Below are 112,257 nucleotides of genomic sequence, written 5' to 3' on the forward strand. Positions count from 1 at the left end.
ATTTGAATCAGTGGTGTAAATATTTCGAATCTTGTCCGACCGTACACGTTGGCGTTTTCCTCTACTTCTTCCTCCTCTTCCTGTTCCTCTACCTCTTCGTCCTCTTCCTGTTCCTCCACTTGTTCTCCTTACACCAGACGATCCCTCAACTTCTTGTGGGGGTTTTGGAGTACAAGGGGTCTTCTGCGAAGCATCACTTGCATCCTCAGGCGCAGTATGGTAATCTTTCCCCGCATTTGAGTCGTCCTCATTAGCCACACCCTACAAACCACCGTAACAATAAAGCGTATAACATATCAATCGTATACCTAGCATATACCTAAACACTACTGTATACACATCCATATCATATGAACAACTTTAATGTCTGACCTGTGCATCCTGCGCATCTGTCTGCGCTTCATGTTTCTTATATGCGTAGCTCAATGGGTGAGGAGTCTGAGGTTTGTAGACTACTAAGGGGCCTGACACCAAATTTGTTCTACCACCATCCACCTGAATAAGTCATAAAAAACATAGCACATTACACCCACGTTATGAAACTTAATAAAGTCAGCTGCTGACTAAACAATTAGCTCACCTCGTTGAGGCCAGAAGGTGGAATTTCATCCGGAATGACGAAGTAAGGAGGTGGACGAGTTGTTCCTGAATTGGCTTGTCCCGGTTCAGGGGTCATCGTCGGAGCTTCTGGAGTCTTCAAGTACGCATGGTCCCTGGGAGAATAATGGTCCCCGCCGTAGTAAGTAGAGGTCCCTTCTTCATCATCTCTTTCTTTCTGGTGTACACCATCTTCGGGGTGTACACCATCATTATGGCGTACGCTAGACTGTGCCCCTCCATCTTCGGCTTCGTCTTCATCTTCATCCGCTTTTTCACCATCTTTTTTTGTATTCTGTCCTTCGTCATCCTGTTCCCCATCTTCTTTTGACTGGTGTACATCGTCATCTTCTTCGTTCTCTTGGTATACGCCCAATCTCTTGTCCAACTCGGTCTTAATCTCACGAAGGAGCAAAGTATTCTGAAGTACTATCCATCTTTTAAGATCTTTAATCTGTCCACTTTCAGGTGTTTCATCTTCCGATAGATTAGAAGAGTTCTTGCCCCTGCCTCTCTTCCTCTGCATCTTACGTTTTTCAGTTTGATGAGTTTTCTGTTTCTTTTTCGGTCGGGTGGATGGTTTAGGTTCCTGTTCATTGGTAACTTCGTCCTCTGCATCACTAATATCCACGATAGCTGCCGGTGCCACTGCAAAATCCGAAGGTGTGAATTTGTACCCCTTGGCCATGAGTTCCTGCATGAATGCAACTTCGGCATCCTCTACCTCATCTCCCCAACGCAATTCATTCTGTTGGTCATTCTCACCATCATCCACTACCATCTGTTTCACAGACAACTAAGACAAAAAAATACAATTGCAAAATTACCAACCAAAATGAGAGAGCACTTATCTTTTAAGAGAAGTACTCCAAAATAAGACTACAAATAGTACTAAATATAATACTACAAATAATTTACCAGATGGTCGGATTCCACGGCATGTATGTCCCCAAGATGCAACAGTGTGATAACGTTTTGACAGCCTCCGGGATCTTCAAGGAATGTCTTCAAGTTATCAGGTTGAGGAATTTTGGAAACCAGCATTGGTATAGATTGGAGGGCCATGAGTTGTAGTGATAGAGGGAATCCATAGCATGCACTGGTTTTCTGTTTAAGTTGACGGCGCAATCGTGTTACAGGATTCTCCCTTTTCTCGGCATCCGTGATTGCCTTGGGAGCTTGAAAACGAGATACTGTTTTGTTAAAGGATACCCTCCCCCATGGATACAGCATGAAACCTATCCAAGTCACTCAACATCTCAACGTATTTCTCGGTGAGGGCCAGATTTTTGCTATTGCAAAACAAAACACCATCGACAAGAACGATTAGGGCCAATGGGAGCCGTTTCCATCGGGGTAGATCTGGGTCCTTTAGCATTTCAAGCACATCATACACGTTCATAGCCTTCGCTCTTCCGAACAGGTCTTTCCAGATTCCTGTTTTTCCGACTTCTTCTTCTTCTTCTGTGCTATCAGGTTCGGGATTGCAATTCAATCCAGTGATTTCCTTGAACTCCCGTATCGAATATCTCAGAGGCTATCCACCAAAGAGGAACCAAATCTCGTGTTTCTTCGTGGTCACAAGTTGTCGTGATAGAAGGGCATGGACAAGTTTGGCGCTGTTGCAACATCTTGCAACAGGTAGATAGAAAAACTTCCCAAACTGGGAATGAAGTAGCTTCTCAAGATCTTCAGTACCCTTTAACGCCTCGACAAGGAGGCCAATTACATTGGCCTTTGAATATATGTTCAACTGAGCACCAATGGGGTAGCAACCATCGCCGAGGACTCTTTTTGGTAGTTTTTCCGAAAGGTTATTTGAAGTTTCTCCATCTTCCATGCCTGTATTTGAAGGTTCTCCGTCTTCCATTCCTCTATTTTAACGAAAACAACAATTCTGAAATGCACGAGAAGATATAGTATTCTGGATAAACAGTGAAATGCAAACCCAGGGGAAATGTTTGAGGGTAAGGAGTTCGAAGGAGTTCGAAAGAGAGAACATATATCTGGGAAAACTACCCTATTCGTATGCTCTCCTATAAAGACTTCTGTAAATGTTTCTAGATGATATAAGAGTAATCCAACCGTTTGAAATCAATATGTAGACATAAGTACTACAGTTCATAACCGCTAATACATAAATGAAGCCAATCAGCGCCCCGTTTCAATCTTAATTTTAATTACAAACCGTCAGTACAGTTCAGACAATGTCGAAGTTCATAAATGTAACTTACTTTTAGAATTCTGAGCAGGTCATTCTAGAAGAAGATGAGCGAATTGTACTTTGGCTCTACACCGCCGGCGTGGATTCAGACGACTCGAGTGAATGGGATGTTCAACCCGGTCACTCTGTCGCGGTGGCACGGGCGGCATGGGCGAGTGGTCCGTCGGAGCTGTCTTCGAGTTACTCCGGAGCACTCGCCTCGACACCGGAGGCACGGTGTTGTTGCGCCTTAACAATTTTTTTTTACTTTCCGCGCCATTACAACGGTAAATCGGATGGCTAATCGGAGATGGGTTGCCGGAGATGCTAGATAGACGACGTCCAGATGTGGATCCTAAATTAAATTTTTATTTCAAATGTTGGGGTGTCGACAAATTATACATTTGGTTTTACTTCGGTTTATGATATTGGACTTCGGTTGATAATTTTGTGTAATCGGTTTACGAAATCGGATTTAATTAGAAATTTTTAGTTATTTTACTTTGATAATGGCAATTCCGAAAATAAAATTTGCCTAAGGGCCCTTGTGGGAAGACAAACAGTAAAAACAACCATTTCTTTCTATAGTTTTCAAAACATCCTATTCCTCAAATTTAAAACTTAAAAACATCCCATTCAGCAATTTTCTCATTTATATAATCAAAAGGGTTTTAGTGGTTTTTACTTTTTAGGGTTCTTTCTTGTTCTTGTTCGACGCCGTTTTAAGATTATGCAAGTCGTTTGTAAATATGTTCGGCTTTCGAATAAAACTTTTTTACTTTTTTACCAATTACCCAATTATTTTTTTTCTTTTTTCCTTTTACCAAATACCAATGCTTTTAAACCTAAACCGATAACAAATCGGAACACTTTCTTAACTCCCTGGTTATCAGTTTGATCCATGTCGATGAGGACTAACCATAGATTAATATTTCATTCTATAAATTAATATTTATTATAATTCCTCTGTGTGGAACTATATTTGCTTATAGATCATTTGAAGACTATGTTTTATTTCATAAAAAGTATTATTTTATATTTTTGGTATAATTTTTTTTAATAAAAATTCAGTTTAGATCTTATTATTTGAGTCGATTAATTAGAGAAAGAAGATTATTTAGTGTATTATAAAAGATAAAGTATAATGTTTAAGAAATTCAAGTGTAGGAGTTACATTTGCAAAAAACATGGTGAAAAAATCTCTCTCTCTTGACGATGGCGAAGATTTTCGGTTCCTAAATGAGGACAGATCGGAGATAGTATCGGAGATAGTATCTATTATCGGTTTTTTGGACATTTTGCGGGTGATACTGACAGATGGAGACTCTAAAGGGAATGAATCAGATTTGGTTTGGGTTCTCGGTTTGATTCAAAGGGAGGATCTTCGGGAAGTAATGGAAAGAGCTAGGATTATCGGATCTTTTACTCTGCCAATCTGATTTACTTAAGATATGGAGGAACCGAGGAAGTCATTTTATGGTAGATTCTTTCTCTACACGATGCTCGTGTGGATCCGATGAGTTTTGATGGACCCCAACAAGAGCAGGGGAAAATTGGGATATCAAATTACGGGGAGTGTATATTGTTTTGCAATTGGAACTAGATGCTTTCCAGGGCTTGATTCACATGAGACTTTTACAGATAATTCATCTGATACTGTGAGGCAAAAATCTCCTTTGGGGAAGGAAAGTGCAATCTCTAAATTAACGAGGATTGATACAAAGGAAAGATCTGGGATTATACTATACAAAATTGAAGTCAGATCAAGTGCAGGACAAATCACAAGAGAGGATTCGTGATCTTCTCTGTAGGAAGGAAAGTCAGGGCAAATAATCTATATAAAGGAGCGAAGAAACACAATTTTTACTCATTAAACACTCACACATCGATCTCTCTTCATCCAATTTCTTGTTATCCTTCGATTCTCCTTTTTTTCACGGTGCGGGTGCTCTCAAACGATCTGTGCAAATGTCTTAGGGTTCTCTAATCGGTCAGAATGGTGCGGAGAAGAAGGTCCCAATTTCCTTGAAACAGATGAAGATCACGGTTCCAAAATTTGACAACTCAAGCCTCATTGAAGGGTATTCACTCACCTTGATTGGGAGGTGTATGAATCCTCAGCTTCAAGATATGAAGGCCTTGCTATACATGCTCCCTCGAATTTGGAAGGTAGAGAACAGAGTTGTAGGTGCGGATTTGGGGATGGGAAAGTTCCAGTTCGATTTTGACAAAGAGGAAGATGTCCAAGAAGTGATGAAAATGGAACATTTCCATTTTGGTTACTGGATGTTATCTCTTCTATGGTGGACTCCAGTTGTCGATCAAAACTATCCCTCGATAATCAAATTATGGGTTTGCATCATTGGAATTCCTCTCCATTTCTGGGCAAATGTTACTTTTCGAAATATCGGGAAGGCTCTTGAAAAGGTGAAAGAGGTGAACTTAGATGGAGTCAAAGTCCAAGTGGTCATTGATGACTTGAAACCTCTCTGTTTTGAAACAAAGCTGGAGTTTGACGGTGGAGAACAAACTACGGTATATTTATGGTATGAGCGGTTATTTGGATTTTGTTGGAGCTGCCAGAGCCTCTGTCACGATCAACAGATATGTCCTACTTGGGTGAACAGTGATGACAGGAAAATCAGTGATGACCATAACGATGAGCAAAAAAATGGACAGGTGCCAGCTTCGTGTAGAACAGCAACCAAATACGGTGCTTCTGGAAGCATCGATTCGGTGAAAAATGGTGTGCCCAAGGATCACGGTGGACAATACAAAGGAAAGGGTAAATCACATATTGAGGAGGATGGAAAGCATTACAAAGGAAGAGTGGAAAGGAGGCATGGTGAGGGCTCGACGAGAATCACTAAGCCACCTGGCTACATTCCTCCAAGGGAATTCCACAAGGGGCCATCAGGATCAACAAGTTTGGCCATAGATTCACAAGGAAATGAGACTCTGAATGTAAAATTGCCCAATGAAATCTCTGCAGAGTACCAGAAAGAAGAACAAGAAATGGTGAAGGAAGCAAATTAAGGTGAAAATACGGTCTCTTTGGTGCCACCTCGTGAAAATACGGTCTCTTTGGTGCCACTTCGTGAAAATACGGTAAGAAAGAGTTTGGAGTTTGGGGATGAAGACCTTCTTGGGTTTGATTCTCGGGTGACAGAGTTAAATGAATCGGGGGATGTGCGGGTAGGAGAGGAGACTGATAAACCGGTTTTAGAGATAGAGGATGCTGCTAAAGAAGGAAAAAAACGAGACACAGGATGCCATTCAAGAGTTTTTGCAACAGGTGAATTCTGGTGTTGAAACAGGTGACCTTCAACAAGATTTGGACGAGGGTTTTGGCAACCTGGATCAGGAAGAGGGAGTGTTCATTGGAAACACAGATGTGGTTATACAGATGTTAGAAAACTAGGTTAAGTGAAAGAGGACTCAGCACGGGTTGAGGAGAATGATGATTTTGGAGAAGCTTCTAAACCGGGTGCAAAAAAAAATCGAAAATAAACCCACACTATCTGGGTGGTGGATCAAAGAAGAGAATGGTACAAGCGTTGATTTTCCCTCGCAAGAGACAGGTGGCAAACGTCACAAGCCGTAATAGAGATAGATTACCTCAAGGTGTTCCAAAGGGTCCATCAAACCCGAAAGTGGAACGGAAACTGGGATCAAACTTTAGTTAATAAGAATTTTTAGCTGGAATTTTCGATGTCTTGGGAATCTGTGGACAATAAGTTATCTCCGGGAGGTTTGGAAGAAGTATAGCCAGAATTTTTGTTTCTTTCCGAAACTAAACATGAATTTTCTTTTTTACAAAAATGTCAATTTTATTTTGGTTATAATAAGCGGTGTAAGTCGTGGACTTGTTTTATGAGGATTCTTTTAATGTCAATATCCTTTTTCTAATAATATAATAATTACTATTGAATCAATTGTTAAAAAAAAAAGTTTTTTTTTATCTTTTATTTATGGTGATCCAGTTGCAAAATTGAAAGATCAGATCTGCGAACGTTTAATTCGAATAAGCCTAAATCGGCATGAGCCATGATTTCTAATTGGCGACCTTAATGAAATATTAGGTAATCACGAAAAACAAGGTGGAATATTACGACATACATAAACCTTTATTTCATTCAAACAGATGATACAAGGAGAAACAGAAAAAATGTACGATGTAGGCTTGATCGGGCTTTAGCCAACGAGAATTGGCATGATATCTTCCCAGAGTCTTTCGTGGAATATTTGGCGATTATTGGATCGAATCATAGACTGATCATCGCAACAATAGAAGATAAAATACCTCGGAAAAGAAAATAATTTAAATTTGATAAAAGATGGATTGGTCAAGATGGTTTAATGGATTCGATCTCAAAGGGTTGGGAAACAAATTCGGGGAGGAACATGGGTGTCATGGGTATCATGGGTGTCAATTTAGGAACAGGTGAAACAAGTGGCGACACAATACTTTGAAGAAATATTTTCATCATCCTCACCTACAGAATTTACGGAGATTTTTTTGGGAAATCCCCCTCCCCCCCCCTTAATTACAGACCAAAATAATGAAATACTTACGACAGTGGCTACTGAAGAAGAATTCAGAGCTGCACTCTTTATGATGAGCCCGGAAAAGACTCTGGGACCAAACGGGATGACAGCATTGTTCTTTCAAAGATCTTGGCCGATTATTAAAACGGATGTTGTGAATATGGTCAACGGGTTTTTGGAAACGGGGGCATTTGATCAGCGTCTAAATATGACAAATATTTGTCTAATACCGAAGAGAGAAAGACCTACAAGGATGACAGAACTACAACCGATCAGCCTCTGTAATCTAGGATACAAAATCATATATAAAATGTCATGTAACGGTTGAAATGATTATTAAATATCATCTCGGAAACAAAGTCTACATTCGTATCAGGACGACTGGTCTCTGATAATATACTAATAGCACTAGAAATGTTTCATGGATTACGAACCAATAATTCATGTAAAAGAATATTTATGGCCATAAAGACGGATATGAGTAAGGCATATGATAGAGTATAATGGAATTTTGCTGAACATCTACTAAGACAATTTGGGTTTGCGGAAAAATAAATCACATGGATGATGTGGTGTATTACATAAGTTAAATATAAAGTTCAAGATAAAACCGAAAAGAGGGCTGTGGCAAGGAGACCTTTTATCGTCATATTTGTTTATACTATGTACGAAGGTCTTAATAGAAAATATTAAAAAATCAGAAAGGAACAATTTTACTAATGGGTCTGAGGATTGCCCGCGTAAGTCTCCCGGTTACCCTATTATTTTCTGATGACAGCATATTCTTCTGCAAAGCTAATAAGGACAAGTGTGAGATGATTCTTAAAATACTCAGTGAGTATGAAAGGATATCCTGACCAAAAATTAACTATGATAAATCATTGGTACAATTTGGTCATAAGGTTCCTGATACGATCCAAAACGAGCTTAAACAAATCTTTAGAAATATCAAATATTGGCGGAATGGGGTACAATCTAGGACTACCAGAGAGTCTTGGTGGGGCAAAAAGCAAAATTTTTAATTATGTAGTAGAAAGATAATAAGATAAGATAAACGGGTAGACCTCAAGATTCCAATCAAAAGGAGGCAAAGAGGTTTTAATTAAATCGGTGGCTTCGACAATGCATACTTTTGTTATGTCCTGTGTTTTCCTTCCCAAAACAGTAGCCATGAAATTGACTAGTACAGTTTCACGCTATTAGTGGTCTTCAAACGGGAATTACAAGGGTATGCACTAGCTGGCATGACAAAAACTGTGTAGAGGCAAACAAGAAGGAGGCATGGGTTTTCGAAATTTGGATGCCGTCAATACAACATTATTAGCAAAACAGTTGTAGCGATTAATTAAAAAAACCACAATTGATGTTTGCAAAAGTTTTTAAAGTTTGGTACTTCCGAAACTCGGATCCCCTGGATCCTATAAGATCGTACTCTCCGTCATACGGATGACGTAATATTACCTCAGCAAGATATCTGGTTATTAAAGGGTTAGTTAAAAGAGTGGGTTCTGGCACTTCCATCTCTGTATGGAATGACCCCTGGATACATTTTTCTAGCCCAAGATCTGCTATATGTAAAAGTTATAATTACTACCCGAATTTAAAGGTGAATCAATTGATTGATCCAATGAAAAAGACGTGGAATCTGGATTTAATTAACGCAATTATAGTACCAGCGGATGTGGAAATAATTTGAAGTATGCCCATAAGTGGTATGTATAAACTCGACTCTCTCGGGTGGCATTATACAAAGTCCGGAAGATACACAGTGAAATATGGTTATCACGTGGAGATACAGGAATCACGAAGAAACCAATAGATGTTTTATGGACCAAACATAAATAAGCTACAGGCACAGGCATGGCATCTGAAATGCTCGTCGAAACTAAAGCATTTCATTTGGCAAGCTATCACTAGCAGTTTGCCAATGGCTAAAAACTTAAGTAACCACAGAATTTAATGTGATATCCAATGTTTTTTGTGTGGTACAGAGGAAGAATCAATTAATCATGCACTCTTTGAATGTCCACCAGCTTTACAAGTATGAGCTCTATCTCAAATACTCACTCCTGCAGGAATTTTTCCAATTGTATCGGTCTTTACAAATTTTGACCATCTCTTTTGGAAACTTCCAAAAAGAAAATCAAAACTCACAATTTCCATGGATTGTTTGGTATATTTAGAAAGCAAGAAATAAAAAATTATATTCAAATATAGACCAAAACCCCCAAATCACTTTAACAATTACAAAACAGAAACAGTAGTATGGGAAGAGGCACAACAGAGTAAGCCGGAAACCAATATGCAATTTATAAACAACCCATCTATCACCTCCCCATATATGGAATGGTGGTATTATATAGATGGAACTTTGAAAGAAAGGGACAAGACGTCATGTCTTGGGTGGTATTATTTCAAGGATGGCATAGAAGAAAAAATATTAGGAGCAAGGGACGTGCGCCGGAGTTTAACTCTACTCCATGCAGAACTAGAACCTCTCATCTGGGCCATGCTTTGTATGATTGCAAACCAGAAGACGGAGGTAGCTTTCACAACAAACTGTTCTGAATTGGTGAAGATGGTGTCGACACCTGAAGAATGGCCAGCTTTTGATCTACATTTGGAGGAGTTTGTGAAGAGTAAGAAGGCTTTTACTTTTTTTTTTAATGCCGCACATTCTACGCGCAAAGAATTTGAAAGCGGACAACTTAGCACAAAGTGCACGGATCTATCCTCAATATGTTATGTATGTAAACTCGATACCACTGGTTTAGATTACTAAATCGTTCTAGGTATCTAGGCTATTGCTAAAAAACAAAAATCTTTAAAAAACAATCTTTATAATGAAAACTCGTAAAATGACATTATTTGTAAAATATATGGAGTATTTTTAAGATAATATACCAATAATTTATTTTGAACAAGACAGTCTAATAAAAAATTAGACAACTTAAATTTAGCAAAATTAATCATGCTTTAATCAAGAGAGATTCATAGTTTATATAATGACAAATAAAACAAAAAAATTAGATAATTTTACACAACATATACTTAGACATTTTTCTTGGCTCTGATACCATTTAACTTTGTAAATCCCTGGTTATATAAACTTATATGAAAACTTAGATATAAGTTTTATACTTTGTAAAAGAAAGATTTAAAGCTTGAATCAAAAGATAAGAAGTATGATCAAAACTTACTTTATTAAACTTGATTTGAATACAATAAGTAAAATACAAAGATTGAAATGCAAAGATGAAAACTTTAGAGAGTATAGAAGTCTGCATGGAATTTATAAGTGATGTCTCACCAAAAATTCACTATCCCCTCCTCTTAAAGCTTTTTTTTTCTTAGATATACAAAGAAGTTGATAAAACTATCGTAAAGTGAAGGGTGATGTGTCTTGATATTGTGTTTGAGGGTGCTGAGTAATGTTGCTATTTTTTTTCTTGAGGCTTCAGGCTTATCTCTTCTACGAATGAATATGTTGTCACTTGAAGATGTTGTCTCATTTCTTGATTATTAATGTTGTCTTTTTTCTTGGTCTTGATTAATAATCTTGTTTTCTTCTTCTTTTGTATGATTCTTTTGCCAACTTGATTGGTGATTTTATTTTTTCTCCTTTGAATATTTCTGCAGACTTTTGAAACTTGTTTCTTTTGATTTTTCTTTATTTTTGGATTTCTTTTGTACATTTTTTATTTTTACATTTTACATTTTACATTGTACAATAGATATTTACATACTAAATGAGTCTTGGGATAGTGGACCACTGTATAGGTCTTTGTTTTGTGAAGTGTCTTGTGTAATATCTTCTTCGACGTCGGAGAAAGAGATTTTCATAGCGATGGCTTCCAATATTTTTTTGATTTTTTCTTTTTCTTTGCTTTTCTTGGATCTTGAGGACGAAGTTGCTGACTCTGTTGACCTGTTTGGTTTTTTAAGGGTGGAGTTGATGGATTTTGTTTAAATAGGTGGTAGTGTGATGTGTACTGTCATGTCGAGGGTTGTCAAGTTTTACCCTAAATGAAATTAATAGCCGCAAGTGCACAGCTAATCGATTGTAGTACTTAGGGATCGAATCCACAGGGAAGGAGGATCTTTTCCTGCAAAAGCCTTTGAAAGAAATATAAAATAAGGAAGTCTAGAACCAAACGGTTTTGTGGGGGTTTTGGTAGTGTGTTTAAAATGTAAAAACAAAATCTTAAAAGAAAATACGGGAATTAAATGGCCTAATAACTAAACTTAACGAAAATGAATAAAAACGAGAAAAACGGATATTCTAATTGCTTAAATGAAAATCTACTAAAAACGAATGAGAATATTGAACTAAAGCTTGAAATAAAAACGGTGTGAATCTATAGGAAAGAAGGCGTTGGGCTTCAGGAAAGTTTTCTTAGGGGTACGAACGATTCAAAACATTGCTAGAGAGTAAAATTGATAAGATCTTAGCTTAAACTTTTCGAACTGGAGTCACGGACGTATGAATACGCCACTGTCGTGATCATAGACAACTATCTCTCTAAACCCTGACCAGTAGGTTTCCACTCTGGCCCTAGAAAAGAAGAGATGCATTATGTTTAAGACTCGTCAGCATTCACAAATCGCCCATAGGTAGGTTTCCACTCCTATGTTTGTTTTGCTCTCCCAAACTAGATCTGACACCGGATGAACACTTTCGTGTCACCAAGCATCTGGATCAGATTGTAGTTCATGACACTACTCTCATGCAGTAAAAACGAATTCAGAAGAAAAAGTTCTAAGATTCGGCTCAATAAAGTTCTAAGAAGGCCTCATCGAACATATAAATCCCCATCGAAAATCCCTTAATCCCAACAATAAAACTACTCAGACATGATGAACGAAATCAAAAACATAGTATTAATAAGTAAAATAGAAACCGAAATTGAAAAAGAGAGAACAAGGGTTCAAGAGACAAATCTCTCTCTCCCTAAAAGCTAAAGCAAAAACAATAAGAAAAATATGAGGTAATGATTCGGTTCTTCCTTTTAGGGTTCCTAAAACATGTATTTATAGTGCTCAAGACATCTCTGGACGTCACTTAGAGTTTCTCCAAATGAGGGAATCATTGTGGGCTTCAGAAATGGGCCTTCGGGCTCGGAGTTGGCTGGCCGCGGTCGGGATGGCTATGACCACGGGGAATGGATGGCTGGCCGCGGTCGCGGTGCTTCTGACCGCGGGAAATTGCTTGTTGGCCGCGGGTGGAAACGCTTGCCGGCTGGTTTACGAGACATCTTGCTCTTCGCGTATCTTTTGATTGAACCGTTGGATTTCCAAGCTGTAAAGTGTGCTGGAAAGCTGATACTTCCATCTTTAAGATCTCCAAATTTGAGCTGGATCAGACGGTGAGAAGGCCTTCAATCAGGGGTGAACTTCTGACGGTTTGACTCTGAGCTGAAATTTGGTTTTCTATCCATTTTGTTAAGCTTTTCCCTAAGTTACCTGAAAAGAGTCTTGGAACTACAAATACTAGAAAAATGTAATAAAAGTACTTGAAAGAAATTAAAAACATAGAACAAGTATTTCAAAATGATCCATAAAAGTGGTCTAAATACGGTGTTATCAACTCCCCCAGACTTAAACCTTTGTTTGTCCTCAAACAAAGCAAAAACCTAAACTGGTTAAGTGAAAACAAAAATAGGGAATGCACAAATCTCATATACATGAACTCCTAAACTAGGACCAAAGATAGTGCATCAATCCACAACTTAGTCTAGAAAATTCTCACCAATGCACAAGAGATACTAGTCCACTTTTTCCGTCATGCAAAACTTAAACAATCTAAATCTTGATTCCAGTCAACTAGCTTTCTACATTCATTAAGTTCAATAGTGAATTCTCATTAAAGACATCATCCAGGGTGGACAGCGTTTGGCATTAAAGGGTTGTTTAAGTGGTGGAGTTAAAGTGTTTCGGGTTACCTGAAGATCTGGAGGATGCAAGATAATATGCAAAACCGCAAGAGAGATAAGGACATGTTGATGACCGCAATTTTCAGTCACTTCTTTTTGCCAAATGTTGTTGCATAATCCTTCCTCCTTTGTTGTAAACAGCTATTCCCCCAGACTTAGATTCTTTCCGGGAATCAGAAAATGATCTCCAAAACTCCATAAAATTTGAACTCCAGTTGCCTTGGGACTTAGAATTCGACCTCTCTAGACTCTCTAAGGCTTTTATTTCATTTCTTTTCTTATTTTCGGATTTTTTTTTTTTTAGTAAAGGAAATGCCTTTTAAAGAGAGAGAGACTAGAGGACGAGATTGTACCAAAATTTGAGATTTTTCTAAGGCAAACTGAGCTTCCTCTTGTGTTGAATCCTTCCGGGAACTTTTCCGGCAAATCGCAGGTCTATGTCCTTAGTGACTGAAAACTGCGTCGTTCCTCTTTCTCTCCAACGTTTTTGCACTTATCTGCATATAAGACAATAGAAAACAAGAGTGCATGTGGTTTGAAAGAGGATTGGTTAAGGTGGGGAACTAGCTAAAGATGAACTAGCCATCCAGGATCAACTGAGAGTGGTAAAAGGATAAAGGAGTCCTGAATGTATGATTCGTTTCCCTGGTCTAAAGCTTCAATGAGAAAATTAAGTCCAGATTAAGTCCAAATAAAACAGAGCTAGTGTATCCCTTCATCTAAATCGAAATCATTCAAATTCCTCTGGGGTACTTCGTTTCAAATGTGCTTAGCTACCGCCTAGTCTAGTCCTAAATCATGAATGAGCATGTCACTAGGAATAGTCTAAAGCACACAGTCAACTATCATTGATTCATGTTCACCATTCCCTTTAAAACGTATTTTGTTTTGAAAACCGATTTTGAAAAATTTTAAGGAAAATGAAAAAAGTGTAGATAATGCAAGACTCATGAAAGAAAAATGGTTATAAAGGGATGAAATCCTCCTCCAGACTTAAATCACACTGTCCTCAGTGTGAAACAAGTCGAGATTGGATGAGAAGAATGCATAGATAATCGAATTGGTAAGGACAAAGAGAACTTACCTGGATCCGGGATGCTGGTGGAGGTGAACCGGATTCATTCGAAGAGGTTTGGGAAGGTGATTAGGTGGTGGTGAAGGTGGTGGAGGGTGATTAATGAGGTGGAGTGGTGATTGGTGAGGTGAAATGAGGTGAAGTGGGTGGTTTGGGGTCGGGTTTGATCTCAACGACCATTTGCCGCGGTCAAGGGTCACGCGACCGCGGCGAACAAGTGCTTGGCCGCGGTCAGGATTACGCGACCGCGGTCGATGGTATGTTTCCCGCGGTCAGAACGTCTGCGACCGCGGGGGCTTATATCACGGCCTCTTTCTGCTTCTCCTTGGTTCTTGCTGGGCCGAGCAGTCAGGGACTATCCTTCTTTTTGGTTTTTTCGAATTATTTGATTTTTTTGGCTTTTTTGTTTTATAAGAAACACCTGAAACTAAGAAAAATAAAAAGATCAATAAAAAAAGAAAGAAAAGTCCTGAAGAAAACAATACCTAAATGGGTTGCCTCCCATTAAGCGCTTTTGTTTTAAGTCGTTTAGCTCAACTTTTGGTGTTAGACGTGGCTTAGTCCAATGAAGAAGACCTTGTCCTGAGACAAGTTTTGTTCGACATCTCCTTGTCTTTCCTTTGTATATCCCTTATAACGCCATTCCCAATTGGAAATTTTGTCTTTAGGTTCGAGATGGTAGCCTCCTCCAGGATAAAAATCCGTCTTGGAACTTCTTTGAGGTATGAGTCTTCAACACCACTTGTGATAGGAGAACGTCTTAGATGCTTGTATGATGAGGTGAATAAGGTCTCTCTTACTGCATGACATTGAACCATGTTGCAAGATACAAGGACAGATGATTCTTTATGGTCTGAAGTGGTGGAGATGGTTAAGCATCCAAGGTGAGGACAGTTTGCTTGGAGAGGTGTCGCCATGGCTTGAACTGTTGGAGAATTGGTAAAAAGAGCACTGGCCGCTGGTGGAAGTGTCGCGACCGCGGTGAAAGGTGGTTTGGCCGCTGGTAGCGCACACGCGACCGCGGGGAAAGGTGGTTTGGCCGCTGGTAGCGCACACGCGACTGCGGTGCCGAATGTCCTAGGAAAGATGTTCAGATCCTCTTGCTTCTTGTCTCCAATTCTTTTTCTTTGTGGAGAGTCTTCGGAAAAGAGTCTTGAGAGCCATTTAAACTCCACTCTTGCTTCAATTAAGTCTGCATCACCTCTTATATGAGCATTGATTAAAGGTGTGCATAGGAAAATACCTTTGTTTGTCAAACTTGTAAATCCAGCATTTTCTTTGGGTGCTCTTCTTTCTAGATCGTATCCAACATCCTTTGTAGTTCCTCCAGGGTCAAATATTGGATCATCTACGCCCCCTATTGTCAGACAATGAGAGTTCCTTGTAGGAATCGCCAGATGTAAGGTTTTCTTGTTGATATTTGTGAAACTCATACATCGATTCAGGTAGCTGATGTTTCAACAGATGCCAGGAACAAAGTACCGGATATCAAGGGTTTTGTTCCATCCTTTCTCACCTCCAAATCATGGAAATCAGTAGAAACAAGACAAACTTCCCCTTGAAAAGGCAATTCGGGTCTGAAACCAAGTGGAGCTGCACCAGAAAGATCTCCATAGTGAATATAAATCTTAGAAGGATGAAAAATCGAAATACCTGTATTCTCTGCAATGGTCTTTGGTATGAGATTCACATCAGGTCCAGATTCACAAAGAGAATCACGAAATTCCATTCCCTTGATCGAGAATGGGGCATCAAACTTCTCGGAATCCTTCATCTTAGAAAGCGCCTCCAATGGTGGTTTTGATGTCACCATTAGTGTCTCATCTTCCACGTGGTCTGTCTTACAGTCTAGGTGGTGAGGAGCTGAAGGAGAAAAAGATTTTGGTTCATCAAGAGGAAGTGACTTATGATCATGTATGTCATCTCCAAAACACTTGAACAAATCGGTAGAGACGAGATCGTCACTATGGATGGAAAGAGGTTCTCCTTTTTCTTGATGGCTGGCTTCAATGACGTGATGATCCAAAGGAATTTCATTTGATGGCCTCTTTCTAACAAACTTGATGGAGGATTCTCCATCTACTTCACAAGATACCCAATACCCATCATCCATAGATTCATTGAGCTCCTGAAGCATATCATCAATCTCGGTTTGGGAGACATACGACATATCTTCATCAAAGAGAGGATCATGGATATCTCCGTGGGCATTGTAAGTTGTCAAGGTCTCCCAGCAGAATCCTTTTTCCTCTAAACCTTCGCGAATTGATTTGTAGTGGCTGCGAAGTCCTCTTTTGTGGTGGTTCGGAATTGAATTCTGATCCATTGAGGAAAATCACGAATGTATTGTGCTTCTCGGCGTTGAGTGGCTCGAGGAGTGTTGTAAAAACCTCCCTCATAGTAGTAATTTCGTTTCATAGGATCCATATCTTCTGAAATGGAAACAAAATAACCGAAAATGGAAATATGCAGAAAAGGGGGTTCTAGAGTCGATTTAACAACTTTTCTCGGGGTTTTGCGGAAAAGGAAACGCGTGCCTTCCCCGGCAACGGCGCCAAAAACTTGATGTTGGGTTGTGTTGAAGGGGGTTGCCAAGTTTTACCCGAAATGAAATGAATAGCCACAAGTGCACAGCTGATCGATTGTAGTACTTAGGGATCGAATCCATAGGGAAGGAGGATCTTTTCCTGCAAAAGCCTTTGAAAGAAATATAAAGTAAGGAATTCTATAACCAAACGATTTTGTGGGGGTTTTGGTAGTGTGTTTAAAATGTAAAAACGAAATCTTAAAAGAAAATACGGGAATTAAATGGCCTAATAACTAAACTTAAAGAAAATGAATAAAAACGAGAAAAACAGATATTCTAATTGCTTAAATGAAAATCTACTAAAAACGAATGAGAATATTGAACTAAAGCTTGAAATAAAAACGGTGTGAATCTATAGGAAAGAAGGCGTTGGGCTTCAGGGAAGTTTTCTCAGGGGTACGAACGATTCAAAACATTGCTAAAGAGTAAAATTGATAAGATCTTAGCTTAAACTTTTCGAACTGGAGTCACGGACGTATGAATACACCACTGTCGTGATCATAGACAACTATCTCTCTCAACCCTGACCAGTAGGTTTCCACTCTGGCCTTGGAAAAGAAGAGATGCATTATGTTTAAGACTCGTCAGCATTCACAAATCGCCCATAGGTAGGTTTCCACTCCTATGTTTGTTTTGCTCTCCCAAACTAGATCTGACACCGGATGAACACTTTTGTGTCACCAAGCATCTGGATCAGATTGTAGTTCATGACGCTACTCTCATGCAGTAAAAACTAATTCAGAAGAAAAAGTTCTAAGATTCGGCTCAAAAGCTCATGGAATCCTCATCGAAAATATAGATCCCCATCGAAAATCCCTTAATCCCAACAATAAAACTACTCAGACATGATGAACGAAATCAAAAACATAGTATTAATAAGTAGAATAGAAACCGAAATTGAAAAAAAAAAGAACAAGGGTTCAAGAGACAAATCTCTCTCTCCCTAAAAGCTAAAGCAAAAACCATAAGAAAAATATGAGGTAATGAATCGTTTCTCCCTTTTAGGGTTCCTAAAACATGTATTTATAGTGCTCAAGACATCTCTGGACGTCACTTAGAGTTTCTCCAAATGAGGGAATCATTGTGGGCTTCAGAAATGGGCCTTCGGGCTCGGAGTTGGCTGGCCGTGGTCGGGATGGCTGTGACCGCGGGGAATGGATGGCTGGCCGCGGTCGCGGTGCTTCTGACCGCGGGAAATTGCTTGTTGGCTGCGGGTGGAAACGCTTGCCGGTTGGTTTACGGGACATCTTGCTCTTCGCGTATCTTTTGATTGAACCGTTGGATTGCCAAGCTATAAAGTGTGCTGGAAAGCTGATACTTCCATCTTTAAGATCTCCAAATTTGAGCTGGATCAGACAGTGAGAAGGCCTTCAATCAGGGGTGAACTTGTGACGGTTTGACTCTGAGCTGAAATCTGGTTTTCAATCCATTTTGTTAAGCTTTTCCCTAAGTTACCTAAAAAGAGTTTTGGAACTACAAATACTAGAAAAATGTAATAAAAGTACTTGAAAGCAATTAAAAACATAGAACAAGTATTTCAAAATGATCCATAAAAGTGGTAAAAATACGGTGTTATCATAGTGCTTGGGATATTGTTGCAACGTATTGCTTAATTGACTATGGATTTGTATCCATTTTTCTGGTATCACTGTTACGTATAACCCGATTCTCTCAGGTGGTATTATACAAAGTCCGAAAGATACACAATGAAAATATGGTTATCACGTGGAGAACCAGGAATACGAAGAAACAAATAAATGTTTTATGGACCAGACATAAATAAACTACAGGCACAAGCATGGCATCTGAAATGCTCGCTGAAACTAAAGCATTTCATTTGGCAAGCTATTATTAGCTGTTTGCCAATGGCTAAAAACTTAAGTAACCGCAGAATTCGATGTGATACACAATGTTTTTGGTATGATGCAGAGGAAAAATTAATTAATCATGCACTCTCTGAATGCCCACTAGCGTTACAAGTATTGGCTTTATCTCAGATATACATTCCTGCAGGAATTTTTACTATGGCATCGGTTTTTATAAATTTTGACCATTTTTTTAGAGGCTTCCAAAAGAGAATCAAAACTCATAATTTCTATGGACTGTGTAGTACATCTAGAAAGTAAGGAATGAAAGGTTATATTTAAATATAGATCAAAACCCCCAAATCACTTTAAGGATTGCAGAAACAGAAGCAGTACTCTGGAAATAGGCACAATAAAATGAGCTGGAAACCAATATGCAATTTGTAAATAACCCATCTATCACCTCCTCATATATGGGATGGTGGTGCTATATAGATGAGTCTTGGAAAGAAAATAACAAGACGTCGGGTCTTGGGTGGTATTATTTCAATGATTGCATAGAAGAAAATATATTAGGAGCAAGCAATGTGCCACAGAGTTTAACTCCACTCCATACAGAAGTAGAAGCTCTCATCTGGGGTATTTTTTAAAAAAGTTGTAAAATGACATTATTCGTAAAACATATGGAGTATTTTAAGATAATATACCCTTAATTTCTTATGAACAAGACAGTCTAATAAAAAAATTAGACAACTTAAATTTAGCAAAATTAATCATGTTTAAATAAAGAGAGATTCATAGTTTTTTTTAGTGACAAATAAAATAGAAATGGTTCAAACCTTTTGGAAATCTATTGCTTAGTCTAGAGTAAATTTCTCGTTTGGTCTTTAAAATTATAAACTTCTCGTTTGGTCTTTAATTAGATTATAAACTACTGTAGGTCGATATTTATTGGTATATCGTTGATTATGTGTCGCTATTATTGGTATATCATTGATAGTTTATCATTCTTATTATTGGTATATCTTTTCGTTGGTATGGGTAGTTGATGAATGGTGACAATCAGTCATTGTGATTGGTTTAGGATCGACTTGGTATAATGATATCAGGAATTTTTCAATCCTTGATCAATTCCTCAACTACTCATGTCATTGTAGCACTTGAGGTATCAATCCAAATGGAGAGATTATAGACACTAGAACTATGAGGAGCTATCTTAATTCAAGTCTAACAAGCAAATGAGTTGGTAACAAGGTGATCTAAAACATAAAACAAACAAAAACAAACAGTAATTTAAGAACAAGCAACAAGACAACAAATCAAGACTCAAAATCAAAATAAAGAGAAAGCTAAACCTCTAGATGTGATCATTGATTAGGGTGCTTTAGAGATTCATTCATGATGCTAAGAACAATAATGCATGCAAGTTACTCTTTAGTCTAGACTTCAAAAGCAGATTAATTCACTCTCATGACAATAATCTCTTTGTAAATCACTTAATCAAGATTAATTCACCTTAAGCAAGATCAGGCAATCAACAAGCATAAAGTATCAAGTCTAATAATGACCAAACGGTTTCTATTTCAAAGAGACCGAATCTTACACAGAAAGCAGCAACAAGCAATCACATGATCTCAAAACCAATTAACTTAGAACTCAAATCTAGACTAATCCTCTCATGAAGGCATTAATCTCTACACTAATCCACTTTCAAACCAAATCATCATTTGTGAAATATGAATCAGTGAGCATTAAGAAACAGTTCTAATATGTCATTCATGCATTTAACAAATCATTCCCATGATGAAAAAGGCATAAACCCTTAGCTTAGCTCATTCAGACATTTCATCAAACACCTTGTGGGTGGAGAAATGACTAAGGTCTAGATCAGAGTGATGTGCAAAAATCTAGCATTAAGAGCAGCTAACTAAGGAAAGGAGATGAGAATCTAGAACCTAAACATCATAAACCGATCATCTAAGCACCCTAATCAATGATCACATCTAGAGGTTTAGCTTTTATCCTTTGCTTAATCACCATCATCTTGTTTAGCTTGCTTTGTTTACTTCCTTATCATTGCTTGTTTGTTTCTTGTTTATATTTTCACTTGTTACTTGTTACCAAAAACCTGTCTTTGATTAACTTGACTTAAGAACTTATCTTATAAACTAGTGCCTAACTACCACACATATGGATTGACACCCCTTATACTACTTTGACAAGGGGATTGATAACCCTTCTAAGAGCCTAAAAACTCTTACTTATCAATTGGCGCCGTTGCCAATTGGAGAGTTCATTCTAGCATTAGAACTTTGGATCTTCTTGAGATCAAGTCATTGTTTTCTTTTGTTTTACTAAGCTTTTATTTTCACCATGTTAATGTATATAACTAAGAGCATGCATCTCTTTGAGATGATGAATTTTCTCTTTTTCATTGTTACTAACTTGTCTTCCTTGATTCTCTTGAGCTTTGAAAGGTACCAAATTCACAAGAAGAGAAATGGAAAGACACGTTCTATTGAGCTGTTGGAGATGGACGTCCACAAGAGCATTATTCCAGTCCCAAAACCTCAACAACAGCCACGACTTCAAGCACTGCCTCCAGCACTGACCCAAGCTCCAAAGAAAACGCCAACAGTTGGAAGCTGTGACACTCCTTGTTGTCATGGAAAGAGGTATGGAATCCATCATCCTCCAATTGAAGCTGCGGCCTATGAGATCAAAGCAAGCTTGGTTAGGTTGATTCAAGAAACTAAGTTCTTGGGGTCTGGCATGGAGAATCCATATGATCATTTGGACTGCTTTGAGAGGTTGTGTGATACATTTAGGACTAGAGGAGTGCCCCACGACAGTATCAAGCTGATCTTGTTCCCATTTTCACTTGTAGAAAAGGCAAGCAAATGGGAGAGAACATTACCATCCCACTTGGTAAATTCTTGGGATGATTGCAAATTGATCTTTCTCCAAAGGTTTTATCCCATACAAAAGACTATCCAAGCTAGGAAAGACATCTTGGGCTTCAAACAAAGAATCCATGAGACCTTTGATGAAGCATGGGAGAGACTTAAAGGCTACACTAGAGATTGTCCCCATCATGGGTTCCAACAAGAAGCTATCCTTAGTATCTTCTATTGGGGAGTTGAAAGAGAGCATAAATGGACATTGGATACAGCTAGCAATGGGCGTTTTGCAACTCTTACCATAGAACAAGGAGAGCTACTTGTTGAGAATTTGGCCAAGAGCAATGAAAGATACAAAGAGCTTGATACTGAAGATTTTCAAGATGGTAAAACTGAGGTGGAGCTTCGTTTTCAGCAAGAGTCTGTTCCACAAGGGCAAGCTGCTTCAAAGACTCAAGAAATGGAGCTGAACAGCATGTTCCAACAACTTCTGAAGGGACAAGATGAGCTCACAACAAGAGTAAAGCGTTCATACAATGATCTCCACAACAAAATAGAGAGTTTAACCTCTCAAGTGAATCACATGGAGAACATAGATCATGAAGCTGCTATAAAGGAGATAGAACGTCTACTCTATAGTCCTCAAGAAGACATTGCTCTTAGAGGTCTTTCTTCACAAGACAAAGAGGACATTGAGCAACTCAGTGGAGAGGTGACCCTTGGAACTGAAGTTTTAGCTATAAAAGACGTCCATGGAGCTTCTAGAGACAAAGTTCAGATTGCTGCTGAAGAAAAGGCCGAACAACAGCTTCAGAAAGAAGAAAAAGCTATTGAACCGCCAGCTTATGTGTCTGTAAGTCTCTGTGATGAGTTTCAAAACTTTGAGATGACGTATGTGGGGACTTGTGGAATGAAAGAGAAGGATCAGCCTTTTGCTGCTTGTGAGAAAAAGAAAGAACACCAAAGAGAGCTTGATCTTGAGTTCATTGATGGTGAAAAGTTCTTTAGTGATGATGAGGATTGCTTGGAATCTCCACCTCCTACACCAGGTGAGAAAGAGATCAGCAACAATAAAGGCAATGGTTCAGAGTACAAAGACAAGAGCCCAAAACGCATTAAACCATTCACTCTTGGGTCTTCTTCTCAAGTCTTAACTCTCACTCCATGGAAGTTTGATGGTGGAGCTGTGGAATACAGAGTTAAAGGAAATGGAAGATCAAGACCATTTGCCAAAGTCAGAGCTATCCTCACACAAGAACTCATAGACAAGGGATCTGGTGGTGTCCAAGAGCTGATGAACAAGGACCTCATACTTGAATTCATGGACATGACAAGGAGCATCAAAGCTCCTCCTCTCCCTCATTAAGAAAGGTTTTACAAAGTCAAACTTAGTGACTTTAAACAAAGTGCTCTTGGGAGACACCCCAAGCTTATCCTTGTATATAGTGTTTTTAATCTTTTCTTTAGTATTTTCAGAACGTTTTGATGGGTTTGCTAAGTGATCTCAGGTTCTAGAAAGCGTTCTTGCTCAATGGTTTGAAGGAAAAAGTGCAGAGAGGAGCTTAAAGGTGGCGGCCTTATGATTCAAAGGAGCAGTGAACCTGAGACCTCGGCCAAGCACCTCGAGATGATCATTACCGAAGTCTCATGTTTGATCTTCACGGAACAAAGTGCTGTGAGAACCCTTGGAGAGCCAAAGCCGAGGTGTTCTTGAGCTAATACCGAGGTGCCCTTCCCACTTACACAGAAACTTGTCCACCTCGGTATAGAAGCCTCGGCATGGCTAGGCAGAGGGGTCCCTGAACGAGCATGAACAAAAAAGGGACGCTTGAGAGACTTGAGTCCAAGCAGAGGGTTCAAAGCACCAGCATCCTCCTCCATGTCCAATGCCTCCATTCCATCATGAACAAATCTGGTAACTCTCCCTCATTGTACATATGCATCTAGTTCTTAATTTTTCATTTTGCATTTTTCTTGCTTTTGCCTTTCACTTCTCTCTTATACTTTTATAACACAGAGGACTGTGTTATTTAAGTGTGGGGGAGGAGTTTAGTGTTTACTAATCATGTTTTCTTTGATCTTATTTTCCTCCTTCACGATTCTGTTGATCACTCTGCGTTCTAAACCCTTAGCCTTCAAATCCTTCTTGGCGCCATGTGTCCTATGGTTCCTTCTTGTTCTTTCCTCCTTAGCCATTATCTTTTCTGGTGCCATGGTTTACTTCTAATTTCTTTTCTGATTTCATTTCTGAGTCCTTCTGATTTTATTTTTGCCTTTCTTTCTGATTCCATTTCTAATTTCCTTCTTGCTTCATTTCTGAATCCTTGTCATTTTCTTTTAAACCTTTATCTTTCTGGCGCCATAGTTCCTTGTGGTTCCATTCCTAATCTCCTCCTGGATTTTTATTCCTGCTTTTCCTTTCTGATTCCATTTCTGTTTTTTTTCTTCTAGATCCATTTCATTTCCTGTTTCCATTTCCTAAGTTCATTTCTGATTTCATTTCCCTTATGCGACCAAGCTCCTCTAGTCTCTTGTGCTTTTGTTTCTCTTGGTCTTTATCATTCGAATTTCCTTTCAGGAACTTATCCCTTTATCTTCTTCTGGTGTGTTGAGTCTAGATCTGGTGGGACAGGTCTGTCTTCATGTGCATCTAGGCAGATCCATATATATATATATATATATATGTATATATATATGTATATATGTATATATATATATATATATAACTAATAAGAATCTAGGATCTCATTATAGGAAGAACCAGCATTATTGATTGATAACCCTGTTGATTGGTTAGTGATTGGTAGAAGTCCTAAAGGTCATAGTCTGTTTCTGGTAGTGATGTGCCAAATGCAGGCTTGTTTGCTGGGTTATGTGCCGTCGTCTGTGTGACCGTGGCAATAATCCATTCATCTGGTGGAGTGATGACCCACGGGGCTGTCCATGTGGCATGCCGGATTGGACTGTCTGTGTGACAGGGTCTCTGTCTGTATGACAAGGTGAGATGTCGACCTGTGTCCGAGTGACAAGGGGGTTTGGCCTATTGAGAGGAGGGACGTAGACATCACATATTTGTTAGTTGCTTGTGCACTTGTAGAGTGCTTGTTTGGTTTCATTAGATCTATTCTTAATATGTTGGTGGAAATAAATAAATAAGGCGGGAGCCTGGTTTGGTTCTCACTGAGTAATTCTCCCAAATTACTCACCCCTCTCTCTATCTAGTTTTAGTTTTTGCAGGTTAGATGGATCAGCCTAAGTCTATGTTGTTGATTGTTACCTGGGCGTTTCGCTCCTGGCGGACCTGAGCCTCACCAAGGGACTATGGTCATAGCGACTATGGTCCTAACATGCCCGATTCTCCGGTTTCCTATGAAACCTGGGATAGGGATGTTACAATTTGGTATCAGAGCCCAACGAGATCTCCTAGCTCTGTCCTAGGAGGCCGCGCCCGTGTTTTACAAAAAATATTTTTGTGAAAACATTTTTATTAAAAAATTTTAAAATGTTTTCAAACCTAGAACAACCAACAACTTAGACGCTGATCTAATAGATGTTCTTTCTGTATCTATTTCCTTTCCTCTTCTTTTCCTTTCTTTTATTTTCTCAAGCTTAAAGAGCTATTCGGTATGGGTTGAGCCAGACCAGGAGGGTCTATTCAGCTTCATCTTGTCAGATTGCATCATAAAAGAAAATTATTTCAAAGCTCTGTTTTAGATTTAACAAAAAAAAAATTCCAAAGGAGTAGAATTCTATTTTTATTTGTTTAGATTATTAATTGCTTTAGGTTTTCTTGGAATTAGTTAGATTATAGGCTGGTGTTCTTTTCATTTTCCCTTTTCAAAAAGAAAATGTTTTACTCTTTCTTGTCTCATTAATAAAATGGTTTTTGGCTTTTCATCAAAATGTTTTTATTGCATCATACCTTAAACTCTCCCTCCTTCACGATTCTGTGATCACTCTGCGTTCTAAACCCTTAGCCTTCAAATCCTTCTTGGCGCCATGTGTCCTATGGTTCCTTCTTGTTCTTTCCTCCTTAGCCATTATCTTTTCTGGTGCCATGGTTTACTTCTAATTTCTTTTCTGATTTCATTTCTGAGTCCTTCTGATTTTATTTTTGCCTTTCTTTCTGATTCCATTTCTAATTTCCTTCTTGCTTCATTTCTGAATCCTCCTTGTCATTTTCTTTTAAACCTTTATCTTTCTGGCGCCGTAGTTCCTTGTGGTTCCATTCCTAATCTCCTCCTGAATTTTTATTCCTGCTTTTCCTTTCTGATTCCATTTCTGTTTTTTTCTTCTAGATCCATTTCATTTCCTGCTTCCATTTCCTAAGTTCATTTCTGATTTCATTTCCCTTATGCGACCAAGCTCCTCTAGTCTCTTGTGCTTTTGTTTCTGTTGGTCTTTATCATTCGAATTTCCTTTCAGGAACTTCTCTCTTAGGATTCGGGGACGAATCCTGTGTAAGGGGGGATGATTGTAACATCCCGACCTTCAGTTAACCAAAGATCGGATGTTACCAGTTACTAATTCCGGTTTAATTAGATTAAACCATTCCTTTTAATTATTCTTTTGATAAACCTTTTTTATAATCTTTTTTTAAAAGTCCATTAAACCCAACCCATCTAATTAACCTAAGTATAAATAGCCTTCTTATTTCTTAAAACCCTAATTAATCATTCTAATCCTAAGAGACTCAAACCTAGCCACCTTTTCTCTCCTTCTCCTTCTCTCAGCCACACCATCCTTTCTTTCTCTCTCTCACCGTGGCTCTCTCCTCTCTCTCTCTCTCTTGGCTGCCTCTCTCTAGTTCTTCTTTCTCTCTCATCATCCTCTTCTTCCCTAGCCGCCTCCTTCCATGACGTTTTCCCAACGAACCGTGTGGATCTACGAGACGAGCTACCTATCAATCTGTAGCCCCGAGTGTCAGCTTTCCAAAAAGACCGAGGGCATCCAGATCGAAGATCTGTGCCACGAAATATCGCCATTTTGGTGTGAGATGTCCAGATCTGCAATTCTATCTAAGGTGAGGATTAGATCTAAGTCTTTCTTCTTATCCCTTTATCTTCTTCTGGTGTGTTGAGTCTAGATCTGGTGGGACAGGTCTGTCTTCATGTGCATCTAGGCAGATCCATATATATATATATATATATATAACTAATAAGATCTAGGATCTCATTATAGGAAGAACCAGCATGATTGATTGATAACCCTGTTGATTGGTTAGTGATTGGTACAAGTCCTAAAGGTCATAGTCTGTTTCAGGTAGTGATGTGCCAAATGCAGGCTTGTTTGCTGGGTTATGTGCCGTCTGTGTGACCGTGGCAATAATCCATTCATCTGGTGGAGTGATGACCCACGGGGCTGTCCATGTGGCATGCCGGATTGGACTGTCTGTGTGACAGGGTCTCTGTCTGTGTGATAGGGTGTCTGTCTGTGTGACAGAGTGAGATGTCGACCTGTGTCCGAGTGACAAGGTGGTTTGGCCTATTGAGAGGCGGGATGGAGACATCACATGTTTGTTAGTTGCTTGTGCACTTGTAGAGTGCTTGTTTGGTTTCATTAGATCTATTCTTAATATGTTGGTGGAAATAAATGAATAAGGCGGGAGCCTGGTTTGGTTCTCACTGAGTAATTTGGGAATTACTCACCCCTCTCTCTATCTAGTTTTTGCAGGTTAGATGGATCAGTCTAGGTCTATGTTGTTGATTGTTACCTGGGCGTTTTTGTTCCTGGCGGACCTGAGGCTCACCAAGGGACTATGGTCATAGCGACTATGGTTCTAACATATGCCCGATTCTCCGGTTTCCTATGAAACCTGGGATAGGGATGTTACAATTTGGTATCAGAGCCCAGGGAGATCTTCTAGCTCTGTCCTAGGAGGTCGCACCCGTGTTTTACAAAAAATATTTTTGTGAAAACATTTTTATTAAAAAGTTTTAAAATGTTTTCAAACCTAGAACAACCAACAACTTAGACGCTGATCTAATAGATGTTCTTTCTGTATATATTTCCTTTCCTCTTCTTTTCCTTTCTTTTATTTTCTCAAGCTTAAAGAGCTATTCGGTATGGGTTGAGCCAGACCAGGAGGATCTATTCAGCTTCATCTTGTTAGATTGCATCATAAAAGAAAATTGTTTCAAAACTCTGTTTGAGATTTAAAAAAAAAAGATTTCAAAGGAGTAGAACTCTATTTTTATTTGTTTAGATTATTGATTGCTTTTAGGTTTTCTAGGAATTAGTTAGATTATAGGCTGGTGTTCTTTTCATTTTTCCTTTTCAAAAAGAAAATGTTTTACTCTTTCTTGTCACATTAATAAAATGGTTTTTGGCTTTTCATCAAAATGTTTTAATTGCATCATACCTTAAACTCTCTCTCCTTCACGATTCTGTTGATCACTCTGCGTTCTAAACCCTTAGCCTTCAAATCCTTCTTGGCGCCATGTGTCCTATGGTTCCTTCTTGTTCTTTCCTCCTTAGTCGTTATCTTTTCTGGTGCCATGGTTCACTTCTAATTTCTTTTCTGATTTTATTTCTGAGTCCTTCTGGATTTATTTTTGCCTTTCTTACTGATTCCATTTCTAATTTCCTTCTTGCTTCATTTCTGAATCCTCCTTGTCATTTTCCTCTAAACCTTTATCTTTCTGGTGCCGTAGTTCCTTGTGGTTCCATTCCTAATCTCCTCCTGAATTTTTATTCCTGCTTTTCCTTTTTGATTCCATTTCTGTTTTTTCCTTCTAGATCCATTTCATTTCCTGCTTCCATTTCCTAAGTTCATTTCTGATTTCCTTTCCCTTCTGCGACCAAGCTCCTCTAGTCTCTTGTGCTTTTGTTTCTCTTGGTCTTTAGCCTTCGAATTTCCTTTCAGGAACTTCTCTCTTAGGATTCGGGGACGAATCCTGTGTAAGGGGGGATGATTGTAACATCCCGACTTTCGGTTAACCAAAGATCGGATGTTACCAGTTCCTAATTCCGGTTTAATTAGATTAAACCATTCTTTTTAATTATTCTTTTGATAAACCTTTTTCCTAATCTCTTCTTAAAAGTCCATTAAGCCCAGCCCATCTAATTAATCTAAGTATAAATAGCCTTTTTATTTCTTAAAACCCTAATTAATCATTCTAATCCTAAGAGACTCAAACCTAGCCACCTTTTCTCTCATTCTCCTTCTCTCAGCCACGCCATCCTCTCTTTCTTTCTCTCACCGTGGCTCTCTTCCTCTCTCTCTCTCTCTTGGCTGCCTCTCTCTTGTTCTTCTTTCTCTCTCATCATCCTCTTCTTCCCTGGCCGCCTCCTTCCATGACGTTTTCCCAGCGAACCGTGTGGATATACGAAACGAGGTACCTATCAATCTGTAGCCCCGAGTGTCAGCTTTCCAAGAAGACCGAGTTCATCCAGATCGAAGATCTGTGCCATGAGATATCGCTATTTTAGTGTGAGATGTCTAGATCTGCAATTCTAGCTAAGGTGAAGATTAGATCTAGGTCTTTCTTCTTATCCCTTTATCTTCTTCTGGTGTGTTGAGTCTAGATCTAGTGGGACAAGTCTGTCTTCATGTGCATCTAGGCAGATCCCTGTATATATATATATAACTAATAAGATCTAGGATCTCATTAGAGGAAGAACCAACATGATTGATTGATAACCCTGTTGATTGGTTAGTGATTGGTAGAAGTCCTAAAGGTCATAGTCTATTTCTGGTAGTGATGTGCCGAATGCAGGCTTGTTTGGTGGATTATGTGCCGTCTGTGTGACCGTGGCGATAATCCATTCATCCGGTAGAGTGATGACCCATGGGGCTGTCCATGTGGCATGCTAGATTGGACTGACTGTGTGACAGGGTCTCTGTCTGTGTGACAGGGTGTGTGTCTGTGTGACAAGGTGAGATGTCGACCTGTGTCAGAGTGACATGGTGGTTTGGCCTATTGAGAGGCGGGACGGAGACATCACGTGTTTGTTAGTTGCTTGTGCACTTGTAGAGTGCTTGTTTGGTTTCATTCGATCTATTCCTAATATGTTGGTGGAAATAAATGAATAAGGCGGGAGCCTGGTTTGGTTCTCTCTGAGTAATTCTCCCAAATTACTCACCCCTCTCTCTATCTATTTTTTGCAGGTCAGATGGATCATCCTAAGTCTATGTTGTTGATTGTTACCTGGGCGTTTTCGTTCCTGGCGGACCTGAGGCTCACCAAGGGACTATGGTCATAGCGACTATGGTCCTAACATGCCCGATTCTCCAGTTTCCTATGAAGCCTAGGATAGGGATGTTACAATAAGAAAACATAATAAACAAGAAAGTGCGCAAAATAAAAATAACAAAAATTTTTTTTGACGTGGTTCAGTTTTTTAAATTCTTTGGAATCAAGCTCCGAACAAATTCATGATACAAAGAATGCAATTACAATTGCAAACGGTATCAAGTAGACTTACTTTAACCTACCGCTCTTTTCTACATAACAGACAAATGATATGAAGCACTATCATTTTGATCATCACACTCAATACTATGACCATTCCTCCTTCTGTTTTACTTCGGCACATTTTTTTCCATGCTAGCCAATGCATACCTAGTTGGTGACCAGCAAAGCTCCACCAATACCGTGCTGCTGCCCTAGTTAATTTTGCAGTAGTAGATTTAGCTAACCGAAAACATGACATGACAAAGGTAGGTATTGCTGATGCTACTGATTTTATCAACGTTTCGTTGCCCCTTTTTGATAATAATCGCGAAGTCCAACTGTTAATTCCATCTTACTGTCTATCTGCTACAAAGTTAAAGATCTTCCATTTAGCGCCACCTATGCTTTCTGGGATGCCAAGGTAAGAACCCGTTCCCCCCTCCCTCGTAATTCCTAAAATTTGTTTCACTTCATTTTGTTTTGGCTCAGGCACTGCGTGACCAAATTGAACCAAGGACTTATCAAAATTGATTTGTTAGCCCAAGACGCCCTCATTCTGTCTTAATATGCTCATAATTTTCTGACATTCCTCCTTGTTTACCTTACAACTTTTGTAGACTGTCGTCCGCAAAGAGTAAGTGTAAAACTGGTGGACTTGCTCTTGCAATTTTAAGATCCAGTAGTAGTTTTTCCTTCTCTACATTCTTTATATTTGCTACCAATACTTCCGTACATAATATGAACAAGTATGGTGATAGCGGATCTCCTTGACGAAATCCTATTCCCGATATTATTTGTCCCCTCGGCTGCCCATTTAATAGAACTCTATATTGTACTGAGGTAATACATCGCATCATCCATATAATCTATTTCTCTGTAAAACTAAAGCCTCTTAAAAGGTTTTCAGTAAAGGACCATTCCACTCTGTCATACGCTTTGCTCATGTCTGTCTTAATTGCCATGTATTTGTCATTGCACGATTTATTGGTCTGTAATCTGTGAAACATCTCCTGAGCTATCAGGATGTAATCTGAAATTAATCATTCAGCCACGAATGCAGATTGTGTTTCCGAAATAAGGTCAGGTAACAATCGCTTCAATCTTTGACATAACACCTTGGATATGATCTTATGATGTTGCATAAACTAATAAATCGTAATTCTGTCATTCTCGTGGGTCGTTCCGTTTTTGGTATTAAACATATATTTGTCATGTTCAGCCTTTCATCAAAAACCCCCGTTCCAAGAAAATTGTTGACTAAAGTCACGATGTCTGTTTTAATGACTGACCAAAAGCGTTGGTAAAAGAGTGTTGTCATTCCATTTGGTCTCGGAGCTTTCTCCGGGTTCATCATAAATATTGCATAACGAACTTCCTCTCATAAGCCATTGCCGTCAGCATTGTGTTGTCATTATCTGTGATTAATGGTTTTATCTCTCCTAAACTTCCTCAAATTCTGTTGGGGAAGTGGTGGCGAATAAATTATCGAAATACTTAACCGCCACCTGCTCTATATCCTTCTCTGAAGTGACCCATGCACCTTCCGCATTATGTATACCAATGATCTGATTTCTTGCTCGTCGTTGTTTTACTTTTGCGTGAAAAACTTTTGTATTTTTATTCCCCAATATAGCTCACTGGGTCCTACTTTTTTATTGCCAGAATAGCTCAAAGTATTTTTATCCCCCAATGTAGCCTATTGGGTCATACTTTTTTGTTGCCAGAATAGCTCCTCATCTCTATATGCTTCCTTTAACTTTTTAGATACTTCAATTAATTCCTGTTTCGTTCGTGAATCATCATTATGGATATCCTCTAATGCCCGCTTGAGATCCTCAAACTTTTCCCTCACATATGGTTGAAGATTGTCTCCACCTAGATATTTCTCGTCGACAGTTCCAGATTTTGTCCACATTTGAACTTTCCTCTCCTCTAGGATGTAAAACCCAACTTTTAGAAATAGTATCCATCAATCCGTCTTACCCTAACCATCGCTTGTCGAATCTGAATTGTGTTCTCTTACAATGAATTTTTTCTGCAATTGTTGCTACAATTGGCCGATGGTCCGAATCATCACTAAATATTCTACAACGGATTGCGTGAATAAATCATGGCAATCCTCATTTGCTAAATCCCTGTCAAGTCTACATCTAGCCATTTTTGAGTTCTGATAACACCGGATTTTGACCATTTTTATGGATCACTTTAATGTCTTTTACAGGTGTTTTTACTCCATTTTCAAAGGTTTTCAAAGAATTTCTATGTTTTCGGATTTTAAAAGACTTTTCAGGTAATTTGGGATAAAAAAGGCACAAATTAGAACAAAAAGACTCTTTTGGATAAATGCAGACCCTCAGAACTCTCATGGAGAGACGAAGACCTTCTCACTGTCTGATCATTCTCAAAATTGGACAACTTATAGAAGAATCAACCAGCTTTCAAATGCACTTAGTTTGGAGACATTCCAACGGTTGGATCTCAAGATATTCCATTAGCCCCGGAGCCACTCAAAGACGACCAGCAAGTCACGCGACCGCAGCCACCAGCCCATTCCCCGCGGTCACAAGCTTCCCGACCGCGGCCAACCACCTGTTTCCCGCGGTCACGTTACTCCCGACCGCGGCCGGCCAACTCTGAATAAAAGCCCATATTTCTGAAGCCCAAAGTCATTTCTCAGCCTCAATTCCAGAACCCTAGAGACCATGGAGTATTGAAGACTATAAATACTTGTCATTTATGTCGTTTTTAGACACCATCTTTATACTTTTACAGAAACCCTTTTCCTTTAGCAGTTTTATGCGATTTTCATAGAAGATTGTTCAAGTCTGAGTTCTTCAATAGAGAAGCTTTCTTTCATCTCTTTTCTTTACTGTTTTTGATTACTTTTATTAAAACCAATGATGATGTCGACCTCAGCTATGTCTGAGTAGATCCCGAGTTGGGCTTAGGGTTCCCGAAAGGGGCTGTCATAATCGATTAAGACATCTAGGTTTATAAATCTGAGATTTTAACTTTGTTCTCTATTTATTCTCATTCTTATTGCATGTACGCTTGATTGATCACCTAGTATCTGATCTAGATAGTTAGTGTTCCGAAAGTTTTCATTAAGTATCAGACCTAGAATGAAACAGGCAATTTTTCCATAGGAGTGGAAACCTACCTGCGGCGAGATCGTGAGTATTGACGAGTCTTGTGCAGCTCTTGCGTTCTCTCCCTTCCAGGGCCAGAGTGGAAACCTACTGGTCAGGGTTGCGAGAAACAGTTGGTTATGATCACGACAGTGACGTAGTCATACCGCCGTACTCTAGCTCTAGAACCCTATATTTCGATATCCGTCAATCCCAATCTATCATCCCTAGTGTTAAAACCGATTATGATCCCTGTAGAGTTCCCAAAAGCTCAGCGTTGTTAGCCATAGTTTACAAACCAATCCATTTTTACTTGCTTATTTAGATCTGCATTTCAATTGCTTTAGTTCGATATTTTGCTTGCTTTATTTGCTTTCCATTTGATTTTTCTACTTGCTTTCTAGGATAGATTTATTTGCTTTCTTTTGTTTTAGTTTAATCCGTGACAAACAACCAACCTCTAAAACCAATCTTCTAGTTAGAAATCGTAGAAGAATACCAGGTACACAAATCTCTGTGGATTCGATCCTTAAATACTACAACTGATTAGCTGTGCACTTGCGGCTTTCATTTATTTTTGTTAAGGGTAAAACTTGTTCCCTCACGCAGTTGACACACATCAAGTTTTTGGCGTCGTTGCCGGGGATTTGTTTCGCTGCCTTTTGTTATTTTTCTTGTTCTAATTTCTGTTCTAGACACCTAATCTCTAGTTATTTCTTAAAGTTTTGCTGAATTATCTTTCCCTCTTTTTGTTTTTCTCTGAATTGCATGAATACCAGGCGCAGACCTGTAGAAAACATTTTAATTCTAGACGAAATAGACAGACACGAAAGAGAACTTTGAAGACTTAGACGAACGCAAGGGATGGCCAACGACGACCAACCTGGAGATCCTATTAACCGAGCTTTAAATATGGACCAAGATGGGTCCGAACATGGAGAAAATGAAGAGAACGATCACAGAGGAGGTGATCATGCTCGACAAGATGGAGAAGAGGATGAGGTTCCTCCAAGAAACCATCAAAACAGCGAGAGAGGAGAACATGAAGACCTTGATGCACCCATCAATGCAGCCGATGGTGACCACCAGGGGATGCAGCCGAATGGACGCGTTAACCGCCCTGTGCAGCCAGCAAATCAACACCGTAGACAAGCCAGAAACCATCGTATAGCTGATTTCGATGCACCTACTCAAACTTTTCAGAACCGATCTGCAATTCAAGTTCCATTTCCGAACCGGAATGAGTTTGAAGTCAAACCTCAAATCATCTCATTGGTAAAACAAAACCAATTTCATATATGGAGTTCCTTCTGAACATCCAATGGACCATATCGAGCTTTTTGAAGAAATCTGCAGCATGATGAGAACAAACCAAGTTCCAGCAGACTACTTAAAGTGTAAGTTGTTCCCTTTTTCATTAGCAGACAAAGCTCACTGTTGGTTGAAATCTTTGCCTGCAGGATTGATTACAAATTGGGAAGAATGTAAAATTGCTTTCCTGAACCACTTCTATACTAAATCAAGGTCGAACTTGTTGAGAACAAAGATCTCAAGCTTTCAGCGAGGACCGACTGAACCTTTCTATGAAGCCTGGGAACGTTTTAAGGAGTATGAACGTGATTGCCCACACCATGGATTTCCCGGATCAAGCCTGCTGAGCATATTTTACCGAGGTTTGCAACCAAAATACAAACTTTCGCTTGATACAGCTAGCAATGGAGATTTTGGACAAAAGACGATAGCACAAGGAAGAGCCCTCATCGATAATTTGGCTCAAGCAAATAGCAATGATTGCTTTGAATACGATCGCTCGACGAAGCAGACTGGAGCAGACAATAAGGAGATAACCGAGTTGAAGAACATGATGAACCAGCTTTTGAAGAGCAACAATCTCCCAATCCATGTTTGTGAGACCAACAATGGCGCAGAAGATGAAGGACCTAGTGATATCGATCACATTAATCCAGCATTTCAAGAAGAAGAGGTGAACTATGTAGGAGCACAAGCACCATATCCAAATTGCTTCAACAATGGCTTCAACAACAACTTCCGAAATGCAAATTAGATTGGGAATGCAAATTACAACAATCTCTCTTACCGCAATCCAAATGTGGAGAATCCTCAAGATCAGTACTACCCACCACAATAAAAATCCTTCCAAAACAAGTTCCAAGGTGGAAACTTCGGAGGGACATGAGCCTATCAACCGCGACAGCCATTTAACTATCAAGGTACGGGTTTTAACAATCAATTTGTACAACAGCAAGGAGTTACAACAAACCAGCTAGTTTCACAAATCGGAAGACTTGAGCAGTCCATCCAACATCTTGTTATGACAAACGAGAAAGCATCTAAAGACATGAACGTGAAGGTTGACTGCATGTACAATGATCTGAATGGGAAGTTTGAAGCTTTATCTTCGCACGTCAAAAAGCTAGACGTACAAGTAGCCCAAACAGCCGACTATATGAAGAGACAAAGTGGAGCTCTTCCCGGAAGAGTTGAGGATAACCCCAAGAGATTTTGCAATTTCATAACCACGCTGCCCGAAGAAGAAGCCAGAACCGATGGAAAGGATGAAAAAACCCCAATCTTTGTACCACTTTACAAGGATGTCGATACCAAGCAGCCACCATTCAAAGTACCTCAACGTTCACCGTTTCAAAGGCTTACAAAAGCCGACGATCCGAGACGTTTTGTTTTCCAATGTTTCATTTCAAGAATCAGGTTCACAGACTGTCTATGCGATTCCGGAGCCAATGTCAACATCATGTCAAAATCATTTGCCAAAAAATTGGGCATTAAAACCTTAAAGACATCGACGGTCAAGGTTATCTTTGGAGATTCATCTCAAAAAGATACTGAAGGAGCGATCATGATCTACAAGTTTTAGTAGGGGACAAGATTGTTCCAGCAGATTTTCAAGTCCTGGAAATGGATAAAGACAAGGAGAGACCACTCATTTTCGGGAGACCATTCCTGGCCACTGTAGGAGCAGTAATCAATCACGCAAATCGGCATGCTGTCTTCCTCAATGTAGATCGCAGAAGGTTTTATCCGACTATCCTAGATGATTTTCCAAGCAAAAGAAACCGGCCAAAAGAGAAAGAAAAGGAGAAGCCGAAAGCTTTTGCAAAGATCAAGATCATCATTCCACCAGATGCGACAGAGACTAGTGAGGACCAAATTCAGGAGCTGATCGAAAACACAAAAAGCGTTTTAAACAATGTTAAAGTCCGAAAGAAAATTAAAGGAAAGAAGACGGCTCCTCAAGGAGAAGAAGTAAAACCTCCAGCGACCAGAAGTGATAGAGGCACATCAAGTGGAGTGACATTCAAATCAGCCTAATTCTTCATGCCTACGTCGAGCTAAACGACTTAAAACAAAAGCGCTTAGTGGGAGGCAACCAATTTAGGTACTCTTTCTATTAGTTTTCTTTTTCTTTTTTCTATTTATGTTTTCTTTTTCTTTTAAGTTTCAGGTATTTTTATAAAACAAAAACACAAAAAAATCAGAAAATTAGAAAAACCGAGAAAAATGAGAGGTTTTTAGCTGCTCGGCCCGGCAGAAAAACTGAAAGTTGGACAAAGGCTACAGGAAAAAGGGCCGCGGTCGCGACCAACCGACCCGCAGCCAAAGCATCATCGACCGCGGCACCGTGAATGTGACCACTGCCGAGCCTATAACCACCGCGGTCGCGCGTCTCCTGACAGCGGCCGTTGGTCGTTGAGACGGGAACTTGGACTTCTGCCGTTTTTCAAAGTTCTCGGTGTTTCCCGGTGTTACCTGGTGTTTCCCGGTGTTTCCCGGTGTTACCTGGTGTTTCCTGGTGTTTTCCGGTGTTACTTGGTGATTCCCGGTGATTCCAGGTGATTCCCGGTAATTTCCCGGTTATTCCCGGAGCATTCCCGATAAATCTTGTTAAGATTTTCTGTAAGTTTTAAACCCCCGTTGCGTACAAGACAAGAAAGGTAAGTTTCCGTAAACTTTTGATTTCCGGGAAATTTCCCGTTTTTGCTACAAAAACGCTTTTTAAAGAAAGGAAATGCACTTTTTGGATAAAAAATCATTTTTCTCTTTTCTTCCAAAAGACTTGGAGATTTAGGAGATAGAACATCTTTTTCAATTCTTAAGCTTTTTAAGAGATTTTTGGCCCAAACCTCACTCTTTTTCAAAGCCGATTTCAAATCTGTCATCAAATCTCTCTTTTCAGCAAGGTATGAAGCTCAAACTCGCCATTTTTAATTGATTTTGGAATTTAGGGTTTTCTTAAAAAGCCCAAATCTTGGTTTATTAATGGTAGAAATAGCTTAAGAACATTAGATTATCCTTCTACGTTATCTGAAAATCGATTTTAACACCTAGCTTAAGAGGAATTGAGATTTTTGAAATTTGGATTCTACATGCTTAAAAAAATCGAATTTGAAACAGCAAAATTGATGAATTTGATTAAGTCTTGTGTGATTAGTGATTAGTATTAGGTAACCTATAGATTTGACATGGAAATTGCTCATTAAAACCGATTTTTAGAAGATTTCTATATTGAGAACATCAAAAATCCGAATCTGGTCATGAACTACTCGATTTCTTCGATTCAATGTCAATTATGCTTGCTTGTGGTTTTAACTAATCTCTTGATACTAGGATTAGTATAACTGATCGTTAATGTGTTAAAATCAGCATCCATATTCACTATTTTTCCAAGAATCATCTCGTCTTGTAGGAAAATGGAACAAAGCAGATCCCGAAGAAGCCGTCGCACTGGTGACAGCTCTGAAGACATTCCCGATGATGTTACTCTTGGAGAGTACATGCTGAACCAAGCCAGACTGAGAAGAAGAAATTACGTAATGAGGTTACTCCAGCACTCAAGAGAAACACGAGCAACTCCCGAGCCACCACAGATCTGATACATTGGGAAAGAGATCAACCCGAGAGTAGACTATGCAAGACGTTTCAAGAAGCTGAACCTCAAACCAACGCCTTGCATTGATTATCATACACTTGAGATGCTTGGAATTAGAGAAAACGTAATCTGGTACATCGATGCACTTAAGCTGACACCCTACATGGAGCTGAACCTTCCGACTTATCCCGAGCTAGTCTGCGAGTTCTTAGCAACTGTCACACTCCACCACACGAAGAGGAGGGACCCGAGAGCATCTGACGGCATCTTGTCATTCTCTATCCGCAGACAGACTTACTCGCTCACCATTTCTGCACTTTGTGAAGCTTTTAAGCTTCCATACACTGATGGCATTCACCTTGAAGAAGAACCCGATTTTGACCTATGGAGAGAGATGGGTCATGGCGTCTATGATAGCGGGAGACCCAAATCAGCCCTTTTTACTCATCCTGCAGTGAGAGTTGTGCACAAACTCTTAGCACACACGATTTTTTCTAGAGCCAACATGGGATGTGTTTTGAAGACCGAGCTCATTACACTTCAGATGCCATTTATGGACGACCCACGACTTGCCTGCTTTGCCTGGATCATAGCATAGAACATGGTGAAGGTGAAGCATGATTTACATGGTTGCGAGGACGCTACTCCAGCTTACGGGAGCGCTATTACAGTGATACTACAGGCTGTAGGATTCGACTTCTCATCTGATGATCCACTTCCCGACGTCTGGTTACTTTATCTCTCTCGGGATCACACTATCTCTCGTGCCGCTTTCGATCCAGACAGGTTTGGTTACAAATATTGCACTGGCACCGAGGAGCACTGAGTCTGTTTACCTTCAGCATCAGTCCCAAGATTGTGTAATGGAGGACGTCTGCGATGGACTCCAGAACCCGATGAGTTTCTGCCATCTGTGCCTCGTCTACCATTCACCATCGGCCAATACATAGTGGCCAAGGCAAAGCGCGATGCAGCTGCGGCCCGTGCTCACTTTCAGCCATCTGTTTCGACAGGGCCACACTTCATCATCAACATCATCACACACACATTCTGACCTGGAGCGCAGATTTGAGAGACAAGGACGACGCTTTGAGCGCGTTGTCACTTTCCTACAGGAGCAACACCAGTTCGAAGCAGACACATCGGAGGATGAGTGATTGATCAGCACTTCACTTTCGTTTGACAGCCATCACGGTTCTATCATCATTTTCTTTTATTTTATCTTATTTTATTTTCCCTTTTATTCACCATCTTTTCACCAATTTTTTCACACTGGGGACAGTGTGATTTAAGTCAGGGGGAGGATGTCTATCCGTACTAATCATTTTCTTGCTTTTGCTTTCAAAATTTCAAGTACCTTTTAAATTTTAATATGTAACCTATTCGACCTTAAATATTTTTCAGGAATGTTTGACACAAAACTATGATGATTTAGACCTGAACGCTTCTACACTATGCATGATAGCTCATTTGTGGTTAGCACTAGACTAGGTGGTAGCTAGAGTACTTGCACTACGAATTCCTACCAGAAGACTTCTATTCATGGAGATTCTTTCTGACAGGATATACTAGCTCATTTTATTTGACCTTAATATTGATATCTAATTTTCTCATCATTGATTTTAGGCAGACATCGAGATATACATCTAGGACGTCTTTTACCCTCATTTTTACCACTCTTTGTCATCCTAGATGACCAGTTCATCTTTATCTGGTACCATACCGCAAACCTAAAACCCTTTTTTTCAATCCTCATGCATTCTCTCTTTAGTTAATATCAGCAGATATGTGCAAAAACGTCAGAGAGAAGAGGAGCGACGCAGTTTTCAGTCACTCACAAAGAAGACTGAATGGAGTTGGGAAGGAAGAGTATCAGAAAACCTTATTAAGCTTTACAAGACTGATTTTAATTGGTAATTTTGTGCTCTCTATGACTCTATATCTAAAGGTGTTTCCTTTCTTTATAAAAAAAATGAATGAAAAGAGAGAGGGAAACAAAAAGCCTAATGAGTCTTAGATTGTCGAAATTTTTGGAGCAAGAAGCAACCACTATTCGTTTAAAGAGCTATGGTTTTGAAAGAATTTCAAAAATCTAAGTCTAGGGGAGTTAGGATAGAACTTGAGGAAGAAGACCAGGAATCTATGGCAAGAAGAAAGTGACTGAAAACTGTAGATACCAACAGCTTCACTCTCTCTTGCGGTTTTGCATAATATCTTGCATCCTCCAGATCTTCAGGTAACCCGCAAACACTTTAAGCCTTACCCCTAGAATAACCCTTTTTACACCTATCCTAGATTGTCTTGCTTATATTTTCTTTGATGAGAACCACCAAGATTTTTAATGAATGTTAAGAGCTAGTTGACTGGAAGTTAGATCTTAGTGAAATAGATTTCCGTATGACAGATTAACGGACTAGTTATGCTCGTATTGCTAGTGAGAATGTTCTAGGTTATTCCCGATTGATGCATAATGATTGATATTGGTCTAGAAGTTTGGTCTCTGAGATTTTGTTTAGTTCCTGCGTTTTCAAACATCTCACCGAAATTTGGCCCTTGTTTTGTTTGTGGACAAACAAAAGATTAAGTCTAGGGGAGTTGATAACACCGGATTTTGACCATTTTTATGGATCACTTTAATGTCTTTTACAGGTGTTTTTACTCAATTTTCAAAGGTTTTCAAAGGATTTCTATGTTTTCGGATTTTAAAAGACTTTTCAGGTAATTTGGGATAAAGAGGCACAAATTAGAACAAAAAGACTCTTTTCGATAAATGCAGACCGTCAGAACTCTCATGGAGAGACGAAGACCTTCTCACCGTCTGATCACCTTCAAAATTGGACAACTTATAGAAGAATCAACCAGCTTTCAAATTCACTTGTTTTGGAGACATTCCAAAGGTTGGATCTCAAGATATTCTATTAGCCCCGGAGCCACTCAAAGACGGCCAGCAAATCACGCGACCGCGGCCACCAGCCCATTCCCCGCGGTCACAAGCTTTCCGACTGTGGCCAACCACCTATTTCCCGCGGTCACGTTACTCCCGACCTCTGTCGGCCAACTCCGAATTAAAGCCCATATTTCTGAAGCCCAAAGTTATTTCTCAGCCTCAATTCCGGAACCCTAGAAACCATGGAGTATTGAAGACTATAAATACTTGTCATTTAGGTCTTTTTTAGACACCACCTTCATACTTTTACAGAAACCCTTTTCCTTTAGCCGTTTTATGCGATTTTCATAGAAGATTGTTCAAGTCTGAGTTCTTCAATAGAGAAGCTTTCTTTCATCTCTTTTTTTTACTGTTTTTGATTACTTTTATTAAAACCAATGATGATGTCGACCTCAGCTATGTCTGAGTAGATCCTGAGTTGGGCTTAGGGTTCCCGAAAGGGGCTCTCATAATCGATTAAGACATCTAGGTTTATAGATCTGGGATTTTGACTTTGTTCTCTGTTTATTCTCGTTCTTATTGCATGTATGCTTGATTGATCACCTAGTATATGATCTAGATAATTAGTGTTGCGAAAGTTTTCATTAAGTATCAGACCTAGAATGAAACAGGCAATTTTTCCGTAGGAGTGGAAACCTACCTGCGGCGAGATCGTGAGTATTGACGAGTCTTGTGCAGCTCTTGCGTTCTCTCCCTTCCAGGGCCAGAATGGAAACCTACTGGTCAGGGTTGCGAGAAACAGTTGGTTATGATCACGACAGTGACGTAGTCATACCGCCGTACTCTAGCTCTAGAACCCTATATTCGATATCCGTCAATCCCAATCTATCATCCCTAGTGTTAAAACCGATTATGATCGCTGTAGAATTCCCGAAAGCTCAGCGTTTTTAGCCATAGTTTACAAACCAATCGATTTTTACTTGCTTATTTAGATCTGCATTTCAATTGCTTTAGTTCGATATTTTGCTTGCTTTATTTGCTTTCCGTTTGATTTTTCTACTTGCTTTCTATGATAGATTTATTTGCTTTCTTTTGTTTTAGTTTAATCTGTGATAAACAACCAACCTCTAAAACCAATCTAGTCTAGACATAAAGTTAGAAATCGTAGAAGAATACTAGGCACACAAATCTATGTGGATTCAATCCCTAAATACTACAACTGATTAGTTGTGCACTTGCGGCTTTCATTTGTTTTTGTTAAAGGTAAAACTTGTTTCCTCACGCAGTTGACACGCATCAAGTTCCGTCTTCCTCTCCAAGATATCGTATTTCCTAAGAATGAAAATTCTAAAACACCGCAATCCCGAATCATAGTATTAAAAGCCACAAAAGTAAACGAATGTCTTTAAAGGACCACCTTGTTTCTCATTATTTTCCGTAATCTCATTCAAATCTCGAATAATTAGCCAAGGATTCATTCTAGTGAACTTATCCTTGTTAAACATTCTCAAACTCGGTTCCACAATTTTGGAATTGGATCCCCATATATATATAAAAGATAAAACACTTTTTTACCCATAACTTTTGCTTCAATATCAATTATTCTATTATTTGAGAATAAAATAGTAACATCAAAGGAATTATCATAGAATAAAGTAAGTCTACTGCTTGTTCCGCACAGCTCACCGTATACAATTATTATAGCCAAAATGAAACTGAAATTGTTGCATAAAAGAAAAAAATTGTTTTATTTGTGAAATAAATAAAAAAAATCTGGTCTATGCTTCTTCAAAATCTCCCGAAGATAGCTTATTGTCCACTTGTTTCCCATTCCTTAGACAATCCCAGCTAAGTATCCTCATTGATTACACGTGATTTTGTTCATGTCTGTCCCTGTTTCGGGTTTGAAGAACCCTTGCCAGACTGCTTCTTACGAGGGAAAATGTGAGCTTGAACCAGCCTCTTCTTATTTGTACCTCCAATAAATGATGAACCTTTTGTTATCTTCTTCTTGGCATCATGTTTGTTCCCTTCATTCTCAACGCCAGTCCCCTGTTTTGCAACCATCCTCATGGTCCCATTCTCGCCTAGATTTTCCTCAGACCTCGTAACATCTAGCTCTTTTTCTCCTGTCTCAGCATCGTTTTCCCCCAGATTTACCAGAAACTCGCCTTCTCCCTGTTCCAGCAATTCTTTCACCGCATTTGGATCCAACTGTATTTCCCCTGTTTCAATAAAGGATTCATCTTGCCGCATCTGATCTCCTTCCCCGAGTGCACCATCCTGCATATTCTCAACCATAGCACCATCAATCTCAAAATCCATTAGCGAATCATCATTAGCTAACAACTGTTCCCAATCCTGTTCTGCATCTTCCTTGTTCACCAAAGTATTTTTAGACACCTCCGCAGCTTGTGTCCCCGTACCTGTTGATCCTTATTCTTCAAAAATTAAACTTTTTCTCACCTGTTTCTCTGAATGAATCACCTTATCTGATTTGTCTTGCTCTTGTTCCACCATCTCTGAAATGGTGTTCACCGAAATTCCACAAGATCTGTTGGTTCGTGAACCCCCGTCGATCTCCGCCGTCGGAGCCTTAGTCACCGTATTTGATATTAACCGCTGTTGTAGCTCTCTTGGAGGTAGATAACCTGTTGGTCTACCTCCTCTTGATGAACCCTCACTATATCTGTGTTCTGTACTTCCGTTATGGTAGTCGAAGCTATCTCCCATATATGTTTGTTTCGCCTCTTCCCTTTGATCAAGCATCTTTCCCTTGCCTCTGTTTTGGGCACCGTGAGAGTGGTTAGAGTTCCCACTCCTTCTCATATCATGTTTTCCAGTGTTTCCAGAGTTCCTATTTAAACCGTAAGATACCGCAGCTTTGTAGGTAACCACGCCCGAGCCGTGTCGTGAATCTTCATGATGATTCTCCATTTCTCCTCCACCTTCCGTTCCAATGAATCTGGGCGATTACGGCAGTTTTTCTGGTCATGACAAAGGCTGAAGCAGACTCTAAAATACCCAAAACGTTTCTCGTACCTCAGAAATACTGTCGTTTCCTTGCCGCCATGAAACTCAACAACTGTTTCGAAGAATAAAGGCTCTAGACCTTTAATCACAACTTGGACTTTCCTATTGTCCAAGTTCACCTCTTTTACATCCCCTAGTGTTTTCCCTATACTACGGAAAGTCGGATCAGCCCAGAAGTGGAGAGGTATACTGATAACTCATACCTAGAATTTGATGGCCGATGGGTATATATCGTGGATCGACAATAGGAGCCCATCGCACAATTGAGAGCATCCAATAGTCAAAGTGGAATGGCTCAATCTTCATTACCTCTGTAATATCCTCTTCTCTTTCAAAATCAAATTGAAACTTCCTGAGGCTCAAATCCACACCTGCTACCCTCTCCTCAACCTTCCGAATTCACGGAAACATATACAAAAGCATCTTCATATCCTGCATCGGTGGATTCATACACCTACCGATCTGTGTTTTGGAGTAACCTTCGATGAGCTCCCGAGTTGTCAAAATGAGGCACCGTGATCTTCATCTGTTTCAAAGAGACCTCAACCTTTTTCCCTGCCGTATTATGCTTAATCAAACCACTTTGAGACATCCTCTGGAACCGATACAAAAGCTTGTGAAAGAGAGATAATATGGGAGTGAGATGATGGTTATGTGTTTGGTGAATGAAATTGATCTCTCTCCCCTCCTTTATATAGTCTGTCTGCTCGCTTAACTCTCTGATACAGAGAAGATCCTGTGCTTGAATCTGAGATTCACCGTTAAGATGATTCGCTAACAATTTAGGGGAAGCAAATCTTCGAAAGAGCCTTCCTAAATCAATCCTCATATTACCTAATCTCAGGCTTTCCATCTTCACGAGAGAAATCCGTCGCATCCTGAATGATTGAAAATCTACGAAGATCCGGTTTGTACCCTTCCTCAGATTTTGTCCACATTCATTCCTGAGATCACTTCCTTGTTTAATGGATCACAGATCATAAATTTCCTTGATTCCATTGAGACCCATCAATTCCCAGCAGATCCCACAGCTACCGTAACAGAGATACCATTTCCCATACTTACCTTACTCCAGATTGTTAGAGGATCAGATGGCATAACAAAGAATCCGATGTACTCAATGATCTCCCTAAACTCGCGAAGATCTTCCCATCGAATCAAATGGAGAAACCAAATCACCACCGAAGCTTTCTTTCCTGAGTCATGCTTCGCCAAAATTACCCATAAAATCGCTATTAGATACCATTGCTAAATCATTTTCCTAATAGAACCGTGGAAGACTCGCCATTGCTGTCGCCTCGAGAGAGAATCAATTTTCTTTTAGGTGCATAATCTTTCCAAGCTTAAATGTAATCATGTAGTTTTATTGCAAATGAGTTATGTTTTGTTCCAATTTCTTCTCAAATCATTCACCATAACACTAACATATGTAACTTTTACAATCATACGTATACCCCAAAATATGATCCATCATTGATAGAGTAAATAAATTGAAATATATAGCGCAATTGAGATTAAAATATGAGAGTTTTCGAGGTACCGACACTTTTTTGAATTTTAATTAGTTTCTTAGCACTTTCAAAAACTTTGTGTAAAATAGCACTTTCTATAATGTACATGTGTTGATTCCAGTCTTTAAGTATTGCGCGTCTGGTGTACAATATGTGCACTAATAAAAAGCATAGGCAAAATTATCAATTGACATGAGAAAGATCTAACTTTTGGATGATACATTGGATAAATATTTTAAAAAACTAACGATTTTATAAATAAATGCTATATTTTGCAATATATTTTAACAAAAAAAAATATATTTTGCAATATTAACTTAAAATAGACTAATTTGCACCATATATTAGTATTTTAAGCGGGGATCCTTAGTTTTTTTTTTTTTTTTCTACAATCCAACTATTACATCACATTTGGCCTGTTAAAGAGTTGGTCCGAAAACCGTCTTCAACTGGCTCGGTATGAATGATTTGGGAGAAAATACAGCCTCTTGCTCGAGCTCCTTTTGCAAGACTATCCGCTCGAACATTTGAACTTCTGGGGATATGAGAGAGGGTGAAATCCAAAAAATTTTCCCGAAGATTGCAGAAGGCTTCTAATTCTGATAAGAATGATGGCCAATCTGATGGCGATTCAGACATGCTAATCAGATCCGAACAATCGGTTTGAAAGTGTACAAATAAAATTTGTCTATTTTTCACGCAAGACATAGCCCATAATAGGCTCTCCAATTCGGCATGAAGGGCCGATAGGCTTTTACGACAGCCTTGAAGGCCAAAAGTCTCGCCACCTCTTTCCTCTTTCAGACTCCACCCGAACCCACTAACCAGGCCGATGCCTATCCAGGATGCATCAACCTGACAAATTGGGAACCTCGGGGTATCGGGTAGAGGACTCAGGAGCAAAGGAGTGAGCGGAGCCTCGTCTGATCCGTCTTCTTCTTCTTCCGGTTGGTTTGCAATCTTCCAACTTTCGGCTTCAACCTTGGCGTGGATCAAAGTATCTACCGGGGAAATTTCTTTCCCGTTGAAGATCTTGTCGTTCCTCGTTTTCCAAATATACCAAAGGATCCAAGGATAAATATCCTTTTGAGGATCTGTCATGCCTAACTCTTTTGTTTTCCAAAAGAGAAAGTTCATATTTTGGTAAATAGAGATACTCGGGAAGACACTCGGAAGGGACGGAAAGTCCGATAACGCCTAGACTTGAAAAGTCGGGGGACATAAAAACAGAAGATGGTTAATAGATTCTTAGTTTTTAGTCACATTTTGACATTTTGGATTTTTTTTCTTTTTTGGTGCAGTCAAGAGTGGAGGTAAAACGGATTTATAGTATTGATAGAGATGATCAAGCTCCTAATAAAATCATGAGACAAGGATTTCTCATACATGGTGCAGTCAAGAGTGGAGGTAAAACAGTCATTTCAGTACTAACAAACAAACCAAAAATCTTAAAGATCACTGACTGGCAGAAAACTAAGGATCCCATCTTAAAATGTTAAATGGTTCAATATAGTCATTAAAAATATTTTATGTTTCTAAACTAAAACATTTTTATTACCTAGTGAACCATAATTTAATTGATGATAAAGACGACCTACATAATACAAATAATTAAATACAACTAATCAATTTTGCATTGAAAATTGAAAATATTATATAATTTAAAACAAAATATCTTCCTAAAAAATACTTATTGTGAAATAGATATAGTAATTACTAAATAAGACGAAACAAAAGAGGTTTTGACCTTCATAACACAAAATTTTATCAAGAAAATAATTAATAAAAACTGAAGCAAATTTTGATGGACAAAAGCAGACGTATAAATTATTACGCATATACAGTTTGCGAGTTAGCAATTCCAAAAAAAATATAGAAAATAATCACTAGGATAATTTTACAAATAGGTCTGTTTTTACTTATTTTGATTTTTAATATATTTTCATAAATCAATATATATATATATATTAAAAACAGAAAATCATTAAAATTGTTTTAATAACTTTTCAAAATTCTAAAATTCAATATATCAACCAAAAGGAATTTATTGTGTAATCGTAGAAAAAAACGAAAACCTTAGAAGACATCGACGACTACGATTTCTGTGGTCTGAGGTCGAGACCAAAGCTTCTACGTCTTTTCCGCCGGTCTGGTTCTTCTGTGCTTCTTCCGTCCTTCTTATCGGTGTGTTCTGCGTCTCCGGTAAGCATCATTTAAATCTTCGGTTCGTTTTCCAGAAATTCGCAAAGTTTTTGTTTTGTTTTTAAAATCGCGTTTCTTCACCGTTTTGGATTCTGTCGGCGACGAAAACCACCCGAGAAGAGTAAAGAGAAGTTGTGTAACCCTAATTCTTTTTTTATACTGCAGCAAGCAGTCGTTTGGCGGTGGTTTCGTCGAAGGATTTCAGAACCAACGTGCATCGAAGAGTTTTCCGGTGTAGTTATTAATTGTTTGTAACAAAAATTATAGTTCTATGTCATATGTTTTGTAATAGATTTATTTGTTGTTTATGGTAGAGTTATTACTTAATTATGTCTGGTAAATATTATGATTATATATTATGTAGTACAGTTGTTTGAGTAGAGCTGTTTGTTTGAGATTGATTGGTTTGGTTTCATTTCCAAAGAAATTTGTCAATTGTTTATTACTTATGGTATGGTAGAGTTATTACTTATGTCTGGTAGATTTGTTATTATAGATATGTTCGATGAATTAGTAGAAAGAACTATATGGTAGACTTATTATTTTTACGTATGGCAGAGTTGTATAATAACTTTATATATGACTTCCCTGATATTGTCTCCCTTTGCTGAAAAAAAATTCGCAGAGAACTTGCGTTAGCGATAAAACCGGTGATTACGTCTTCTCATTTGTAGTCTCTCGATTCATTTCCCAACGTTGCTAAACTCCGCTTCCGCTCTGTCAACTCCTCTTCACTCATCCGGTCAGTTCGTCTTTCCTCTCCTCTCGATTATTAGGGTTTCCTGTACACTCTGTAAATTATAGCGCTATATGTTTTTCGACTTTCTAAACCAACAACCGTGTCGTGGGTAACTATTCAGACATGTACTATCGGCGAGATTTATTTTTTGTTGTTAATTGTTTCGTCGTATTTGATAGACTTATTGTACATGTGATAGACTTATATTATTTATTATAGACTTCCAGTCATATTAGGTAGACTAGTTACTTATGTGGTAGAGTTGGTGTTGAGATACTTACTTTTTATCTTTAATTCTGGTGGACAGGGACAATGCCAATAAGTTACAGTGATAGTTCATCTGAAGAACCTTAAATGGACATGGGCAGGGCGTACGCTGACACATATTTTGGAATTCCATACCGATGTTTCTGTGGTCAGGAGCCCATCATCGAAGCATCAACGGGTGCATGCACACCAGGTCGAAAATATTACGCATGCCTAGACTGGTTTAAGGAGGTAAGAGTAGTATTATTAATCTTTGTATTGGTGGTTTCTTTATGAGAACACATCTGGAAATGGTTTTTAGGGGACTGGACCACATATCTGGAAATGGTGGGACGATGCTATTATGGAGGAATTCAACCGCGTGAAGAGAAACCTTGACAAGCATAACGAGAAACTGCAGATGCTTGCAGGACTCCAAGCTTTTGATCCTCGTTTGGAGAGTTGTCTCGACACTCTGGAAATGTCCATTTACAAGAATAATGTTTGCAGTAACATTAGAGATATGACAGAACAGATAAGTCAGCTTCAACGAGAAATTGCTAGCCAGAAGGAGCTATACACCGTTCGAGGTGATGTGTATTTGATTCTTGCTATTATGGTTGTGTTTGCTGCCATTTCAGATCTCTTCAGTAGAGAGATGAACTGATAACTATTTGTATCATGGTAGACTTTTTATTCTTTTAAGTAGACTTCTTGTCTTCTTATGTATGGTAAACTTGTTATTTTGTTATGTATAGTACACTTGTTCTTATGTATGGTAAACTTGTTGTTTAGTTATGCATGGTATTTATGACTACTCTGATTACACTTTTATTAATGTGTTCATATGATGATTTATAAAGTAAAAGAGTTCAAACAACAATAAACATACAAATTACACAATTGATCGAAATAGTTCATGGTGGGCATGTAGCACGATTATGACTGCCTTGGCCACATTTAGAACATCTGTGCTCTTTCCTTGGACGTTTTTTCTGCATTTCTCTCTCTAAGGCACTTTTCATTCGTGATTTTTTGGGCCTCCCTGGTGGTTTATGCACAAAAGGCGGCAGACAGACTTTTGTAGCCACTTCTTCAGGTGCAGGTATCGCAATATCTCTTGGCATTACTATTCCCATGTAAGCGGGTGAGAGGTATGACGTACGGTAGTAAGGATGGGCTAGACTGATTCGGAAAAAAATTTTAGCTTCTGCTGCTGCAAAGGCATGGAAACACGGTATTTTATCAATGTCAAAACGTCGGCATGTACACGTTCGTCTTGCCAAATTGACTACATGTAAGGATGAGACACTGGTAACCTGTGCCAGATGTTCGTCAATCTCTTGCACTGCTAGTTGCTTAGCACCTTCAACTCTTTCCTGTATACAAAAATGATACATAAATCTATTATGAAAATTAAAAATTCTATCACTCCCAAGAAAACATGTCTACCATATATGTTTGGGTAGCTTGTGATTGGATCTCTTCGAAAGCATATAACTAAATTGAATATCATAACGCCGTTGATCCAATCATAAATCCTCATAAACGATTTGTCGAAAATCACAGTACTCGATTTCCCGATCAACAGCTACTGCTCGAATTCCATATCTCTTATCAACCAAGAACACATACCGAGTTTTTGCAAATTCCCATTTCCCACAAACTAAAAATATATCCACCATGCATGAAGAAGACATAGTAGAAGATGAGGAAGAAAGAGAAAAAACATCAACAAAGGATGTAAACAGAGGAAATCATCGACCAAAAGTAAAGGGCGGCTACCCTAGATGTAGTTGATGCAGTGGTTGGAACAAGAAATTTCAGTAATAACTGCTAGACAAAAAAAAGTCATTTCATATCAATAAGTCTACCTTCAAGTGAATGGAAATAACTCTACCAAAATTTTATATGTCTACAAATTCTCAAAAAGTCTACTAATTTTCAAACAACTCTGTCAACATCGATACTCAGAAATGAAAAATAAATCTACTCTATAACCAAATAAATCTATTTTAAAAAAAAACTATGTCTACCACCACCAAATATCTCTATTACATTGTCTAATAAATTTATCATACATCACATGTTCGAAAATGATATTTTAAGCCTACCACTAAGAAATCAAATCTACTACGCCATAACAAATCTAGTCTAGGTTTTTAAATCTACCATGATCATAAATAAATATATCACTAAGAAAATAAATCTCTTGTAGTAGATTAAAAATAGACTAATTTCTTATAGGTCATTAACTCTACTAATTTCGTCAACCAATCCCCTTCAAAGTCACTCTCCATCATTATATCTATCAAATCGAAATAAGTATACCTTACTTGACAAAAAATCTATCAACAAAATATTATATCTACCAACAAAATCAAATCTATTTTCACGTTGAATATAAGTCTACCAAAGTTTTACAAATCTATCAACATTTACATAAATCTATCAACGGATAATATATCTACCCACAAATATTTAAATATACCAACAAAAATATCTCTACCATTCACGATGGTAAACTTATTTCTTAGCGCGTTATTTTTACTGCTGACGTGGAAATTTAATAATAATGGCATTCTCGTAAACCTGTTTTTTATCACCAAAGCTTCTTGAGGGTAAAATTGGGATATTTCCAAAAGGAAAATTGTTCTGCTAATTTCGAGATTGTAAGATTATTCTACTAGTTACCAACTTTTTAAGGTACTTTTAGCAATCCTCCCAAAAAAATATCATGTGAATGAGTCGAGTCATTGATTGGTGCACACAATGAACATCTATACACATTATAAGGTTTTGTAACATTTTGTTCTGTGTAACACATTCAAACCAAAACTCTTAATTATATTGGTCTTACTCTTAACTGTTTATACTTTTTGAAAGATAACAGAACAGCATTGTGATCAAACATTCATTATGAAGTTTCAAGTTTTCAAACTTTCCTATAAAAGCTGACTAGAAACTAACCAAATGGTATTGATGCAGTAATTGAATTAGATTAGTAAAGGATTCGTAATGTGAGTCAAAGTCAGGGTTTGATTCTATAAATTGTTGATTTCCATTAGCCCAATATTTTTTTTGGAGTCATGTCAGCCGGGGTAACAGTTTTGGTGTGCAATGAAGTTGTTGTGCTATGGTGAAGGGGAGGAGAGTGATTGTAACATCCTAATTTCTGGTTATGGTAATGCAAGTGGAGATGCCTAAGAAACTGGTTTTGCTATATATGTCATCAAAATATACTTATCTTTTCGGTCACTTATTCAATGAGAACTTTAAAATTAAGCATACTTAAGTTGGACCAGTTAAAAGATCAGTAACCAATCAGAAAGTTATTTGTGGTATTATATGAGTGATGACAAAACACGAGAAACTATCAAGTGATTATTTGCAAGGATAGTAAACAAGTCTTCTTGAACTTCAACACTACATGCAAATTCTTCAATTACAAAACCATGTTAACATAGTATGAATGAACACATCTTCAATGTTAACATCTATCTGCATGAGCTAATTTTATGATAAAATATTGATAAACTTTTATAAACAAAACATATCAAAATTTTAGTATTTACGTTGTTTGCATAGCAATGGAGAAATACCTTGTCATTAAGGAATTTGGGAAACACGTTTCTTTTCCGAAGCACACTGTTGGAATAAGCTTGAAAGAAACTTGAAGTGCAAGTTTCCTAATCCTAATCAAAGTGTGTTTCTAGAAAGTTAGGATTAGAAAAGAAAATTTAAGAGTTATCTAAAAGGAAATTTAGGAGTTATCTAAAAAGAAATTTGTTTATCTATTGGAATTAGAAGTTAGCTAATCCATTCTCTATATAAGGAGTTGCAGAGTTGTTGCAAACACTTATGAGTTGAGAGAGAGGGATTAAGAGAGCTTTAGTTTTTGAGTAATTTTTCTAAAGCTAATAAAAGAAGTTTCTTTTATTAATTCTTGATCTAAGTCTCAATTCTATAATTGGTATCAGAGCTTCAGGTTGTTGCTCAAGATATGGGGGATATCGTTCCTAGTACTCGTACAAAAGCACTGAATACTTCCTCAATCCATTGCCCCATGTTAAACTCAACCAACTATACCGTATGGGCCATGCAGATGAGGGTTTTGCTCAGAGTACACAAGGTCTGGGAGACTGTTGAAACAGAGGCGGCCGATGGTGAGAAGAACAATGTTGCTATGGCCCTGATCTTTCATTCAGTACCCGAGACGCTCATTCTACAGGTAGGAAAGTTAGACACGGCAAAAAAAGTATGGGATGCAATCAAATCAAGACATGTAGGAGCAGAAAGGGTGCGAGAGGCAAGGTTGCAGACTCTTATGGCCGAGTTTGACAAACTCAAGATGAAGAACTCAGAGACGATAGATGATTTTAGTGGTAAATTGTCCGAAATCTGCTCAAGGTCGGCTGCTTTAGGAACAACTATTGAGGAACCGAAGATTGTCAAGAAGTTTCTCAAAAGTCTTCCGAGAAAGAAATATATACACATGGTAGCTTCACTTGAGCAGGTGTTAGACTTGAACACCACAAGCTTCGAAGACATAGTCGGAAGACTAAAAGCCTACGAAGAACGTATTCGAGAAGAAGAAGAAGAAGAAACGCAAGACGATCAAAGCAAGCTCATGTACGCAAACATGGAACCTCAGGAAAATCGTGACTACAGTGGAGAGAATAGAGGCAGAGGTCGAGGAGGACGCTTCTATAGCAGAGGACGAGGTCGTGGACGATTCAATGGAGCCAGAGATTTGTCAGAGATAACATGCTATCGATGCGACAAAGCAGGGCATTACGCTTCTAATTTCCCTGACAGACTTCTCAAACTTCAAGAGACTCAGGAAGACGAAGACGTTGATGACACACATGAAGCTGAACGACTCATGATGCACGAAGTGGTGTATCTGAATGAGAAAAGGGTGAAGCCAAACGAGTTTGAAAAAATCCACGAAGGTGACAATGTTTGGTATTTGGATAATGGTGCTAGTAACCATATGACTGGAAACCGAAATTACTTTTCAAAGCTTGACGAGAAGGTCACAGGCAAAGTAAGATTCGGCGATGACTCTCGGATCGACATAAAGGGGAAAGGATCGATCCTCTTTGTCAGTAAAGATGGAGGGAAAAAGGTGCTTGCTAATGTCTATTTCATACCAGATTTAAAGAGTAATATCATCAGTTTGGGACAAGCAACTGAGGCTGGATGTGATTTTCGGATGAGAGGAGATTATCTGACATTACATGATCAAGATGGAAGACTCCTTATGAAGGCAAACAGATCAAAGAATCGCTTATATAAAGTAATCATGGAGGAGTCGCATGGAGCTACATTGAAGCAGGTTTTGAGGTATTTGCGTGGAACTCTCAATTTTGGTGTTGAAGATGTCTCTAAGGAAGATTTCAAGCTTAAGGGGAAGATTGTTGGAATAAGCTTGAAAGAAACTTAAAGTGCAAGTTTTCTAATCCTAATCAAAGTGTGTTTCTAGGAGGTTAGGATTAGAAAAGAAAATTTAGGAGTTATCTAAAAGAAAATTTATGAGTTATCTAAAAAGAAATATAGGAGTTATCTAAAAGGAAATTTGTTTATCTATTGGAATTAGGAGTTAGCTAATCCATTCTTTATATAAGGAGTTGCAGAGTTGTTGCAAACACTTATGAGTTGAGAGAGAAAGATTAAGAGAGCTTTAGTTTTTAAGTAATTTTTCTAAAGCTAATAAAAGAAGTTGATTTTTTTAATTCTTGATCTAAGTCTCACTTCTATACACACATCATCCCGTGAGACCTTTGCTAAGTATTGTTGGGATTACTTACTATGAAAAACGTTCCACACATACTATCAGTGCTTGTTAGACAGCGTTTAGGTAGCCTAAATATCTAACACCAAAAATTCGTTAAGCTAGTGACAATCGTTTTGATGAATTGCAATCTGCTTGCAAATGTTAAGTTCTTACTCGTTAATGAGGGGTTCTTACGCTAACTGCGTCATGGTTTGGTGGTGAGATGAAATTTAAAGGAACGAGTAGACAAATAGTCCAAATATATACCTTTCTTCACTACATCTGCAAAGATATACGAAGCTCTAATCCTGATCGGAAAAATGAAAGATTTTAAAAATTAATCATGAAATTGGAATTACGCAAACAAATGTCAATCTTTCAAGCACCCCATGATTGTTTCCCATATATGAAAATTATGGTTCTAAAGTTTTTAGATGTTCAAGAGTACATATTCTTTCCAAAATAAGAATACGTATTATACGATCAACTAAAGGCTAAGTACTTGGCTATACATTAGGAAATTAATGTGTACAACCAAACTTTAGTCATACAAATACAAGATTGTATGTATATGGATGTTTGATGCGTTTACATAATTACCCGCGCCACAATTGTAATGAGTCCGACATCTCTTGGAGAATCAAAGCGGCTAAAAAACCACCAGCATCGGCTTCTTTACAAATTTTATTTACTTTTACCCACTTTTTCATATCACTTAATTTGATAATCAAAACGAATTTTATTTTAAAATACCAATTAAACTTGACGTATCTGTTTCCTTCGACTATATCTCAGTCATCAATTCTAACTTATTATTTAGAATTAGATATCATATATATCAATGGTATGACATCGACATAAAAACAAAATAAAAGGTGTTAAATAGGGAGAGTGGCTATGGCAGTAAGGGACAGAAGTGGTGTTGCCACTTACGTAGGTTTTGCATACATAAATTGTTATACAATTTTGTCCACAACTTTGTTTCCAATAATTTCTTATTCAATGCTACTTATTAGTAATTACCTGTCATCGTTCCATCATTTTGTTCCTATTTATTATAATACAGAGTAGACATATGAATATCTTCTCTTAATTTGATTTTTTTTTTTTGGGTGTACTGTTACTCCAAAATAAAATTTGGAATGAGATTTAAAGTGAGGCTAGACTTTGGGGATATCTAAAGTAAAGATTACTACATACCACCGAACTATCTATATTGTCTATAAAATATATATAGCGGGCTAGAAATTACAATGTTGGTTTTAACATGGATTCGGTTATTGTGTTAGCTTTTTAACATCTTACTAGAAATTAACCCACGCTTTCATCTTTAATTAAGTTAAATTATTAAGTAAAAATATTTAGTGGTATAAACTTTATAAATTGTAGTGCATATTGTTTCTGTTTGCTTAATTCCAAAAAATAAGTTAAGACGTTAGATATTATTGGTTTTATCTTAATTGAAAACACATAATCATTATGTGTCAAACGCTGTTAAGATAAGTTTATTATTTGTATGACCCAAAATTCATCTTATAAATTAAGAATTGTACCTTTTCGAATAAATGAAAAACAAAATTGATTGACAATAAAAAATGTCATAACAGAAATTTCAAAAAAGGAGTATCTAAACATGAAAAAACAAAAGACTTTCTATTTCGTTGTGGATTTCTTTCTTGCAATTTCTTAATCAGGTATGCAATCCTTACTTGAAGTCTATTTCGATTTTGCTTACTGATTTCTATAATTTTCCAATAAGAAGCACTAATATATTTACTAACATGTTTTATGAGATAAAAATATTTGTAAGATGTATAATATACTAATTTTTCTAAGCCCTGCTATACACATGAATTGTGTTCACTACAAGAAAACACCTGTTTTACATCGGCGGAAATCGATATAAAATCGTCGCAAATAAGCCTTTGCGTCGAATTACCATTGATTTCCAGTTTATCGTAAATCGAGTGTCGTAAACCCAGAATTATCGTAAATTCGATGTTAAATTAGCGATGACCAAAAATCGACGTAAATTTGATGCGAAAGATTAATCGTAATATCGATGCAACTTTTATATTGATTTTACGATGATTTCAACTTCATCACAAAATTGAAGTAATTTCAATGTAAATTTACATCAATTTTACATCGATTTCCTGATAATTAATAGATCAAAATAATGAATTATATATTCAAAATTGATGTAAAATAATAATCGATGGAAATTTAACGTAATACAAATCGACGTAAACATTTCGATGTAAATTGGTTTGAAAATTATGACGATTTTAAGTCGATTTTAAAAATAATTATTAAAAATAATAATAATAATAAAATTAATTCGAAAACAATATTATTAAATTTGATAAATTCAAAAATAGAAAATACAAAAAACTAGGTTTCGTTTAAATTAATTACAAAGTCATTAATAGTAATATTTCTGTCAACATTGACGGTAGTCGGTGTCTCCTCCTCGCGGTACCACTCCATGGAGCTGAAGTGGACGCCTGATGCTGCTGTTGCTGCCGCTGCCACTCCTGCTCCTGCTCCTCCTACTTACGCCTTTCTTTCTCCTTCAATACGGCATAAAGCATCGGGTTGCTGGCTGCGATAATATCGAAGAGATTGTTCATCTCGAAGATCTCCCGTCGCTGCACGACTTGTTCAGCCCGCAAGTTCGTGATCTCCGTGTGGGCAACTTCTAGCTGTTGTCGCAGGACCATAGGATCCTCGTGAATCTATCCAGACAACATGACTGGACAATCAGTTATAAATCGTATTTTAAAATAATAATAATAATATGTATAAATTAAAAGAGAAAAAACGAACCATAAGTCTTCGGCGGTCGAGTCGGGATCAACTTTGGTAAGTTGTGCCGATCCGGTTGGACGAGGAGATCCTCCACCATATACCGGACATATGGATGGGGAGGCCGATGCTCGGGTTCTGCAGGCGGGGGAGGTGGAGGCGGCGGCGGCGTAGTTCCTAAAGATTCTGGTACTTTCTGGGTGCCGGCTGAAGACATCGGCATCTCTCGAGCGTTGGTACCTGATCTGCTCAAAGTTTAATCCCTAAGCTACTCTGCAAGAGCACAGATGTGCAGTTGTAGTATGTAGGGGTCGAACCACAGAGACAAGAGATCACTCAATAAACCTTATAGAGATTGAATTACGCTAAGCAGAAATATTGTAAATAAATAGCAATGCAACAGAATTAGACTAAGCAGCAATAAAAACGGTTTGTAAGATTCAGATGGATGGAGATTAGGCTTAGGGCGTTTCTCAGGAAATCAATGCATGCAGATCAATCGATTAGTCAGGGTTCAGGTTTAAGCACAGTTCTTGAACTCGAATCACAGAATTATAATTAACCAACTTCCGTTGTGAGAATTATCTAAGCCAAAATCCTAGAATTCCAAATTCCTTTGCAAACCCTAAAGATTTAAACCAGCTTTAATGCTCAAGTTCGATATGTTCACAAAGTATCTAAACCAAATTCCTTTGCGAATAGCTACTTTGCTCACCCTAGGTTCTTTCCAGTTATTCAATTACACTTCCGTGTCAATCAATTAACCTATGATCTAAGTTCTTGGTGGCCAGTCCAGAATTAGCTTTAAGAACCACCTATGGTGAAGAACTAAATAGATTATGAACCTTAACTAACCAATCAATCTAACATCCAATGAAATCCTTTATGAGAACCCTAAACCTAACAAGCAAACTACTCAGACATGGAGATTGAAGCAATAAGCATGATTGAATAGCTTGCAGTAAGCAGTAAATAGATTAATAAACAGGGGTTTGAAATCTTCTCTCTCCGGAACAGAGTTTCATTTGTCTCCCCAAAAACTCTCAAAAACAAAAACTCTCTCTAAGAAAATCTAAGGTGTTCGTAAAAAGGGAATAAAAACCCTATATATATCTCTAAGACACGTTTTGGGCTTCCTTGAAAACGTTTGGGCCCAACTCCTTCTTCAAATAGGAAACAAAATCACGTTTTCCTTATTTCTGCAACAAGTGTCGCGCGTCACTCTCCATGGTGTCGAGCGTCACTAAAGCACAAAATCCATACTTGACGAATTTGATCCTGATTAAGCTCCAAAGTGCTCCAAAGTCTCCAGTTAAGCTCCAAACGTACCTATGACCTGAAAAGACTCCAAAAGACTCGAAAAACACTAGAAAGACTCTATAAATAAGACATATACCATGGTTTAAAACCATAAAAACCATGATATATCAACTCCCCCAGACTTAGCATTTGCTTGCCCTCAAGCAAACATAACACCAAACAAGAGAAAGAAGTTTGAAAACACAGAGACTCAACCTTTCATTGGAACATCACTTTTGACTGATCACCCTGCAACTCAACTACTGCTTCATCATTCCAAATCAAACCACCATGTACTTCTCCATAGACATTCACAGCTTTCCAGATTAAGTCCAAAATTCCACAACATGGTCCATAAACCTTCATCGCTGGATCTCACTGATGATTCAGATGCCAAGAACCTTCTAGATTCTTTCCCATTCTGTACTCAAACAAATCAGCCATACAAACTTTGGTACTTTTCTCTCCCCCAGACTTATTCTTTTCGCACACTCATCATCATTTTTTTATGGCATATACTCGATAAGGGTAAAGCTGCGAGTACTGATGGTGTTTGCCACCAAGTCCCCAAGTTGTCCCCTTACCTTGTATCAAAGGTTTTCAGCGAATAGTGGGGTCATGGGAAACATTCCTACCCCTCACTTCCTTCCTTTGTGTGATCATTCCAACTTAGAAGTGAAATAATGAGATCCTTGGAAACATTCCTAGCCCTTCACTCCTAAGCGAAAATCATCTCAATCTTTTCGCCTTTTTCTTTGTTTTTCTTCTTCTTAGCTCGTTACAAGGGAGAGAAATACCAACATTAAATTTCACACAGGCTTTCATTGATCAAGTATGAACGAGGAATCAAGCTCTAAGGCATTAGTCACATCAGCGAGTTAAAAGTGAAGTTCAGAACTTAGCTCAGGTTAGTGGATTCTGTTGGAAACATGAACGCCTCTAGTGAACTGGTCAGCCTTTGGATTTTTCATTAGTCGGATCTAGACTGAATCTGCAGCAGTGGTCACTTAGGTGAAAGGTCAGCACAATAATTCCATGAAAAACATCATGATCTCCAACAGGTTTTGACTCAAAAACGTTTTGACACAACTGACTCTTAAGAAAAACAAACACAATGTCAGCAACTACCTCCCCCAGACTTGAATAACACTGTCCCCAGTGTTATCTAGTCCGAAGGTGGCGAAACAAAATAAAAGAAACAGAGAAACGCAGGAAAAACAGAGAACTTACCTGGCTGCAATGATGGTGTCGCGCGACACTGATGATGGTGTCGTGCGACACTTGTTTTCCTCGTACCGAATTGCAGCAGACCAATCCGAATTTCTGGTTTGACTCCGGTTGCCTGATTTCCTAAATTTTTTTTTTTTTTTTTTTTTTTTGAATAGAAGCAAGTGACAAGCGACACCGAAGGTGGTGTCGCTCGACACTAATATCTGCTTCACCTGAGACACGAAAAGAAAAACGAAAATCAACTGAAACAAAAAGACTTATGTACAGACTCACCAGTGGATTGCCTTCCACCAAGCGCTTGTTTAAAGTCATTAGCTTGACTATGGATAGACTATGCATCTGGTGGATCAGACAGTGGCAAAGAGTGCCTCTGTGAAATTCGTCTCATTCATGGTGGTGTGTAAACGTTGTGCGCATGAGGTCGTCCAAGGAATGCAGGAATAGCATCAGGGTGAGATCTGTGTTTGGGTGGCCTTGACCTATTCCCTGCAATATCATCAAACGAAAAACCAAGTGCTCTACGATAATCTCGTAGCTTGCGTCGTGAGACAGAGCCTGCATCCTTTGAATCATTTCCAATGATATCACGAGAATTAGGCTTAGGCTCAAGAGGTGCGTACCTTTGCTTTGGTGGAGATGGATGGAGTGCAATGTTTGGAGCTTCCTGATCAACAGCAGTCACTGGTTCTGTAGACGTTTTCGTCAACTCAGATTGATCTCTCACCATCTCAGCATCAAACACGTTCTGATCTCCAATTATCACTTCAGGTATTGCAGTGACTTGGAATGTCTGACCATCTATGGTGGGATCCTTCAGCTTCTCCATCTTGAAAGTCATGATGGTATCTCCCAGGTGGAGATCAAGGTTACCATGCTTGACATCAATCACCGCTCCAGATGTAGCTAAAAACGATCTTCCCAGGATAAGAGGATCTTTGGGTTCCTCTCCATATTGCAGAACCACGAAATCTGTAGGAATTATGCAATCACCAACTTTGATTGGAACATCTTCCAAGACACCTTTTGGGATTCTTTTAGACCGATCTGCTAGGATCAAAGAGATCTTAGTTGGCTTGAAGTCAGTCATCCCAAGGCTAACAGCTACAGAGTGTGGCATGAGGTTGACACTCGAACCAAGATCACACAGCGATCTCTTGAACCTCTCTGAGAAGATAGAGCAGTCCAAAACAAAACTTCCTGGGTCCGAGAGCTTTTCTGGAATCTTATTATGAATCACAGAACTGACATGTTCAGAGATCATCATCGCTCCTTCCTCATGACCCACATTATTAGTCACCATCTTCTTCACATAGTGTCTGAGAGTAGGAGCAATCTTCACAGCATCAACCAAAGGAATCTCAATCACAAGTTTCTCCATCAAAGCCTTGCATCTGGCATCATCTATCTCCTGCTTGGACTTCTTAGGACTCCTTGGGTAAGGAACCTTAGGTTTGTAGACTCTTTCTTCAGCAGATTTTGGACTTTGAGCAATATCAGCGTTGCTCTGCAATTGGTGACGCGCGACACTGGTTGTGGTGTCGCTCGACACCGGCTCTGCAACTTCGAAATTTTCTTCAGATTCGTCAAACTCCACGATTTCATCCTCAGAAACACCCTTTTTAAGCACATGAGTCAACTTCTTACCACTCCTTAACGAGATGGCACTGCAGTAATGCCTAGGATTGGTGTCAGTCTTCCCAGGAAGGAATCCTTCTTGCCTTTTTACAGACTCTGCAGTCTGAGCAACCTGAGTATCAAGCTTCTTGACATGAGTGTTCAGAACTTCAATTTTTCCATTCAGATCCAGATACAGAGCATCAATCTTCCCATTGAAATCCACAGTCATCTTCTGCTGACCTTCCAAGATCTGTTCCAGCATAGACTTCACCTCATTATCTGGAGTTTGAGTAGGAGGAGAACCATAGTTCCTTGAAAAACTGTTGTTGGAGTAGGATGTCTGGTACTGAGGTTTGGAGCTGTAACCAGAAGAGTTCTGATTACCTGTGAAGGTACTCCTCTGCTTATTTCCATTGTAATTCGTGTTCCCTTGCCCATAACCAAATCTCTGACCCTGAAATCCAGCTCCATTGATGAAGTTAACATCCTCTTCCTCAAAAGCTTCATCTGGTCCGAAATTCTGAACTCCTGCAGTGTATCTGACAGATTTCTTACCCACAAGAAGGCTATGCACAGAGTCAAGCTTAGCCTTCACCTCAGCAATTTGCGATCCATCCATGTTCCCAGCCTGCTTCCTTCGTTGATAGTCTGCATTCTTGGTACTATTGCTAGATGCCAAGTTTTCGATGAGCTCAACAGCTTCGTCTGGGTATCTGGTGTTGAAGTTTCCATTGCTCGCTGCATCAAGAGCCATCTGATACCTCCAGTCGATACCTCTGAAAAAGATACCCAACAATTGCACATCGCTGAAGCCATGATGGGGGCAGTCTCGTTGGTACGATTTGAATCGCACCCAAGAAGCTTTGAATGCTTCAGTTGGTTCCTGAGAAAAAGTTGAAATTTTCGTCCTCAACTCCTCAGACCTAGCATCATCGAAAAAATTGTGCAGGAAGGCATTCCTGGTCTCTTCCCAAGTAGTGAGTGATCCTGGCTCCAACTGCTTCAACCAGTTAGCTGCTTCTCCAGCAAGAGAGTAAGGAAACAGCTTGCAGAGGAGGAAATCGTTGGACACTCCATTGTATTTGATGCTGGTGACCAAGTCCTCAAACCTCTCGATGTGATCCATAGGGTGCTCATGAGAGTGGCCATGGAAAGGATGCTGACCCACAAGAGTGTAGTACACAGGTTTCAGCTCAAAATCGTTTCTTTGAAACGCAGGGGCGCGAATCGCAGAACGATTTGCATAGAACTGCTCAGGCCTGTTGTAGTCTCCAAGTGTTCGTCCACGTCCAGCTGCAGGTGCAGGTTCCCTCGCATTCCGATCCTCTGGAACGTTCCTCTGTTGTGGAACGATCGCAGCATTCCCACGCGGTGCAGGTGGTGGATTCTGGTCAACAACATCCACTGGTAAAGGAGCTGGTGGAATGATGTTACCATCTCCATCAATCCTTTGGCCTCTCGCATTGCACAGATGACCCTCTCGGTCTCTCCAGGTTCCATCATCATCACGAACAAGTCCATTGGCGTTTTCCATCATTGCCGGATCTCTTGCTTTCCGCTTCTTTCGCTCTAACTCAGCTAGCTGTTCGTTGCTCAAATTCACTAGCGGGATGTCCTTGTTGCTCCTGGTTCCACGAGTATGCATAAACCTGAAACACCAAAAACAAAGAGAGAAAACGAAATAAGTAAACTAGGTTATAAAAAAAAGGGTGTCGCTCGACACTAGGTCGAAAAACTTAGTCGAAACTTCAAAAACTAGGTTAAATGGCGAAATCAAGTCCCCGGCAACGGCGCCAAAACTTGATCTGCTCAAAGTTTAATCCCTAAGCTACTCTGCAAGAGCACAGATGTGCAGTTGTAGTATGTAGGGGTCGAACCACAGAGACAAGAGATCACTCAATAAACCTTATAGAGATTGAATTACGCTAAGCAGAAATATTGTAAATAAATAGCAATGCAACAGAATTAGACTAAGCAGCAATAAAAACGGTTTGTAAGATTCAGATGGATGGAGATTAGGCTTAGGGCGTTTCTCAGGAAATCAATGCATGCAGATCAATCGATTAGTCAGGGTTCAGGTTTAAGCACAGTTTTTGAACTCGAATCACAGAATTATAATTAACCAACTTCCGTTGTGAGAATTATCTAAGTCAAAATCCTAGAATTCCAAATTCCTTTGCAAACCCTAAAGATTTAAACCAGCTTTAATGCTCAAGTTCGATATGTTTACAAAGTATCTAAACCAAATTCCTTTGCGAATAGCTACTTTGCTCACCCTAGGTTCTTTCCAGTTATTCAATTACACTTCCGTGTCAATCAATTAACCTAAGATCTAAGTTCTAGGTGGCCAGTCCAGAATTAGCTTTAAGAACCACCTATGGTGAAGAACTAAATAGATTATGAACCTTAACTAACCAATCAATCTAACATCCAATGAAATCCTTTATGAGAACCCTAAACCTAACAAGCAAACTACTCAGACATGGAGATTGAAGCAATAAGCATGATTGAATAGCTTGCAGTAAGCAGTAAATAGATTAATAAACAGGGGTTCGAAATCTTCTCTCTCCGGAACAGAGTTTCAGACTTGTCTCCCCAAAAACTCTCAAAAACAAAAACTCTCTCTAAGAAAATCTAAGGTGTTCGTAAAAAGGGAATAAAAACCCTATATATATCTCTAAGACACGTTTTGGGCTTCCTTGAAAACGTTTGGGCCCAACTCCTTCTTCAAATAGGAAACAAAATCACGTTTTCCTTATTTCTGCAACAAGTGTCGCGCGTCACTCTCCATGGTGTCGAGCGTCACTAAAGCACAAAATCCATACTTGACGAATTTGATCCTGATTAAGCTCCAAAGTGCTCCAAAGTCTCCAGTTAAGCTCCAAACGTACCTATGACCTGAAAAGACTCCAAAAGATTCGAAAAACACTAGAAAGACTCTATAAATAAGACATATACCATGGTTTAAAACCATAAAAACCATGATATATCAGTGCCCGTCCTCGAACCGAAAGTAACACCATCGCTCAAAAAGTGATGATAGTGAGTCTTACGTAGAGCCATATCTAGAAAACATAAAAACAAAAACAAATTTAACAATTATGTTCTGTCCTACATAATCCGTTATATATATATACTAATTCCGTCTTAAATATATAATTCCGTTCCAATATATAATTCTGTTCCAATTCTAAAGCTGTTTAATTAAAATATATAAATAAATAAAAGCATACCTTTTTTAGGGAGAGAGGAGTGGAGAGATTGTAGAAAGATAGTAGAGAGATTTTAAAAAGATTTTAGAGAGAGAAGTGTATGAGCGTCCAAATGGGGAGGAAGTGGGTTAGTATATAGAGAATTAAAGATCGATGTAAATTCGACGTAAATTTTACGTTGATTCTTCGTAAATTCGTCGCTAAGTAGCGGCCGTTGTTTTACCATATTAGACTGACACATATGTCAGAATTTGTGGTTTTCGTCGATGTGACATCGAAATCGTCATAAAATTGACGTAAATTTACGTCGATTTTCTGACGATTTCTAAATAATTTAATAATTATAAATTATTGAAATCATTGTAAATTTGATGTAAATTTACGTCAAATTTATGATGATAATTTTGATGGTAAATTCATAAAAATTTCATATTTTTAAGTTCTAACATGTAGAAAGTTTTCCTTATGCAACAATGGAGAGTGTGTATGAGTTGATTACATATAATAGTAAATATTACAATATTTTATATAATTATGTTGAAAGATTAATATCTTTCATCAATGTACATATATACTTATAAGAACTTGATAACATGCATGCATTCTCTATACTTTTTAAAAAAATTTGTTTTTATCAGAAACTAATATATACATTCTAAGAAGTGATACCATGCTAGTTTGAACAGTAAAAACATGCTTAAACCATTGTGAATGATGTTTTCAAAACTTAGGGGTTGACAATTACGTCGATATTACGACGATTAAATGACATTCATCGCAAAATCGATGTAACAGTTAAAATCTATAGTTGTATATTTTTTCTATTCTGTTTTATTATTTATATCACCTTATAAAAATGTAATAAATTTCATCAAAAAAGTGAAGTTAAAAGTGGAGAATAATCATACCCTATGTTAGGGTTAAAACTTTGCATTGAATTTACGGGGATTTGGACTCTTTCGACATAAAATCAATGTAAACATTTAACCCTAACCTAGGGTACGCTAATTTTCCTTTTTACACTTCACTTTTTTGGATGAAATCTTTAGACAAGGGTTAGTTAACTAGACATAAACATTAAATCGGGAGAAAATTATAATTATATGATTTTTATATTTGACGTAATTTCGATGTAATTTACATCGATTTTACGATGATTTGTGAAAATTATCGTAAAATCAACGTAAAAGTCAAACAGTTGAATACAAAATCAACATTCTTATTAAGAACAAGTAAGAGATTTAAGTAATCTCATCTAAAACAAAATCAATATTCATTAACAAACACAAAGCTAATATATATATATATATATATATATATATATATATATATATATTTCAGACTCCTCTGATGATGTGTTTTGGTCAGCATTGTCTAAATCATCATCATTATCAACATCATCACTCTCATCAAATTCATCTAAATTTTCTTCTTCTTCAGTGTCATCGTCATGGAGATCTTTAACTTGTCTATTTCATGGATCAATTAAAAAGAGAGCTGGATCGATGAGATGGCATCGAAATCAAATTTAACATTGACATTACATCGAAATAATAAAAAAAAACAATTCCTCATAAAATTGATGTAAATATCACATCGTCATTACGACGAAAATTATATTCATCTTTATTTCGTCGTAAGTTTATCGTAAGTTTACGACACATTTACGACGATTTATTTTTATGTCAAAGTTACTATGAAATTTGTTGACATCGTAAAATTGACGTAAATGAGACTTAAATTTACGTTGATGGAACTCGATTGTTTTCTTGTAGTGGTTGTGTTAAATACTAATTTTATTAAGGCACATTTATTTGTTAAGAATTTCAGGTCAAATTACTCATTCATATTATCTACGAACTATCTCTATCTATTCTATTAAAACAGAAGCACATTTAGTGCTTGCATCCAAACACTTCTAAAGTTTTTTTTATAATATTTATTTTATTTTTATATTTAATTTCCGAAAATTAGTTATTAATTTAGATATTTTTAGATTTCCTAAAATCTAGCTCATCTTTAATTTAAATTTGAAATTATTAGAAATTTAATTAAATTTAATTACAAAAATTTGCATTCAATCAAAAAATTCAAAAACAAATTATAATTAAATTTTATTACGAAAATTTAGATAATAATTTTAATACTTTAAAATTTCTTAAATACAGGAGAGATTTAATTTAAAATTTTAAATTTAAATAATATTTTTATAAAAATGTATAGTAAATAAATATTTTATCATATTTTATCATAATCAATTAGTCTAAAATATTAAATATTTGATATTAATAAATATTTATATTATACAATAATATGATCGAGCTGATTAGAGTTATATATATATATATAAATATATTTAAGGTCCATGAGTTAATTTATTAAAACATGTAAGATATTAAGATGATTTAAAACAATTAAACTAACAGGTTAGTCAGTTTATATATATATATATATATTTATTTTTTTTAAATAGCACAAATAATAAATAAATATCTTATTATATTTTTTCATAATCAATTGGTCCAAATATTCCATATTAGTAAATATTTATAGGGTTATACAATTATAATTATAGTCTTATACGGGTTAGTTTGACAAAACATGTAAGATATTAAAAATGATTTAAGACAACTAAACGGATGGATTAGCAAATTTATAGATATATATAGATTTATTATGTGTAAATTTAAATTCACATAATAACAAAGTTTATAATTAATATTAAATCAATGTATACTTAATTAACGCATACTCTTATTCTACTAATATACAAATTTTACTGTTTAAAATTAAAATATGATAACAATTTTTTATTTAAAAAAATAAATAACAAAAACAAATTATATCTAAATAAAAAAGATAAATGCAACTTATATTAGAAATAAAAAATAAAACATTCTCGTGCGGACGCACGGGGTTAAAATCTAGTATATAATTGAGTTTTCTACATTTATAAAATTCATTTATGTAATATCTTACAAATAAAGTTTTACTAATGTAAATGCTTCATGTAATATCTTATATATAAAAGTTTATTCATGTAAATAATTACTTAAATAATAGTATAGAAATTATTTTGATAATCGATATTGATATCTATATTTTCTAAAGAAATTTTTCTCCAGTATAAATGTTATTTCAATATATTTCGTCAGTTAAATTACATTTTGTTTTAAACTCTTGTTCACTTTGACCGAGGTATATTAGATATCACTGACAAAAGTTACAGTAAACTATATATATATATATTTATATATCTTTTTGTTCGTAAATACAATAAAATATATATAACGACATTTATTATGAAATATATAAAGTAACTCATGAAATGGTTAAATTAAAAATCCTAGCAAAAGGTGAATTTTTCTGGTGACATTTTCGTCGGCCTGTTGCTTCGGCGGTCTTCGTCCTTCCGATGGTGGTACCAGTAGATAGTTTTTGTTGCTTTCTTTTATTTGTTTTCTTTGCTGGTTCATCGGTTGGAATGAGGGGTTGAAGATGGATCTGAAATTCTAGATTTGGTTTTTTGAATCTAGATCTGTTTTTTTTTTGAGTCTCATGTGGTATTTGGTAAAGGGGTCTGTATTTCTCTGTTGGTCGAGCAGTTCCTCTGCATTCATCATCGTCTGCTATTTTGCTATTGTTGTCTGGTTCTATTGATCAGAGGGTCATGTGGTTTATAGTGTTTAGTTTGCAGATTTGCCAATGATATCCGGAGTTAAAGCATCGTCGTTTACCTGGTTTCGAGAGATGGTTTAGTTAAGTTCTATTTATTTTTAGTTTTTTTTTCAGTCTTATTTTTTTGTGAAAATTCCTCAGACTAACCTTTAAGGTTAATGAAATGACAAACCTAACCTAACATATTGAAGGGCTTACTAGACTAACCTTATAAAGTTGGTTTAAGTCCATTTTATCCAGATGTTGAATATTATTACGAAAATGTCATTATGATTTTTTTTATATAAATTTTTTTTTTTCAAAAAAACTTTAATTTCGAAAAAAACTTTTTAAAAAATCAAAATTTTTTTTGACGAAAAAAAACATTTTTTTAAAACGAAAAAAGCAAAAAAAAAAAACACAAAACCAAAAACTAAAAAAAAAAAACCCTAATTCATCTTCTTCTCTCCCTCTTTCTCCTGCGCCAATTTTTTTTTCTCCCATGAAGCTGCTCTTCTTCATAACTTGGCAGCTTCCCTTTTTTCACAGCTTTCTCTTCACAGCTTTCCTTTTGTTTCACAGATCCACACAGATTTTGCCTCAATCGCCATTCAGAAACTTGTTCAGGTTTGTTTTTTTTCTCATTTTCTTATTTTTTCTTCTTTCTTCTTCGTCTTCCTCTTTCCCTTCGTCTTCTACTTTCTGTTTGGCGGAGGAGGAGTTTTACTGTTGGTGTTCGAGATCTCGGAAATATTGGCACGACTCTTAAGCGGTGTTCTCGCTGCATCGCGCACAACCGCACTGGACAGATGTTGTTTCGAAGAAATGGTGGTGTCCCGGAGGTTGACGGCGGTGTAAGTTTTTTTCTGTAAAACCCGCAACCCTAATTTTTTTTGTTTCATGTAAGTTTGGTAGATATATTTGGAAAACGATAAGTAGTTTGGTAGATTTATTGTATTTTTTTGTTGTAAAGTTCATAATATGTGATGGTAGATTTTTTTGAAAAACGATATGTAGTTTGGTAGATTATTAGTTATTTGATGGTAGATATTTAGAAAACGAAATATGGTTTGGTAGATTTATTAGTTATTTGATGGTAAAATTATTTTAGAGTAAAAACGATGTCATTTGGTAGATTTATTAGTCATCTAATGATAGACTTATTTGTAAAACGATGTGGTTTTGTAGATTTATTAGTCATTTAATGGTAACTTATTTGAAAAATGATTTGTGTTTGGTAGATTTATTAGTTGTTTATGGTAGATTTATCAGTCGTATATATTTGAATTTTATATACGAATGACAGTATCTGTTTATTTTTTTCTGACAGATTATGAGCTTTGCCATAGTGAACAAATCTTTGATGGGATATCCAGCATCGATCCGACATGTTTTACTATGAATTGTAGATTTGCATTTGGTAGATTTTTTTTGAAATAATGGTAGATTGATTATGAAATTGATGGTATATCTGTATTTTGAATTTGTAAAAATGATAATTAGATTTTAAATGATAATATTGTTGTTTTCAAATTATATTTGTCGTAAAACATTGACCCATACATTTTCACATTTTTACCACATTTGCTAGTAATGTTATTATTCAATTTAATTTATTTTTTTTACTTTCACTATGATGTATATCATAACTGAATAAAATTTTAATCAAAACACATGACTAAAATTTTTTGACATTATGATGTTGTAAGAGTTTATGTAAATAGAGTTAAATGTAACAAATATTCAAAAATAAAAATAAAAAAATCATAAGTTAAGAGATGGTTATTACAGATATGACATATATGTTCAAAGTTAATATGAAAAACAAAGTTATCTTAGAGAAAATATATATCATAGAAAAAATATTCATGTTAGAAATTTTTGACCATTGATTATGGCATCTATATCGTAAATACCAATAATCATCTGTGATCGAATCACAGTTAACCGACATAATCTTAGCAAACTCATGCAAAGAAAACGTCAATGGTAACAAAACCAACTCAAATATAACCATGGAACAAGTCTACCATATGTACGAAACTTGTTTAACATATGACACTTCAAAACAAGTCTACCAAACGTTAGGTTTTTTCGTAGATAGAACAATTCTTTAAGGACAAAAAAGTAATTTCACTCCATAAAGTCAAATGTTTGCCAAACATTATCTACTAAGTCTACCTCAAGCATGAAAAATAACTCTACCATATAAACAAGTCTACCATAAGCATGTCATATGTCTACCAGATCAAGGTTATCTTTGTAAATACCAAACTTAATTAATCTACCACATTATTATTTTAAGAAGTCTACCATACGTTCGATAACTCTACCAAATTACATAAACTCTACCAAACATACAAACAAATCTACCAACATTTCGTAAGTCTACTTCATGTAATTATTAATCTACCACAAACCAGAATGAAATTTATTTTAAATTTAAGTCTACCACAAAACAAACATATCTACCACAAAACAAATAAATCTACCAAAAGTTTTTAAGTCTACCTCATGTAACATATAATCTACCACTCACCGGAATGAATTTTAACGGAATTAAATCTACCGCAAGTCAAACATATCTACCACAAAAGCGAAAACTCTACCAACTATATATAACTCTACCATAAAACAGATATATCTACCGCACGTATTAACAACTTTTTCACATAAATCTACCACTAAAGGAAATAAGTCTACCAACGCAAAAATAAATCTACTTCATTGTCAATAAATCTACCGAAAAAGTCAACTACGCGAGCAAGTCAATGCTTTTTTTAACAAGTCTACCAAAACTTTTGACAAGTCTACCATTCATAACAACAAATCTACCGAAACATAATAAATCTACCTCTCATTCGTCAAAACTCTACCAAGATAAGTCTACCAACATTTAAAAACTCTACCAACTCTCTAATAAATCTACCATCGACCTAATAAATCTACCAACAAAATTTCTGCGTTGACCAAAATTTCATAAGTCTATCGTCATAGCTTGGTAGACTTATTAAATTTTGAGCGCCATAATCTGCCTACGTGGCATTAAAAAGGTAATAGCATTTTCGTAATTAGGTTTTTTTCAACAAAGGCGAAAAGGGTGTTTTAGGTATGCTAGGTTAGTTTTGTAAAAAAAATAAAAGTGCGTCGAACGAGTAATATAGATACTTTCTAAGGTTAGTGTAATAATCCTCCCTATTTTTTTTTGTGAATGTTGCTTTTATTAAGGTTCAGTCGACATCTTCTCCGCAAGTTTAATAAGACAAATTGTTTGTCTTACTCTATTTCCGTCTTTACTCACATACTATCTATTTTGTTAGCTTGATATTATCAATTTTTGTTGGTTTTTTCCACGTTTCTATTATGTTAGGATATTGCTTGTCTTCCTTGTTTAGGCTTTTCAGCTTTCTCTCCCCTGTTTGGACTTTGTATTTCAGTTTGTCTCCTTTGTTTGAGCTATAGACTCCAGATAGATTTTTACTGTTACCGATTTTGTTGTAATGTTTGGCTTTAAATTTCAATATAATCATTTGATGAAAAAAAATACAAATCAAGTTTATATAGATCATGAATAAAAATTTGGTTGGTGACCATGTTTAACCAAGGCAGTTAAAGATTTTGAGCAGTTATAGAGAAAGTGGTTTAAAAAGGTAGATAGTGGTTGAAAACTGAAAAGTGTGTTTTAGTAAGAGAAGACAATTCAATAATAAGTTTGATTGGTAATTACAAAAAAAAATTATTAGTATAATTTGATTAAAATAATTATTTTTAAAATAATGCAAGAAAGTATAGTTTAAATTTTATGATATATATAAATTTGAGTAAGCATAGATTATAGTTATTATTTTTGAAATAGTATTTGTATAATGCAAAAATAAAACAACACACAACGAATAAAAACAAACTATTTTATGTGCATTACTTAAAATCTACAAAAAAGAACAATACTACCAATCAACAAGGGTGGTTGGATAAACCGTTTAACGCCATAGTTAAACTAGGCTTTTGAAATGAGTGATTGGTAGATGATTTCAGCGGTTGACTGTTTATTTTTGAGTGGTTAAAAGCATCAAAAGATTTTGGTGTTTAGAGTTTTAAGTTGTTATAGCCAGTGTTTTTTAATTTTTTTAATGATATTTTTAGTTTTGTAGTTAGTTTTTTATTTATTAATAATGAATTGTAAAATTCATTTTTGTGTGTGTATGTGTGTCAACTTTTTGTTATTTTTTTAAACCAAGCAGATCATAGATAAATAATATAAATTAGTATATCTAGTTATTTAGCATTATGAAAATATAATAATTTATGCTACTCAAATTTCATATCATAAAATTTAAATTATATATATGACTGGATTATTTTTATAATAAATCAGTTAAACAAAATTCTACTAATAATTTTATGTAATTATATTATTCAACACATCAAACTTAATACTAGACCAACCACTCTCATTTTAACCGTTTTTTAAATATTCTAATCGTTTTTTAACTGTTTTTTATTTATAATTGCTCAAAAAATTTAACCGCATTGTAGTCACTAATTAGATTTTCTGAATTTTGTAATCGCCCAACTATTTTTCAACTGTTGAATTCATCTTCTAACTATCTATTTCAAATGTTTCTTTTTAATTATAAATTTTAAACTGATTGATTATAAAAATAGTATATAATAATATATATTTTATCATCTTTATCATTATGAGAATATTATTTAAATTTAAATATTTAAATATAACATAAATTAAAATTTTATAAAAATAATAACAATTGGTTTCTGTAATTTTGATAATTAATCTAATATATATCTAAAAAAACTTAAATTAATTAAATTAAAATATAAAAATTTCTGAATTATTTTTAAAATTAAAATTAAAATATATTATTTTATTAATTTTCGAAAATAAATAAGCAAGTAAATCAAATTTAAAATATTTTTAGCAATAGAAATATTAGATATCCAAAATAGAATTGTAGAAAACTAAGAAAATTCTGTTGGACATAAACATGATTCCCTTATAATAGTGGATCCGATTGGTGACTCCGTTTAAACAATGCGGTTAGAGAATTTTGAGCGGTTGTAGCAAAAGCGCTTAGAAAAGAGGCGATTAGAAATGATTAGAAATAACGGTTGGAAAAGATGATTTTTTAACAGAAAGCGGTTGAAAGTTAAGATTGATTGGTAGCATTACAGTGGTTGAATAGTGTAAAACTATAAAACTATTTGTACAATTATTTTTAACAAAACTATTTATAAAATGATACAATAATATATAATTTAAATTTTATTATATGAAATTTGAGTAAACAAAGATTACAATTATTATTTCTGAAATAATTTTTAAACAAATCAAAATAACTCCTCAAGTTTTATAAAAATTTGCAACATTCACTTATGATCTGCCCATAACATATCTGCAATTTGGTTTTGAATTGTGTCATATATAACTAAAAAAAAACGTTGTATCCACCATGCTTCATGCAATTCAATCTTTCCAGAAATTAGATCTGCACTTACACATGTCCACTTAATAAGGTCTAGCCATGCCTTATGCTTTTTCTTTAAAGTATCGATTTTGTTCTTTAGTTTCTCCCACTTGTGAGTTTTATGCGTGTTTTCCTTTCTAAACCGTTTAAAATATTCGTACGTTGCGGTTTTTTTATATTTATCCGCAATGTAATTCACTTTTGATAACTCAGGTTCGTATAATTCAAGCAATAATTGTTCTTCATGCTCATTCCAATAGTCTTTCTAAAAAACATGATTAATAACATTTTATTATAAAATTATCACTTGATGATAATGTATAACAAACCAGAGTTCGCGAAGGAACTGCTGATCTCGTGCTTGATGCTCGTCGACGTCTTGATACACGTCGTGAGGATTCCGGACGTTGCTCATACGTCATAGGAAAACCTATAAAAATTGAATTAATTATGAAAGTAATTAATCTATTATTTATATATATGTGTGTATATTAAATAGTAAACTTAATAAAATCACTAAAATTTATTGAATTATCTAAGATAAGTATACTATAATTATAATAAGTGCATGAAATTTATTTATTAATATTAAAGACTAATAATTAGGACACTAATCTTTTCAAATATTTAATAATTAATGTATGGTGACACTAAATTTTTGAAATCTTTAATGATTAATATACGATGTAATTAAAAAGATATTTTATATTTAAACAACCTAATTTTACATGCATGGACACAGAATCTTATGAATAAATAAATATGTTTTTATTAAAATCTTACCATTTGTAATTAACTACGTATATGAAAAAATAGTAATCAAAGGCTCAAAACAATTACTCTATTAAAATTAAAATCAAGTAATATTTATTTTATCAAATGTGCATTTCAAATGAAAATAGTAATATTAATATACAGATAATGTGAAATACTTTTATTTGCTAAAATAATGTGACTAAACTTATTAAGACAGTAAAGGACGACAACACTTACCTTAAATGGATGTTCACTATTTTTTTATTTCAAAACCTGAAGCTGTTTATGGAGGATATATGTTCGTGTTGCATAAAAACTGTGAATGGAGCCTACGTATTTATAGAGGAAGAAGCGTACCAGAAATTTTAGATTTTCTTTTTATTTTTTATAGAAAAACAATGCGGATAAGGTTTATGATAACTTTGAAATGTACAATAATAAAGTTCTGAATGTTTTGTCCACTGAGTATTATTCATGAACAGCTATTTTTTTGTAGGGAAGGAGTGTAAAACAATTTAGATTTTTTTTTAAAAAAAAACTATAAAAACTATGATGATATGGTTTTGATAACATTGAAATGCACAAAAATAAATGTCTGATTCTTTTGTGACTAACTATAATACATGCACAACTATTTTCTTTTTTTTTCTTAGGGCATAAGCATAAAACAATTTAGATTTTTTTTATGACAAAGTTTTTGATAAATTTAAGAGTTAAATGGGTCAATACCATCGGATGATTAAATAATTAAGTAAATGTGAACCAATGTGTGGAAATAGAGAAAATACAATGATGTTAAAACATTGTAGTCAGTTGTACCCCTACTGTCGGCAGAAGAAAAAGACTGCAAAGTGCATTAAAACATATATCTGCAGAGGGGACATAAAATAAAAAAATACAATGGGTATCTTGTAAGAAAATCTTACGCCACCCAGCCGATTAATCTAGACCATCCACTAAAGAAGATATCCTGTGTAGATTATCTGTAAAAATTATCTTCCCTTTGGTTATCGTAAAAGAAGGTCACCTAGATTACCTTCTATATTAATGGAGGTACATATGTTGCCTCCATAACCATTTAAAGCAAAAAGAGTATCAGTGGTAAAGCAGAAAAGAGATAATACGGTGAAGAGTAATAAATTCAGGTCTTTGCATTCAGAGTTGTTAGTGCTCTTCAGGTAAGTGATCTGTACAATATTGTTATCGCTATTTTTTTTTGGATTTTGCTATCATCTAATTTAATAGTCCCCACCATAAATTGTTTGAAGAAGGTGAATAACCTTTCCACTTTATATTGTAGGGTATGGCTCTAAGTATTCGACTCGTCCGTGGAAAATGGGTTTGAGGTGACGATGGGAAATGGGATCACATACCTGATTTACCTGGCGTTAACGGTGTTATCAGTATATAAGAAAAAGACAACTTTCAAACGTTCCACGCTGCGGTGAAATCAGAACTCAGACTAGTGGCAGGCGATGAGGTTGAGCTTACTTAGAGCATCTCCAATGTATACTCCATAATTTTCTCTATTTTGGAGTAACTCCAAAATGGAGTTGTGTTTTACTCCAATGTAAGCTCTATTTTTTCTCTAAAATGGAGTCATGACCAAAAAAAAGGAGAAACTCTATTTTTTGCTCCATATTTGGAGTAACTTCATTTTTTACTCCATTTTGGAGTGAGATATGGAGTAGGGTTGGAGAGAATGTTGCTCCAAACTCTATTTTGGAGTAAAATTTGGAGTAGGGTTGGAGATGGTCTTACCAGTGGCCACAATGGATGCTAGGTCCTGAAGGGAAAAGGAATCATCCAATCCATGTTGTGGATGATGAGGACACAGCCTTGTTCCTGGCCATCCGCGCTGACTTGGAAGAGGTGGTTCTTCTAGTGCGAGTTATCCCTTTTGGTACAGAGAGGAATGTAAACTCATACTCTGCAACTGTAAAGTTGGGAAAACAAAAACCAGAGATGGGCTGCAGCTTAGTTCGAATGGAAGACTAAGGTTCACCCCCAGGCAAAGCATTTGGAATGTCCAACTCAGTAATAGGTTTTAGTTTTTGGGGTGTAATGTATCTTTTTAAAAAAATTGATAATTGGTCTAACAAATACTGAGGTTAACAAATACCGCTGTTTGCAATGTTAACAGGTAACCTGTTATCGGCTTCTAACAGACCTGTTATGAGTCAACCGCTGCAGCGTAGGGGTAATGACGATTTGATGAAAGACAATAAGTAATGTTTATGTATTGTGTGTGTTAGAAGAGTTATCATACATGTTGTTGTGTTGGCAGATAACTCTGTGGAGGAGATAACATCTGGAGCTAACTGGCAACGAACTGTAGGTATACATAAATGAAGTTTTTGAATAGGGCCACGTATATGATAACGTGACAAACAGATAACTTAGTTATCACAAAATTCTATTTCGTAGATAACTTTGTCAATCGTGTGTTATGGCAAATGCTAACATACATAAAACCGGGATATGGGGAGCGAGAGGGCCGTCGATTGAAAACTGGGATAACGTTATGCGTAATGGTAGGATCTTACATTTGAAAGTGTGGAATTTGAAACATGACGACAACCCGGAATAAGATTGGTTAATATTGTTATGTTGTTAACTTTGCAGAAGGGAAAAAAGGGAACGCAACTTCTGCTGCAATGGAAGGCCAAACAAATACACAGAATAGTGAACCGCAAACCCCTGCAATGATTAGAATGCTGCCATCTACTGGTTTTGGTATGTCCTAAACTAAGAGTGATTATCGAAATGTAGAGTATGTTTTTGGCAAACGCTAATAGATTTATCGGTGCAGGTTGCAATATTTTAACAAACCACCATTGGTAGGAGAGGTTTCACAACGAACAGCGACATCAGAGTGTAAGAATAAATCTGGAAAAGTAAAAACGCTGATAAATCCTGTACTAAAGGGCTAAATAATTGCTGTAAACTGGGATATAGGTACAACTATGACTACTCCCCTTGCGGCCATAAGTGAGAGAGCTAGTGTGAATCCAATGCAAATCCAGATGACAGGTCAATACTTCTATGTGCCCTAATATGTGGTTAGGTAGCACTTATTACTTTGTTAACAGTAACATAAGATGTCAATGATATTGCAGGACCGACGATAGCCTCTGAAAGTGGGACAAATGAGAGTGTTCTGCCATCACTCCGAACAGTATTAGGTGATCATGGGAGAAATGTTGAATATGAAGGATCATGGAACATGGATGTCCGCCAACTATGGCGATATTTCCAGGAGGACTTGACATAAGGACTGCTGACGACCGTGCCGCTAGGGAAGCTGCGGATGTAATGACCCAGTTATCAACCGAAATGGTTGAAAACATTTTGTAGCTAACACTTGCGGGAGCCTTTGTTGCACCGAATGTGGTGCCTATGCAACCAGGCATGGTGGCCACAATTTCATCGTCATCTTCAAACAGATTTAAGAGCAGTGAAGGGCCTCCGTCCGACGATGTCATGATTGATGCTGAATATCAACAGAACATGTCCATCTCTTTGATAGGTACCGTAAGATGCAATATTTCTATATGTATTAATCATACAGTAATTAGGTTACTTTAATATATAACAGATGCGTTAGAACATTTTTCAGGCGAAAATATGGAACCTCAAATCCTAGAAGGTGTGCCACTACAACGTAGTGATGGAACCTTTGTAACAGGTGGCGACGCTGCAGGTGAGAGTGTGAGAGACATTATGGATAAGGGGAAGGGTGTAATGCACGAACGTCGTGAAAAAGTACCTGAGAGTAGAAACCTGCCAAGGCCAATCATTCGTTTGGGTGAACCGCAAATCCCAATGGCAGAGGTCAAGGTTCCAGTCATGCATGCGCGGGATGCGCTCCATATTTCGACGACTCTATCGGGGAAGGTAATAAGATGATTAAATTATTGAAGTGTTAATAAAGTTATCTGATAAGTAATATTCCCCACATAAATGTTATCACATCTAGTTTCAATTTAAATATACGAGTTTTGACAGAGTTAGCTGAAACAGTTAGTGTTCCAAATAACTAACATTTTTATCAGCAGATGCATTGTATTGTGCCTACACGACATCGATTACGAAGGAGATGAAGTTTTCATTGGTCGTGTGTTCAAAAACAAGGAGGATTGCAAACTGAAGCTCCATATTCACGCGATCAATAATCAGTTCAACTTCAAATATGATAAATATGCGTAGTGTTGCACTAGATCACACCTGCAGAGTTGATGTCCGCGGAAGGTTCCATTGGCAGGCAACAACTATCGTTATATGGGAATTGATGAGGGCCAAGTATGGAGTAGAGGGGAGAGGTCCACATGCTTTTGAACTTTGTCGCCTGTGCAGACATGAATTCAGTCTCCACGTGAGCTATTAGAAGGCGTGGAGAGCGCGGGAAATTGCAATGGATAGGGCATTGCCAGCGTACTTCAAGTTGCTCCTACAGGCAAATCCAAACTCGGTGGTTGGACTGAAGACTAAAACAGACCAGTCAAGAGTAGAGCGATTCAAATATCTGTTCTTCTCGGTAAACACATGCGCTAGAGGATATCAATTCATGAGGAAAGTCATTGTTATAGATGGGACACATCTGCGTAATCGCTATGGCAGATGTCTAGTAGCGGCGAGTGCACAAGATGGAAACTTCCAAGTGTTTCCTCTGGGCTTCCCAGTAGTGGATAGTGAAACGATGCAGCGTGGGAATAGTTTCTCCGTAACACTAGGAAATAGTGCCAGACGAACCAGATTTGGTGTTTGTTTTGGACTGCCATTCATCAATCTACATAGAAATTTGGAAGGTAACTTTAAAACTGCTGACATCAGTAAGTTATATAATAAAACAGTAAATGTAAAATTTGTTTGGAGAAGACATTAAGGTATCTGAACTTCGGCCAAACTATATTACTTGATAACTATAAAAACCGTTAATGTAAGTAGTAGTTATCGAAAAATCTGGTTAGCTTATAACAATAATCTTATCTTATGTTGCTAAAGCTGTGCGTTTTCTTTTATACATGGGACAATGCTCTCTGTTGTCTGTTATTCTAACTAATCAATAACGCATACTGTGTAGGTATATCCAATATCCTCACATGCAGCCTGTATTGTTCACTTGCAACGAAATGTGGTTACACATTTTAAGTCAGAAATGCTAAGCCATATGACTTCGCAAGCAGCCCGAGCTTATCGTCCGAGCAAATTCAATAGGATGTTTGAGGAGATAAGAGCTATAGACGAGGCTTGCGCCGATTATCTGGCCAACATTGGGTTTGAGCATTGGACACGCTCCCATTTTGTCGGAGAAAGATACAATGTTATGACAAGCAATATCTCAGAATACCTTAACAACGTTCTCACTATGGCACGTGATTTCCCTGTGATTTCAATACTTGAAACCATACGTACTACATTGGTTTCTTGGTTTGCCCTCAGACGTGAAGCTGCTAACAAGGACAACGACGTTCAACCCCAAGCTGAAGGAGATGATCATGGAAAATTTCAAGAAATCTGCTGGTTACTTTGTTATGAAGATAAGAGATGGCATATATGAGGTTCGTGATGCGATGGATGTTTCTTTTTCTTTTCATTTGTCGGAACAATCTTTCACTTGCAGGGAGTTTCAGTTTTTCGAAATCCCTTGTGAACACGCCGTTGCAGCTGGTATTCGTGAAGGAGTAAGAGTGGAATCTCTGGTAAGAGTCCATTACACCGTCGAATATCGCAGGCTAGCGTACACAGCAATGATTATGCATGTTCCCGATATGGACACACTAGAGCGTGCGGCTAACGAGGCTGGTGGAGAGCGCCTAGGACCTCCCAATGTGCGTCGTCCTTTAGGACGTCCTAGAAAGAGTCGTATCTTCTCAAGTGGTGAATTTAAGGTAAATAATGTTATGTATAGCTGAACATATAGAGTTATCTGTCATTGGCGAGAATAAGTCTAATTATATGTCTGCTTTACAATAGCGTGTGGCAAGGCGAAGGTGTACAAGATGCCGGGTGCGTGGTCATAACAAGTCCACCTGCAAAGGGCCAATACCGGTAAAATTCCATTAGTACCTGTATAACCAACATCTGTTCTAACAGGGACTTTATTAAAACGATATGTCTCGTCTTACATGGTTTTTTCAGGGCCCTTGAGGTGCAGCTAATAAAGCGAGGAAGGAATGTGTAAATATCGGTTGCATGTCCAGGCAATAGAAGGTGTGAAATATGGATCTGCTTGGAGTGTTAAGCTATATCGACCGTGATCAAATTTTCAACTATACATATTGATCACTTTAGGAAGACCAACCTCCCTGAACTAAGTTTGGAGATGACCCCGTTGCTAGTAAGAAATGGGGTCATTTTTCAAAGTTGATTCCTTTTGGGTAAACACGCCTCAACCGCAGCGTTACCATTAAAATATCCACAATGCTTTTCTTGTGAACCGAAAACCATTGTAATATCCACAAACTCTGTTAATGAAATGTAAGGGTTGTTTGCCGTTGGTCATTGATTATGTAAAGTAAAACGTACCGGTTGGCACAACAAAATTGGTTCGGTATCAAAGTATTGCACGTACTATAACTGCAACGGGAGATGATAGTTAGCTGTTAACTAAGTTCTGAAAATGACTTGTTTCCTTATATATTGCAATGAGAATGTATACCGCATGTGCAGTTAGAAAACTAACACGTTATATGGTTAACAATGGGAGATGATAGTCAGCTGATAACTAAGTTAAACGGTTAAGATTACTCTTACTTGAGGGAAGCGTTAAACGTATACTGAACGTGGAGTTACACGACTGTCGTTAACAAATGTCATGTGATAACAATGTCAGATAACAAACTGGTTTCCTCCAGAGTTGCACTAGAACTGGAGCCTGCTTTCTCCTTACCCTTGCGACTAGGACCAGTCATGCCATGAACACCTCTCCTCTTCTTTGCTTTCACAAAAATTTCGGATGGTTTCCTATCACCCACAAACATTTCGCTCTTGAATATGAAGCCCTTGGAGATAAGTTTGAGCATGTTATCAACCTTAGGGTCCGGAGAGTCATCCGCCCAACTGAGATCTTCCTCCTCAGGGTCGAACTCAATTTGTGGACGAATAATACTGCTAATGCGAACCTGTCCACATAACAGACGGGATATATAAAGAAAACATATCCCGGAAACTCTTAGATTCAAGATAACTAGTTTATCGTCAACTGTTATAGTTCGAAATTTTGCATTTACTACTCCATGAGTTATCTATAGGCAATAATACTATTATCAGATAAAAATTATTAGCAGATAACCTTTCCAGTCCATAATAACAGCTAACGATTCAAGGTGTTGCTTTTCCAAGTTTATGGCTAATATCTAACTCATCCTAATACTGAACAACATGTACCTTGCATGACTCATCGATTTCAAGTGCGTGGTTGAGCTTAAGTTGGAGATGGTGGCGCTGATGGGGAACAAAATCATCATCGGTGTACACCTCAGCAGATCCACCTGGATTCAGACAATCCATGATGGCAGGAACAGCTTCCAATACTACTAGTTGAAGGGCAGCAAATAATCCCTCCACAGCTACGTTTTCATTTGCAAGTTTCCAAAGATCTCTCTCCTTAATGGACGACACCATCATATCAAACGACAATCGCCCCCACGGGTATTCCATGAACGCCGCTATATCCTCCGTCATTTCAGCATGCTCCTTGAAAACTTTCGCTCGAGGGAACTGGACAGTAGGGACTAAAATACCATCAACCAACACAGGACATGCCATCATGATCCGAGACTCTTTATCCAAGTTGCATTTGTTTTTGAGAATAGAAATAACCCTTTCAATAGTGATGTCTTCCTTATTATCGAAAAGCTTGTCGTAGTTATGATAGTGTGGTGATTTCCTTTTCTTGCTCTCATTCGGTGGAAATTTCCCCCAGTTTAACCCAGTAACAATTTTGAACTCCTTAAGCGAGAACCTGATGGGATTGCCGGCGAATAAGATCCAGATTTCGTTCTTCCGCTTAACCTCTGGCTGACGAGCTAATAAAAATAAGCCGAATGTCCCATACCACGCCGGCTTCGACGGTATATCAAGCAATTTCCCGAGCGGCGAATCTCTGATGAAATCGAGCTCATCATCGTCTAAAACTGCAACGAGGTCTTGAATAATCGTGAATTTCTGGTAGGTTATCACCCTCTAACCCCAAGGCTCGTCACCCGCAGAAATAATCCTTCTAGGTAGTTCGATTTCTGACATCTGCCAAATAAACCCCTGAAATTAATCACAACGAAGATAAACATAAATACCAAACGGGGATTCGCTCACACAAGAAATACCTAGACGGTGCCTTATAAAAAACCTAACAATGGCTCTCTCAAAGAACCAAAAAGTGGACACTGACAGCTAACGAAAACTGTTTTTGCGTGAACCCTAAAAATCCCTTCACTTCTCTAAAATAGTGAAATAGAATAAGAGTAAGCGAAATATAAATTTTTATCTAAAAAGAAAAAGAAATCTCAAACATTGGATATTGTTGTTGGTTCCCTGACAACACGCAACCTGAGAGGGCCCCACTCCTAATGCTTTCGAGTTTTTAATATAGGAGTCTCTCAGACTTTTCCACCATGAACAGTTTGTTGGCACATTATCGTTTTACTGGCACTTAAATTCGAAAGTTTCTATGTGTATTTCGTGCAATTACTCTAAATTTAAAGTGCACAACCATTTTATTTTTCTTTTGTCTGTGGACATGAATACATGCATAACTTTTTTTAAAGAAGTTAAACATAATAAATTTTAGGTTTCTTTTTAAATATCAGTGATGATAAGTGTTTTTAATAACTGTAAAATGCATAACCATTATCTCATAAAAAAAATAATTTTGTTTTGTCGAATGAATTATATTGAATGAAATAACCAAAAAAAAAAAACAACACACACATATACATACAAAGAAAAATAAATAATTTTACTAGTTTCTTATTAAAATTAATATCAAACCATAAATTTTATTATTAAAAAAAACTCTGACTACAACCGCTCGTTTGTTCCAAACACCCATTTTGATACAGTTTGTAACCGTCTGAAAATTAATCTCCAACCGCCCGAATCTTCTTTCAACTGCCCGTTTCAATACGCTGATTACAACTATGATTTTAAACGCTTTCTCCAACCGACGTTGCTGATTGGTAGCATTTTTTCAACCACCCTTGCCAACCGCCCCTTAAATGCTACCAATCAGACCAACTGAAAGTACTCAAAATATCTGAAAAACTAAAGTCTTCGGGTTTATAATTTTAATTATGGTATTTTTGGTTATTTTAAATGAAAATGTATCTAATATTGTTGTGGATATAAAGTATTTTAGGTGTCGACCAAAAAAAGTACTTTAGGTTTTCTTAGGTATCGATAAGGCTATCTGTTCGGTTCCTGTTCAGTTAGTTACAGTTTGAGATTTGAAATATTTAATCACTCGTATATGAATGTCAAAGTCGGTTTGCAGAACCTGAAGCTGTGTATGGAGGATATGTGTTGGTGTTGCATGAAAACGGTGAATGGAGCCTCTGTATTTATAGAGGACGAAGCGTACCAGAAATTTTAGATTTTTTTTTAATTTTTTAAAGAAAAAAAATGTTGATAAAGTTTATGATAACTTTGAAATGCACAATAATAAAGTTCTGAATGTTTTGTCGACTGAGTACTATTCATGAACAACTATTTTTTTGTAGGGAAGGAATGTAAAACAATTTAAATTTAAAAATATATATATATATATATATATAAACTATGATGATATGGTTTTGATAACACTGAAATGCACAAAAAATAAATGTCTGATTTTTTTTGTCAACTAACTACAATACATGTACAACTATATTCTTTTTTTTTGGTAGGAGAAAAGCATAAAAAAATAGATTTTTTTTTAACAAAAAAGAATCTATTATGACAAATTTTTGATAAATTTGAAATGCACAACCAATTTTTTTTTTGTCGGTGGATATGAATACATGCATAACGTTTTTTAAAAGAAGTTAAACATAACAAATTAGGTTTATTTTTAAATATCAGTGATGATAAGTGTTTTTAATAACTGTAAATTGCATAATCATTGTCTCATAAAAAAAAAAGACTTTTGTTTTGTTGAACGAATTGTATTGAATGAAATAACAAAAAAAAAACCAACACACACATATACATACAAAGAAAAACAAATAATTTTATTAGTTTTTTATTAAAAATTAATATCAAAGCACAAATTTTATTATTAAAAAAAATTCTATTTACAACCGCTCGTTTGCACCAAAATCTCATTTTTTTACAGTTTGTAATCGCCCGAAAATTAACCTCCAACCGTCCGAATCTTCTTTCAACTGCCTGTTTCAAATACTGACTAGGATAGTACCCGTGCTGTGCATGGGATGAATGTTATCTTTTATACCGAAATCATAAACTACTATAATGTATGTATACAGGATGTTGAATGATACTTAATTAATTGCGCATTTTGTTGTATTTGAAACAGAATTTATTTTAAGTGTTTATTTATGTTAGTACCATATTGATATATGATAAATGGAGTTGATATATGTGACTAACTATTTATTGATTTATTTAGTATTTTTTTGTTTTTAATAGTTTCCCTTTTTGTAATATACATAAATGAATGAATTTAACCGATTTCTAATTTCATTCATAAATATATATATCATGCTAATTATAAGAAAAATGACCAAATAAATTGAAGTGTATGATGAAAAGAAAGACAGAATTAATATATTAGACTATTAATATTAATATAAGAACAGTTAGTGAATGTATATTAACTTGATATGCTTTTGGTTAATAGTTAGGTTATAAGAACAATTTTATATATCTGTCGCATTACTTGAATGTATATTAACTTGTTATGGTTTTGGTTATTTATAATTGAGGATGATATTATTTAAACTTTCTATGTTGTCTACATAATATAAACGTATATAGTATTAGACGAATATATATACATATATATATCGTAATGAGCAAACATCTATAGAGAATAATGAAAGCAATTGGTTCTCACTAGATATACTCCTAGTTTCTACTGCAATAGAACAGTGATGTAGTTGTAATATAAAGGATTCGAAATCCAGAGGACCAGTGTTACTCTATGAATTTGTGAGGATTGAATTAAAGCTAAGACGAAAGATGGTTTGTTTCGAAAACTAAAAAATAAACAGAATGGCAAACAACGATTTAAATTCAAATTAAAACAAGCACTAGACCAAAGCAATTCGCAGGAATTTCAGAGATAAGAATCAGATGACTGTTCAGGGCACAAATGTAACGCAAGTCTCGAACTCAAACAGAAAAGCTTATCGATCCACTGTCGTGATCTCGATAACTTTGTCTAACAACCTAAATCCTAAACTGTAGTTTGAACTTAGAAAATTGCAGACAAGCATTAGCTAGCAGGTTTGATCTGTTCACGATTTGCCTTAACTTCAACTGTCGTTGGCTAAGGACAAATCGCTCACCAATGTTTATTCTAGCAACCTATTACACTTTTGATGAATAGATTAACCTAAAATCGCAGATTGAGTGATCAATTCAACCTAAGCATTAAGTCTAACAATGGTGAAGACAATAGATATCAAGCCCTATTTGCATCTAATCCTTTAACTCATGAAATCCTTTGAACGCTTTAATCTAGCTAAGAGATCTACTCAGACATGGAGAAAAGAAACACAGAAACAGATGGAAAGGAATTCATGAATTAAAATCGCAGAAGAGATAATAGGGTTCAGAATTCTTCTCAAAGTGTAGCAGATTTCTTCTCCCAAAAGCTTACAAGTCAAAACTCTATGGTCCAGGAAATTGTAAAAAGAAAGCGTAGCAGTAAAGATAGGCGGCTTGGACTCCTTTTATTCCTTTCACGCAGCTTGAGATTAGGTAAAGATGTTTTCCTTATTTTTCTCCCGTCTGGAGCAGGTGCTCCACGAAGGGTCCAAACCGGGAGCAGGTGCTCCGGGGATGATTTTTCCAAAAACGTGTGAAATAGCTCCTTATTGCTCAAATTCATCTCCTTTTGCTCCAATGCCTCCTAAACACTTCAATCCTTTGATAAGGCCTCTAAGTCACCTGAAACTTCCTGAAAAGATTCCAAAAACTCCTAAAACAATTAGTAAACACAAGTTAGAATGAGTCAAAATCTCCACTCATCAACTACCCCGAACTTGAATCCTTGTTTGTCCTCAAACAAACTCAAATTCAACTCCAAAAGAATGACTGGATAAGGCTGGGAACTCGCAAAACTCAAAAGACCGTAAACCTGACCAAGGCATGTGACAATCTGCTGCAAAATCAATCAAAAATATAACCTCCATTTACTTCTCCGTAGACGCTGCAGCTTTCCAGATTAGTCCCTCAATTTCATAACATCATCCATGTCCCATCATCGCTAAGTCTCATCGATAAAACCAGTGCTAAGGACCTTCTTGACTCGTTCCCATACTTGTACCTTAACAAATTGACCATACTACACAAAAGTACCTTTCCTCTCCCCCGAACTTATTCACTTTTCAAGCTGTTTCGTTTTTTTTTTTTTTTTTCGGCACATATAACAAGGTTCAAAGACGCGAGTATTGATGGTGATTGCCACCGAATCCCCGGTTTGTCCCTTCATTATATATCAAAGGTGTAGGCGAATAATGGGGTCACAGGAAATTTTCCTACCCCTCGCTTCCATCCCTTGTGTGATCATTCCACTTTAGAAGTAAAATAATGGGATCCTTGGAAATTTTCCTAACCCTTTACTTCTAAAAGAAAATCATTTCAATCTTTTCTGCCTTTTGTTCAATTTTTTTTTTAGAAACAGCCTGAAACAATGCTTAGAACATGAGAGAGGAATACCAAATCTATCACACAGGTCTTTATTTGTCAGGTAAGAATGAGGAATCAAGCCCTATGAGCACTAACCTGATCGATGAGGAAAATGAAGAGCTGAAAAATTAGCTCAGGTTCATTGGATGTGTCAAGAATTTTGGGCTCCTCTAGTCTACTGCTTTGTCTTTGGATTTTCCATTAGTCGATCTAGATGATTCTGCAGCAATAATCACTAGAAGAAGATGGTCAAGATTCACAAATGGTCTGAAATCATCATAGAATTGGTCCTAATTCCCACAAGCTTTGACTTGACTCATATAACAAACTGACTCAAAGAAACAAACTAAAACTGACTCAAGAAAAGCACAAGAAAATGCAAAAGATGACAAGATCCTCCCCCGAACTTATTATACACCGTCCCTGGTGTACAAATAGGAGCAGAGAAAAATCCTGTCGAAACAAATAAAAGAAAGGAAACCAAAGCGGATAGTACAATGGTGGTAGAGAGATGTTACTAGCGGTCAGTGAGTGGTGGTGTCCTCCGGGCTCTCACTACCAGATCCACCAGTGCGACGTCTGCGTCTCGGGTGCCTTTCCGGAGAACTGGATGCGGTCGCTGTGCTGCTACGACATCCACTGGTAAGCATCTGCAACAACCTCTTCATGAGGCTGTTGTTCTTCTTTGTAGACGCGACCATCCACCTCCAAAACTCTGCATCATCAGGATCATCAGAGATAGGAGCCAAATCGAACTCACCAGCATCAGCTGAAACGTAGTCAGGCAGCTCCTCATCTCTCTGCGGTGAATGTGGATAGCGTGAAGAACTGGCGCGAGCAGGTGCTCCGGAACTCAAAACAGGTGCTCCAGAATTCGGAGCGGGTGCTCCGTCGTGTGCTGCATCAGCTAAAAGTGGCACCTCCATCAGGAAACGCAGGTTAGCTGCAGTGTTTAGTGCGGTCATGGCAGGATTTGGGAGAGGCGTGCGCTGTGCAACTCCGTAAGCACCTTTGTAGCTGTAGGTGTTCTCATCGCATAGAAAACCTGAAGTCAGCAGATGGGCTGTGTCCATTCTCCTTCGACTCACATCTTTTGTAGCATACCGAAGAGGAATATGAGCAAAAGTGAAAAGCGCTGTGAGGAGACTCCCAATGTAAATGACCTGCGAACTCCCAAAAGGTTTGGTCCTCACTGCGCATATGGTTTGCGCCAGCTGAACTCCAAAGTTGATACTGTGCTCGACCGGGACGCTGACGCTGTAAGAGTCTGCAACCAAATCACCACAACCAAAGTAAAGCAACATCAAAACATTCAGCGCTACCTTATTCCCAGAATCACGGTTGAACAGCATGTTGTTGAAGATTTTCGCACAGATTCGAACAGCTGGGTGGCGAATGACTGATACGCTTGCCGTGTTCGACTTGTAGTGGCCAGAGGCGATGGTTTGCCAAAATTGGTTGGCAACCTCGAACTTACTCGGGAAACGCAGCTCTTTATCCTCGTCATGAAACCCGTAAGCAGTGCAAAACGTTGCCATGTCGATGCTGTAGCGCTTCCCTTCAGCAAAGAAAGTGAAAGTCGCTTCATCGGCCTTTGGCTTCGTCGGATTTGCGTACCGCAACTTTGCAGATGCGAGGCATTGGCGGACCAGATCAGGGTAGAGATCGTCGTCCTCGAAAGCGAGTTGCGTCAGCTTCGTGTTGCGCAGGATGATGCTCACCTCATCGAAGATTCCCAACCGTTTTAGTGTGTCTGTGCACATCACTAAGGTTGGTTGCAGTTTGATGTTGAGCAGCTTGTTGTAATAGAACGAGTCCGTTTGGTCCCACTGCTCGTCCGATTGTTCGGGTATCAACTCATCAGGCAATTCGATCAGTGTGTTTTCTTCGCGAGGCCATGGATACGTCGATGGGGTAGGTTTACTTCCCTCACCGTTCTTCTTCTTTCCCTTCTTCTTGAACATTGTTCTGGGAGGCATTCCTGGAACAACATTGAAGAAGAAAACAATTAAGCCCATAGAAAATCTCCAACCTAATTTTTCGAGCAGAGTTTTGCATGTGTGTATGTAGAACGGATAATCACATAGATGTAAACCGATGCTGCTCTAGAACCTCAACAACATGCGCATAAGTCGAAATCAACACACAGATAGAAGTAAGCACCTTTTTTAAAAATTTCGCCGAAATATTAAAAAGGGAATTGCGAGTCATACCTTTGTTGGGTGTCGAAATTGGTTGCAGAAACGGAGAGAGGACGAAAAACCGATGAACTTAGACTCAAAAACGTTGAAATCGGTGAAGTTTTGAAAAATCTGGGATTTGAGCTCAAGTATCAAGTATGGCGAAAAAGAAAGGAGGAAGGAGGTGTTTATGGGTCGCAAAACTCAAGTTAAGAAACCAAGGGAAACTCAGGTAGGGTAAAATTCTGTGTAAAATAAATCTTTTGGTAAAATTTGCACACTAGCCCCTGCGTTCCCATTAAAACTTCAATTTTCCCAAAAACTTACCTGGAAGCGCCAAACACCCTGGCAGAGCAGGTGCTCCAAACTAGAGCAGGGTGCTCGTTCGTCGCATTATCCGTGGTGAGCACCCCTTGGAGCAGGTGCTCCGGTGGGGGCTGTGGTGCTCTTTCGTCAAATTCTACGTGGTGAGCAACCAACCTAGCAGATGGAGCAGGTGCTCCCTCCTTCTTCTTCTTTTCACCTCCATCGCTGAAAACCTCTCTACCTGCTTTATCTTTTTTTTTTTTTTTTTTTTTTTTTTTTTTTTGAAAAGAAAGAACCTAAAAAACAAAGTTAGTAGCTAAGAATTGAAAGACACAAAGTTAGAGACTCTTACCGGTGGGTTGCTTCCCACCAAGCGCTTGTTTTAAGTCATTAGCTTGACTTGGAAAGCCATTTAGGCTTGAAGAGGATCGCTTAAGGTGACTGATTCACCTTCTGCGATATTTGGACCAGTAAGGTATGATTTCAACCTCTGTCCATTGACAACAAACTCGCCTCCTTTAGTGTCCAGCAACACTACAGCTCCATATGGTCGGACTTCCTTGATGGTGAATGGTCCGGACCATCTTGATCTCAGCTTCCCTGGAAACAATTTCAATCTAGAGTTAAAGAGCAATACCTGATCGTTTGGTGCAAAGCTTCTGTTGAGGATTCTCCTGTCATGGAAAGCTTTTGTCCTCTCTTTGTAAACCTTCGAGTTTTCATAGGTCAGGTGCCTAATTTCCTCCAGCTCATGCAACTGCATTACTCTCCTCTCCTGAGCACTCTTTGCATCGAAATTCAGCAGCTTCACTGCCCAAGCAGCTTTGTACTCAAGTTCCACTGGAAGATGACATGCTTTTCCATACACCAAGTGGAATGGTGTAGTCCCCAAAGGTGTTTTGTAAGCTGTTCTGTATGCCCAAAGAGCATCATCAAGCTTCACTGCCCAATCCTTCCTTGTGGTGCTCACAGTCTTCTGCAGAATGTTCTTGATTTCCCTGTTGGAAACCTCAACTTGCCCACTCGTCTGAGGATGGTATGGGGTCGCCACCTTATGCCTTACACCATTCTTCTTCAACAAGTTTTCAAAGACTTTGTTAATGAAGTGAGAGCCTCCATCGCTAATCACCACTCGCGGCACACCAAACCTGGGAAAAATGACAGATTTGAACATCTTTAAAACCACCTTTGCGTCATTTGTGGGACTAGCCAGAGCTTCCACCCACTTTGACACATAGTCAACTGCCACCAGAATATACTCATTCCCATGAGATGATGGAAAAGGTCCCATGAAGTCTATACCCCACACATCGAAAATCTCTACTTCCAAGATGAAATTCTGAGGCATCTCATTCCTCCTGCTGATGTTCCCTTGTCTCTGACATGTGTCACACCTGGAGATAAAACTCGCTGCATCTCGGAACATCGTCGGCCACCAATACCCAGCTTGGAGAATTTTCGACACAGTCTTGAAAGTGGCGAAGTGACCTGCATAAGAGGATCCATGGCAATGAAACAACACTCCTGGTATCTCCTCGTCAGCTACACATCTTCTGAAGATTCCATCAGAGCAATGCCTGTATAAATAAGGCTCATCCCAAAAGTAGTGCCTCACATCCTTTAAAAACTTCTTCTTTTTGTTTCCCACAAAACCTGCAGGTTCTTGCTCTGCAACAAGGTAATTTGCAATCTCTCCAAACCATGGGAAACCAGAATGCCGATCTATGTCAACTTGGTTGCAAAAACTCGTCAGAGCAGGTGCTCCGGTGGGGAGCAGGTGCTCATCAAACCCAGAAACTTCTATGGCGTAAACTTGTTCATCAGGAAGGCTGTCATTTAGTGGAATGTCATCATCTATCTTCAGCCTCGATAAGTGGTCTGCAACACCATTATCAATCCCTTTTTTATCTTTAATCTCCAAATCAAACTCTTGCAGCAAAAGGATCCATCGAAGGAGCCTTGGCTTGGCGTCCTTCTTCGTCAACAGGTATTTCAGAGCTGCATGGTCTGTGTGAACAACAACTTTCGACCCAACAAGGTAAGACCTGAACTTCTCAAAAGCATAAACCACTGCAAGAAGCTCCTTTTCAGTTGTGGCATATCTGCACTGAGCCTCGTCGAGTGTTCGGCTAGCATAATAAATGACGTGGAGCCTCTTTTCTTTCCTCTGTCCCAGCACTGCTCCCACTGCATAATCGCTAGCATCGGTCATGACCTCAAAAGGTAGTTCCCAATCTGGTGGCTGGACAACAGGAGCGCTGACCAAAGCTCCTTTTATCCTGTGAAATGCCTCCAAACATGCATCATCAAACTCGAATTTCACATCCTTGCACAGAAGCTGCGTCAGGGGCCTGGCAATCTTCGAGAAATCTTTGATGAAGCGCCTGTAAAAACCTGCATGGCCCAGAAAACTGCGAACCCCCTTGACTGATGTTGGTGGCTGCAGACTCGTCATCACCTCGATCTTTGCCCTGTCCACCTCGATCCCTTTCTCTGAGATTTTGTGTCCCAGCACGATCCCATCTCTTACCATGAAATGGCATTTCTCCCAGTTAAGCACCAGATGCTTCTCCTCACACCGCTGCAAGACCCTGCACAGATTAGACAAACATACAGAAAAGGAGCTTCCATAGACAGAAAAATCGTCCATGAAAACTTCCATTATGTCTTCAATCAGGTCAGTGAAAATCGACATCATGCAGCGTTGGAATGTTGCTGGAGCATTACACAAGCCAAATGGCATTCTGCGATATGCAAAGGTGCCATAAGGACATGTGAATGTCGTCTTCTCCTGGTCATCCGGGTGGATTGGGATCTGAAAGAAACCTGAATAACCATCTAAGAAACAGTAATAAGGATGGTTAGCCAAGCGTTCAAGCATCTGATCGATAAATGGTTAAGGAAAATGATCTTTGCGAGTTGCAGCATTTAATTTCCTGTAATCTATGCACATTCGATGCCCAGTAACAGTTCTAGTTGGTATCAATTCATTCCTATCATTTTTTATGACAGTGATGCCACCTTTCTTAGGAACTACATGAACCGGACTAACCCAATTACTATCTGAAATTGCATAGATCACACCAGCTTCTAGAAGTTTCATTATCTCTTTCTTTACAACATCTTGTAGATTCGGGTTTAACCGCCTCTGATGTTCTGCAGAAGTCATTGATTCATCTTCTAGATGTATTCTATGCATGCAAAGATCAGGAGAAATCCCTGGAATGTCATCTAGTGAATATCCTATAGCTTTCCTATACTTTCTAATTTCACAAAGAAGCAAGGCAATCTCTACATTGTTCAATTCAGAGTTCACTATCACAGGGAATGTCGAATTGGGTCCTAGAAACGCGTACCTGAGCCCCACAGGAAGGGGTTTGAGCTCAAGCTTCGGAGCTCTCAATTCGCTCCAAGGTCCATCAATCAAACCGTCGGGAGCAGGTGCTCCAGGATTCAGAGCAGGTGCTCCAGGATTCAGAGCAGGTGCTCCGTCGGCTATTTCTGCAGGTGAGCTCTCCTTGCCTTCTAAGCTCATGTACGCCACCTGCCTTTGCATCTTCGTGCTTGCATTCAGCATTTTTGCAAACCCATCAGCTTCTTCACTCAAATACCCATGTTCTCCTTCAGCTTTGGTGAGTGCAACTTCGAGAGGATCGATGGCCAAAACCTCTTCAGCAACCTCTTCAGCAATGCCTGAACCATCATCTATGACAAATGTCTGTCCGTCCAGCATTGGTTTCTTGAAGAGTTTATTCATCTCAAATCGCACCACCATATCTCCCAGCTGGAGATCTATCACTCCTTCTTTCACATCTATGATTGCACCAGCTGTGCATAAGAAGGATCGACCTAATATCAAAGGATCCTTGGGTTCTTCATCAAGCTCCAGAACCACAAAATCTGCTGGAATGAGTGTATCACCTATCTGAACATGCAGATCCTCAAGTATACCAACAGGGAATTTGGTTGATCTATCAGCAAATACCAGCGAGATTTTCGTCGGTTTGAATCTGGTGTAACCCAATCGCTTGGCTACAGAGTAAGGCATCAGATTCACACTTGAACCTAGATCGCAGAGAGACCTTGCAAAAAGTACATTCCCAATCCTAACTGAGAGAACAAACCTTCTTGGATCACTTCTCTTCTTCAGCACTTTGTTCTGAAGCACAGCACTGCACTCCTTCGAAACCATCATGACACTCTCTTCCTCAACAGCTTTCCCAGACACTAACCCCTTCATGTATCTTTTAAGGGCTGGTATCATCTGAACAGCATCAGCTAGAGGGAGTTTTACAGTCAAATCCTTCAGCATCTCCCTGCACTTTGCATCCTCTAAGTCCTTGCGAGACTTCTTTGGTGGAACTGGGTAAGGTACCTTAGGCGTGTAAACTCTTGCAGGAATGTTTGCTGGAGCAGGTGGCTGGAGCAGGTGCTCCGTCGTTGGCTCAGGGTGCTCCCTCGTCAAATCTACGTCTGGAGCAGGTGCTCCAGATTTTGGAGCAGGTGCTCCGATGGAGGAAGAGTGCTCCTTCGTCTTTTTTGAGACAGAGCTTGTTGGTGCAGCATGTAGAGTCTTCCCACTTTTAAGCTCAATAGCATTCACAAACTCATTCCTGGGGTTTTCACCTTTTCCAGGGAGAGTTCCAGGTGATCTCTTCACAGCTTCTGCAGTCTGAGCTACCTGAACATCCAGCTTCTTCACATGAGTCCACACAGCCTCATACTTGCCATTCAAATCATTGTACATGGTGTCCACTTTGGCATTAATCTCCATGGAAGACTTTTGCTGATTAACCAGCAGCTGTTGCATCAAGTTTTTCAGCTCATCCTGCGAGTTATTTGAGGAACTCGAAGAAGGCTGTAGGCTTGTGAAAGGCAACTTCTGCTGATTTCCACCTTGAAATCGATTCTGATTGGTGATGAACTGCTTTCCTTGGAAGTTGCTGGAGAAGTTCTTCTGAAATCCTGACTGATTCTGCACTCCTTGCTGCGGATAGACCTGATCCTGAGGGTTCTCAACATTGTTGCTTCTGTAGGATAAATTCGGGTGGCTTCTGAAGTTGTTGAAACTGCGATTCTGCACATACCCTTGTCCATTCACGAAATTTACCTCCATCTATCATTATTCTCTACATCTACAAACTCTTGAGCAAGCGGTGCATCACCAACCTCATCAGCAAAATGCACAGATCTCTGGTTCTCTCTCAACAGCAGATTCACCTTTGCTGTAAGCTCATCGATTTTGCTCAACTCCACACTATGAACTGATTTGCTAGACCTGTCATACTCTTGGGATTTGTTGCTGGAGCTTGCAGCTAAGTTCTCAATCAACTCATAAGCAGCTTCTTTGGACTTAGTCATGAAATCGCCATTGCTAGCTGCATTCAAAGCATTCCTGTAATCCCAGTTGACACCATCATAAAAGGTTGACAGAATCTGCTCATCAGAGAACCCATGGTGAGGGCACTCTCTTCGGTACTCCTTGTACCTCTCCCAAGCTTCGCAGAAAGCTTCACCAGGTTGCTGTTTAAACGACGAGATCTTGTTCTTCAGAGCTGCTGTTTTGGCCTTAGTGTAGAAATGGTCCAAAAATGCTGATCTGCACTCTTCCCATGTAGTCAATGACCCAGGTGGTAATGACTTCAGCCAGCGCAAAGCTTTGTCCGCAAGTGAGCATGGAAAAAGCTTGCACTTCAAGAAATCGGCTGGTATCCCATTTGATCCAGTCGTGCTGCAAATATCCTCAAAATTCTCGATGTGGTCCATCGGAATCTCAGCAGGAAGCCCATGAAAGAGGTGCTGCTTCACCAATGAGATCAGCTGAGGTTTGATCTCAAAGTCTTGCCTCTGAATAGTTGGAGGAGCAATCGCAGCCCTGTTGTGATAGTAAGCGTGCGGACTGTCCTTGTCTCCAATAGCAGGTTGTGGCTGCTCCCTGTCTTGCTGCGCCTTTTGCAGCTGCTCCAATTGTTGTCGAAGCTGTTGAACCTCTTCGACAGCCATGTTGCCATTGTTGCCTTGATCACCCATGTTGGCTTGAATAGGCCTTTGACGTCTGTTTTCTCGCTCGACTCTTGCTAGATCGGTGTTCGATAAAGAAACAAGATCGGTGCAGTTGCTCCTTGTGGATATGTTTGACATACACCTGAAACACACGCAAACAAGAGAACAAGAGAGAAAATTTAGTAAAGCCTTAGTCTGAATTTCAAACCAAAAATCAAAGGTAACGAATTGGTCCCCGTCGCAACGGCGCCAAAATTTGGTTCTCACTAGATATACTCCTAGTTTCCACTGCAATAGAACAGTGATGTAGTTGTAATATAAAGGATTCGAAATCCAGAGGACCAGTGTTACTCTATGAATTTGTGAGGATTGAATTAAAGCTAAGACGAAAGATGGTTTGTTTCGAAAACTAAAAAGTAAACAGAATGGCAAACAACGATTTAAATTCAAATTAAAACAAGCACTAGACCAAAGCAATTCGCAGGAATTTCAGAGATAAGAATCAGATGACTGTTCAGGGCACAAATGTAACGCAAGTCTCGAACTCAAACAGAAAAGCTTATCGATCCACTGTCGTGATCTCGATAACTTTGTCTAACAACCTAAATCCTAAACTGTCGTTTGAACTTAGAAAATTGCAGACAAGCATTAGCTTGCAGGTTTGATCTGTTCACGATTTGCCTTAACTTCAACTGTCGTTGGCTAAGGACAAATCGCTCACCAATGTTTATTCTAGCAACCTATTACACTTTTGATGAATAGATTAACCTAAAATCGCAGATTGAGTGATCAATTCAACCTAAGCATTAAGTCTAACAATGGTGAAGACAATAGATATCAAGCCCTATTTGCATCTAATCCTTTAACTCATGAAATTCTTTGAACGCTTTAATCTAGCTAAGAGATCTACTCAGACATGGAGAAAAGAAACACAGAAACAGATGGAAAAGAATTCATGAATTAAAATCGCAGAAGAGATAATAGGGTTCAGAATTCTTCTCAAAGTGTAGCAGATTTCTTCTCCCAAAAGCTTACAAGTCAAAACTCTATGGTCCAGGAAATTGTAAAAAGAAAGCGTAGCAGTAAAGATAGGCGGCTTGGACTCCTTTTATTCCTTTCACGCGGCTTGAGATTAGGTAAAGATGTTTTCCTTATTTTTCTCCCGTCTGGAGCAGGTGCTCCACGAAGGGTCCAAACCGGGAGCAGGTGCTCCCGGGATGATTTCTCCAAAAACGTGTGAAATAGCTCCTTATTTCTCAAATTCATCTCCTTTTGCTCCAATGCCTCCTAAACACTCCAATCCTTTGATAAGGCCTCTAAGTCACCTGAAACTTCCTGAAAAGACTCCAAAAACTCCTAAAACAATTAGTAAACACAAGTTAGAATGAGTCAAAATCTCCACTCATCAGCAATCTATCTTATTAATAAATCATGAATTTGACATAAGTTCATAGAATTAAAACGTTTACTACTTCACTTGGTCACCTTTGTAGCTAAACGACATGAATAGTTGAACCTCCAACCATAATTAATAGGTGAATATGATATATGAGATTAGTCTTTAATCTCAATGTCATTGTTCTCCGTCTTATTGGATTTGAAGTACCTAAATAGTTATATACAGATATGTTATTACTGGCATTTAGAAAAATATCAAATATTTATATAGTACTTACTTATCTTTGAACTTGTCAACTTCAACAATATGGGGATCAAAAAGAAACCTTGACATCCCTCTTGCATCCGAAACAGTCAATGTCCCTAAAACATAGATTTTACGTATAGTTAATATTTGATCTAACAATAATAACTACTGTTATCATGATTAAATGTTAAGAGCTTTGTTAGAAACAAACCATTGTTGTAAGCTATACGCCAGTCTGTCAGTACACATGTTATATTAGAACCACAGGCAGACCACCATTGTGATTGGAAATCATCAGCCAAGTTACCATAAGCAACACAACTAATTTCAACATTCCTACAATATATTAACAAAATATATTATTATCTTGATAACATACAATTAAATGGGTAACGATTCAAATACTTACTTGAGATTTCTCAACGTAAATCGTAGTCGACTATAGTATCTACGAAAATCACAATCTAGTCTGTAATCCTTAATCCTTGTAAGTCGTCCAACGTGGACAACAACACCAAGTAAATCTAATATCAAATAAAGTATCAAAGGATGTTTAAAAGATTTTAAATTGAAAATCAATGAGAATTATATAAGACAAATATGAAATACCAATAGGATACTTATGATCAATAGTCCCATCCAAAATATCCTCAAACTCTGAGAAAGACATAAATTGAGTATCGGTGGGGATTTCATATAGCCTTTTGACAGTAGTATTCTGAAGTAGAAAAATCCTCCATTTATGATGAGTTGTTTTCTGAAACCAAAATGAATCATTTACAACAAAATCATGTAGAGTATTCCACTGTCCTTCTTGCAAAGCTTGATCATAATACGAAACCAACACAGGATTAGTCATCGAAGCTTGAATCTTGCATCCCTGAAAAGTTTGCAGTATCAATATATTAAGATGTTTATGAAAAATAATACTACTATGAAGTAAATAATAATAACTTACTTCTTCATCCACCAGAATAAATTCCAAACCTTCAATTCCTTGTGGACCAAGAGTTTCAAATTTTTTTAAAACCAATATTTTGATTTTCCAGTCCGATCTCCATGAATGCAAATCAGAAACTCGGTGATAGAGTTCCATCGTGAAAGGGTACGATGTGGTATCTAGGTTTTAGACAACTGCAAAATCCAATATATATAGGAGGCTTTAGGTTTATAGTAATACAGTTAGATTAATATGTCTAATGGAAATCGAATATCTCGCATGTATATTTTCTAAGATCATGAAACTATATTTATAGATTCAAATTTAGAAACTAAATATCCATTAAAAAATTCATATATTATTTTTGATTATATCTAAGTGATTTTTTATTTATTGATGATATGATAGTACTATTTATATAGAAGTACAACGATATATATAAATTGTGTAATATAACAGAAAAAACTTGTTTACGTTGGTTGCATGTTAAGGATTGGTAATACATGTCTATTTAAAATTTCTACTACTCATTAGCGAATAAAAAGGCAAAAATATGACTATCAAATAATTCAAAAAATTAATATCCAAATAATACACTTTATTGAAATCAAATTAAATATGGTAGGAAGAGAAACAAAGTGTTTATTAAAACAAACTTAGGAGAACACCACTCATAACAAAATATAAAATAGAATATAAAATATAAGATAGCATAACAAAAGTCCTAATCCTTAATTCCTTGAGAACTTGAAGCACTCACGTATACTTCCGTTATCTTCTTTGCAAGCCTGAGAATAATATTTTTCATGTAATTAGTCAGTAAAAAAAAATCATAATCAAAAACTATTGAATGTTAATAAAGTTTATTACTTGATCCCAAAGCTTTTGACTTCATCCAATGGCGGGGCAATAGCAAAACGTGAAAGCGATCCCTTCTTGTAATTTTCAATTGTCATTTCATCTAATATATAAATAAGATAAGGTCATCAAGTTTTGAATGTCTATAAGGTTGTCTTATAAATATGAAAATCATATAAACGCACCAATGTTTTTCTTAACCAACCAATCAGTTAAGACACAAATAGCAAATGGACTCTTCCCTACAGAACCTTTGCATTTCCCTTCTATCTCGTAAGCCAAGTCATCATGTGCAACACAGTTAAGAGTACGATTCCTACACATTATAATTATTATGATTATATTGTATCTCAAATAATGATATAAAAACATGAAACCATTATATTACTTATTCCAGATCTTTAATTTGGAATCTCAGTATTGGAACACTTTTGTCATCGGGATAAAAAATTGTTACCATATTTTCGACATGATCCAGAACACCAATGAAATCTGGATTACAAAATATTGTAGTACAACAACTGATCAATATTACACAATCAATCATACAATACTATAATCGATAACACAAACATAGTTAAATACATAATTAATAAAGATAAATGTTAATACTTACCAACTGGGTATAAGTGGCTGTAAGGCTTATTGTAAACACGGATGAAATCAACAAAACGAAGGAATGGATCTCCAGTCAAAGGTCGGATGGAACTGACCTTAGTTTCACCATCTAAAATTATTTGCTTAACGTGTCTTGTAGTCCGTTCTTCCCACTTAGAAGGAATTAGTTCGAATTTGGATAACTGCACCCAATTTCCTTCTTGCAAAACGTATTCGAAATAGGATAGATTGAGGTTACCAACGTAGGCAGAAATTCTACAACCCTGTTATGGTAATTGATATAAAACATTAGTAGCAAAACGATATGAAGTACTAATAATATAAAACATTGATAGAGATGAGTATCAAACTTACATTCTCATCAACCAATATGAAATTCATCACACGAAGACCGTCGGCATCAAAGGCCCCCCATCTCTTTAAAAGATTGTAACTCATGCACCATTTGGTATTCACACATTTTGTTTGAGTTTCCGATTGAAGATGAATAAAATGGTTTGCAGCAAAGGTTTATATAGGAGTATGTTAGTAAATTAAGGTTATGACGTCCCAAAATTATTTGCGTATATACGAAGAATTGTAAAAATATTTGCAACAGTCAGTGATTTTTGGAATATGTATCTTGTTAGTTATATCTTAGATGGCATAAATAACGATTTTCTATATTGTTTAAGAATATTTCCATAGTTTGGTTGAAGTTGTTACGATACATTTAACAGATTATAGAATTAAATATTAACGTATATTTTTTGCAACTTTAAATAAGTAATATGACAAATATATGGAAGTCGCATTCGTAATTTTTTTAGAAAATGATTTGTTTCGTTCTCCTTGCATATATGTGTTATCTCGCGTAAGTAAGGAAAGATGATTATAGAATATGCAATCAAATATTAACAATGATTAATTTAAGGAATGCTGAACCCTAAACATAAAGTTTCTAATAATATTACTATCATATCTAAATTCTTCCGGAAATCTAGTCATTATATTTTCCAAATCCTGAAATATAAGGAGACAAAGATTTGGAGATATAGCAAGTACGAACAAATAGGAACAAATATCTCTATTAATTATTTAGCAAAATAATTTAATATAAATCCATTATTAACTAACTTATTAATTATTTTTTGAGGTTACATCGTTATTACTAAAATTAAATTAAATTACAAAGTTGTTAATAAAGAAAATTTATAAATGAACGATTGTATTCAATTTATAAGATTATTTAGTTCGCATAAATTGTAATCTTTTGCAAATTATAATAATTATGATAACATAAAATATATTTAAGATAGTTGAAATAAAAAGGGTAATTGTTCAGAGTGTAACTTCAAAGAAATCCGAGAAATTAAACATAAGTCTTAACATTCGACAAAGAAGGAGGACATCACTCCTTTTGATTACTGACATGAAATTAAAGATAGTTAAGAAAGAGAAGTTCAGGATTTGATGAAATCAAATTACACATCTCTTGTTCCAGAAGATGAAGGATGGGCCGAATCCCTTAGCTTTTGCCAAATCCTGAACAAATACATAAAATAAAAATAAGTAAGGATAACTAAAATAAATTTAAAATTGAAAATGTGATTATTAAGGTAAGGAAAAATATTACTTGGCACGGAGATCGTTTACTTCATCAATATCTGGATGAACCAAGAAACGTGAGAGCTTTCCTTCTTCAAAATCAGAGATCGTAATTTCATCTATATAAAAAAGGAAATTATAAGGAAGAAAACAATTTGATTAAAAAATAAATTATCAAAGCAAAAATAAATACATAATGGCTACTTACTCTCGTTCTTCTTAACAACCCAATCAGTCAATACACATATGGGATATGGTCCTTTAAGTAATTCGCAGTTTAATTTATCCTTGATTTCATAAGCCGAATTACCATGTGCGACACAGTTCATTGTGTTACCCCTAGAGATAAAGAAAAATTCTTACTAAATAGAAATTTCTATAATCATAAAATCAAATAAAAAATAGTAGAAGGCATTACTCTATATCGCTGATACGAAAATGTAGGGTTGGAACACTGTTCTCATCATTGAAATCGAATTCAACATTGCCAATCTCCTTATCAAAAATACCCATCAAATCTGAATAAAAACCCAATAATCAATGCATGTCTATATAACATAACTTTATTTTATTTTGTTGTGAATATATGATAAACAAAAATAGACGTATGTATTTTATACAAAACAGAATAATATTAAAAGGAAACATACTGATCGGGTAGTAGTAAGAAGGACAGCTGTAAACACTTGGAAAATCAATGATTTTGATGAAAAGATCCTGGCTCAAAGGTCTGATATAATTCACCTTTACACTCTGATTGAGAATGATCTTGTAAGCATGATTTGTGGTTCTTTCCTTCCAACCAGAGTTAACCAAGCGAAACTGTGAAAGTCGAAGCCAAGAACCTTCTTGGAAAACCCTCTTGTAGAAAGAGAGTTTGAAGTCGTTAACCATAGCAGCAACTCGAAATCCCTAACAAATTTTAATATTTAGTTAAATAAGCAACAATTAACAACCACCAAATAATTGAATTCTGTGTACAATAACGAATCTTACCATTTCATCAACCAAGATGAAAAACATTCCTTCATGGCCTTCTGAATCAACCGTATCCCATCTCTTGAGAACCTTCACTTTGATTGTCTGTTTGAACTCCTCCCATGGTGTGAGATCTTTAACCATTGAATAGTCGGCCATTTTTTATGCAGAGATATTGATGCTTTTTTTTAGGTTTTCTCTATGTTAAGGATGAAGTTATTATCTCACAGAGGAAGCTATATATATAGAAGATGTAGTAAATTTATTGAGTAAAGTCGCGATGGTTGGAATAATTGTAATTGCAATAAATACAAAAATGGAATATTTCTTTTGCTAAAAAAAGGAATAAGGTAACCGAATCTAGTTCAATCTGTGTAAGAAGTTGTCAGTAGATGTATCAGTTTATATTAAGAAAGAAGAAAAAGGAAGTTACAGATGTAACGATACAAACAAATTTTTATCAAATACAATTAATATTTATGCAAAGATACAGAGGCTATATTAATTCCCTTTATATAATTAAATTTCAATATTAATAAGTTGTGTAACATTTAATTTTCATAAAAATTAAGAAACTATATATACTTTCATATCGAGATGAATATTTTATATATTACAAAATTAAATTGAGTATAAGTTGGTTTAGTAACCAAAATGTATATAAATCAAAGTGAATTTTATGGGACGTGAATCTATACATGCAAAAATATTTCCAACGAAAATAGCAATAAATGAAAAGCTGAAATCAGATATTGATCAAATCAAGTCAATATTGCCACCTTGCATGCACAGGTCCGAAAATTATGTATTCAACAATAATCCAACTACCAAACGATATGAAATTAATTGGTTACATTTACAATGAAATAAATATTTGACAAAAACATGCACTATTATTATATTATGAATACGATTTTGCCAAAGAACATAACTGTCTATATATAGTTTTATTAAACATTTAAAATGTAAATTTCAGATTATTGAGTTCATATTTATAAATAATGTATTAAAAAGTAAATTTCAGATTATTGAGTTCATATAAATATTGACAACAAAATCATAATGAACGACATTTTTGTTACATCATAAAATCAATAGTAAATTCAATAAAAAGCAAAGTTCAAACATCCCATGAGTAAATTTATGTCAGATACAAAGAAAGAAAGAAAGACATTAATAAAAAAGTAAATAATTCAACATATTAAAATCTCAAATACATGGACCGATCAGTTTCTAGGCTTCACGGAAGATGAACTTGCCTCATCATCATTACAACCCAAATCAATGACATTTGTAGGTTTATTCTGGGTATTCCAAAACCTGCAAATAAATCAATTATTGTAAGCAAACATAGCAAACCAAATATTTGATTATATTTAAAATAAGGTGCATATAATAGTTTACCTTCTAACAAAAGTTTTGGCTCGTGGACAATCAGGATGAAACTCGATTCTAGAAATCCCTCCTCTACACCGAATATAGTATCCAGCTATGAAAATAATATAAATGTTATTTCATAGATATCACAATAAAGATATCAATAATAAATCAATATTAATAATGTAATTTCAACTAACCTTTGCTTTGTTTAACAGACCAGTCGGTTAACATAACAACAAATGGTAACTGACTTTCACTGAAGATCTTGTCATTGAAATCAATTGCATGTGGTCCTAATGCAACACACGATAACAATAGCCCTCTACATATCGATTACAACAACATATTATTTAACAAAAAAACTGTTTATTGACTCATTAACAAATACATCAACCAAAAAAACATTGGAAACTTACTTATGATCCTTGATAGTGAAAGATATACTGGCATTCTTCTTATCCTGTCTTTCAGGGTATGAATCATCATTCACCGTATCTAGTGGATCAATATTAATAACAATCCCGAGAATATCTGAAGAAGAAAATCAAATTACAATTTATATGCTATGTAGTCAGTTTCTTAATTAAGATAAATAGTAATGAAATATAAGATTTATAATAATAGGCATAACTATACCGATAGGAAGACCAGGCTCTGTTTTGCCACCAAGCACATCAGAAAAAGAAACAAAACCCTGTGCAGTATCAAATTCGATAGGATCTATGTGATCCAATTCAGTGTTATTTAAAAACCTGATACAACTACCAATAGGAGAATTTGGTTCATCTGATGTTTCATCAAAGACCACAAATTCTGAAATACTTATCCAATCTCCTTCTTCAATTGTCTTGTCGAAAGATTTGATTAAATCAGAAATATATAGATAAGCTTGAATAGTTTCACCCTGAATATATAAGATAATTTAGAAAATACAAACTAATAACTCAATGTAATATAACAAAAATAGAACAATATAAGATAACAATAAAATAAGTACCTCTTCGTACATCAACATAAATTGTAACGATGGACGTTCCCTTGGATGTTTTACATGCCATTTCTTCAAAACTTTGCATCTTATAGTCCAGTTTGTCTTGTCAGAATGCAGATCTGTAATGAGGTCATAGTTTTCCATTAAAGGGTATTCTAGAGAGCTTTTGATTTTCAGAAACATAGTAACTGAAGGTTTGAATAAGAAAATGGTAAGAAATAGGTGGTCTCGGAAATATTAATGTGTTTAGATATTTTTTTAATTTCCATTATTGTATGAAATTTATTTACATTAAATTATGCACATATAAAATCAAATATATATTTATCATATCGATAAAGTTACTTACACAGCTAGTCAATATGTATTGAAGACATAAAAGGAAAACAGATTTATGTCATTGTGTTTTCAAATCAACTACAAAAGTCGTAGAGAATATTCGATGGTAATTTGTATACGCAACAATGTGTTATATAAAAAATCTGGAATATATATAACGCAAGAACTAAGGTACTAAATATTTTAATGTCTCAATAAATTATCCAACTGAATTCGAGATATTAATGTAGGCAAGTTTCATATGTCATAGAAATACTGGATATGATTATTGAAATATAATATGGAAAGTAGTAAAGTTCGTCATATGGGAAGACTCAAAAATTTCAAAAACAATTACATACAATAATTACATTATTATGCATGATGAAATATGGTAAGTCCATATTATAAAGTATAATAAATACTCTAAATATTTAAATTATAATTACAACAAATGAATAAATAAACTGACAGATTAAAAATCTAACTGCTTGATAAAACATTTCAGTAATCAAACAATCTGATAACATTGTTTATTTCGAGAAAATGGACTACAACTGATTATAAAATAATTTAGTAAATTACTTTCTTATTATGACGAAACTGAATGTTGAATGTTGAGATGTGGTTGTACTCGATTATTCTCAGTTGGATTGATTATAAATCCTGTAAAATGATAAAATGTAGTGAGTAAAGGGAAAATGTTAATATAATAAACTCTAAACAATTTATGCAAATTAGTACTTACAAAACCTAATAAATCTTTAATGGCTGATACATCTAATTCCTTGTAGACTCGTTTTACAAACTGCATTAAAGATTACTGATAGTTAAGTAATCTAAAATGAAATAACCAATAGTATTACAATCTGATTACAATAAAGGGGTTTGAAATACCTTCCACATATCTGATAGGAGAAACAACAGTAGAAATTATGAACTGAATAATAAAGTTCGAAGTTGTGGTAATGTCTTCATCATGAATAGGAATAAGAGTGAAATCTTCTATTGTAACCCACAAATTTTCTACAATACTATTCTCGAAAAATTGAAGGTATTTTCTATAAACTGTAGCATAAACTGTATGGCCCTGGAATACAAACACTAAACGTGTTTCTTAATGTAGCAAATAATAAAAATACTGAAAACGAAAGCAAGGATATCATTACGATTACCTCTTCGTCTTTTAGTTTCATATTGAGAGTAGTTCCCCGTTGTGGAGTATATTGTTTCCACTTGTGAATAATTTTAACTCTAATTTTCCAATCAGTAGTAAACGGATCTAAATCAGATATATAATCGAAAATACAACTCATGACTATAAAGCATATAAGAATCAAAGTAAGGCAAAACGATATAAATATAGCATGGTATACTATTTATATAAAGTGACACCTTTGTGATAGGGTTTTCCTTTAACTATATGGAATATTATGGAAAAGGATACTGCCAAGATATTCGGAATATAGTTGTTCGATATCTACGTGAAATATATTGTGTAAGCTAAAATATTCAAGCATATCATTATATCATTAAATCAACGCTACACACTAATAAATTAATAAGATCAATAAATTTATTTGATTGAATGTCAACTCTAATGAATTTGTATAACTTGAATAATTTCTACTTGCTTGGATGTGAAAATCAGACTATAATTAAGTGAGGGGGGTATTGGTTAAACAAGACATCCATACATATAAGAAATTATTTGTAATATACAAATATGAATGATTCCAATTAGTGTTTAATTGTATAGAAATGTATATAAAACTAAATTATATGTCAAACTTTATCAAATTATAATATAAGCTATGTAGGTATGGAGGTCAAAACAATAGCTTCGATGATATGATCATCTAAAATAGTTAAACGCAACATAATATAGTTTAAAATTCCTGCTTTTATTATACTTCAAATAACAAACCACAGAAAATCTGTAAACGGAAAAAGACAAATCCTACGGGCTAAGAAAAAAATAACTGAAACATAAACAATGAGATATTGTAGTAAATCCTAAGAAACAAAGCAAGCAGGAGAATGCATAGCCTTAAAGAAACGAAGACTTCAGTCATCAACTTTCTCTTTCTTAACAGGCTTCAGAGAAATCTTTTGTTCACTCGCCAAAGCCTTCATGTCCCCATTAGAAGCTTTCTTAGAAGTAGACTGCTCTCCATTATGATCATCAAAGTCAATCATCTCATCGCTTTTCCTTTTTGACTGTGGTGAATTATCATCGTCGCCGCTGTCAAGTAACATCTTAGGAACCTAAAATGACAAATTTAAACAAATATGTTTATGTACAGGCATATAATATTAATGAGAGGCATCTAATTCCTAAATAGCAAACCTGTTCATCGGGAGTTATAAACCCCATTTCATCAGACTTGACATCAGGGGTAGTCTATAAATAAAACAATAAGTTAACAATAATCAAAAGGCAATGAAATATGAATAAATATTAATAGGAATAAATAGTTTAGGGATCAAACCAAAAATCCAGATATTTCTGAGAATTCTTTGACCATGTCACTTTGGGTAACAATTTTTGTAACTTTGTAAACATCACTGTTGAAAACGATGTTTGAACTCTCAATAGATAGCTTGAACAGATAAGTTTTCCCACAAATGTTACTAATTGGAAGAGGGAGTACATCTGGATCTTGGATCTGCAAGCAATTTAGCAAACATATAAGTTTTCTAATATATATAGTAAGATTCACTATAATAGAGTTGATAGTAATCTGCATAACTACCTCTTCCACAGATTCAGTCAATTGTGCAGCTGTTTGATTTACAACTTCCATGGCAAGCTTATCAAAGATTAAGAACTTTGTTTCGCCAGTGTTGTCCATAACACGGAAAGTCAGCATAAACCTATGTTAGCATAGAAAAATATATGAATATGAATATATATAGAAATTACAAATATTCTTTTTTCACAACAAATTGCATCCAAGACTTATGCTGGTACGACACTTTCAACATCATCCTTACATTTGCCACATTTCCATAACTGTTTAGGAAATGGCCTACCAGGATATTGCTCTTTCAACAAATCCATATCAAGAGGAAGCACATTTTTAGAGCACACTTTGCATGACATATAGTACCATCCAAACTCAGTGTCAATAGACATGATGGTAGCCATAGTCACACATTTTTCAACCTAATAATTGAAGCATTACTTTCTTTTAAAAACCCAATCGCCATTTATTGTTTAAGAAATATGTATACCACACAAAATAAATACCTCAGATGCACCAAGTATTTCACTTATTGTCCGGCGAGGGGTATGTAAGAAGAAATCATCTCTTACAGAAACAGAATTGACAATGGTCAATTGGTTAGGGTGTGTGTATGACAAAGGCACATCATCTTTTGGTAAGCTGTAAAGAAAAAATATATATTGGATTTTAGTGACATGAAAGTAAATTAAATGGAAAATTGATAAAAGTTATAGATATGAATATACCGGTTTCTAAAAGAATTTATTTCAGGGAGATCAGGATCTGTCATCACAATGGAAGAACTGTAACAATTGCCAATACTCCATACACCTAAATAATGAAATGTCTTGAAAGTTATATATATTTTTTAAAAACGATATTTTGTTTGTTAACAAAAAACATTAGTTTCGTACCTGGATACAATCTTAACTTTCCGAATCTTAACACGAAACAAATGGTAGCATTAGTTGCATGTGTAGCAACACTCTCCAAACTTTCGGCATAATTCCCCCAGAGAACACAATTCAGGCGCACATCACTAAAAGACAAAAAATATATTAGACGTCTTATTAACAATATATAGGTCTCAAAGGGAATTAAAAAACCTGGTGTCACGAAGTGTCATTGTTAGACGTTTGGTCTGTTTTTTGTTAACATTGAGAATCTCAACCTCACCAATACTAACAATTTGTCCAACAATATCTGTAAAATAAAAACATAAACCAATAATTAGATGTAACATGCTTTGGTTCATATTAGTAATGTATGCGAGATATAAATATACCATTTACCTATTAGAAAATCAGGATTCAACTTGCCCTCGTGAATATCAGCGAAGTTCACTAACTTCAACCCAAGAATTGTGGCATCCAGATCTTCAGAAGGTCTGACAGACGTCATGGCAGCAAACTGGATCTTGTAAACATGAAAAGTAGTCCTGAACTTACCACCATTGTAAGTGACTTGAAAATTAGTGATGATCTTAGTAGTTCTTTCCTCTAGAAGATTTTCAAATTTTTTAATGAACTGCTTCTTCATACTAACATGCATAGTTTGATTCTGCATGGCAATATAATAAGAAGCAAAACGTTAAAAATATATATATAATCAAAATGGAACAGTATGAATAACGAACAAACAAAGTACAAAACAATACCAGTTCATCGACAACGACCATCTCCATCGTCTCGATCACATTCAAATACTGTTTCCACAACTTCAGTATCTTGACACGAATCCTCCATTGAGTTTTGAATGGCTTTAGGGCAGTGAGGGATGTGAAGGTCGACATCGCAAACTTTGCAAGTGGGAGTATATAAGCTAAATATTGCTTAGATGGTGTGATGAATTTGATATCAACAGTGGTAACTATATATAGCGAAATGACGAATGCGGTGAGTCTAGGGTAAATCTTCGATGCAATCTTTAGAAGAGGGAAAGTATTGTAAGCGGTCAATTATGAATTTGAATTTGAAATGACGTTGAAATTTGATAGATTTAAGCAATTTTGATATATTTAAATTGCAATATTAGACCCGGAAAACAAATTTAGATGGGATAATGAACAATTGAACATGGATCACATGAATCTGGAAGAAAATAAAAAATAGAATGGGAAAATGTGAAACAGCTGTCAAAAATTATGTCGGAAGCGTTGACTTAGATTGGAAATTCTGACAAAAACAGACAAGACTTTAGCATTTATTCTTTAATAGTTTCTAAGACTTTGGTTGGACCACACATTCTCAATTATTTAGTGAAACTTTACACTCGCCGAATTACAAAAGATTTCCTTGTCTCCCTTAATTTTTTTTTTTTTGTCTCCCTTAATTTTGACTAAGAAAAAAAACATAGTTGTTGTTTCACGTTTTAAAATTGTTAAAATCCACACTATGTGACTTGTATACATTTAATCATTATTGATGTAATGATTCACGTCTTATTTTCGCATTTCACATCTGTGAGATGTGCCACGTAAATGTTTGATTCCCCGAGGAGGCAAAGTTTATAAATTTATTTAGTTGATAAGATCCCAAATAATTTGATATTGTAATACACAAACTTCTCAGGGGGCTAAGTTTTTTATCATTAACTAATTAAAAATATATTTTTTACCAAATAATGGGCTATCTGTATTTATAATTTGGTATATATCAAAATCTTCTCATTCTCTTCTTTCCATCTCTCACAAGGTCTTAGCCAAGAAAATGAAGCAAACTTTATGCCTCACAGTTCTCTTCTTCATCTTCCTTTTCTTTACCACAAGTTCGTCTGCAATTAGAAGAGGTATGTTATTAATATATTAGTAGTGATTTGTTTTATTTCATCTTCCTTCATTTCTAAATCTTAATCTTTAATTACGAAAAGAGGATCCAGAGCTAAGTCCATTAGTTTCAGCTATAACAGTGGAAGACGGCGCGGTTGAGGTAACTCCTAATTTTTTCCTTATAGTTCCTTATTTTAAATTTTACTAGAACCATATGAAAACCACCTACTATGCTGAAAAAAAATTAAAACTGTTTTTAGATGCATACCAAGAACCTTTTGCATTTAATAATTTTCTATAGTATTGTCTAGGGTTTACATTCTGAAATTGATATTAGGACTTCAAAATTGAATTTTTATCTTATATCTGCTTGTGATTTTATCTTTTCATTTTTCTTGCTTCACAAAAGGAAAAAAAATATGAGAACTATAGTGGTGTATTTTCTCCTAGTTTCTATACACAAGATCTGATTATTGCGAAATAATAGAGTTAATGAACGTAATTAAAAGTAGTTCGTAATTATATGCAGTCTCTGAGATAATATTTAAACCGTGTATTTTTTTCTTATAATATAATAAATAAACAGAGCTTGATGGGGATGGATTTTTGCGGAGAAGGAGATGAAGAATGCTTGAAGAGAAGAATGATGACCGAAGCTCACTTAGACTACATTTACACACAACACCATAAGCATTAACATAATAATTACATTAAATTTTGCAAAACACTTGGGCGTGTCTAGTGTGTTTATTTAGCTATGTATTGTATATGTAGGATGAACGAGATATTTTTCATTCGGAACAATCATATAACACCAAATCTACCCGAAGTCTGGGGTTCGATCTAAACCTATACTAATTAATAGTTCTAATAATATTTTCACACAAGCAAAAGTTCTCTATCTACTTAAACAAAAAGTTCTCTATCTAATCTATGGTTGATCTTTACAAAGTATATAAACTAAACATAATCCAACCAAACCCAATCCTAAACAAAATAAAAATATAATTCCAAAAGCTTTTTTTTTTTGGATTTTGAGTAGCTTGGGTTAAGTTTAAGTACGATATTGGAACCAAAGAAAAATCTGTTCGTTTCGTTTTGGCTGTTGGTTTCGCATCGATTCTATTTCTAAAGTGAAGAACCACCTTTGGATCTGAGATATTTTTGGGTACAGTTTTGATCAGCACTGATTCAGATATTTTTATCTAAATTATCCAAACTATCCAAATCAGAAAAGTATATTGGAACTATCTATTGTAATATATGCGAAGTGAATCGGACTCTGGTTCAAAACTCAGTTTTTATGTCTTTTTGTTAAATTTATTTTAATACCTTTAATAAAAAACATTCTCTGACTGGTCTGTTTTATTTAATAATAAATCTGTAATCAGAGAAAAAATAATTCAATTCAGAACTGGCTTTAAAAGAAGTAGTCTAATCACTTTTTTTTTTACCGAAAATATAATATATATTTGCCAACTGAATATTTCTTAAAAAATCAATATAATTGTGATAGTTAATTACTTACCTTCTAACTCTTTGTGTTCTATTTAGCGCAGACGGCC

At 36.6% G+C, this 112,257-nt stretch overlaps 3 protein-coding genes, 1 long non-coding RNA gene and 4 other non-coding genes across 8 annotated transcripts; 5 read left to right on the forward strand and 3 right to left on the reverse strand.

Moving 5' to 3' along the window:
• Window positions 1–21,743: 21,743 nt before the first annotated feature.
• LOC112084812 lies at window positions 21,744–21,849 on the reverse strand. The gene has a single exon (XR_002898472.1). It is a non-coding gene; the product is annotated as a small nucleolar RNA R71 (small nucleolar RNA).
• A 12,856-nt stretch (window positions 21,850–34,705) lies between these two features.
• On the reverse strand, window positions 34,706–34,810 carry LOC112084942. The gene has a single exon (XR_002898592.1). It is a non-coding gene; the product is annotated as a small nucleolar RNA R71 (small nucleolar RNA).
• Window positions 34,811–48,810: 14,000 nt separating this feature from the next.
• Window positions 48,811–49,363, forward strand: LOC112084522 (uncharacterized protein At4g04775-like). Its single transcript, XM_024153671.1, has 2 exons — window positions 48,811–48,948; window positions 49,019–49,363. The coding sequence occupies exons 1-2, from the start codon at window positions 48,811–48,813 to the stop codon at window positions 49,361–49,363; spliced, it is 483 nt and encodes a 160-aa protein (XP_024009439.1).
• Window positions 49,364–52,699: 3,336 nt separating this feature from the next.
• Window positions 52,700–54,145, forward strand: LOC112084523. Its single transcript, XM_024153672.1, has one exon. The coding sequence runs from the start codon at window positions 52,700–52,702 to the stop codon at window positions 54,143–54,145; it is 1,446 nt and encodes a 481-aa protein (XP_024009440.1).
• Window positions 54,146–62,238: 8,093 nt separating this feature from the next.
• LOC112084983 lies at window positions 62,239–62,345 on the forward strand. The gene has a single exon (XR_002898628.1). It is a non-coding gene; the product is annotated as a small nucleolar RNA R71 (small nucleolar RNA).
• Window positions 62,346–95,327: 32,982 nt separating this feature from the next.
• Window positions 95,328–95,434, forward strand: LOC112084826. Its single transcript, XR_002898485.1, has one exon. It is a non-coding gene; the product is annotated as a small nucleolar RNA R71 (small nucleolar RNA).
• Window positions 95,435–107,263: 11,829 nt separating this feature from the next.
• LOC18013636 lies at window positions 107,264–109,717 on the reverse strand. The gene is made up of 9 exons (XM_006419044.2): window positions 109,583–109,717; window positions 109,218–109,485; window positions 109,032–109,128; window positions 108,450–108,585; window positions 108,310–108,365; window positions 107,953–108,073; window positions 107,689–107,865; window positions 107,547–107,600; window positions 107,264–107,464 (listed from the first exon to the last, which is right to left on the reverse strand). Exons 1-9 carry the CDS (start codon window positions 109,715–109,717, stop codon window positions 107,264–107,266), a joined length of 1,245 nt encoding a protein of 414 aa, XP_006419107.2.
• Window positions 109,718–110,405: 688 nt separating this feature from the next.
• On the forward strand, window positions 110,406–111,546 carry LOC18013637. Its single transcript, XR_002898311.1, has 3 exons — window positions 110,406–110,712; window positions 110,794–110,852; window positions 111,279–111,546. It is a non-coding gene; the product is annotated as an uncharacterized LOC18013637 (long non-coding RNA).
• Window positions 111,547–112,257: the final 711 nt, after the last annotated feature.

The sequence above is a fragment of the Eutrema salsugineum genome, unplaced genomic scaffold, assembly GCF_000478725.1.
Source record: "Eutrema salsugineum unplaced genomic scaffold, Eutsalg1_0 scaffold_4, whole genome shotgun sequence".
Taxonomy (NCBI): domain Eukaryota; kingdom Viridiplantae; phylum Streptophyta; class Magnoliopsida; order Brassicales; family Brassicaceae; genus Eutrema; species Eutrema salsugineum.

Bases quoted from the DNA above. Each gene is read 5' to 3' on its own strand.
- LOC112084522 (XM_024153671.1), top strand. From the start codon at position 48,811: ATGGGCAGGGCGTACGCTGACACATATTTTGGAATTCCATACCGATGT. The intron at 48,949-49,018 runs GTAAGAGTAGTA...AATGGTTTTTAG, and splicing joins GCCTAGACTGGTTTAAGGAG to GGGACTGGACCACATATCTG.
- LOC112084523 (XM_024153672.1), top strand. From the start codon at position 52,700: ATGGGGGATATCGTTCCTAGTACTCGTACAAAAGCACTGAATACTTCC.
- LOC18013636 (XM_006419044.2), bottom strand. From the start codon at position 109,717: ATGTCGACCTTCACATCCCTCACTGCCCTAAAGCCATTCAAAACTCAA. The intron at 108,586-109,031 runs GTTTTTTAATTC...TTTTCTTTACAG, and splicing joins ATGACACTTCGTGACACCAG to CTTACCAAAAGATGATGTGC. The intron at 108,074-108,309 runs GTACTATATGTC...ATGCTAACATAG, and splicing joins ATTGACACTGAGTTTGGATG to GTTTATGCTGACTTTCCGTG.